Here is a 108,914-nt window from a genome sequence, read left to right as displayed (position 1 = left end):
TAAATGCCAAGCCCAGTGTGCATCATCATCATCATCATCATCGGTAAATCAGAATGGGTTTTCCATTTTCCACTCATATATTATAAGCTGCTAAGAATGTTTAAGTCAAAATGTTTAAATTATCTTGGAAGAACTCATGTTTTGCAAGTGGTATGTTTATTTTGGTTTTGAATGGCTTTTTTAATACACACAGACAAACAAGTATGCATGCAGGTGCACACACAAGTTCACACACAGCACCTACTTAAAGATGGCATATGTTGATAATGTATTTCTTTGTTTCAGGTTAAGCAGCCTTTTATATCAGCTGACTTGATCACAAATGCCTGTGAGAACTGTAAGAGCAACAATAGCATTAGATGGTAGGCTCTTACCAGGGAATCTCCTTGCTGCCACATTGCTATGCAGTGGTTCAAACTGTGTGCTTTATTGTTGTTGTTGTGTGTCTTCATATTGTTTCTGATAGCAAGCCTATCATAGGGTTTTCTTGCAGGATTTATTCCAAGGTGATTTGCTATTTCAGAGAGTATGACTCTCTTTTCCAAGGTCTTGTCCAAGTTCACCTGGTGGGTTTCCATGGCCCAAGGAGGATTTGAACCCTGTTCTACCAGAGTTGTATTTCAACACTCAGACCACCCCACCTCACTGGCTTTCATCTTTTTCATTACCTGTTCCCATATTACAAGATCTGATGAGCCTCTTTTCCATGAAACAGACCTTGCTAGGTTCCACATCAGGAGGATGAGTCTTCTTGCAGTTAGAGCATTTGTAAAGAGTGGGTTATAAATACAATAAATAAATATGCTTTCACTTAATGTAGGTTTTTCTAATTTTAGTTTTGTAGTTTTGTAGTGCTTACATCTTGTCTACTTGGGTGATTTACTCCAAATTTCCATCCACTCACTGAATCCAAATTGGATTCACACTATCTTCACAGCTCCTACACCTGATTGGAGCTTCCTCTTGCTAACCTACATTTAAATCTCACCTTTTGCTACAGGTTTTTGGCTCTCTTTGCTGTGACAGCAGTGGCAGCTTCACTCGCAGTCCCTGCAAGATGCCCAGCGCTGCCACTGTTTCAGGTACAACTAATTGAGGCCAGAATCAGCCTCCCAGAGTTAATAACACTAAATGCTTCATTCTGGCCTCATCAGTGGCATCTGGTGAAGAACAGAGACCAGGTGGGAAGGCAGCTCCTGTTGTTCACCGAAAGAGCCAAAAACCCACAGCAAAAGATCAGGTAGGAGGGAATTAGGAGCATGTGAAGAGACAGGAGATCATCAGAAGCCTTTTTCTCCTGAGCTGGGAGGAAAATGGCTGAAACCTCTTAAAAATGGATGTGTTCACATGCCTCCGTGCCCAACTTGGAGGCATCACGTACCCGGTCCGGACTTCTCCCAGACTTTGCAAAGAAAGTCCCGTTCTTTGCCCATTCCGGGAGAAGTCTGGATCGGATATGCAATGCCCCTGAACTGGACACAGAGGCGTGAGATAACATCTGTTTTTAAACAGTTTTAACCTTTGCCCAGCTCAGGGGGAAAAGGTGCACAATAATCTCCACAGTCTTAATTGAAGTCAAGGGTCAGTTCTGGAATTCATTTTGAATGGCATAGTCAACCATTTGTTGTGCTTGATCTTATACAAAATGTCTGCCTCATATTACTGTGTAACCACAGTCCATACCTGTGCATCTAGTTTTAGAAGGCAAAGCAATGCTTTGTGGGATCACTTGGACTAACCTCCATCCCATCTTTCTTTTTAGACATTCACTTTTGTGTGTCTTCCAGGTCTGGTACTCCAGTCAACCTTGAAAACATACTAGAGATGTCTCCATGAAGAGCTTGGTACTGGCAGAGAGGCTTGCAAAAAGGATATTTTGCATAGTACCCAGTACCAACCTTCCCCTGCATTTGGGAACTATACAGAATGTGTTTTCAGAGTCAGTTTCAGTGGATGGGCTTATGGTAGAAATACAGCCTAAAAACCAAGTCAAACAAGCAAGAAGACAAACAAACAAAATGTTAAGTAGGGTCCCATGGATTTTCCCCTTTCACCAAATGAAACTAAAATGTTTTGCTAGTCTAGATGGAAGATGTGAGTGCTACCATTATGTGGAAAATCCAAAAAATGTCCATCAGCTGAATTTACCAAAAGATGAGAGAACAGGGAAACCAGTAGAATTTTCTGGCTTGGTAAAAAAGTTTGGATTTTCTAGAATGTTTAAGTGAACAAATGATCTTGGCTTGAGAGGAAAAAGTGAACATGTAAGCACACATAATTAGATTAATCAAAGTGGAACCAATATGGCATTTTAACATTATAAGGTCAGGAATGCTTTCAATTTAATTTTTCACCACCACCACCCATTTATTGTATTCACAGCAAATAGCATTTATGACAGATCAAATATCTGAAATGACAATGGGTAAGAAGTGTGGGAATGTCACATCAGGGCCACATCCCCCTTTCAAAAATAGACAACCTAAGCAGAAGCTCTCTTTGCTTGAAACGTGAAGATGTGACATATTCTAAATACAATTAGCTAATATCAGTTGTAGAAAATAGAAAGAGAGAGAGAGGTAAGGACTATGAAAACTTCCATACTCAAGATAATCTGTATGGAGGTTTGAAATGTGAATGCATTACATATTTGATTTTTGTAAACCAATCTGAATTTATTTACCAGAAGGACACAGTAATTCTTTAAAATAAAACAATTAGAATAAGGATTGGTTTTTGAAGACTGATGTAGAAGAATATACCATTGAATCTAGTATTGCTTGCTTCAGAGTGCCCCTGATACACAGGAGCAGCATATACAGTATAGTAGTCTGGTTGTATTGTTATATAGGGATCCATATAGATGTTGATATAAATGTCATTATACTTGTGTCAGTTCCCTTGTGGGTGTGGACAGAGAGTCATATTCCATATCCACCTACTCAAGCATGAGCCTGCCTACAGCTTTATAGCAATTGTGCTTATTCTTCAGTAGAAGCTAGAGTATCTTCAGGTTTGAACTCACTTGTATACTCTAGGGATGCATGCAGTGAACAAGACTTTAGTAGATTAGCTTTGGTCAGGTTGCATCACACTGCAACAATTTTGTTTTCCAACTGGAAATGAGTCCTGTGTGTTCACTCTCCTCTTTCCCAGTTCCAGAACAATGACCATCTGCCTTTTGACAGGTTTATCTTTGTTTTCATGAAACAGATGTTTCTTGTGAGAACTTTGTTTTGCTCTCTTATCTGTGGGAACGTAGAGGATTGATCGATAACAATGAATAATGGAAGAGAGAGTTGATAATATCTGGAAAGTGAACTATAAAGGTGCCTGCAGCTTTGGTGAAATCAAGCATCCTGTGGCAGAGAGGCACTGGAAGACCTGCTAGTACTCAGCAGCAAATGTAACAGCACAATGCAGAGAGCTAAGAAGTCCAAGAGCGAGAAAGTGAATGAAAAGCCCTGAGCGAATTTGCTGAAGAATATCCAAGAGCTCATTCAAGTGACTTTGAATTCTGTATCTGAGAGATATGAAAGAAACAAACAGCTACTGACCATGTGGACCATCCTAATGATTATCCTTGCATCTTCAGCACTAAGTGTAAGTAAAGGAAAAGGTTTATACTGTGTATTGTGACAAAGAAACAAGTAAATGTACTGTCAGAGTAGATTACTCACTGAAATGGAGAGAGAAAGAAATACATGAGAAACATGTTGATAAGCTAATGATGTAATTCTATATATGTCTGCTTAGAAGTCCTACAGAGTTCAATATGATTTACTGTATCCCTAGGGAACTGTGCTTAATATTTTAATAAAAGACTTCACTCCTAAAATTGCATTGCTATGTGGAAAGAAGCTCTATTGAACACAGTACAACTTCCAGGTAAACATGCACAGGATTGTGTTAGGAAAATTGGAGTTTCACTCCCTGATTTTTGGATTGGATTGCTTAAAATCTGGGAATCTGTCATGGGAAATATGTGCACAAACATAGGTAGTTTTGATATGCAAAGGGATTTTGTACCACCTTTGAGACTAACTGGGAGAAGTTTATAGCATAAGCTTTCATAGACTGAGTCTACTTCGTAAGCTTTTGTTACAGACAACATAACGGGTTGGTGTCACCTGGTGCATTAACTCTTAGTTTCACCCCTGCATTGTTCTCCTCTTGCACCACACAACACAAAATCCTTCGTCATATTTTTTGCACTAATGTTACTCTCAGTTACTTGTAATTCCCATGTATGTAATGGTAATATTTGTGACATAACGAACACAATTAAATTTATACTTTTAAATTACAACATCATTAACACAACTTAGGTGTGTTTACATATACATAGTTTTATGTGCTTAAAGTAAAAATTTGGTAAAATGCGATGTTATTAAATATATATATATTTAAAAAAATATTTTTTCTCCGTTCTCCTCCCACTGAGCCTCACCCCACTTACACCATCTATTCAGCATTTTAATGGGACTCAGGTGAATGCCAGAGCCCATTTCTGCCAAAAGGCAGATGTTTGAGGAGCAGTGGTGTCACCCCCTCTTAAGATGTTACCTGGTGGGGTCTGTACTCCCCACATCCTCTGTAATGATGCCACTGGCTATAGACTCCTTTCTCTTAGTTAGTCTACAGGATGCTATAATATCCCTTCCATACCCATCCAGACTAATGCAGCTATATGACTTTGAATTGTACCATCATAGGTAGCTATAGTTTAGGAGAGCATGAATCATCCCTAGAAACACTTTCTCCTCCAGAAGTTTCTACTGTGCTCATCTGCAAATAAATTGGGTAGACTACCAGGTTCAGTGTGGTCCTAATATGATTCATATGTGCCATAAGAACCAAAATATTTAAATATGGTGTCAGAGATGATCTCATCTGCCAATTTCTCAGGTCCATAAAATCCAGCATTTATGAGGGCTGTTTGCTCTATCATAAAGCATATTGAGCCATAGGCCAGTCAAAAATAAATATTTGCTTATGATTAATATATTTATCATTGGTTATAACAGATAGGCTCATTTCACTGTTAAACAGAGTGCTTATTGATATCTTTTCTAAACTTTATTTATGGCTTGCTTCCATGATACATATTATTACTGATTATTATTAATTTGAACCAAAAATGACTATATCTTAGAGAAAAACCGAACATGCAAAAGAGCTTTAAACATTTAGTCAGTGTAGTGTAGTGATCTGTATGTTGGACATGACCCTTCAGAGCTGGTTTCCAATTCACACATGGCCATAGAAACCCACTGGGTAGCCTTGAGCAAGTCACATTCTTAGCCTCAGATGAAGGCAAAGGCAACCCCCCTCTGAACAAATCTTGCCAAGAAAACATTTGAATGGAGTCACCATAAATCAGAAATGACTTGAAGGGAAACAATGACAATACTTTGCAAATAAAATTAAATTTAAAAAGCCCTGCTATTCCATTTCTAGAGTTAAGAAGAGATGAAGAATTCAAAGTAACAAGTCCCTGTTTGATTTCTAATCAGTCTCTTATATTCCTTTAACCTATTAATCAGTTAAGCAAAATAAGGCAGGAAAATAGTTATTATTTTCACCATTCAATTACTTTTAGTTTTCATTCACACTGAAACCTCTTGTTACGGTAATGTCTGATATAAGTTACCTCTATAATTACTTTTGACTTTTTGATCTAACAGTTCCACCTGTTTGTCTTATACATGGTATGAAAAAGAACTTATGATGTGACATTGAGATTCTAAGACAAGAATGTTCTTTCCGATCCTGTCCACAGTTCCCTCTTTCTTTAAAATGGTGTTCCTTGAAATTTTCAGTGGGGAAATGAGCATAGAGTGAGCATGGCTTAGCCACTGGATTATATGTAATAAGTGAACAATTAGTCTCATCTTCTCTTGTGTTGTGTGTTCCTCCTGAGGCAAGCAGAGAATCACAGAGTTGGAAGGGACCACAAAGGCCATGTAGTACTGCTATGCAGGAATACATAATTGCAACACTCCTGAAAGATTCTCATCCAAACTCTGCTTTAAGATCACCAAAGAAGAAATGTCCATCACCACCTAAGGTTGTCTATTCCACTGTTAAACAGCACCTACCATTAGAAAGTTCTTCCTAATGTCTTGGTGGAATCTCGTTTCATCCATCTATGATTCTGACAATAAATGATTCAGTATGCTTCATATACTGTACATTGTCTTGGTGACCCTTGCAATATCCTGGTAAAATGGACTAGTATCACTCACATATAGATAAGGAGAAGGAGTTCCATGATAGTGGCTGGTTGCTTACAAGAACTGATGCCAGAGGCAAGATTAGAAGCTGGCATATGTTGAGAACTTGAGCTATGTCTCTTGGCACTATACTTGTCCTCTTTGCTAGCAGACATCTAGAGGTGGGGAACCATGGTCCTTCCAAGGGTTTTGACCTCAGGTTCTAGGCTGCTTGACTAAAGGCAAGGGATATTATGGTTAAAAACATCTGTATACTTCCCCTGAGTTTTGGCCTGGAGTGGGAAACCTGTGTTGGACTACACCTTCCTAGGTAATCCCTGACCATTGGCCATGATGTCTGGGGCTCATGGGAATTGGAGTCCAAAACACCTGGCGGTCCACATGTTTCCTCCCACTGCCTTTAAGTGTTCGAGCTCAGCTGAGTAAGGAACCCACCCACTGGAAAACGACTTTTATATTATAGTTTTGTTAGGATAGTAAAAACTGCCTTTTGCAAGACTTATGTTCCTTCTAGACCAGTGCTGTCAATTCTGACTGATAGTGGCTCTCTAGGGTTTCAAACTGAGGTTTTTCATCCCAGTCTTGTCTCTTTACAAGGCTTCCTGTCCAGCAGTGCCAGTCTCATGGGAATATTTTGCTCCTCTTTAGTCCAGCAGAGCTGGTTTGTTGTTGTTGTTAACTGCCCTCAAGTCGGCCCCAACTCATGACACCCCTATGGATGAGAAATCTCCAAGCCCCCCTGTCCTCTGCTGCTCTTGTGTCTTGCAGATTCATGCTTGTTACTTCCTTAATTGAATCTAGCCATCTGGTGTGCAGTCTTCCTCTCTTTCTACTGCCCTCAACCTTTCTGAGCATTATTATCTTTCTGACTGAGTCATGCCTTCTTATTATGTCACCAAAGTATGGGAGAGAAATGGTTTGATCTGTTCCAGGACCCTTTTGCATTTCCACAGTATCCTCAACACTCTTCACCACATCTCAAATGAGTTCCTTTTTTCCCCCTTACCTGCTTTTTTCACTGTCCAGCTGTCACATTCCTGTATGGTGATGAGGAATACTATGGCTTGGACAATTGACTTAGGTGCTCAGCTGTTTGTCTTTGTTCTTTAGGATCTTTTCTAATTGTACAAATATATTTTGCTGTTGATGGTGGTACCTGTTCTGTCTCAACAGCTGCTAACTGCTTCCAGTAGAACAGAGTTTCATGCTCTTGCCTTTTTCAGACATCTTGCTTGACCTATGTTTATGAACATCACCTAGTATTTAGAATATCTTAAATAACATCTGGAAACATTATGGCCTGTTTACATTTTCTGATATGTTTACATCTAGCAAGGTGAGGTGAGCACTCTCCCTCTTTTCTTCTTGAGATGTTGTTTGGAAATAAAGCAGAACTAGTGGACTTGTTGTAAGTCATGGTTTGGCTTGAGCAGCTCTGGTTTCTCTTCCCATGTTGGGAAGAATGTGATGTTGGCCTTCCTAAAGATACACAGGTGCTTGTGAGGGGACTAAGAAGGCAAGCTCTCTAGGATTTCTTTACCACAGATAGTTCTCCATACTTATATTCCTATGGCTGTAGACAGATGTGAAGTCTTTCTTGCACTTCCTAACATCCAGAAGTAGATCCACACTATGCAATTATAATGCTTTGATACTACTTTAACTGCCGTGTCTTTGTGCCATGGAATCCTAGGACTTGATGGTTTTCTTCTTGGCAAGTTTCTTCAGAGGAGGTTTGCCATTGCCTTCCTTTGAGGCTGAGAACATGTGACTTGCCCAAGGTCACCACGCCGGTTTCATGGTGAGCTGGGAACTGAACCCTGGTCTCCAGAGTCATACTTCAACATTCAAACCATTATCTCTCCAAAATAATCAGTGCTTAATATTTTTCTTTCTAAATGTGAGATGTTTTGAAACTGACAACTATTTGCATGTCTCCTCCATATTAACCAGATGCTGCTCAGGAAATTTTTATGCAACTGTTGTATTTTGTAGGTAGCTTTCAACTAATAAAAGCGCACTTACTTTCTAAATTAGCAGACCAGAGCCTTTATTTCATCATGTGAAATCAAGAAAATCATGAGGATGGAAGAAGAGCTGTGCACTTTAGCCCTCTCCGAAGAAGAAGCAAACAGGACTGTGGACAATGAATTGTTGGGCAGTTCAGGTAAAACACTGGATTGATGGAAAAAATATGCTCTCAGTTTCTTATAGGAAGATAAGATATTTTGGTTTGTCATAAGCATAAAGCTCTGATCCCATTTGTACAGTGTTTATAAGCATTTGTTTAGGTCAATGCAATCTGACTGTTTGCATTGTGGAGGACTGCTTATTTGAAAATAGTAGAGAGTGGAAGATCATCAGTGGCTTACCTTGGCTCTCCCAACAGCAACACCATTAGCAGTGGCACTTGGTGGCTTCCATGCCAGTGGGGCAGTAAATCTGCTCCAGATTTCTCCACAAAATTCAAAGGAATTCCCCAAGTGGCTAAGCCTATTTTGGATACAAGTTTCAGCACCATATATAGCTCTTTTGAAGACCCTGCATCTACACTGCAAAATTAATGCAGTTTGGCACGGCTTTAAGTGCTATGGCTCAGTGCTATGGAATTCTGGGATTTGCAGTTTTGTAAGATATTTGGCTTTCTCTGTCAGAGAGCTCTGATGCCATATCAAACTACAAATTCCAGGATTACATACAATGGAGCCATGACAGTTAAACAGTGTCAAAATGCATTAATTCTTCAGTGTGGCAGCAGCCTAAAACTTGTAGTGGATTCTCCATACAGCTGACATGGAGGCTGACATGGAGTATTACTGGTAGATCTTATGGGGAGCCTAACTGAGAGAATAATAAGTGGAAGTGGGAGGATGCAGAAGGAAAAGACTGGTGCTGTTTCCTGTGGCACTGGCTGTCACAGACATGCTGGTTGCTTCAGCTCTAGTGTTCTTTAGATTTGTTTAAAATAGATTCTACTATTCTGAGATTTAGCTTTTTCCTCTGGATGCAATTAAAACGTTAGTTCCACCCAGCCTTTATAATGTTATAATGCATGCCCCATAAACAAGATCTTTGTTTAAGCCTTTACTGCAAAGATCACTTGCAACATTAAAACTTTCCTCCTTCCAAATTTATTGATTTCTGTTCAGTACAGTTGTGCTATACGTGATGAATTGTGCTTCACTTGTCTCCTCTGAGCAGTCTGTTTCAGTTTGTAAGAGGGGCGTAATTCATATCTTTTATTTTTTAACCAAATAGAAGGAAAGGAAAGAAAGAATGAATGAATGAATGAATGGAAAGGAGAAAATTGAAATGTTGAAGTGCCTTTCCAGATGTTGGACTGCAAGTTTCACAATCCTTTCCTACTGACTGTGTAATTTAGGCCTAATGTGAATTGTAGGCCAAAAACATCTGGAGGGTCACAGCTGCCAATTTCTTCCCTGCCATATGGGAAACAGAAGCTGACTAATTAAGGGGCCACTAACCAGCAGTTCATCATTAATTCCGCAGGTGGACTGATCATAAAGCAGTAAAAATGTGTGAAACTTGGACAGAAGACATTCTGAAGCCCTTACAAGCCTCAATTGCCGGCCTATACCTGACAGGCTGGTGCTGCAGTTTGGTGTATGTAGAGGGCACAGAAACACATACACAAACACATAGAGCAATCTCAGTTGAAGTTTTGAAAGCACAGAAAATATTGGAAAGTAATTATTTGGCAGTGACACCCCAGAGACTTCATAAAAAGTGAAGGAAGAAAGGGATGCTGATTCCAAAGAAGAGGGTTCATATGGAAATAGTAATTACGTCTCCTGTCACCTTAGTTGCACTAAACCTCTGACACCCCCACATCTTGAGGGAAGGTAATTGCATCAGGTTGAAAGTTCCCCAGATGACTAGCACCCATTTCTGCTGAGAGAGGCTGTATGTGCAAGTTTGTGTAGCAGGGAAGGAGAAACAATATGCTCTTCAAAAATAAATGGTGGGAACAATCCGTTTTCCAAGGTCTCCAAGTCCTTTTTCTTCACAATCACTTAACCTGCTAAACTGCTGAAACCTTCCACAGATAGCTGCTAGTGGAGAAACCCCATTCTGGTGTCTTTCCAAAGATGTGTCTGTTCTGGAACTGTGCACTGTTTTCAACCTTATTATGAATCTTCTTGCTTTTGTGCTTCTTCAATAATATTTGAAAAAAGGAGGCACATGCATTCCCATCCCTCACCCCTGGGAACACTGTGGGAGCAGAATAATGTACCTGAGACCTAGAATGATTTATGTCCCCTTTTATGATATCTATAGATGACCAGGTGAGCAATTGTGGGCTTGTATGTTGTGGGGGGCTGGGCGGGCAGGGAGAGGGGGAAGGGGTTGCCTTCTGGGAGAGAGCGCTGAGAACAATGCCCAATTGAAGATTAAGGTTAATTTACTTCTTCCTGGTTTTGATTAATGACGTTTTATTGGTATCAGTAAATAAAACAGTGGCTTTTCCTTCCCTATTAATCAGAGTGAAGTCCAGATTATATCCATCCAATGGGCAGCCATTGGATCTGTGGGAAGTTTGGACATGAATGGCCCTGTGTCTTTCCTCCCTGTTTCCCACTTTGCTTAATGTTGTTGCTGTCAGGGGCACACTGTTACAAATGCCAATTCCAAGTGAGTGGGTGTCCAATCCATAGGATGCAATAGAAAACAACTGTACAAAGTTGCCTTTCTTGTGTTTTTCCCAGCCCACTCACCAGAATTTCTTCAACAAAGGTTTCTGGAGATGCAATAGGATTAGTTACTGGGGAGACTGGTATACTGCCACTTCCAGTGCTATGTAGACTGTACATGATGCAGACCTCTAAGTGATTTAGTTCAAAGCATGTACATTATAAGCTACTGGGCAAATAAAAGGAGACCTTTCTACTTTCCCACCATTAATTTAAAAAAAACCACACCATTGCTAATATTGTACATGTCTAAAAGTGTTCACTTTTTAAAACCACCCTTTGTTATGAAAATGAAGGGGTTACAGAGAACCCACAGATTTTTCCAGAACACATTCCTGATCATATGTATCTGCCATAATAATCATTTATAGAAAATATGGAAAGGGCAAGAACTAGAAATATACTTAAAATAAATAGAAAAGTAGATAAAGGCTATTAGGATTGCCTCATCACCATGTACAGATGTGAGAGCTGGACAGTAAAGAAAGCCAATAGAAAGAAAATCAACTCATTTGAGATGTGGTGCTGGAGAAGACTGCTGAGGATATTATGGACAGCCAAGAAGACAAACAAATGGATTCTAGAATAGATTAAGCCCAAACTGTCCCTGGAAGCCAGGTTGACTAAAGTGACGTTGTACTTTGGTCATAATGTGAGAAGGCATGAGTTACTGGAAAAGACAATGATGCTAGGTAGAGGGCAGTAGAAAGAGAAGGAGACTACATATCAAATGGTTGGATTCAATCAGAGAGGCCACAAGCATGAAACTGCAGGACCTGAGCAAAGCAGTGGAGGACAGGCAATCTTGGAGATGTTCTGGCAGGAGTGAATCCAATTTTTCCTAAGATGTGGCTTGTACAGTTCAGCAAAGTACTTTTAAAGTTTGCCCCACCCTTTCTACTGACTGATTCTAAGTCCATTTGGAACAACAGGTCTGCTCCAGATTTAGATGTGGTGGCTGGGTGGGTAGGTGGGTGGGAGTGTTTGTGTGCCTTGACATTGCCTGTTGACTTTATGGGAACCTTGTGGATTTCATGGGGTTTTCCTAGGGAACGAATACTCAGAAGTATGCCTTTCAGATCTTTGAAAACAACTTTCATTTCTCCCTTTAAATTGTCCTTCACAGTGCGCATGCACGCACACAAACAGACACACACGTACACGCATACTTTTCTTGAGATAAATGTACATTTCTCTTTTTCAGTATTTCAGTGTCTCTGTACTGGAGTGAGAATCATGCAGTTCTCCAGATGTTGTTGGAATACAGCTCCCATCAGATCTAGCCCACACACCCAGTGGTGAGGAATGCTGGGAGTTAAAGTCCAAAATCATTTGGAGGGTTGTGCCATTCCCATTCTTTTTATCTGTTGTTTTTAATGCTTCATTGGGATAAAACCCATTGAACTCATGTATAGAATTATACTCTGTTACATTTCTTAACTTCTCCTAACATATGATGTTTTCTACATTTGCAATCACCTTCCCCAGCCCTCAGTTTTTTGTCACACTGCTTAGCAATTCCTTGTGAGATGGGAAATAAAAATGGGTTAGATCTGCCCAAAGTGTCTGGCTGCTTTTACCTTTTTAAAAACACCCCCTTGCCCTTAATAGTGCGAGTTTCTTTTGAAGTGCATTGTTGGATGTCACAACAGAATTAACCTCTCAACAGAAACCTTGATAGCGGTCTCCAAAGTGATTGGCTATGTATCTGGTGGGGGATGATGGGAAGTGTAGTCCCAATTTATTTGGAGGGCAGCTAGTTCAGGAAGCAAAGATGGATCTCCTTAGGTTTCTTCAGGTTAAAGCCATCAACTTCCAACTGTATTTATTGTTGTTGTTTTTTCATCTTAGGCAGGTGCCTTGGAATGTGGGATAATATAACATGCTGGCTGTCTTCTTCGGTTGGCCAGACTGTTAGCGTGCCTTGCCCCCAAGCCTTCCAAATCATAACTGGACAAACAGGTAAAACTAAAAAATAGTGTGTAGTGTGTTCCAGGGACACTCTGAAAGGCCAAGGTACACTGTATTTACTCGTACAATGTTGAAAGACTAAAACAGGGATGGAGAATATCTGGCATTCCAGATGCTATAGGGCTGTAGCTTCCATCATTCCTCACCTTAGCAGTGCTTACTGGAGCCATTTTACAGGACAAACTCACAAGCACAGACTCTAAGAAGAATTCTAGGAATTGGGTCCAGAAAGAGTGATGTGTTCTCCTTGTTGAATGAAGCAAAGGACATTCGGATGGCCAATTCTACTGTAGTCCTTAATTCCTACTTTTGTGACCAACTCTGAAAAATACTGCAAAACTGATCATCTGCTTTCTGCTCTGCTTCTTTGCTCTTCAATTGATGTTGCAATAAGAAAAAGTAGAAAGTCAGTCCAGGAATCAAAAGCCCTGCTATACAGTGCTACCTCGGGTTACGAAATTAATTCGTTCCGTGGCGCCGTTCGTAACCCGATACATTTCGCAACCCGAAAAGGCTTTCCGTTAGCGCTGGAAAGCCGCTAGCCGCGCTTCGCATTTAAATTTCGCGCCGAAATGAATTTCGTAACCCGAAAAATCTTTCGTTACCCGGAACAGTTTTTTCCAATCTAACTTTTTCGTACCCCGGAAATTTCGTAACGCGATCAATTCGTATCCCGGGGTACCACTGTATCTCTCTGCCTGGGGAAACAGCTTGACTTTATGAGATGTTCAGTAACCACAATATAAAAGGGACACAGCATTTCTGAATTTAAAGAAAACAATGGTTGTTAGTCGTGATGGCAATGTGGTACCTCCAGGTTGAGATGCCATTGTTGGGGAGCAACAGTGGGAGAGGACAAGTGATTTCATTGTAAGAGGTACAGCATTTCAGAGCCACCTAAATGGTCATTGTACTGAGCACAATGGTAGAGATCAGAGCCTCCTGGCCACTGGTCATGCTGATTGGGTGATTCTGCCAGTTATAATCCAAATAACAACAACAACATAAAAATGAACAGTAACAAATTAAATGTATGCAGTTTGGAAGGGTGTGTGCTCCATATTTTATTCCACTGTGCTTCTGAAATAGCAACTTTAAGGTCTGATTCCCACAAAATCCTTGGTCCTTCCTCTCTTCCATGTGTTTCTTCAATTATGTTATCTTTTAAATTACATACCAGACCTTTAACAATTGAAGGAGAAATGCATGTGAATTCAAACCTAGTCAATGTCTCTAGGGCACACAAATGTCTCTCTATATAATTAATAAAGAATTGAATTGGTACTTTTGCAACCATCCCACTTAAATGTCAGAAAGCTTTATTTAGATTCGCTTTAATGATGAGGGTTTATACATTAAAAAGAGGTCTTTAATCAAATATAATCCTTTCTTTTTCCATTGTCTATATTGTTTGCATTTTTCTCCATTTTTAAAGTTAGTGTGTAATAGGAAAGGACACACTGATGACATAGCAATGGGAGTGGGATAGAAATAAATATAAAAAATAAATAATATTGAACCGATCTTTTAAAATGACAGATTAAGTCAGTTTCAAAGACTTTATAGAATTCACTTGGGAAACCATCCCTTCCAGGAGCCAAGGCAGCCCACATTGTCTACAGAACTCTTTTCTAGCACCACATTACAATAGGCTGATTTTTCCCCTGTCAGATTTCTTCACTGTTCATCTTTCACATCCATACATAGAAACTGGTAACACTGTAGCATGGATGATCCTGATCTTGGTGTTCAATTGTCTATCTTTACACTTGAGGATGTGCTATAATTTTTTCACACCTGCCTTTTAAAGTCTTAGGGCTGAAACAAATGGCCCTGAAGCGGCAGCTTCATGCCGCCCCTTTGAATGCTGGATCAAGGCTGTGGCAACCTCATGCTGTGCCCCTGATCTGGATTTTTGCCAGCTCAAAAAGAAGCAGCAGAAAGCTGTTTCTTTTTGAGCTGGCAAAAAGCCAGCTTTTCTGCATGATGGTGGCTTTTTGGTGCTGCGTTGCTGGAGCGCTGCCACGCTGCCTGCCATATGGTTGGGCAGGCAGCATGACACAGCTTGGGGGTGGCATTGGGCCGTGCATTATCTAAACACCATGCCTCATGCTGCCCCGAAGCCGGTGTATTGTGCTTCACCCCTTAGTCTTCTGGTGTTTTGACTATAGTCTCCATTTTGATTAATAACTGAGCTAAGGTATATGAATATATAGGATTTCATTGTCTTTGTTATCAACTTTACAATTATATAACTCTTTTGTGGTCTTTGGTTTTTTAAAAAATAAGTTTTAATAAACAAATGTTCCCAATAATTTGTTTTCATTTTGTTTATAGTCCATTGCATAATATAATAGCTATAGCATTAATATGACTGAATACTTGCAGTATCCTACAAGAAATTTCAATAACTTTGGAATGCCTTTAGTAATTTTCTGACAATAATTAATCATATGCATTTTTCCCTGTGACTGAAATACAGGGTTTATATATCGTAACTGCACCAGGGAAGGCTGGTCAGAAAAATATCCAAGACCATATATTGCCTGTGGCTTAAATGCAGATGAAATCAATGCCCCCATAATTGAGTGGGAACCTAAGGTGAGTTGAGATTATCAAAACAGACATAATATTCTTTATGTGTGAGTTAAAAGTGGCTTGAAAACACAGGTCCAAAACACACTGCAGGAATAATCCAATGTAAGACTGCTTTAACTGCCCTGGCTCAGTGCTAGGGAATTCTGGGAAGTTTTGTGAGGCATTTAGCCTTCTCTGTCACAGAGCTTTGGTACTACAATAACCTACAATTCCCAGGGTTCCCTAGCACTAAGACAGGGCAGTTAAAATGGTCTCAAACTGGATTATTTCTGCTGTGTGTTTTGAGGCATTTAGTCGGTTTTAGATTAGGCTCTAGTACTAGAAGCCTCCCCAGGCCTCTTCAGAGATGAAGGGTACATCTACACTGTAGAAATAATACAGTTTGATAGTACCTTAGGTGCCATAGCTCCATCCTATGGTGTCCTGGGATTTATAGTTTTACAAAATCTTTAACATTCTCTGCCAAAGAGTGCTGGTGCCTCACAAAACTGCTAATTCCAGGATTTTGTAGGATGGAGCCATGGCAGTGGTTTCAGATTGCTTGTTTCTACAGTGTAGATGCACCTATGATCTCCATTAAGATGTTTTGTCATTGAGTCCTGTAAATCTGATGGTCTCTGGGAGAATTTCCTGTAGGTTTGAGCACTGCTAGGTATGCTTCATCATCAAAGATTTTTCCTTTTTTCTTTCTTTTTTCCTTCAAACACCTGAGTTCAATGAAAAATGCCATTCCATGACTGCAGGGTAAATGGGGAATGGGTAAATCCGTGCCCATGTTAGAATCCCTCATGTTAGTGCTGCTAACTTATTCGTCATCATCACATAAGTTAAATACTTTCCAGCAGAACTTTTCCATGTGTTGTTTGAATGCCTTTTATAAGATGGAACAGAAAGAAGGTGGATTGAAATGTTTGAAAGCCTGGAATTTGCAAAGTAGTTGGTAATAAAATCACTTGTGCCTACGCAGGAATGGTTGTAACAGGAGGTGTTCTAGTAGTTATTTGAGTTCCATGGAGTTCTGTTTACTTGGTTTCAGATGCATGCTTACTTTTCAGTCATGTGACTATGGGATGCGGACATGATTCCTGGGAGGATGAGATTTGCCTTGCTTGCTCTGGGCTCCAGTCCATTGTAGAATATTTAATCTGCCAAGGCAGGGCTGAGAGGTTGAGCCAAAGAGGTAATTCACCCTGTCTCAGATCTTTCCTTTTGGGGCAGCGCCTGCTTGGTAACCAATCAACTCAGATTTTCTTGGATAAAAGTGATTATGTAGATCCTCTTAATAGGGCTGAAATTGATTTAATCATCTTGAGGAATAACTTCCACTTGAGAGATAGGGAGAGGGTTCCTCTGTTTATTCTTCTGACTTTTTTGGTATCATTGGTATCTGTCTTCATATTTTTTATGCCACTTTTAACTCACACAGTCTATGTCTGTCCATCATCATATGTGTGTTTATCCTTCCCTGATTTAGTTGGGAACAACTAATTGTGCATGAGCACAGCAGTACAGAGCAATGCAAGGAATTCTGTTGAAACAGTAACATCTAGTGACAAAAAATAGCATTACACCTATCAGATAGTATTTTACTATAGATGACACCTTTGAAGTTTAGGAATAGGCATCCAAATCTCATTTGTTCTATATGGCTAGCATTATATTTACTTGGATCTGGTCCTCTGTGGCCAGGGTTATCAAGGCAGCACAGTTTGTACCCTGATTGTTTCCTCTTATGTGAATATTGTGCATGTACGCAATGGCAAACCAATTTATATCATTTCAAAAAGGAAGCTTTGTTTCAGAAAAAGAAAAAGCACAAGCCTTATGGTACTCTTAATAGACTAATGTGTTTATTTTACTGTGAGCTGTCATAGACTGAAATCCATTTCATCAGATGCATGGAGTATAATACATGACTATGGGTAAGTCCAGAGTGAAAATGGATGTAGACAATAACAGTTATATTAACACTGGTCCTGAACAAGTAGCACTTACTTCTTGGCATTGAATACAGTAGTAACATGGGCTGTGGCATTTGCCTGTGTCCCTTTAAAATGCTGAAGAGATGGTGTGAGTTGAGTAAGGATCAGGGGGAGGAGAAAGGAGAATCCCCGGATTTTTTCAATTTTCAATTTAATTTATTTTTTAGAAATAATTATTCTTTTAAAGTTTTATTTAAAAACATCACATTTTACTAAATTTTAATTTTAACCACATAAAATTATATATATACATACACACCCACATTTAGGCTATGAATATGATAATGTAATTTAAAGGTATAATTTTAAGTTTACTAGTTGTTTATGTCACAACTACTACCATTGCATTCGATGATATATGGGAATTAGGATATATGAGTAACATCAGTACAAAAAACATCACTAAGGATTCTTTATAGTGTAGTATAGAAGAGGTTTGTTTGGGAGGGGTGTATGACACCATGAGCTACTGAACCAGGTGACACCAATCCTAGTGATAACAAGCATGGTAATAGTGTATGGGCATATTTCTTTATCATACCCTCTCATGTGTTTGAAATCAGGCCTGTTTCTGGTAGCTTGAGTGGCATATATGATTTTTCATCACTCTTATTACAGTCCATTTCAAATTAATTTATGTCATCTTTAGAACAAATAATAACAGCACATTCTGAAAAAGAATGTTATCTGTCACTTGATTTTAAGATAAGTAATTTAAAATAAGATAGAAAGTTTTACATGAACATACCTCTGTCTGAATGAAGTATCCCCTAATGCTTCCGTACAGGTATCATATCTGATGAAGCTGGAGATTGTGTACACAGTTGGGACCAGTGTTTCCCTTGTGGCACTGACAATTGCCTTGGTTATTCTGTCTTCTTTCAGGTGAGGAAGAATTCTTGTTGTTGCTTTACACTTGATCCAATTCCTGTTTAGTCTTTAATGATCTGCAGAATATTTATTAAATGGTGTTTATTAATTGAAATAATGGAATGACTAAAATTAGCCATTAAAGGGGATGTATATTCCCTCTCTCACACACACTATGGGACCTTTTCAGAGATACATAAATCAGTCATGAAATTTGCAAATTAAACCTATGTTTGCTTTTAATGACTAAACACATTATGATCACACAACAGTGCACACTAAATGCAAGATATGCGCGTCAGGAAAATCACTAAGACAGGAGAATGTCTTTTATCTCATGAGGAAGCACCTCTGCAAAAAAAAAAAAAAAAACAAATTAAAAAACCCTTGCCAAAATGTATCATGTAGTAACCTGAAGATATCTTTAAATGCCAGCCAGCCATTATTTTACAGTCGTTGACAACCCTGTTTCCCTAGGTACTTTGCCATAAGTGGCTACTCTTGCCCATTACTTCTGTCCTTCTTCGAATTCTGTCTTGTATGTAAGTGCAAAATTCTCCTCATCAGTCTGAATGTACCTACTGACAGGTATGTTAGAGAGCAACAGCCGTCAATTCCTGTGAATGTTTCCTTGGCTGTTTTGGAGGTAGGGGAGAGGAGCAAGGAGAAATTCAGGAAGAGTTAATGATGTGGCAGAATCCCTACCAACTCTTCCTCTTTGCTGATTTAGTCCCTTATGTCCACCTTTGACAGACCAGACCACACACCAGTGGAGAGATCATCTTGTTCATCCAGAGCATGGATAGGCAACTATGCAGGGGCCAGTTTTCCACTGCCCCCTCCCAGTGTGCCCAAATATCTTGTTTTGTCTCCATTTCCCCTCCCAAATAGTGATGAGAAGTAACATCACATGACTTTCTGTTAACATTTTGAAGAAGAAATGAAGGGGAAAGAAGGTATTTGAGGGAGTTCTGAAAGGGAATAGAGACATTGGAGGTATTATGTTGTTGTTGTTGTTTCCTGCTAACACATATGGGGAGGGCCTTTGGGTGAAATGTCAGGTGATTTTTATCTGCAAATTTGTATTAAATCTTTTTTTAAAAAATTGAGTTAGGAGGTTACTGGGGAATTGAGGGAGGGTTTTGCATGAATGGTGCCCACGAGCCACATCTTCCCCACCCCCTGACTCAAAGAATGACAACCAGTACTACTATTTGGAATTTCATAAGACTGCAGGGGGTTCGTGCGCTGCTTTGAAAGTACTTCTGCTGTTTCTTTTCTTCTTCAAATTGTTGTACAAATTAGCGCTCTAAGGAACACATCATTAGATTTTTTTTTGCTTGAGTATCCTACATCTTAGAGAACTAGGAGGCCCTTATTCTGGGTGGGCAAAAGACTGTAAAGAAGTTTACAAAGGACTGCAAAGTGATGAAACAGCAATATCCTTGCCCCCTTTTGTGTTCTAATGTCCTTATGACATGGGATGGAAATCATAAAGTTTTCCAGATGTTGTTGGATTGCAACTTCCATGAGCCCTAGCCTGCATAGTCAGTGGTGAGGAATGCAGGGAAGTGCAGTCCAACATCATGACTCACACCTCTACCTTATAAATGATATTAGGTTCATGATAAAATCATTATCTCAGTTTCGTGGCTCACTATTGGATCAGGCAAACAGAACTAGATTGCTATTGATGAGTGCACTTGAGATTTCACTTTCACATTGATTTCAATGGCCATACGTCAGTAGCCAAGTGCTCTTTTTTTATCTGAAAGATCCCAGGTTCTTTTCTTGGCACTGTAAATTAAAGGCTTAATGTAGAAGGGACTGGGAAATAATAATAATAATAATAATAATAATAATAATAATAATATGTTTTATTTTTATACCGTTTTTCCGAGGTGATCAAAGCGGTTCACAGAATCAATAAAAATTAACACATCATAAAAACAACCTCAAAAAACCAATAAAAATAGAACAACATGAAAATAGAAAAACCTTTAGTTGAGATCTGGAGGAACATCTATCCTTTAGAGTGGATAAACATGGGTTAGATGGACTAAAGGTCTCATTCTCTTAGAAGTTAGCTTCAAATCATAGCTTGGAAAAGTTCTTTTTCTGGACTAGAATTTCATATTTTGTTATGATATGATTTTTTTATATGCTGTGAATGTTTATGGGGATTATCACACGGGGGCCAATTCAGCAATAATCGCAGTAGTGAAAACACAAAGGAATAATAACGCTCAATATTTTCACACAGTTGTGCTCTCACGCAACAATGCAGGACAATACCCATTGAATTGCATGATTGCTTTCTGCACAATTCAGTGAATGAATCAATATTACATTGGATTGGATTGTTGTGCACATGTGCTGTTTCAATTTTCAAGTTCCTGGGCTGCTTCCTGCAGCCCATTAAATTTTAAAGATCCTGGGGTGCTTCCTGCAGCCCAGTTAAAATTTTAAATATCCCAGGCTGCTGACCGCAGCCACTTTAAAATGTAAAGATCCCAGCCAATGCTGCCTGCAGCCCTTTTGAAATGCCTGGGTTGTTTCCCTAATATTGCAATTGAAGTGTGATCATAGCAATAGCAAGTACATTTCTATACTGGTTATCAGTGCACTTAAGCACTCCCTAAGCGGTTTACAAAGTGTAAGCTAATTGTCCCCAACAAAATCTGGGTACTCATTTTAGAGACCTCAGAAGGATGCCAGCCTGAGCCCCTGAGCTGGTATTGAACTCACAAATGGTTTGTGAGCGAGTGGCTGCAGTACAGGCATTTAACCACTGCACCACCAGGGCTCTCTAAGCTTTCACTTGCAATCGTGCTTCAATTGCAGTATTGAGAAGCTTATTCATGGGATTTCCCATGAATAGTTTGTTCCTGGATAATTGCTGGCTTTTCCTGGGGGAACTCCTGGTTGAGCATAATGTCATCTGAAAATTTGCCGACAGATTGTGCAATTATCCTGGGAGTATGTTTTTTTCTCCCCCCCCCCCCCAATCTGAGAATCTCCTATGTGTGTATTAAGTGTTGGAAGCTACCTTGAGTCCCAAACTGGAAAAAAGATATAACAATAACTCCCAGGATCCCCCATTCCAATAGACCATTCAGACTGAGGGATTCTGAGGTGTTTTAATCCAGAAAAGGAACTTTTCTAAGCTCTGTTTCAGAAGTTTATGTGAGTGATAAAATTCACTGAGTACACTCCTGTTTTTAAACCTGCACAATGATTTTCTCTTTGAGAAACAGGAGACTTCGCTGTACAAGGAATTACATCCACATGCAGCTTTTTGCATCATTCATTTTGCGGGCTATTGCAAACTTCATTAAAGATCCTGTATTGACCAAGGACACAGACGACGATGTCTACTGTGAATTACGCACGGTAAGAAAGGACAGTCTGGAAATGTCCTAACGATCCAGCTCATGACAGGGTGAAATAAAACGTTACAGAATTTGAGAATGATTTTTCCTCTTTTTCCATAGCCCTGTAAGCTAATTTCATCAAAGACAATGTTTTAGTCACTACATCTTGGTGTGGATTGTTCAAATGGTTTTGTATGCTCCATGCTCTCTTGTTTCTGCAAAAGAGAAATACGTTTTAGAAAATGTGCTTGTTAAAACTTGCCAGGATGGTTTCACAGGGTGTGTGTGTGTGTGTGAGAGAGAGAGAGAGAGAGAGAGAGAGCGCTATGGAGAAGTAGGAGCAGGTGCATATTGAGGTCATAGAAGTTTCATTCATGTGATACACTTGATGGTGTCTTAATCCACTGCTGAAGTTAACCTACTTTCATGCAAACAAGTTTGATGATGAGCATTCTTGTCATGCTAATCATTCACAATCCAAAATGTAACCAGTTTACCTTGTAGCCATCTAGATCAGGGGGTCTCAACTTTGGATCTTCACATATTTGGTCCTTCAGCTCCCCAAATCCCTCACCATAGAAATGAAGTCCAAAGCAGGAGGACTAAAGATTAAGGTCTTTAGTCTGAGGTCTAGGTACATATTCTTCTTTGTAGAGTGTGCTGCAGAACATTTCTTTTACAGAATTTATCTACTTGCAAAGCATTTGTGTGTGTGTCTCTTCAAGTTGCCTGTTGATTTATGGTGACCTCATTGATTTCATAGGGTTTTCTTCGGCAAGGAATAATCAGAGATGGTTTTGCCAGTTCCTCCCTCTGAAATATAGGACCTTACCACACGGGGGCTTTTTGAGCGTCAGTTCGCATTGGCCGATGCGTATTCGCGTTATATAGCATTGGAGTTCCACACCTGTGAGCTCTGAATACACATTGACCAATGCGATATAACGTGAATACGCTTTGGCCAATGCGTATTCAGGGCTGGGTTCCGAACTGAAGGCAGACGGCTCCTCCGTTTTCAGAGTCCGCAAAATTAGGGGATCGGCTGGATCCGCATTGATGGCCAGTGTGGAACCTCTGCTGCTTTGGCTGGTGTGTACATCCAATCCGCTGGTTCTCCTGAAGACCACCGGTTACAAATCTCCCATGATGCTGCACTGGAATTTCTTCCTTCTCCTTCCGGTGGCCCTTTCCCCTTTTAGCACAACCGCTGGGGCTGGGGAGCGTTATTTCCACTGAACGAGATAAAGCAGAAACCTTTTGTGTCCGGGGAGGGGGGAATGTATATGTATATGTGTGTATGTGTGTGTGTATACACACACACACACACACACACACACAAAGATGTGTGTGCAAGCATATACATGCAGCATTACACTTTCAGCTGCTCCACAGTTTGTGTGTGTGTGTGTGTGTGTATATATATATATATATATATATGCGTGTGTGTATATGTATCTGTATGTGTATATATATACACACACACACACACACACACACACACACACAAAGATGTGTGTACAAGCTATTAATTGCAGCATTACACTTTCAGCTGCTCCACAGTTTGTGTGTGTGTGTGTGTATATATATATGCGTGTGTGTATATGTATGTGTATATATATATATATATATATACACACACACACAGATGTGTGTGCAAGCATATACATGCAGCATTACACTTCCAGCTGCTCCACTGTGTGTGTGTGTGTGTGTGTGTGTATGCGTGAGTGTGCATATGTATATGTATGTGTGTATATATATACACACACACACACACACACAGCTGTGTATGTACACATATAAATATGACTTCACACTTTTGGCAGTAACACTGTAAGTGTGTGTGTGTGTATACATATACACACACACACACATATATATAAACACTCAAGCAGACAGATGTGTGTGTACACGTATAAATAAGGCATCACACTTTTGGCTGTGGCACAGTGTGTTTTTGTATATATATGTGTGTGTTTGTGTGTGTGTGTGTGTGTGTATATATATATATTATTAACCTTTATTTATAAAGCGCTGTAAATTTACACAGCGCTGTACATACAATCTTTTTAATTGGACGGTTCCCTGCCCTCAGGCTTACAATCTAAAAGACACATACATACATACATACATACATATATATAAAACTCTCATACAGACAAATGTGTGTGTACACATAAAAAAGGCATCACACTTTTGGCTATACCACTATGTGTGTGTGTGTGTGTGTGTGTGTGTGTGTGTGTATATATATATATATATATATATATATGTATTTATGTGTGTGCGCATATATATATATATACACACACACACACACACACACTCACACACACATATACAGATGGTGCATACCCCTTTCGTAAGTGGCTAAAGGCAGCAAATCTTGCGATATACCGCGCTAAACAGTGACCTTATTCTTCACCCCTGGAAGTTAAAAATGTTGCGCCCCGTTCAGAGCCCCACAGAGCATGCGCAAAGCTGCCAATGCGCATTGGCGAACACACATTGTATTGGGCTTGTGTGGTGATCCAATCTGCACTGGCCTCGCTTTGTGTGAATACGCATTGGCCGATGCGCAAGACCTCGATCCGGAAGGCCACCCAGGTGTGGATGAACAATGTGATATGACGCGAATACGAATCGGCAAAGCGTATTTAGAGAGCGCGAGTGTGGATGAACGATGCGATATGATGCGAATATGAATCGGCCAATGCGAACGGACGCTCAAAAAGCCCCCGTGTGGTAAGGTCCATAGTCTATAGCACCAGGCATTCATTGGTGGTCTCCCATCCAAGTACTGTACTAACCAGGGCTAATCCTGTTTCTTCCAAGATCAGACAGGTTATTTAGTGTATTTGAGCCACGTGCATAATAAATTTCAGTTAATTTTCAGTACTGTATATCACAGTATTTTAGTATATTAACATACATTTGCTTTAACTAAACACAGGCTATCATCTAGCTCTCTGTTTTTTGCCTAAAATCCTCCATCTGTAAGGATATCAGAAATACAAGGTACTAAGAAATGAATATTGTATATTATTCTGGATATCTGAGTGTTTGCAGTCTCTCAGCATCACAAGGCAGCACTAGATTGCTGTGCTATCTATGTTTTTATAGCCAGAGAAAGACATCAGCTTATTTATTTCCCTTTCCCAGTCACTTAGGGCCCGGACAGACAGGCCAAAATAAAGCTGCTTTGGGTCACTTTGGAGTTATGCTGTTTAAATGATGCATGCATCCTAAGAATCCGAAAGCCGTGCCAACGCCACGTTCCAATCCTAAGGACTGGAGCACAGCTTTGGTGCAGCTTCTAGCCTCTTAAGATGTGTGTGTCATTTAAACAGCATACCTCCAAAGCGACCCAAAGCAGCTTTGTTTCTGTTCAGGCCCTTAGAAACAAATTATCTAAGATTGGGCCTTCAATCAGGAGCCAGCTCTGAGAATTCAGGTTTGCTCTGCTTTGCTTACTGCCAGGAGGATATCGTCTCTCTCTCTCTCTCTCTCTCTCTCTCTCTCTCTCTCTCTCTGTGTTAGTATGTCATAGGGCTTTTTTAAGAGAAGGAATCCTCAGAGGTGGTATGCCAGTTCCTTCCTCTGAAATACAGCCAACAACACCTGATATTCATTGGTGGTCTCCCATCCAAGTACTAACTTTTGCTGACCCTGCTTAAGTTCCAAGATCAGACAAAATCTAGTATTAAACCCATCATGTCATAACTGTTTGCTTTGAGGATTCGAGATTTACTCCTTCTTTCCCTGACTTCTTATGAGCCTCTTTCCTTATCTGTGCATCTGGCCTATTTGGCTGGTTTCCAGACGTTCCTTGTTTTTTTAAAAAAACATTTTCCCCACAGTGTCCTTTCACACAAGAAATTAACTTTTCAGATCATAATGAGTCCTAAGATGAAGGGAACAAAATGCAAATCATATTATGCTATTGGCAAATCAGACAATCTAAAACACTTCTCTAAATGTATGGATTGGTTTGAACTTGCAAACACTGCTAATGAACAAATTTGAAATATGGGAATTCATTGCAGATCTATCAGTCTTTTTTAACTTTTGAAGGATGTTTTACTTTTTAAAAAAAATCATTTAAAAATTAACATCCAAAAAGCACAGAGAATATATTTTGCAGAGTAAGTATTACTAAAAGAAATAAAATAATGAAAATCAATAGATAAACGAAGCATGAAACAAAATCTTTGATAAGGATGACCACGTTAGTATCCAAATTATAATCAGAACAAATTATGGACTGATGATGAATTTAAAGACTAATGGTGAATAAAATACAGCAGTGCTCAAGACTGTAACAGAAAAGATGCAAAAGTAAGGTAGATAAATTTATCTTTATATGTATTGATATTGATACATCTGTATCCATATATATTATTTCTTTGTGTTTCCTCAGGGCAGATGTAAGATGGTCTTGGTCTTCATTAACTTTTGTATCATGGCTAACTACAGTTGGCTTCTTGTGGAGGGGCTTTATCTTCATAGCCTGCTGGCCATTTCTTTCTTCTCAGATAGAAAGTACTTCTGGTGGTTTGTTGTTCTGGGATGGGGTAAGCATCCTTTTGGTCTTAAGTTGAAACAGGTGAGATCCAACCACAAAATGTTACAGTAGAACTCCACTTGCATGTTGCTTCAGGCTTCATTCCTTTTCTTGCCTTCTGCACCACTGTTCATTTGATTTCTTTTAACTTCCTTTGTCTCTCTTGAGTCATTTCCCTTCCAATGATATTCTACTGGCTGCTTCCAGATGAAGTTTTTATTTCACAACAGCTCTGCTTCTTTCACAAAATTTTACTAAGTGGGGAACAAGACAACATCATCTTCTACCTACAACATTTCCATGTTTTTTCCACCACTTCTTGTGTTCTTTCTTTCCACCGAAAATTCATTAAAGAGAGCAAGACAGTATGACCCACCTTGTGTTTTCAATGGTAGAACTAAGGTCCAAAAAAACCAAAACAAAAAACAAAAACAAAAAACCCCACCCACACTGGAGAAATTCTCCAGTTTGACACTGCTTTAACTGCCTTGGCTCGGTGCTGGGGAATGCTGGGAATTGTAGTTTTATTGTCGCACCACAGCTCTCTGACAGAGAAGGCTAATTGTCTCACAGAATTACAGTTCCAAGAATTCCCTAGCATTGAGCCAGGGCAGTTACAGCAATCTCAAATTGTATTATAAAACGCTTATTACACTAGTCAGTTGTTTTGGGTCATTCTGTTTCCAAACCATTTCTGCTATAGTTGGAAAGGTAGTGGAATGGCAAGGCACTCTTTCACACAGTCACTGCATTTGTATTTCAGTGGTGATAGTTCCCATGTTTATTTTCTCACACTTGAAATATGAAGCAGACTCCTGTTGCAGTGGCTTCATTTCTGTATTTCTTTTTGTATCTTGTTTTGTTCCTCTCCTTTCTTTCTGCTCCTTACTGTCTTACTTCTCTTGCCATTTCCTCCCTTCCACTACTTCTGTTGCCTCCTTCCCTTTCCTCTCCTCCACCTTTGAAGGAGCTAAAATGATTTACAAGCATGAACTTCCCTCCTTGAACTTAGTGGAAGAAACATTTAAGGAATGCATGAAAATGCATATATCAATTCACAGCAACACTTTCCTTCCAGGATTTGTTGGGTAGGGTTGCCAGGTGAAATGTTTTCACATGAGCAGCATCTGCTGAACCCCCCCCCCTTTTTTTTTTTTTTTTTGGTACAGATAACCTAAAGGCAGCAGATCCTGTCTGATTTTGGAAGCTGAGCAAGATCAGCTCTGGTTAGTAATTGGATAGGAGACTGCCAACAAATAGCAGGTGTTGTAGGCTTTGTTACAGAGGCAGGAACTGGCAAAATGACCTCTGAGTATTCCTTGTCTAAGAAATCTTTGTGAAATTCATGGGGTCTACATGCAACTGAATGACAGGCAGGTATGTGCGCGCACGCACGCACGCACGCACGCACACACACACACACACTAAAGGTACAAGACCTGTGTTCTGGTTTCACCTGGCAACCCTATGGACGGGGTTTATTTCTTTATTATAAATGTTATATACAGTGGGCCCTTGGTATCTACAGGGCTTTGGTTCCAGGACTCCCCGTGAATACCAAAATCTGTGGGTGCTCAAAGTCCCATTATATACAATGGCACCGTAAAATGGTGTCCTTTATATAAAATGGCAAATCAAAGCTTGCTTTTTGGATTTTTATGGGTAAAAAATATTTTCAAACCATGGGTGGTTGAATCTGTAGTTGCAGAATCTGTGAATATGGAGGGCCATCTGTACTTGGGTATACTCATATGCTGGAACATCGCTTTTGTTTGTGGATGACCCCATCATATACTACTCCCATCTTCCCTCCAAATTTATTGAAACAGAGTGGCTGGAATTTGTTATTAATCTGTTTAGATATTCAGCTAAAATAACTCTGCTTTCTCCATTGCAGGCACTCCCAACTTATTTGTAATTGCGTGGGCCGTAGCCAGACTGATACATGAAAATGTTGGGTAAACCAGATTTCTTCTATGTCTTTCTTGACTCGCTATGTATTAGTATTGCCTCAATTATAAATTCACAGAACCTTTGACAAATAGCTGCAATTCTATTTTCTTGCAATACTCAGAAATCCTGCAATAAGATAATTTTGTGATTGGTTTAAAACTGCAAATGCTTAAGAAACAGTAGTTTTATTCTGTCTTCTAGATTTCCTGTCTGTTTTGTTTTGATGAATCTTCATCGAGGATTGCTGGGTACTATAATTTTGTTAAGCAATCAGGAATGTTTTAAAGCACCCTCACAAAAATGCAATCTTGGTGGTTCTTTGTGAAGTATGTTATGCCATTTAATCCAGTTTCAAACCTTTGTCATATCTGTAGTGTATATCAGTGGTGGGACACAGACTGCCCCTTTGGGGCGGCCTGCACCCGCCCCTTTCCCCAATGGATTGGGGCCTCAGCTGCCACAGCAGCAGCCCCGAGGCCCCGATCCACCGCTTCCCTGCTGCCTGGAAAGGGGTGTCCTTGGGGCTTCAAGCCCCAAGGACACCCCGACAGTGGCAGGGAAAGGGAGAAAGAGGCTGCTTGACCCCTTTTTCTTTGTATCACTGGTGCGGCCAGTTAAAGGCCGCGCCAGCGATACACATGGCCAAAGGAGCTCCGAAACGGAGCTCCTTCTGGCACTGCTGAAAGGGCACCACAAGCACCCTCCAGCGGCGCCAGGAAGTCATGTCCGCACCACCCCATGCCCGCCATTACAACACCACGGCAACATACTAGGGTTGTGGGGCATCTGGAAAGGACGCCCCCGAGGCAACTCTAGTATGTGTGCAGGCCGGCGCTTTGCGCCGGTCAGTACAACACCCATGTTTCTTATCCTGGGATTGTAAAACAGACATGGTTCTCCATCCCTGTCTTTTAGGCTGAGGGACTGAAAGTCCTTGCTGCTTGTCAGCTGATTTTATCTGGGGTCACCTCTATCACTTCTAGGTACCTAATTACCCAATATATCATGGTGCTGAAACCAAATAACCAGGTCACTATTGACACTCCACTTAAGCGTTCTTAAGTAATGGAATTTCAGCATACTTTTATGGGAAATTAGCAGGCTCTTTGGTATTATTTCAGGATATTTATTATAAGCATTCATAGATATATACACATAACATTCCCCTTAGAAAGAAACACACACATGGCAATTTCTGGGTGCTTAGCTTCATTATATTACATTATATGGAACACATTTTCAGTTCATAACATTGTATTTTATGACCATCATGATGTTACGCATTCAAAAGAACATTTCATAGGGACTTTCTAGCAATAGCAAGTACATTTCTATACCACTTATCAGTGCACTTAAGCACTCCCTAAGCAGTTTACAATGTGTAAGCCAATTCCCCCCAACAAGCTGGGTACTCATTTTAGTGACCTATGGAATGATGCCAGGCTGAGTAAACCCTGAGTCCCTGGCTGCTATTAAACTCACAACCCTTGTGATTTGTGAGTGAGTGGCTGCCATACAGGCATTCAACCACTGCACCACCAAGGCTCCTTTCTATCTCTATTCAATTCTTTAACAGGCCTTGTAATTATTGACACCTGTAAGAACATGACCTTCCTAAAGCATTTAACATAGCCTTTTATCATCCACCACCACCATCATCCAGTACTGCATAAACATATATCTATTCTTAATATATGCTTACCAGTACCAGCATAAATCGGCACTTGGATGCAGCATTTCTGGGTGGTTATGTATCTATTGGTTCATTAGGACAATGTAGGCTGTTATCAAAAAGCCATCTTTATTGGCTGTCAAAAGCAGCTTAATTTTGGACTTTAACATAGCTCTTTTATTCTCTCATGATGCCCACTTAATTAACCAGTTGACCAATCAAAACAAAGGGCTCACTAACTCTGGCTTATCTCTGTACAATTAAAATAAAAATCCTGATGATAGGAATCATTGCAACCCTACCGGTCAGTATACAGTCAGTGTACATACAGAGGTTTATCTTCCTTCACAAATCGACTGGTGCAGTCACCTCTGGAATACAGACATGTTCCTTATCACATTTACATTCCAGTGTATCTGACATTTTCCCCAGATTCACATTAGAACTAAGGCTGGTTTTCCACTGACACACCGTCACAGAGCTAACTGCTTGAATTAAATTTTATGCTTTATCTTACACTCTATAAGTGATATTAGGCTAAAATCTCTACTTTTAAAGACATATACTGGAGCCAAAAAGTTGATAATAGAATATATTTGGCCTCTAACAACAGGGAAGTACCCACCTAAGTGCAGGTGACTATAACTCTATTTGTGCCCACTGTCTACAGTTGGTTCTCACTAGGGTCTGATGACTAATGGCTTGGGGATAGCGTTGGTGTAGTGGTCATGCTTTCAGACAGGAAAACTCTGTCAGGACATTACATTACAGTATTTACTGGTGTACTATCTCCTACTTTCTTTAAAAAAAAATCCAAATGATGGGATGAGGAGGATCCCACCGTAGCTAGAAAAGGTATATTCCAGTCCTCCACCACCTGAGGCCCACCCCTTTGGTATAGGAAGCATCAAGAAGGGAGATGATATAATGTGGGACAATTTGGCAGAAACTGCTACTCTGGATATGCCCAGGGGAAAAAACTTTTTATCACCAGCCTCTTGTGATCATCAAATCCTGGAACTCACTTTTCCAGCTAATACCCCAGAGGACAGGATCAAGATTCAAAATGACCTAAACAGATTAGAAAACTGGGCCAAAGCTAACAAAATGAAATTCAGCACGGAGAAATGTAAGGTACTGCACTTAGGGAGGAAAACTAAAATGCACAGATATAGGATGGGGGACACCTGGCTTAATGAAACTATGCGTGAAAGGGATCTTGGAGTCCAAGTAGACCATAAGTTGAATATGAGTCAACAGTGCAATGCGGCAGCTAACAAGGCCAATGCGATTTTAGACTGCATCAATAGAAGTATAGTGTCTAGATCAAGGGAAGTAATAGTGCCATTCTATTCTGCTTTGGTCAGACCCCACCTGGAATACTGTGTCCATTAAAAAAGGACATTGAGAAACTGGAGCATGTCCAAAGGAGGGCGACTAAAATGGTGAAAGGTCTGGAAACCATGCCCTATGAGGAACGACTTAGGGAGTTGGGGAGGTTTAGCCTGGAGAAGAGAAGGTTAAGAGATGATATGATAGCCCTGTTTAAATATTTGAAGGGATGTCGTGTTGAGGAGGGAGCAAGCTTGTTTTCTGCTGCTCCAGAGAACAGGACCCGGAACAATGGATGCAAACTGCAGGAAAAGAGATTCCACCTCAACATTAGGAGGAACTTGCTGACAGTAAGGGCTGTTCGACAGTGGAACACACTCCCTCGGAGTGTAGTGGAGTCTCCTCGGAGTGTAGTGGAGTTCTTCAAACAGAGGCTGGATGGCCATCTGTTGGGGATGCTTTGATTGAGAGTTCCTTCATGGCAAGGGGTTGGACTGGATGGCCCTTGTGGTCTCTTCCAACTCTACGATTCTATGATTCTATGAAATAAAATAGTCACAATTTTAGTCTGAACACCAAAGAACAGGCTTTTTAGGATAGACACCTAATAGTTGTATTTTCATAGAAAAGTAACATTGGATTCTGGATTATTTTACTCTAGATGTGCTGTGTATTCCTGTTGGGAGCCCATTCCTGATGTGAATTATGAATGAATATTTAGCACATCCCCCAAGAAACACATTATCCTGGTTTATAATGCCCAGTAAACAGAGTTTGAAAGTAATTAAGTTAGAAGCTGTGCATCACCTGGAAGACATTAACTTACTTTTGTTAATGGAGGCATAAAGAAATCACATGTCAAAACCAGCATAATAAGTAGGATCAACATTCCTTCTTAGATGTACTGTAATAGGTAATGCTTTCTAATTCCTTTAAATGTTACTTTTTAAAGGGCATTTTTAGACACTGGGCAGAATTTTTTGAATGTTTTCAATTTTTGAAGTTCCAGAAAAGCAGTCACACTGATGGTTGTAGTAAAAACAACAAAAGAACTAGATGAAGCTTGGAAGTAATATATTAAAAATAATGGCATGATCTAGAATGCATGGGGGCAATGGGTTAACAAGACCATAAAGATGTTAATCTTACACATAGCAATCTTTAGGCTAATATTTTTGTGTGGTGTGACAAGCAGTGGGGGTACTGATTTTTAAAATAATAATGATGAGGATAACACTAACAATGGTTGTAATTATAACCTGTTATTAATATTAGTCTGTAGATTCTGTATGTAGAGAGATCTTGTAGCACCTTTGAGTGCTAAAGAAAGTGCTAAAGAAAGAAGTTGAGCTTTCCTAGACTAAAGTCTACTTCCTCAGATGCATTTGGCCAAATGCATTTACCAAATGTGTCTGAGGAAGTAGACTTAAGCCTATGAAATCTCATGCTGCCAATTTCTTTCTTTAGTTAGTCTCAAAAGTGCTACAAAATCTCTCTACATATTAATGTGTTACTCATAAAATATAAAACAATGAACAACAATGAATGCCATTTTTTCTGCTAAAAAGTAAAACTAATGCCAATGCCAATGCATTAGCTTATTTTAAAAATGTTCCATGTTCTGTGTCTTGTAGCATCTTAATGACTTAAAAATGTATTATGCCATAAGGTTTTAGATTATGGTTATAATTATTTTAGATTATGATAGTTTCCCATCCACCAGGGGGAGCTTTTAATTACATCAACAATCAAGATTGTCCTGAAAAACAAGGAAGTGAATTCAGAGCTTCAAATCAAAGATGAAGTAACAAGGACAGCTGTGTTGCTACAAGAACCCTCTGAACTTTTTGTTGAGATCAGTGTTGGCATATGAGATGAGAAGTAAATCATGTCAGCCATGTAATAATTATATATTGAGAAATTTCAGAAAGTTGATAAAATTCTGTTACAGGGGAAAGAGCTATACAGTGGTACCCCGGGATACGAATTGATCGCGTTACGAAATTTCCGGGGTACGAAAAAGTTAGATTGGAAAAAACTGTTCCGGGTTACGAACTATTTTTCGGGTTACGAAATTCATTTCGGCGCGTTTCGGCGCGAAATTCAAATGCGAAGCGCGGCTAGCGGCTTTCCAGCGCTAACGGAAAGCCTTTTCGGGTTGCGAAATGTATCGGGTTACGAACGGAGCCGCGGAACGAATTAATTTCGTAACCCGAGGTAGCACTGTACATTCTGTATCTTCACAGAATTCTGAAAAACAGTCCTAAAGCTATCCAACTCTATTTCTTTTTTCCATCTAAATACAAGTTTTCATTTTAAACCAGTGTCTGATGTCAGGAATGGACTGGATGAGGCTAGGGTTGCCATAAGTCAGGACCTCCAAACCGGGACAAATGTAGGACAACATTTTCAAATGTAGGACACATTTTTTAAAATGGAGGGCACGTAAAAAAACCCTTTGAAAATGGGCCTCCTCCTCCTCGCCATGCGCCAAGAAAGGGCGCTTTCCCCTCTCCCTGGCTGGCCCAGAGTCTCACTCCTCCTCCTCTTCTTCCTCCTCTTCCTCCTCCTCCTCGCCATGCGCCAAGAAAGGGCGCTTTTCCCTCCCCCTGGCTGGCTCAGAGTCTCACTCCTCCTCCTCTTCTTCCTCCTCTTCCTCTTCCTCCTCGCCATGCTCCAAGAAAGGGCGCTTTCCCCTCTCCCTGGCTGCCCCAGAGTCTCACTCCTCCTCCTCCTCCTCCCCCTCTTCCTCCTCGCCATGTGCCAAGAAAGGGCGCTTTTCCCTCCCCCTGGCTGGCCCAGAGTCTCACTCCTCCTCCTCCTCCTCCTCCTTTGAGGCTCTACCTCCCTCTTGAGGCTGGCCAATGGCGGGCTGGGGCTGGAAACAGCCCCACCCCCGCCCTTCTGCCATTGGCCAGCCAGCTTGAAGGGGACGAGTGCTCCATATATGGTCCTGTGCGCATGCGTGCAAGCGGGGCAACCACGAGCTGGCGCCGGCCACAGCCCCATGGAAGTGCTGCGGGTGGCGCAGCCACACAAATGAGGAGGAGGAGGAGGTGGGTGGGTCACACGCTATGCGTGCATACCAAAAAAAAGAAGATGAGGGTGGGCTGCGCAGCCACATGGCTGCGCAAAAAAGGTGGAGGAGGAGGAGGTGGGTGGCTGCTGCGGGAGCTAGCGGAGGTGGTGGAGGAGGAGGAGGAGCGCCACCCAGCCAGCAGTGAAGACAAAAGCTGGGCCCCAACCCGTGAATTGGTGGAACCGGACCGGGACCGGGCCAGTTCCGCCAAAACTGGGACAGTCCCACCTGCCAGCGGGTTATGGCAACCCTAGATGAGGCAGAACAAACTGAAACTTAACCAAGAGATGCTCTGGTTCAGTAAAAAGGCTGATCAGGGACTAGGGACTCATTATACTCTGTACGGTTGCCACACTGAAAAGTACAGAAGCCTCCTTTACCTTTAATGGTTATGTAGAAGAGGGAATTTCTGTAGGTGTTGCTTCTTATGCAGCTAGGTAACAAGTAACACCTGAAATTCCCTGAAGAGTCAATTTCACATTGTGGGTGTATTTCTGAATTCATCTCTGATCCCAGAAGCCCAGGTATGGGCAGTGGCCAGGAATGTGTTTGCATAGTTAATTCTAGTGCCCTTGCTGCAATAATCCCTGGTGATGTCTGATCTGGCCACAGTGACACATGCCTTAGTTATACCCTGCTTGCATTACTGCAATGCGCTTTATTTGGGACTTATCATAGAATCATAGAATCGTAGAGTTGGAAGAGACCACTAGGGCCATCCAGTCCAACCCCCTGCCATGCAGGAAATCCAGATCAAAGCATCCCTGACAGATGGCCATCCAGCCTCTGTTTAAAGACCTCCAAGGAAGGAGACTCTATCACCTTCCGAGGAAGTGCATTCCACTGTCGAACAGCCCTTACTGTCAGGAAGTTCCTCCTAATGTTCAGGTGGAATCTCTTTTCCTGTAGCTTGCATCCATTGTTCCGGGTCCTGTTCTCTGGAGCAGCAGAAAACAAGCTTGCTCCCTCCTCAATATGACATCCTTTCAAATATTTAAACAGGGCTATCATATCACCTCTTAACCTTCTTTTCTCCAGGCTAAACATCCCCAGCTCCCTAAGTCGTTCCTCATAGGGCATGGTCTCCAGACCCTTCACCATTTTTGTCGCCCTCCTTTGGACACGCTCCAGTTTCTCAATGTCCTTTTTGAATTGTGGCGCCCAGAACTGGACACAATATTCTAGGTGGGGCCTGACCAAAGCAGAATACAGTGGCACTATTACTTCTCTTGATCTAGACACTATACTTCTATTGATGCAGCCTAAAATAGCATTGGCCTTTTTAGCTGCCGCATCACACTGTTCACTCATGTTCAACTTGTGGTCTACTTGGACTCCTAGATCCCTTTCACACGTAGTTTCATTCAGCCAGGTGTCACCCATCCTATATCTGTGCATTTTATTTTTCCGCCCTAAGTGCAATACCTTACATTTCTCTGTGTTGAATTTCATTTTGTTAGCTTTGGCCCAGCTTTCTAGTCTATTCAGGTCATTTTGAATCTTGATCCTGTCCTCTGGGGTATTAGCTATTCCCCCTAATTTGGTGTCATCTGCAAATTTGATAAGTTTGCTCCCAATTCTGTCATCCAGGTCATTGATAAAGATGTTGAATAGCACTGGGCCCAGGACAGAGCCCTGTGGGACCCCACTGGTCACTTCTCTCCAGGATGAAAAGGAGCCATTGTTGAGCACCCTTTGGGTTCGGCCGGTCAGCCAATTACAGATCCATTTAACAGTTCCTTTGTCTAGCCCACATTTTACAAGCTTGTTTGCAAGAATGTCATGGGAAACCTTGTCAAAGGCCTTACTGAAATCAAGATATACTATATCCACAGCATTCCCTTCATCTACCAAGCTGGTAATTTTGTCAAAGAAAGAGATTAGATTTGTCTGGCATGACTTGTTTCTCTGAAACCCATGTTGACTTTTTGTGATTATGGCATTGCCTTCTAGATGTTCACAGACTCTCTGTTTAATGATCTGCTCCAGAATCTTTCCTAGAACTGATGTCAGACTAACTGGACGATAATTGTTGGGATCCTCTTTTTTCCCCTTTTTGAAGATGGGGACAACGTTTGCCCTCCTCCAGTCTGCTGGGATCTCTCCTGTTCTCCAGGAGTTTTCAAATATGATTGCCAATGGCTCCGATATTACTTTTGCCAGTTCTTTTAATACCCTTGGATGGAGTTCATCTGGTCCCGGAGACTTAAATTCATTTAGATTAACAAGGTGTTCCTCTACTATCTCTTTACTTATTCTGTGCTGAAATTCCCCTATTCTGTCCTCTGCTCCATTATCCTCAGGTTGAGCACCCTTTGCCTTTTCTGAGAAGACTGAGGCAAAGAAGGTGTTGAGTAATTCTGCCTTTTCTCTATCTCCTGTTAGCATTTTGCCATCTTCTCCACGCAGTGGCCCTACCGTTTCCTTCTTCTTCCTCTTGCTGCGGACATATCCAAAAAAACCCTTTTTATTGTTCTTAACCTCTCTAGCAAGCCTGAGTTCATTCTGCGCTTTAGCTTTTCTGACTTTACCCCTACACATGCCTGCTATTTCTTTGAATTCCTTTTTCATGATTTCCCCCTTTTTCCATTTCTTATACATGTTCCGTTTCAAACTTAGTTCGGTTGAAAGTTCCTTAGTCATCCATCCTGGTTTCTTGAGACACCTCCCGTTTTTCTTTCTCACTGGAACTGTTTGAAATTGTGCCTTCAGTATCTCCCTTTTTTTTTTTTTTTTTAGATGTTTTTATTAGTTTTTTAACAAATAAAATACATCATGTTGTGTTCTTACATTCCAATAGTTTTTGAGTTTACCTTTATAAGCCTTCCTTGACTTCCCAGCAAAATTGTATAAAAAACCCGTTCATTATCAATTGACACTTTAGGCATCTCCTTTATAGTCCTCATTGTTCTTTATATGTATTGTTCTTAAGTCTATCACTACCGCCTTTGCCATGATCCATTCACCTTATTCTTATTCTTGTTACATTTTATTACTTATGTACTATTATCAAGTGAAATGGTCTCTTTATTCTTTTAATCTGTTAACTTTAAAAAATTATTCATATATTATAACAGAATAGTCCCCCTCTTCTTGTTTCATGTATCTTATCCATGGTTCCCATTGTTTTTTTGATTTGTCTATTGATCCCTTATTTACCCAACAGGTTAATTTATCCATGTCCATATACTCATATACCTTAATTATCCATGATTTTATATCTGGTATCTTTTCCAGTTTCCACACAGAGGCTAAAAGAGTCCTTGCAGCTAGGATCATGTAAAATATTAATCTTCCGTGTTTTCTTTCTAATTCCCTATCTTCTACCATATTTAACAGATACATCTTAGGATCTTTCCCAAAATTTACTTTTAGAATATTTTGAATTTGCTGGTGAACTTCAGACCAAAATTTACTAACAATCTTACATCTCCACCAGCAGTGTATCAATGTTCCAGTCTCTTCCTTGCACTTCCAGCATTTATTATTACAGTCTTTAGAAACTTTGGCTAGTAATTCGGGAGTTAAATACCATCTAAATTGCATTTTAATTAGGTTTTCTTGAAGAGCATAGCTTTTAGTGTACTTCATTCGTCTTGTCCAATTTTTTTCCCATTGTGCTAGTTGAATATTTTGTCCCAGTTCCTGAGCCCATTTTATCATACAATCTTTTATATTTTCCTGTTCGAGCTCTTGTCTCAGAAGTAATTGATATATTTTAGAAATTTCTTTAGTCCCTTCTTGCATTATTATCTTTTCAAACTCAGCTTCTCCTTTGCCTATTCCATATAATTTTAGATCTTGATTAAATTGTTCTTTTATCCTTCTGTATAAAAACCAATTGCAAATAAACCCCTCGTCTTGTAATTCTTCCTCGGATTTTAGTCTTCTTTTGTTATTTTCATATCTGGTCAGATCTTCATATGTTGGCCATTTTTCACATAGCATTTTTTCTCTTGTATAAAAAGCCTCATTAATAGACACCCATAATGGGGTTTTTGAAAACCACCTCCGCTTTATTTTCTGCCATACATAGTAAATCGTTCCTCTTATAAAATGATTGCTAAACTCTTTATTGACTTTGTCTTTCCCATAGAATAGGTAACTATGCAAGCCATATACCAGACCAGCTCCTTCTAGATTTAGTATTTTATTCTTTTTTAGTCTGATCCAGTCTAGGGTCCAGGTTAGGGTGGCTGCAAAGTAATATAACTTTAGGTCCGGAAGTGCTAAGCCCCCTCTTTCTTTTGCATCTTGAAGTAATTTAAATCTAATCCTGGGCTTTTTAGAGTTCCATATGAATTTCGACAGTTCTTTATTCCATTTTTGGAAGGGAGTTTCATTGTGTATAATCGGTACATTTTGAAATAGGAACAGCATCTTTGGTAATATCATCATCTTAATAGCGGATATTCTACCAAACCAGGAGAGTTGCAATTTTTCCCACCTTGTTATATCTTTTCTGATTTCGGACCAAATCTTTTCATAATTATTCTTAAATATCTCTGAGTTTTTTGTTGTAAGCCAAATTCCAAGGTACTTCACTTTTTTAACTATTTGAAAGTTGGATTTTTCTTTAATTTTTTCTTGTTCTTCTTCAAATATATTCATCACTAGCATTTTTGTTTTTTCCTTATTGACCTGAAAGCCTGAGTAATCACCATAATCCTTCAAAATTGTTAATAAATAATCTAAGTCATCCACAGGATTACTTAAGGAAATAACCAAGTCGTCTGCAAAGGCCATTGTTTTATATTCCCATCCCTTAATCTTCACTCCTTCAATTTGTTTCTTTTCTCTTAATTGTTTTAGTAAGGTTTCTATTACCACCAAAAATAATAAGGGGGATAGGGGACACCCCTGTCGTACGCCTTTTTGTATACCAAAAGTTTCTGTTTTTTCTCCATTTACTATTAATTTGGCCTCCTGCTTTTTGTATATGTTTTGAATCCAAGTCAAGAAGTTTTCTCCAATGTTCATTTCTTTTAGTGTTGCAATCATATATTTCCAATTTACTTTGTCGAAAGCTTTTTCCGCGTCCAAGAAAATCAATAATAATTTTTTATCGTAATTTTTTTCATGATATTCAATCAAATTTAGTACATTTCTTATATTATTTCTCATCAAGCGATTAGGTAAAAAACCGTTTTGATCCTCATGTATCCAGTCTTTTAAGATGTTTTTTAATCTTTCTGCCAGGATTTGAGCAAAAATTTTGTAGTCGGTGTTTAAAAGCGATATCGGCCTGTAATTGGATGGATTCTTTGGGTCTCTGTCTTCTTTGTGAATTAGGGTAATATTTGCTTGGCGCCATGTTTCCGGAATATTTCCCCTTTCTACCTCATTCATCGTCATGTGGAGTGGGTGCAACAACTGTTTCGTAAACTTCTTATAATATTCCATGATAAAGCCATCCGGACCTGGAGCCTTACCTGATTTGCTTTTCTTAATTACCGCAATTATTTCCTCTTTTGATATCTCCTTGTTGAGTTCTTTTTGTTGCTCATTACTAATTTTCGGTACATGTATCTTCTGGAGATACTTTTCCACTTCTTCATCTTTTATCTTTACTTTTTGATACAGATTTGTGTAGAATTCCTTAAATATGTTTTGTATTCTCTTTGGGTTTTTAATTGTTTTCCCCTCCAGTTGCAATTCTCCAATTTGCCTTTTTGTTCTTTCTTTTCTCAATTGATACGCCAAAAGTCTTCCTGGTTTGTTTGCAGATTCGAAATATTTTTGCTTAACAAAGGTAATTTTCTTTTGGATTTCTTCTTGTGTAATTGACTCTATTTGTTTCTGTAGAATTTTTATTTCTTGTTTTGCTTTCTTATCATTCGAGTTAGCTTTGAGTTGATTTTCTCTTTCTTTTACTTCTTCTAATAATTTCTTCAGGTTCCTTTCTTTTTTCCTTTTCAATTCGGCTCCTTTTTTCATGAATAAACCTCTAATAACAGCTTTGGAGGCATCCCATACGATTTGTGTTGGGACTTCTTTGTTCATGTTTTCTAAAAAATACATTTCAATATTTTCACCAATTTCCTTTATCACATCTTCATTATTTAGTAAAGTCTCACTTAATCTCCAGGAGAATTCCCTTCTACCAGTTTTTATTTCCAGCCTCACTGGATTGTGATCCGACCACACTTTAGGCAATATGTCCATTTTATCAATTTTCAGCCCTAGATATGAAGAAAGGAAGAACATATCTAGACGTGACCACGACTTGTGTCTATTTGAGAAAAACGTGTAATCTCGTGCGTTTCCATATTTCATTCTCCATGCATCTTGAATTTTCATTAAATCAATTAAATCGAAAAATTCCTTTGGTAATTTACCCTGTGATTCTTTTATTTTCTTCTCTGATTTCCTATCTAATCCCGGATTTACTACACCATTCAAGTCCCCCATTAAAATTAAATCATCAAAGTTTAATTCTTTTAGATCATTCAACAATTTATTGTAAAATTTTCCTTTACTCTCCAATACTCCATAAACTCCAACACATATCAATATTCTGCCCTGGGACTTCAATTCAATTATCAAATAGTTGCCTGCATTATCTGTTACAATTTCCTTTGGATCTAATTTAGGGTCAACATACATCACCACTCCCTTCTTTTTTTGATTTGAAGCCGCAGCAAATTCTAGACCTAATTTTGGATTTCGTAGATGTTTAATATCCTTCTTTCTTATCCTCGTCTCTTGCAAACAGATTACCTCTAGCTTTTGTTTCTGTAATAGGTGAAAAATTTTTTTCCTCTTGTGTGGTGTGTTCAGTCCTTGTACGTTCCATGTCAATAGTTTTAATTTCTCCATTTTCTTGGTATTATTAAAAATCTTAATATACTTTATTGTACTTCTTCACCTAGTTCCTCGTCCACATTTTCCGTCTCTTCTTCGTCTTCCTTCCTTACCTCTTCAGCTTCTTTTTCTTCTTCTAATCCCCCAGTGGCTCCTTCTCCATAAATCTCCTTCACTTCAATCTGTGTTGATTTTTTCTCTTTCATCTGTTCTAAACTTTTTTCCATCCTACGAGTCACCATTGTCCTTTTTAACTGTCTCTCTTTTTCTTCTTCTTGTTTTTCTTCTTTTGTCATATCCTGTTGACTTTTAAAATGTTTCATAAATTTTCTTGCTTCTTCTACAGTCTTAATCGTAATTCTTTTTTTCCTGAACCAGAAGGTTAGACCCTCTGGTACTTCCCATCTGTATCTTATAGCTTCTTGTCTCAGTTTTATTGTTATAAATTGGTACTCTTTTCTCTTCCTTAGTTGCTTCATGGGAATGTCTTTAAATATTTTCAAAATTTGTCCTTCATATTCTAGGGGATTTTCATTGTGTTTTTTTAGAACCTCATCCCTCATAAATTTCCTCACAAAATAAACGATCACATCCCTCGGTAATTGTCTTTGTGATGCAATATAAGAGTTCACACGAAACAACCGATCAATTTCGTACACAAAATTCACCGGATCTCTACCCAAAAATCCCGCCAAACAATTTGATATCTTATCCATGAGGTCCTCGTCTCTCTCTTCTGGCAGTCCCCTTATCTTAATACATTTATCTCTGAATTTCTGTTCCCATATAGATTTTTCTTCCAGCTCTTCTTCAAATCTTTTCTTCATCTTCTCCATTTCAGATTCTATGTTGTCGCTCCTCTTCTCTATTTTCTGTATTTTCTGTTTCGTTGCTGTCATTTCTGTGGTTAATTTTGTAATATTTTGATTTATCTCTTTCATATCTGATCGTATTTCTTGACGAATTCCCTTTTCAGTATCTTTAATCTCAGATTTTAACTCAGCCTTTGTCTCCATTAAATCTGTCCTTAATTTTCTTATTTCTTCTAATAGCGTTGTAATCATATCTGGTTTTTCTGCTGAATGTTTTCTCTGTGGTTGTTGCCCTATAGGGGGTACATTCTTGCCCGAGATTGACATTTCTGCAATTTGAACTTAAATTTCCAAATATACAATGCCCTTTTCAAAAATCTTATCCCCAGTTCAATTATCAAAGCTTCTATCAATTCGAAAAGTAATAACAACAACAATAACAATATTACAATTTGTCAGGTTTTGTTTTGTTTTGTTTTGTTTTGTTTTGTTTTTCCCCCCCTTTCTCCCTTTCCTCCCCCCTTCTTTCTTTTTCAATATATCACTATCTCCAGATTTTTAAATAGTCAAAGTCTCAACTCCCTTCTTATAACTTCCTATCTCATAGATCCAACTAGCTATCACTACCAATTACTCCTCAAGCATTCTAAGTTCTCAATGAAAAGGGAATACAGAACGTCAAAAGAATCTCTCCCTCCTTTTTTCCTTCTCTCCAGTTCAAAAAACAAATGTATGTGTATATGCTTTTCTTGGACTAATTTCTTAGTACATTAAAGTCTTTCTTCTTTATATCATTAGTAGTCCAAAAAGTTTCATTCACCTTTCTTATTTTCTTCCTTGTGTCTCTTTCCTAATAAGGGGATGTTAAGATCACTGGCAAGCAAGAGAAAGCAGGAACAGGAGGAGGAGAAAGAAACGAAGCCTCAGAACAAAAAAAGAAAAAAAAGACTATGTCCTTTTACTGGGCTCTTTGTTCTTAAGAAGTCTTTGTTTATGCTTACTTACTACAATTCCCAGAGTGCTTTTTGTTCTTTTCAACCTTGTAGCCTCTGCCCCCTTTTACTTCCGTGTTAATTATCAACAGGAGCGGAATTGGATGGAAATTAAACTACAATTCCCATGTCTCCTTGTTCCCTTCGATCGTCGTCACTTCCTGTTTGCGTCTTGGAGGAGACTACTTCTCTCCAAATAGCTCAACCACCTCCGTTAAGAGAGGAAGAAAAAATAGCAAGTCTTCTACGTTGGTCTTTCACCTCTGGACACTCCTCCTCCCGTCCTCGTCGCCCCCTCCTCCCGTCCTCGTCGCCCCCTCCTCCCGTCCTCGTCGTCCCCTCCTCCCGTCCTCGTCCTCTATGGTTTATCCTCCAATCATCCACGTCACTTCCCGGACTCCGCTGCACTTCAGGATGTTTTATCTATCTCTCTCCCACTCAAGGTCAGATAAGAGTTTTTCTTTAACTCTTTTGTCGCCAAATCTTCTAGTTTAGTGTGCATTAAACTTTCTTTTTTCCCATTTAAGAGATATATTCCTGATGTTTGTCATTCAGTGTCCTTTCATCACTTCTTCGGGGGTATTTACTGCCCTGCCTCCTTCACATTTAGAGTTCATTTAAGTTATTACTTACAGATTTAAAAAGCGAATTTACTCTCAGCCAAATCGCTTCTTCACTCCTTTTCAAAGTCCTTTTATCTTATGCTTGTAAATACTTATGCCATATAAAGATGTTTGCAAAAGTATCACCTCAATCTTGATGGGAAGTCGATTAATTGATCCAATTCTGTAGATCCTTTAAAGTAAAATTGGCGGCGCCGCTGTCCATTAATGGAGATTCAAAGCGGCCATGGAATGCTCTTCGGCCCCACTGGTCCCGACCCTCTCCTCCCGACAGTCGTCTGGGAAGTCTGAGAAGCGGGAACTCAGGATATCGAGCCTCCGCCGAGCCCCCTTCGGCCCCCCTATGCCAAGGGGGGAACTTCAGGGTTGTCAGGCTAAGCCTAGACCCCCCCAAAAGCCGCGATGTCCGATCAGCCCCCAGCCAGCTAGCCAAGAGGCCTCTCAACGGGCGCCATTACCAACCGGAAGTCCAGTATCTCCCTTTTGAGAAAGTCCCATCCGTCCTGAACTCCTTTATCTTTTAGTATTTCTGACCATGGAATCGCCCTCAATACTTCTCTAAGTTTACTGAAATCCGCTCTCCTAAAGTCTAGAATGCGTGTCTGACTCTGCCTGGCTTCTCCTCTCCATTGTATAACAAACTCCAGGAGAACATGGTCGCTTCCACCTAAGGATCCCACCACTTGCACCCCATTAACCAAGTCATCCTTGTTGGTTAGGATCAGATCTAAAATAGCTGACCCCCTTGTTGCCTCTTCCACCTTTTAGACCATGAAATTGTCTTCCAGGCAAGTGAGGAATTTGCTAGACCTTGAGGATTTTGCTGAGTTTGACTTCCAGCAAATATCAGGATAGTTGAAGTCGCCCATCACTACTACATCTCTCTTTTCTGACTGTGTGGACATCTGTTCTAGAAAGATATCATCCAATTCCTCAGTCTGACTTGGGGGTCTGTAGTAGACTCCCACTGTAACACCCTTGTTGTTTCCCTCCCCTTTGATTCTTATCCAGATGCTCTCCACCTGGCTTCCATGATTGATGTCCAGGATCTCTTCACTGGTGTAAATATCTCTGACATATAGTGCTATTCCTCCTCCTTTCCTGTTTGGCCTATTTCTCTTAATAAGGTTATACCCCTCTATTTCCACATTCCAATCATGAGACTCATCCCACCAGGTTTCAGTGATGCCTATTATATCATATTTGCTTTGTTGTACTAGGAGTTCGAGTTCATCTTGCTTATTTCCCATGCTCTGTGCATTAGTGTAGAGACATCGCAGACCATGGTTCCCTTTTACTTGCTGCCTGTGCAAGTTTTTTTGCCTCCCACTGCTGGGTCCTTGCACTGTTTGCCTTGTTTCCTCTATGTCAGTTTGACTATTTTCGCCATCCCTTTCGCCTTCCTTAATATTGTCTCCCTTCCCCTCGGAACTCAGTTTAAAGCTCTCCTGATCAAGTTCTTGAGACTGTTGGCAAAAACATTTCTTCCAACTGGCGTGAGATGCAACCCGTCTGTTGCAAGAAGTCCCTCCTCATGGAACCGCAGCCCATGATCGAAGAATCCAAATCCTTCTCGGCGGCACCATCTGCGAATCCAGTTGTTCACATCTGCTATTTTCCTCTCCCTTCCTGGACCATGCCCTTCAACTGGCAGAAGAGACGAGATGACAACCTGTACATCCATTCCTTTCAGCTTCCTACCAAGCGCCTCGTAATCCCTTTTGATGTTCTGAATGCTGTGTCTTGCAGTATCATTAGTTCCCACGTGGACCAAAAGGAAGGGGTATTGGTCAGTAGGCTTGACCAGTCTTGTCAGCCTCTCTGTCACATCACGGATCTTTGCACCTGGAAGACAACACACCTCTCGAGACATCTTGTCAGGCCTACAAATCACTGCTTCTGTTCCCCTCAGCAAGGAGTCCCCCACTACGACCACACGCCTCCTCCGAGGCTTAGCAGCGACTGTTCCCTCGGGTAGGACTCTCAGGCTCCTCTGCTCTGTCCCAGAAGTCTGTCCATGCTGCTCTTCTTCATCCTCCTTGATAAGGGAAAGAGCTTCGAATCGATTCTCTAGCTGCAACAATCCCTTCTTGGCTTACTTCTCTTTGTGACATTCCTCCAGCTGTCTGCCTCCTGTGTATGGCAAGTGACCTCCTTCACCCTAGCATCTTCCTCTGCGTAGTACTCATCCAAGATCGTTAGTTCTGTTGTGTCCAGGAAATCCTCTTGTTCCCTAATATGCTGAAGTGTAGCTACTCTGGACTCCAGCTGCTGCACTTTCTCCTCCAAGAGTGCTACCAACTTGCACTTGGTGCATGTGAAGTTCTCCACTTCTGTAGGCAAGAAGAGAAACATCCCACAAGAGTTGCAGGTGACTGCGGCAGATCCCTCGTTGTCCATACTGCAAAGTCTTTAGTAATAAATATAACAGTCAATCTATTGGGAATACTTCTTTAAAGGTAAGTACTGGCTGCTATCTTACACTTAAAGGGAAGGTTCTGTTTCAATATCTGCTTCTAACCTGATGCCACTTGAGCAGAGTTGTTGAGTTAAAGTAGTATGATGAAAATTCTCTAACAGCGCGCGGCTCTGGAAGTTGGTATATAAAGCTAGTCTGCTAGCTCCGCCCCCTTGTGACTCACAGATGTGACTCACAGAAGCTCCTCCCCTTCAGCAACGAGCACACGGTCTCAAGCACACGGTCTCAAAATGGCTGCCAAGCAGCTCCTCTCCTTCTCCTCTCTCTGGCCGGACTGTTCTGAAGGCTCTGGAAGTTGGTATATAAAGCTAGTCTGCTAGCTCCGCCCCCTTGTGACTCACAGATGTGACTCACAGAAGCTCCTCCCCTTCAGCAACGAGCACACGGTCTCAAGCACACGGTCTCAAAATGGCTGCCAAGCAGCTCCTCTCCTTCTCCTCTCTCTGGCCGGACTGTTCTGAAGGCTCTGGAAGTTGGTATATAAAGCTAGTCTGCTAGCTCCGCCCCCTTGTGACTCACAGATGTGACTCACAGAAGCTCCTCCCCTTCAGCAACGAGCACACGGTCTCGAGCACACGGTCTCAAAATGGCTGCCAAGCAGCTCCTCTCCTTCTCCTCTCTCTGGCCGGACTGTTCTGAAGGCTCTGGAAGTTGGTATATAAAACTAGTCTGCTAGCTCCGCCCCCTTGTGACTCACAGATGTGACTCACAGAAGCTCCTCCCCTTCAGCAACGAGCACACGGTCTCGAGCACACGGTCTCAAAATGGCTGCCAAGCAGCTCCTCTCCTTCTCCTCTCTCTGGCCGGACTGTTCTGAAGGCTCTGGAAGTTGGTATATAAAGCTAGTCTGCTAGCTCCGCCCCCTTGTGACTCACAGATGTGACTCACAGAAGCTCCTCCCCTTCAGCAACGAGCACACGGTCTCAAGCACACGGTCTCAAAATGGCTGCCAAGCAGCTCCTCTCCTTCTCCTCTCTCTGGCCGGACTGTTCTGAAGGCTCTGGAAGTTGGTATATAAAGCTAGTCTGCTAGCTCCGCCCCCCTGTGACTCACAGATGTGACTCACAGAAGCTCCTCCCCTTCAGCAACGAGCACACAGTCTCAAGCACACGGTCTCAAAATGGCTGCCAAGCAGCTCCTCTCCTTCTCCTCTCTCTGCCCGGACTTGCTTTGAAAAGTGTCCAGAAACCTCATTGGGTCCAAAATGCTGCATAGCTAAACAGTTAACTGGGCTTGAGTATAGGGAGGATACAATTCTTTTTACAATAGGGATGAGTAGTTCTGTTCTGTTCTGGGGAATAATTTGAGATGATGATTAAACCTATAAAACCTATATAACCTGAGTCCCTGCGGTCTAAGAGGCCATTTTCTCCCATCTGAGCCTGCCAGGGCTTTGAGATCTTCAGCCAAGGCCCTTACTTGGCCTCATGACTCTCCAAGCCTTTCTTGCTCTTCTTTTTATCAGCGGGCAAATGAAGACCTTTATGTTCAGGCAGGCGTTGTGGCCACTGACTGGTTTCTGAGTAAGCGTCTTTTTACTAAGTGACTGCTAATTTTTTCAATATTTTTTATTTTGCAATGTGTGTTGAATTGTGTTTTTTATTTAATTGTCTTTTAGTTTTTTTTTCATTTTTCCTGTGTTTTAGTTGTATTTTTACTAATTTTGCACCACCTTGACACCCATCTTTGTGGAAAATAGATGGAAGAAAAGTAAGTAAGTAGAGAGATGTTTAGTATTGAGCCTAAAACTTGATCTTCCCAGTTTAACATTCTATCTCTTAGCCCACAGTGCTGGCCTGTCACTGAAAGACTTACCTCTAAATGTTCCAACTGGTTCCATTAAGAAGCATTGCATTTGATATCACACTTGGTGCTGGTGTTTAAGGGCTTCTTCAGGAGTTTATCACACAGGATGAGAGGCTCTCAATTTCGAAAGAGAAGATAGTGAGGTCAATTCGAAAATTCATGCAATTACATGATTACTTAGCACACCTTAAATTCGCTGTAATGGCCTCCCCAAACACGACCCAGATTCTGTGCAAAGTAAGCCATCACATCGGTGGGTTCTTAATTGCGAATTGGCACCCTTGCACATGCTCAGTGAGACTCCAGATGAATGGAGCATAGCACATTTAGACAAGTGAGAGAGAGGAACCAAGGAACCCCACAATTTACAAAAGAGGGTGGGGAGAGGGTGGGAAGAATGGTTGAAAGAACATGCTCTATTCACATTAAAACGAGCATATATTCACTCTTGTCACGCTAAAATGTGAATGTAATGGTTATCCAATAGCTCCCAGTCCATGCCTCTTAATTAGCAAGCAGCAGTCCCCCTCAGCAATGCTGAACAACAGGCAAAAGCAAAATTGAAGCAGAATTGCAGCGTGGCTTCATGGCAACCCCCTCCTTCCGGATTGGGGGGGGGGGGGGAAACCAGGACCAAAGGAGACATGCTCATCACACCAAACAACAGCACACTGAGTGCGAAGTTGTCTAGGAATAGGGTCTGTGACTTCACTAGTTCACCGAATTTAGTTAATTGTGGATTGACTCATGATTACGTTCAGACTGTCAGCGATCGCATGTGGTAACCTTTCACGCAATAACATGAATGCGTACAATTGCGTTCAGGATGACTCTGGATTATACTTCCAATTTTAGTCATGTGATATCCTCCTCAGACAGGGCAAATGTATTGAGAGGTTGTGGTATTTATTGTTGTAGTTCTTGGTTGATGTTTCCAAATGATGTTTATTTTGCCCCGGGCTATTTCCTGGCGCTAGCTGAACATTTTATTCCCACCCTTAAGTGGACTTCTTTTTTTTTTTAATTCAGAGACATTCCCTTTCTTCTCCTCTTTCTTCTTTATTTTTTTTAACATAGTACAATACAATAGCACTTTTGTGCTATAACTCTAAACAAACAAACAAAAAAAAAACCCTAACAAATTCTTGGGGTAGGGATTTGCTTTGAAACCAGAAAACCACCTCAGTAAACTACACCTTGGTGTAAAAAACACTTGGCAGAGCCTTAGTGCAGATCCAAGAAACTGTTATGAACACCTCCCACAAAGAATGGAATGAGTATATGGAAGCAACAACAATCAGCACAACATGGCAAAATCCAATGAGCTATATTGTGGGAACTAATCCATCTTCAGACCAATCTGGAAAAGCTCTTCAGCTGCTGTGCATGCTTCTTACCTGCAAGATGCCATGATGTTGTAATCTTTAAAATAGTGATGAACCTAGTGTATGAGTCACCTCTGAGATATGCAGAAAAACATAAGTGTGATGTTTCTTACTCCTTATTTCTACTGTGTTGTACAATCAGTGTTCCAGGTTGTTGTTGTTTTTTTGTTCACTTGACTCATGATGACTTTTTGCTTAACCAGGTGCTACAAAAACTACTTCTGTTTTCCTGCTTGTTACACACACTTAAGATTTCTAACAATTAATACATGCACCTGGGTAATTTCCATCTAATTTGCACAAGCACAATGGATGCCAACCCATATCTGATGGGCATGTAGGCTCTGTGATTTTTTTTTTCTAGGTCATTAAGATTTTGCCAACATGGTGTTCAGCAGGAAGGACAATGAATATAGTTACTTTTCCATGAGCTCAAATCACAACTTATTTTTCTTGTCTTCACAGATGCTGGGATACTCATCTTACATATGCCCGGTGGATCATTCAAGGTCCTGTGGTGATCTCTATTGTTGTAAGTCTGTTCAATAGTTGTATGTTTCTAAGGCTGAAGAGTAACCTGTTCTTCAAAATATGAATTTTAGATGTGGCTTTTTTTTTTTTGGCAGATCAATTTTATTCTGTTTGTTAATATTGTAAGAATTTTGATGAGCAAGCTTCGATGGCCAGATGGAAGAGGCAAGGATTCTAATCAATACAAGTAAGTTACAATACAAGTTGGCCTCTTGATTCTGCTTCAGAAATAAGTACAACAGCAGCAAAAAAGATGTCACTGCAGAAAAGATTTAAATGCCTGTATGTCAGCACATGCACCAATGTGTCTTGGGCTAACTTGTCTGGTAAGCTGACTCACCCCAGCAAAGTCACTGATTCCAAAACTACCTGTACTTTTCTTTAAGGTACCTGATCCTTGCAGTCACCTGGGTGGTAGCAGTGGAGCATAGAAATGGGTGCAGACCTCAAGGCACTGAAAAAAAGAAACTCAACTCTTTTTTAAAGAGCTGAGGCTTTGCATATGTCATTTCAGAAAAACAAAAACAATCTTTCACACTATACAGTTACAGTGCTATGATTCAACTTTAATTACAATGATTACATCTTCTGGGATCCTGGGATTGGAAGCTGAGGTAAGAGCCTTCTGAAGTCTCGGCCAGAGAGCTCCGCTGGTTCCTCTCACCAACAATAAATTCCAGGATTCCATGAGATGCAGCCAAGGCAGTCAAAGTGGAATCCAAGTGCTATAATTATGGGGCCATTCACATTACAATTTACCCCGGTTCTGAAATCGATTCTTGCACGTGAAGTTCATATTCACCCCGAATCCCCCACAAGCGAATCAGAGGCTTGCACACCCATTCCGTGGCAAATGCCCCTTAGAGCGGCTTAAAAGAAATCGGCGCAAATAGCGTTTCTTTTGAGAAACCCCGGGTTCTGTGGAATATGAACTTGCGCCCGATCATGACCGGGGCAAATTGAGGGAGGGATTTAGGTCATAGGGTGGGCAAAGGGCAGGGCATTCCCTCCCATCATCAGAAGGGAGGGAGGGAGGGAGGGAGGGAGGGAGGGAGGGAGGAGGAGGAGGAGGAGGAAAGAGCCGAAAAAAAAGGGGAATCTGGATGCAAAGGGGTGACTTTTGGGCTGCAGAGGGCTGTCAGAGAGAGGTGGGGGTGGAGAAAGCGATGAAGGACGAGGAGGAAGAGGAGGAGGAGGATGAAGGAGCTGGGAGAAAGAGTCAATGGGCATCCCCGAGGAAGGAGAGAGTCTGAAGGAAGGAGGAAGAGGAGGAGGATTTCCAGGGGGAATTGGGTTGCGGGGCTACGCTGGGGCATGTAGGGAAATCCAGCTGCAAGAGAAGCAGCCTCTTCTATTTCTGATAATTTCCCTTTGATGTGTATTTTTTTAAAATTATTTTTGGCAAAAAATGTGCATGTTCTTGGCAATATATATATATATATATATATATATATATATATATAGAGAGAGAGAGAGAGAGAGAGAGAGAGAGATGGTGAGCAGGAGCAAGGGTCATTTCAGGGCAGGTGGGGGGACAGAGCAAGACAAGCCTCTCCTATCCATCAGGGACCTTTTCCCTTTGATGTGTATTCTTTTAAAATTATTTTTCTCTGTCTATTCTATGCGCATAGTCTTTCAGCTGGATTGCGAATGAATGTTACAAACCGAATGTAATGTTGCAACTTGGCAAATTGATACAGCTTTTGCTAGGGCAGGCTATTATTTCCTTTGGAATGACTGCTGGATGAATGTTACCAACTGAATGTAACGCTTCTCTTTCCAATTATGTAAATTGACAAATTGATACAGCTTTTGCTAGGAATTCAGGGGTAGCCTAGAGAGAGCAAAAAAATGCATCCTTTTCTGGCATTCTGAGGTGAGGGATTAATATTATTGATATTATTATTATGATTACCTGTGTATGAGGCATTCTGGGGTGGCAAGGAATGGGGGATACTGGATGCATTAACTTGCATTTTGGGGTTGAAAATGGGGCCAGGGGGAGATCATAACCTGCACCCCCCCACACACACAAAGAGGTTTATTTGACAAAAGGTGCGCACTTTGGGGCATCTTGTGCATGGCTCTTTAAAAAAAAGGAGGGGGGAGGACACTTCCGATGCCCCTGCAAACGTCACCTTGATTGACAGTAGGCGCCCTCAAGTTAAACCCGATAAGGCATTCGGGTTAAAATGCCCCTCAGTCGTAGTGGGCACTCACTCACTGAGAGATTTGGGGGAGGGGCATCCGGATCTACCCAGTTCCACCCACATTAACTGGGCCAGTGGGAATGGGGCCTATGTGGCATGAAAAAGCCCCCTTTCTCTGTTGTGTTATGACAGGGCGTGTGGGAGGGGGACTGCTAGCTTCCAAATACATATCTGTGTGCCTTTTTGTGCAAGCAACTTAAATCAGACCCATCACATGGCCATATGTAAGGGATTGTAGGAGCTGTAGTCTAAAACATCAGGCGGGGGAGCTGAAAAGTTCCTTATGCCAGCATAGATTCTAACTGAATTCTGAGGCCAATATTTAATATGTTCCCACTCCTATTTTATACACTGCTCAGTTGTCTTTGTCTTTACTTCTAGGAGACTTGCTAAATCAACACTTGTACTCATCCCTCTCTTTGGAGTCCATTACATCATATTTGCTTTTTTCCCATTTGATACCACAAATGGCACCATGGAGATCCAGGTTCTGTTTGAAAAAGCCATAGGATCTTTTCAGGTAACATACTTATTAAAAGGCTTAAAACCATTGGGGGTGTCTGAGGGCTAATTCATTACACTTTGTGGGATTTCAAAAAACCTGGTAGGGACCACACTTAAAAACTTGTATAATAATAATAATAATAATAATAATAATAATAATAATAATAATAATAATAATAATAATATGCAGTTACTTTCAATGATACTTCTTTGAAAGGCCAAAACACTGCCTCTGGTTTTGAAAAATTGATTATTTCTTGATAATTAAATGGTGCACGTCTTGCCAAAATTTAAAAAAAAGGTGGTTTGAGGGAGAGGACCAGTTTTACTGCTTCTTCTTTAAAGTTACTTTCTGCCCTTCTCTCTCAGATGAAACATACAGGGTTGCACCTTTTGTAATTTTTTCAAGCAAACATAGAACAAACGTAAGGATTGCTTGTATTCTTGTTTTACTAGATTAGGGTCACCTGGGATGCACAAGGAATAAAAATACCACCTTGATCACAGAGACAAGCATTTGTCATTTCTAAACTTTGGTCACTTTTAAAGCTATACATCAGGTTGGGCATCATGATATAATATAAACCCTGCCATTTATCCCCTGATTAGATCAGCAACCCCGGAGAGCCCTTACAAGTGATGAAACAAGGATTTATTTTGTTTTCTTCTATTTTTGTGTTGCTCTGACAATGCCTCTGTTGCAAGAAAAATCTGTCTGAGTCTGAAAACACTGCAGCTTTTTAAGACAACTGGTTGTTTCAGCATGGTGCAATCCTATATATGTCTTCTCAAAAACAGATCAATTGATTTCAATGGGACTTTGTAACAGTGAACAGTGACGAAATTATCAATGGGGAATTTAATTAGCTCAAGGTCACGAGAGGAGGCCTGTTACCACACCTCAGGGATCGCCCCTTCGATCTGTATACCAGGAACTAGAAATCCAGAAATGAGGCAGAGGCTCTAAGTACAATCATGTCTCTTTTATTGGAAACAAGGATTCAAACATACAGGCACATACGCTCACACATTCATACAAGACTCAGGAAATAACGTGGTAAATGTGGAATAGATATTAGGCTTTTCTAACGGAAATGCTCACCTTATGTAGAAGTTCTGTCTTCCAGTTTGTGTGTGTGGGTCTGCAATTCTGGTTAAGCAGGCCAGTCAGAGAGAGACTGATTTAAAACTGACTTAGCTCTTGGCTACCAGCAATGAATGACTGGCTGCAGTGGATGGCTGACCGCAGCTGAGAGTGACTGGTAGCAGCCCAGAGTGGCTGGTAGCAGCAGTGAGTGGCTGGCTGCAGCCGCTCTCTAAATTTAGGAGACCTTTTTAAGGGTTTAACAGGGTCTCTAGACAAAGGGTAATCAAAGGAAACTGTTTGAAGTGTATTTCACATCCTAACCAAATGTTTTGATCTAACCCAAATGTTTCTGCCAGAGTAGGGACCTGAATGGCTACAAATGCCATTCCTTTGATTCAAATGGTTCCCCCTCAATCACAAAGAGAGACACTTCCTTAAGACATTTGATAGCATCTTTCCTGATAGCACTTAGCAGCTCCTTGCATAATCTCATCCAAGCTGGGAAAGGAAATTCGTTTACATATCAAAACTCATGGCTTCAGTGGGAGATCACATGCTAGGGCCATTTGGCTACTCAGGTCAAGATGCACTTTTGATATCAAATTGCAGGTCAGAGATTATCATTTAGATATATTAAAAAAGGTGTAGATCAATGCTTATCATTTCGTAGATCGATGCCTATCAACTTCCTCCCCTCAAAATGCTTATACGATTGCAGCTTTAGCTTTTGGAGCCAAAACACAAGCAATGGTTTTATCTTCATAGATGATAGCACACTGCATGCCAGGAAAGTTTACATATATTTTCTTGAAATTCCATATTTCCTCTAGAATACCAACCTAGCATTTGCAATTGTATACTGCAGAACTGATATGGGCCTCATTTGTTTCAGGGCTTTGCTGTGGCTGTGCTTTACTGTTTCCTTAATGGTGAGGTGAGTTTCTCACATGCTGAATTTGACTAAAGCATAAAGCCAGGAAAGTTACTTTTTGGGGGTACAGTCCCCAGAATCCCTCAGCCAATAGAGCCAGCACGAAGGATTCTGCAGACTGTATTTCAAAATAATAACTCTTCCAAGCTCTGTATAAGATACATCTTTCCATTTTACCACTTGCTATCAGATGATCACTTCCCATGTGACTCATGCCAGATTTTCTTCTTCTTTACTATTATAGTCATAATAAGAGAGCACATATAATAAAGCCTTTAAGATAAAGTAATGGTGTCTTAAAAATCAGTAACTAAATTACTGTGTGTCAGGATCCTGTTAAAGGTGCAGAAAGTATAAGCAGTAAAAAGACGACAACTTTCTGTAGGGTGGGAATAGGGAGATATTTTCTGAAAACAGGCCAAATATTCAGATATTCAGGACTCTTGCTCCAAATTTCTTGGCTCTTCCCAGGCCACAGCCCCTCATTTGCCCTACTGTGGATTACTGGTTTTATTTTCTCCCTCCTGCGCTTGACTTACTTAGGGCACATACAAAGTGATCCAGAGTCCCTGATGTTTTTCCTGTTCCCATTTTGTTTATCCCTGAATATTTTCTGTCAGCTCTGATACAATTGGAGATTTTTTATACCAGCTCCCCAGATTAGCTTATTTTAATTCAGTATAAAATGGGAAAGATCTGGGATGTTTCAGTCGGTATGGATGCATCCTTAAAGAGACAGTTACATTTCAAAGTAGATGAAAAATTGGAGCTACCTACATTAGATCACAGCACTGGAGGTAGTGATATCACACTGTATAGATTAGTCACTCTTACATTGATTGTGAAGAGCTGGTAAAGTAAATTGTTGCTTTCCAAACACCAAGCCACTGTAATTTCCAACAGAGTAGCCATGTTAGCCTCTTGCGGCTCCTTTTAAGACTAACATATTAGAGCTCAGACAGTAAGAATCTGTTCATTTTAAAGATGGTCCTACAGTAATTCTTTGTTGCTGAACTAAGAGGCTATTGCCTCTGGCAGATAATCTGGATTTCTTTTAGGAATGCTGTAGTCTTTACAGCCACTCTGACACTTTTTGTTTAGGTCCAGCAGGAGATTCACAGGAAGTGGCAGCAGTGGCACTTAAGGAAACGGGTCCTTTCACATAAGCATCACAGCAGCTCCTTTCATAATGAAGCCAGTGGGCTCACTCAGGTGCTGCAACTGCTGAAGCCCAGTCCTCAAGAGGAGAGGAGGCTCTCCATCCTAAATGTAAGTAATTTGTAATGAATCTAGTGCAAGCAGGAAAAGTACCAATTGCTTACTCAGAAGTAACTGGAAAGCCCACACTTATCTCATCAAGTGTGGTGATTATGGATCTGAAAGTCAAACATGACTCTTAAATTAGTTCTGCTTAAGACTTGGCTTGGGCTACGACCTGGATTTTATTAACAGCTGAAGTTTTTCACAAGAAGCATGAAGATTCCTTTCTTGATCATGGAAAAGTGTGCCTCTTCTTGTCTGGCTTATTTTTTCCTTTTGAGTGCACCATTTTTCTTCCTTGCTCATAGCCTCACTGAATTTGCCTTTTAGATTAAAAGGTTTTTAAAAATTGTTTTGTTCTGTTGAATATAATGCTGCATACAGTGGTTTGGGGCCAGACATGACTCATGAGTGTGTTTGGTCCTTGGGGAGATGCTGTGTTGTCTGGGGACATCTTGTAGACTACAAGCTTCCTTTTAAATTACAAGAACAAATATTCCTAGAACAACAACACTGCAGCCGTAACCAGCTGCAGCTACAGACTGTGATCTATGCTAGAATTTTGGAGCCTGGAATCTTAGAAAATCAGCTATCAATGATATCCAGGAGAATTTTTAACCAGCTTATTTTCTTGAAAATATTGTGATTCTTTCAGACATTGCAACTGGTGTTTGTAGCTTTGTGATCAGAAACTAGGCTACTGTAATATAACCTGGGAAAATCTGGCTTCTTCAGGCTTGTACAAGAAGGAAGCTGGGTTGCCTGGATGTTTTCCATCTTCCCCCCCAATTTCCTATTGCCTTCAGGTCCTAATTCAAGGTAATGCTCTTGATTTAAGGAGTCTAATAAAGATCTTGGATTTTACAAACCTTAAACCAGGGACAACTAACCTATGGTTTACCAGATATTGTTGGCCTACATCACCCATAATCTGTTACTGCAGAGGGATTTTGTAGCACCTTTGTGATTAACCGAGGGACCGAACAGACAGGCCAAAATAAAGCTGCTTTGGGTCACTGGCATCTTAAGAGGCCAGAAACTGTGCCAAAGCCGCACTCCAGTCCTTAGGACTGGAGCATGGCTTTGCCGCAGCTTTCAGCCTCTTAGGACTCATGCATCATTGAAAAAGCATACCTCCAAAGTGACCTGAAGCAGCTTTATTTTGGTGTGTCTGTTTGGGCCCTAAGAGAAAGAGGTTGGTAGCATAAACTTTTGTAGACTAAGGAGATTATCGTATTACACTCAAAGCGTTGATATTCCATTTTAGCTGTTGTGGCTGCCTCCTGTTGCATTCTGGAGTTTGTAGTTCAGTGAGGCCTAAGAGCTCTCTGGCTGAATATTCTAAATGCCTCTTCCTAAACTGAAAATTCCAGAATGTAACAGGAGGCAGCCAGAGCAGTTAAAGTGGAATAGCAATTCTTTAAGAATGTAGTGCGACAGTCTCCTATGTCTACTTCATCAGATGCCTGGAGTGAGATGCCTAGGAACAGAACTTTATAGCTATGAATGAAGAGGTATGAATTATAAAAGCACAACTCATGGTGATGAGATGGTAAGTTCCATTTTAATGATGGCAACTGGGGGACAAAGGCAGGGGGAAAGATAATGCCTATAGCCAAAGTGAGTAGCTAATCCTATGAATGGTGGAGGGAGTTATTGGAATATAGTGTGCTGCTGGCCGAGAACCAGAAAAGAAATGTGATAAATTGGCTAAGAGAGACCTCATGAGGTTGGGGTGTTAGCTAGTGTTATAATATATGCAGGGTGCCAGGAAACCATTGTCTCTGTTCGACCCACTGTCAATGCACTGGAGTTTGTGAATATATTTCAATTCCTCTGTTTATCTTTCCAGTCTTCCTTGTATTTTTGAGTACTGTTGTTCTGAGGTGGAATGCCCAGGAAGACTAAAGTGTTCTGCAATTGGTTTTTGTGTATTCCAAATCCTAATGTCTGATTTATGACCATTTATCCTCTGGTGCAGAGACTGGCCTGTTTGCCCAATGTAGAGTGCTAAGTGTTGATAGAGGGTGACATGTATCATACCCACAAGTTTTGCATTTCTATTGCTATTCACTCACATCGCCTGCTCATTCATAGGTATAAACGTTTGTCCCTAAGCACGTTACTCCATGTAGATTTAGTCCACAACTAAATTAAGAGGAAGAATGCTACAACTTCTTCCTCTCAGTTAGCCTCAAAACAAGATCACTTTGAATACTGATTCAGATGAACATGGCTTTAACTTTGAATAATCTCTGACTGTTAGCCATGTTGGCAGGACTACTGGAAGTCCAATTCCCAGTACGTCTGGGGGACGAGACCTTCACCAGCCTTGCCTTACACATACGTTTTATCTTCATAGGATCTCCCTATGACTCTTGTTCATCTCAGACAATATGATCTTTGGGCCATATTGGAACAATAAGCACAGGTAGAATGGTATTTATAGGAGTTGCCCATTTGCTATCAAACATTCTTCCTTGGGAGACTCACCAAAATGTGCAATATTTTGGGTATGTTCAAAACATATTTCCAGTGCATATATGGGATTAGTGTATATTTGATATCTGCTTACTGTATTATCTTTGTATTTTCTTAATGATATAAGTAAATAAACATGGATAACAGCAGCAGGTTCAGATGAGGCAGTTCGAACAGCATCCTGAGTACAGGGCTACTGAAACACATAGAGTGTTGCGTGTAAACTCACTTCACTCCTAAAAGATATCTTCCAAGTATCAGGCAAGAGGAAATTTACCCAACTATACTGGCACTGATGTTGATGATTTTGCTTATGATTTCAATTAAACAAACAGTCATTAAAATTTATTTCACACTGTGTTCCTTGCAGAGTAGGCCCAAACAAGGAATTTTCCAGGGATTTGAGAGAGAGATTAAGAAAAACTGAATTTTGAACTCAAACAGAAATGAATGGGGTATCAAATGAAGTCTGAATATCATGTTTGGTCAAAATCAGTTCATAAATGTGCATTCCCAATCCCAAGGCAAACAGGCCAAAAACCATGTTTTGTAGACCAAGCCTACTTAATTAGATGCCTGGAGTGAAGGGTTTATGTATGAACAGAGCTTTTTAGCTATGAATGAAGAGGTGGAGTGTGTGACATCTGAACTAGCTGATGGATGATGTCCCAAACTTTAGCTACTGTTTCATTTGGAACTCTCATGAGAAAACACACCTACTTTGGTGCCCCTGTGATCAAGCATGTAGATTTGGGCAGTGTAACAGAGAGGTAGTCAGTAAGTTTGTCAGGCAGACACTTTATGTTATAGATGTATCCCACCCTGTTTTGAGGGCCATTCACACTACCTTTTAAACCGGTTTTGAAATCGATTCTTCCACTTGAAGTTCATATTGGGCCCAATTCTTTCACAATTCATGTCAAGGCTTGCACAAGGAAATGCCCCTCAGTGCGGGTTATCGGGAATCAGGCTAAAATCCATCTTTTCTGAAAAGACCCGGGTTCTGTGAAATATGAACTTGCCCTCGATCATGATCAGGGCAAATTTAGGGAGGGATTAAGGTCAGAGGGCGGGCAGAGGTGAGAGCATTCCCTCCCCTCATCCAAGGGGAGATGGAGGTGGAAAAAGCCGAAGGAAAAAAGGGGATCTGGAGGCAAAGGGTGACAGGAGGCAAAAAGGGGGTGACTGACGGGGTCAATTCAGGGCAGGTCAGGAGGGGCAGAGGAGGCCAAGCTTCTGATCCCATCAGGGACCATTTCCCTTTTATTTTTATTTTTTTTAAAATTATTTTTGGCAAAAAAATGTGCATGTTTTTGGCAATAGAAATATAGCTATAGATAGATAGATAGATAGATAGATAGAAAATTAGCAGGAGGAAGGGTCAATTCAGGGCAGGTCAGGGCGCTACAACAAGGCAAACTTCTGTGATCCAACAGAGACCTTTTTCCTTTGAATTTTATTTTTTTTAAAATTATTTTTGGCTGTCTATGCGCCTATTCTTTCCTTTGGAATGACTGCTGCAATGCGAATGAATGTTACCAATCGAATGTAATGTTTCTCTTTCCAATTATGTAAATTGGCAAATTGATACAGCTTTTGCTACTGTCTCTAAGGAATTCAGGGGTAGCCTAGGGAGAGCAAAAAAAAAAAAAAAAAAGCATAATTTTCTGGCATTCCGAGGTGAGGAATTAATATTATTGTTATTATTATTACCTGTGTAGGAGGCATTCTGGGGTGGCAAGAAGTGGGGGATACAGGATGCATTAGCTTGCATTTTGGGGTTGAAAATGGGGCCAAGGGCAGATCATAACCTACAACACTGACCAAATGCCCACAACACACACACACACACACACACACACACACACACACACACACAGAGGTTTTTAAATTTGACAAGTGGTGCCTGGTCCTTTAAAAAAAAAGGAGGGGTGGAAAGCACATTTCTGATGCCCCTATCAGTTCTGGAAACGTCACCTATGACCATCGCGTAACTAACTTTGATTGATAGCCAGGCACCTTCACCTTAAACCCGAATTCTCCAAGAGGGCATTTGTGTTAAAATGCCCCTGATTGGTAGTCAGCACTTGCTTCCGGAGAGATTCGGGAGGGCCCCCCCCGAATTTGCCCAGTTCCTTCCAGAGCAATGCCACCAGTGTGAATGAGGCCTTGGTAGCTGGCTGTGGAAGATGCCACCAGCAAAACCTCCAGTCTGGCTCATCTGTACATCGCTGCATTGTTTCTTTGTGACATGTCATGCAGCTGCATCAGCCACAGCCTAACTGGAATTTGACAATTTTGTTTCTCAGGAGGAGCTGCCTTCCCCTGTTAAGCTGTGGTTGGGGCTTCTGGGCTTGTCTTCTTCCACAGAAGCAAAAGAGACCAGTGTCGTGCATATTAGCTAGCAAGTAAACAACTATTAAATCACTTTTAAAAAGTGGCTCTGTAGGTGTGTGCATGCATGTGCACAGAAGCTTAAACTAGCACACATGCACATGCATGCTAGTTTGAGCTTCTGTCTTACTGCTATAAAAATAAGAGTTTATCTTGTGGCAAGATTAACAGATTTATTTTAGCATTTAGCAGTTATTTTAGCATTTTAACATTCTTGGATTACGCTCTGCTTCTTTGCTATGTGTCACAGCAGAAGATCCTATAAAGCCCTATATGGCTTGGGCCTGAGTTATTTGAGGGACTGCATCCCCCCATATAATCCACCCCGCACACTGAGTACATCCGGGAAGAATCTGTTGGAAGTCCCTTCATCCAAATATGTCTCCACTTCCCAAAAGGCCTTTTCAGTGGCGGCCCCGCGGATGTGGATTAATCTTCCCGAGGAGCTCCGTCTGACAACTCCCCTAGAAACATTTAAAAAGAGATTGAAAACCCTTCTCTTTTGTCAAGCCTTCCCCCCTGAAGAATGAAGCTGTGTATTCTGTTGCCATCAATTCTCTGCTTTACCCTTTGAATGACTGTGTTGGAGTTTTTAGTGTTATATATTGTATATTTGTAATATGGATTTTTATGAGATGTGTTGTACTTGGTTTTATGTACTTGGTTTTATCGACTGTAAACCGCTTTGATCTTTGGAAAAGTGGTCTACAAATAAAATTTATTATTATTATTATTATTATTATTATTATTATCCTAGAACCTTATAGCTTATGACAGAAAAATAACTGTCACTCTCTAAGTGTTCCTGGTTTTGATATGTGAGTAATGCTGCCAATCTGGATGGAATAGGGTCTAGGGAGGCCATAATCACACTAATTGGATCTTGACTAGATGCTTTTGTATTTGTTTGCATCCTCCTCGATATTAATGACACACTCCAACCTCTTGAATTGCTTGGCCTCTTGACCTTTGTTGTTGTGTGCCTTCAAGTCATTTCAGACTTATGGTGATCCTAAGGCGACCCCCTATCATGGGATTTTCTTGGCAAGATTTCTTCAGAGAGGGGTTGCCATTGCCATCCTCTGAGGCTGAGAAAACGTGACTTTCCCAAGATCACCCAGTGGGTTTTATGGTCAAGTGGGCAATCGAACCCTGGTTTCCAGAGTCATAGGTCCAACACTCAAACCACTTCACCATAATCTTATTTTGTAAATAAATATATGGAACAAAGCACATGCTTAGTTATCTCCTCCTATCCACAGTGCATCTGTCTGTATATGGCTACACATGTATGGGTGGAGGGCTCTTCTCTGACACCCCATATCCTAAGCTACAAGATTTTTTTTTTAAGTGGCAGAAAATATTGGTGTTTTTGCTGTCAGTGGGGCAGCTAACCCTTTGGAACAGGAGGTCATTTATGAGTCTCCTGCCCTGAATTACCCCTGTGCTGGTGTTTGTAGGCTCAGTTATCTATACACAAATTCAAAGTTAAAACAAGATTGTTATCTCCAAATGAGAGTTCAGTAAACAAATCCTGAGGTGAAGGCAGGAAGAGGGGGCAGGCTGGACTAGTCTCATGCCTCCCCAAGGTGCCAGGCATGTTTTCTTTCCTGAAAATAAAATGCTATGTATGGAGAAGAGACAGAAATAAGTCAAGTTGCCAAAAAGAGTTTAAGTTAAGGTTGCCATTGCTGGAACACCATCTTTCATGTTTGCAGAACTGCTATGTTTTGTCTAACATCAGACCTTGTACAAGTGGCATGTATTATCATCCAAGCTTCCACCAGCGTCCCCTCTCTCCCTTTGTATTTTGTTAATGATGTGTAAATAAATATGCATGCTTTGGTTGTGGCCCAGTTGCTCACAAGATTACTCTGGGAAGCACATGGTGCTGAACAAATCGTCTATTTGTGGGGAAGGGGGTGGTGGGTGGATAGCTCTGCACCTCCTATGTATGGCATTTTAAATTTGTCTGGTAGCTTGTCTGATGTGATTATTCTGGAGAACTCCCTTTTCCAGACATGCTGCTTCAACAAGCCAAAGCTAAATGTTAAGCAGGTGAAAACAACATTATTCATCCTTGTAGGATGCTGTAGATCATCAGGCTAGTTTTGGGTAAGGCATAAAATAAGAGTGCTTGTAATATATAATATGTTTTACATTCTTTGGCTGAATCCCTTTGTGAAATTAGCTTGCTTAAATTCGATAAGATTTTGGCACAGCCTTTTACTTTTAAAAAAGTGAATTGACACATTTTAGATTTAAAAAGAATATGGAGAACTGCAGAGGAGATAACGTCCATTTACGCTGCATCTGCACTGTAGAAATAATGCAGTTTGACACTCTTTTAATTGCCATGGCTCAGAGCTATGGAGTTCTTGAATTTGTAGTTTTGTAGCCTTCTACTGTTAGGGAGCTCTGGTGCCACAACAAACTACAAATTCCAGAATTCCATAGCATCAGATCATGGCAGTTAAAGTAGTATCAAACTGCATTATTTCTGCAATGCAGATGTAGCCTTAACCTAGTGATTGAGATAATAAAACCACAGTTATGTACTAAGAGCTTTGCTTGCTGGAAACATTATGCCAAGGACTAACATTATGGATGGAATTTTAGGTTGGTTGCAGTGCAAAGATCACTTGTTATTGTGTTGTTTCTTTAATGTAGCACATAAACTCTATGGAAACAACTAAAAATGAGAGGGGGGAAATAAAACCACAATAAAATGATGTAATGTTATTTGTAACAAAATGACAATGCAAACATATTTAATGAGCAACAATTCATTAAATACTGAGAAGAACAGTATTTCAGCCTCTTTTTAAATAAGAGATTGTTTAAACTTTGTTGCTGGTTTTCACTGTGCAGAGCAAGTTTTAAAAAGGCTTCTTTCCAGAGATCAGCCTTCCAGGTCTACCCAAAACTAATACAAAATGCTGCTTTGTTGTTGTCAAGTGCCCTCGAGTCGATCTCAACCCATGAAGACCATGTGGATGAGACATCTCCAAGATTCCCAGTCATCCACTGCACTGCTCAGTTCCTGCAGTCATATCCATGACCTCTTTTATACAGCCCACCCATCTTCCTTTCTTTTTACTTCCCTCCACCTTTCCTAGCATTATTGTTTTTTTCCCATTGAGTTGTGCCTTTTCATTATATGTCCAAAGTATAATATCCTCAGTTTTGTCATCTTGGCTTCTAGGGAGATTTCTGGCTTGATCTGTTCTAGGACCCATTTGTTTGTCTTTTTGGCTGTGCACAGAATCCTCAAACTCTTCTCCAACACCACATCTCAAATGAATTGATTTTCTTCCTATCTTCTTTACTGTCCAGCTCTTACATCCATACATGATAATAGAAATACAGTCACTTGTATGATTCTAACTTTTGTGCTCAGTTGTATATCTTCGCATTTTAGGATCTATTTTTAGTTCTTTCATAGCTGCCCTCCCCATTCTTAATCTTCTTCTGTCTTCCTGGCTGCAGTCCCCCTTCCTATCAATGTTTGATCCCAAGTATGAGAACTCTTTTACTATTTCCTCATTGTCTAGGTCTATATGTAGATTCTCCATGATCGTTATTTTTGGTTTTTTTAATGTTCAACAGTAAATGTGCCTTTGTACTATTTTCCTTGATCTTCCTTAGTAGTTGCTGCATTTAACTAAAGCAAACTAATTAAAAACATAAAGAGTTGTCTATGCAGTTGCAGACCATTTCTCTCTCCAACAGTAACCAATCAGGTATTCCTGGGAAGAATGGGTAGCCAAGAGTCTTTCTAGGAGAATTTTTTTTAACTCAGTTTATTGGGTTGGCTACAAGAACCCTCAAGACTATTTCCCTTATGTATACCAAGAGAAAACGGATCAAAGGAATAATAATAATAATAATAATAATAATAATAATAATAATAATAATAATAATTTATAGCCTGCCCAATCGCGAGGAATCCGGGTGGGTTACAACAGTAAAAGTACATTAAAAATACAATAAAATTCAAAATTAATCCCTTCCCAACCCCTCATCCCAATTCTAAAACTACAATATTAAATAATCACAATTTAAAAACAGTAAAATACAATAGGGGAAAAATTGGGGGAAATTGGGCGGACAGAGAGACGTGGATCGCAATCGAGTTATAGTTGTATTCATATTCGGGGAGAGGAAACTAGGTTGGGAAGGCAAGATTCTCTGAATGAAGTAATTCAGAGTGCCGCTGTACTCTGCTTTGGTCAGGCCCCACCTGGAATATTGTGTCCAGTTCTGGGCACCACAATTCAAAAAGGACATTGAGAAACTGGAGTGTGTCCAAAGGAGGGCGACTAAAATGGTGAAGGGTCTGGAAACCATGTCCTATGAGGAACTCCTTAGTGAGCTGGAGATGTTTAGCCTGGAGGAAAAAAGGTTAGGAGGTGATATGATAGCCCTGTTTAAACATTTGAAGGGATGTCATATTGAGAAGGGAGCAAGCTTGTTTTCTGCAGCTCCAGAGAACAGGACCCAGAACAATGGATGCAAGCTACAGGAAAAGAGATTCCACCTCAACATTAGGAGGAACTTCCTGACAGTAAGGGCTGTTCGACAGTGGAACACACTCCCTCTGAGTGTAGTGGAGTCTCCTTCCTTGGAGGTCTTTTAACAGAGACTCGATAGCCATCTGTCGGCTATGCTTTGATTGAGATTTCCTGCATGGCAGGGGGTTGGACTGGATGGCCCTTGTGGTCTCTTCCAACTCTACGATTCTATGATTCTAATTATTTTATTAAGGGGGAAAATTACACAACAATCCACATTCACTCACACATACATGCCAGGACTAAGGAAATCAGAAGTTAGTTTGGAATAGCTGGAGGGTGAACTAATGGCAATACTTACACAAGATGAGGCTTGATTCCAGATCCAATTATGAAGGGGATAGCATTGGATAAGGTACCGGGACCAGTCAGAGTTCACAATGACAGAGTGTCCCCATGCCTTCCAACGAGCCCATGATGAAGGATTTGGGGGTTCTTTTATAAGCAAAAACTAGCCTGAAGTCAAAGGTGTTTGTTCTACATCAAAGGAAATCAAATCTGCATTATAAAGGATTGCTTGGTCTGGCAATGTCCAAGTTGAGGATAAAGTTGTAAATCAGCCATATTGGGCTTGTCTGGCAAAACATCCTGCCTCAATTGCCTGTCTTCCTGACTACAGAGATGTTCAAGTTTCTCATTTGCAACTATTCTGTTTGATGTGCATATAGGGTAGTGTGGACATGCTCCCATGCTTTGGGATCATGGCTGCCCAGAATACAGTATTCGTTTGGGGCCATAGGGAAAACACACACACCAAAATTCAGAAGATTTCAGTTTAGTGTAACAAATGCAAGCACAATGAAATGGAAATAGTAACTCCCTGTGGCTATTCACCCCATGGAATGGGAAGGAAATGTACACCACCTTATTCCTGTGCTCATGGTTAACTGGCATGAATATATCTGGATTGTGGCTAGTGAAATCAGGTTTATTTTGTTCAGCACTGACTGGAGGATCACCCTGCTCTTGGAACACGAAAGGCCCTGTATTGCCATGCATTGGCTGCCATGGAATATGATGGTGTTTGCCAGTGTATGTCACAATAATGTCTTTTAAAAACTCAAGTATCTGGTCATCTTAACTTTGGAGACATGCTGGGAAATACCTTAATAATATTTATTAAATGCTGAGTAACTGAGGGAGAAGTTTTTGTATGAAGGTTCCAGTCACCATACAGCTCTGCAGACTTCTATCTATTCTGTTTTTCACTGGATAGATTTTGTTCTGTTATGATCCAAATACTAACAAATCCCTGTTCTACATGTTCAAACTCTATCTTTCACTCAAATTTTGTAATTACATCCAATAGGAACCTCAGTGCCATGTTTCCAGTTATGCACAAATTGTTCTATAGCGTAGAAGTCCAGTTCCTCTGAGATCCTTTTTTTCTGCTCCTTTTCTGTACCATTTTGGACAAATGTAAATTCAGTGTTTCCATTATAGTCATGTTCCCATTTAATGGCTAGGTATCTATCCCCAAATTGTTCCTGATGACTAGGAATGATCAATTCAAAAAGTAATTTATTCAACATTTGACATTTAAGTCCTAGTTCATGCCCCACTTTTGTTTACAGTTTTTAGAAAATAGTTACAGTTTAGAAATTGCTACATGTTAAAACTCACATAATAAAAACAGTGTTTATTATAGACAATGACCATATGCAGTTCAAGGCCTGTGCTCTTACTCTGTCAAAAATTTTCTGATGAAATGGCCTTTAATGGGAACTGAATCATACATTCATAGAAGAGTCGGCTACAACTGCCATTTAGGGCTATTTCAACCTGTCAGCTCAGAATGCATCTCTAATGCATTTTAACCTCCACGGGATAAATCTGAAAGCTTCCATTTAATGGAAACAGCATGATAACCAACCCACATCTACTGTATACATATGGGGATGCTTTGCTATAGTGTCCAGCTTTTAGATGAGCAATTAGCTCATGGGAGAGAAGTGTCCAACCTTTTGAATTGGTGCTGAAACAGGATTAGTTCATGCTAGGAAAATGAAAAATCCCCAGATGTGTTTGTTTGAAGGACATCACCAGGATCTCAAAAACCTAATTAGAAAGAACTGCATATTTATTTGGGATGGTCACTGACCTAGGAGCTGAGATGATGGGAGTTACAGTTGGCACATCTGGAGGCCTCTTGCAGTCACTTCTTTAACAAAAAGTATTTATTACCTAAGGCAGGTCTGTTGGGGCAAAGTGGCCTTTAAATTACCATATGCTGGGGGCAGCATGATTAGTCATTTTTATGTTGAAATGTTGTGTAGGGGGGTGAAGAAGGTGCACTGGAGACCATGGTGGGCCACACTGAGCCCTCAGGTTATACTTTGCCCACCCCTGCTCTAGAATATTCACAAGTGGCTCCTTATCAGAAATAGCTGTAATTTAGGGCACTTGTTCCCAAACTTTGGTCCTCCAGGTATTTTGGGGTTCAACTCCCAGAAGCACCAGCCAGCTTGGTCTGTAGTCATACATTTCGGGAGCTGAAATCCAAAACATCCAGAAGATCAAAGTTTGGGAACCACTGCTTTAGGGTGTTCATATTTATTCCTTTGTAACATTTAGAACCTGTCCTTCTTACAATGAGTGGATTTCCCTGAATGAGTCCTTCAAGGATCTCAAGGCAGCCAATATGGCACTCTTCCTCCTCTATTACAAGGTTAATTCTTTGCCAAGAAATAGTTTGGATTTCGTACAAAATTCCAGAGATGAATATATTTCTTACCTATGTCTCTGGATGAATTTAAGAAGTAATCCTAACAGCAGGCACATAAACCAGACCAGTCCTCAAAACCACATAAGCTTTCTCCAAGGATTTCTGGGCCAGAATCCTGTTGGGGAGTTATGGATGCACTAAGCACCATAGTTCTAAGGCTATGCAGTAACTCCACCCCCCCCCCCAATCCCCACTTACAGCCATTGTGATCAATGGGGGTCTATTCCCCTGTCAATCAGGAAGCAGCTGGTTGATGGTCCCCTTCCTTCCCGTGAGCGATCTTTGTTGAGACTGGCAGAAGTGGTGTCCCTGTCACAATTCCTCCTTGTGCCTGAGATCACTCTTGTGGGGTGGTGGGATGGTCAGCCAGCTGCTTCCCAATTGACAGGGGAACACATCCCTGTTGATCAGCCACTGCTGTCTGGTAAGTGGGAATTGGGGACTTTCAGGGTCCCTATGTATGCCCTAAACTGGGGCTATACAGAAATCAAGAATATGAAACACACATGATTATGTGATTTTAGGTTATGCATTTGTAACTGCCCAGCATGACTCCAGCCCTAGTGTTTATTTTTAAAGAACAGTGAATAGTTTCAGCTCTTAAGGATTCCTTCTGAGACTGAGAACAGGAACTTAACTTCCTCCGTTTTTGATAAAATGGAAATAAAAATTTGAGCATGTTAATCCCTGATCTACATCCTGTCCCATCAGGACTGCATAAATAAAGCAGTGCCACTTTGAAGTTTCATCTTCCTTCCTCCATCATTATATTGGAAGACTACTTTCAAAATTCATTTTGGGTAGATAGTTTGCACCTCAGCAGTTAAGGGACTTTGTGGCTGTTGGGCTTTCCAGTTCATCTCTTCAGCTTCTACATAATCAGTGGTGTGAATCTCTTATCTTGCCACATCATCAGGATATGGGATCAAGTTTTTGAAACTCATTGTCATCACTGCAGTCACAATCTCTTTCTGATAAATGTTTGCTCTAGGATAGAACTGATTTGGTTTATGGTTTTGGTTTTGTAAATGAGGAGGCATAACATGAAGTCCTGTAGGACAAAGAGGTGCTAACATGTAGGGGATTAATGAAATCCGTCTTTCTGTATATAAAATGTTTTTATTTTAAGAGCTGCTCTCAATCAACAAAGATGTTTGAATGTTAGGAAGACAAAAGTGGAGGCACCAAGAAAGTTCCTTTTAAGGTTTCATATACACAAATAGTGATTACATAAGCAAATAAAGAGGGTCCTTGGTGTGGTTTGGTTCCAAGATCCCCCATGGATACCAAAACCAGTGGATAATCAAGTCCCATTAAATACAATGGCATAGTATAAAATGGTGTCCCTTATATAAAATGGCAAAATCAAGGATTGGATTTTTGGAATTAATATTCAAGCTGTGGATGGTTGAATCTGTGAATATGGCCAACTGTACTGTTGGTGTTACTTCATAGTGCAAATGCTTGTTAAGAGTAAAGCCATAGTCCCAGTGCATCTGTTGCAGTGAAAAAACAGTCAAGTAACTATATCATGGCCCATGCCAGCTCAATCTATGTGCATTTTCAGTTGTTTTCCCTTTTACTTCACTCATCATTATCATCACAGTCTACTTTTACTAGTAAAACTCAAAAGCTTTCAGGTAAAGCTGAAGGAGGAGCTGAGCTGAGACTGAAAAGGGCTAGGAAGAAGTATCAGTGAAAGAAGACTTAAATAGAGTCATAAAACCTTGGTCCTCCAAATGTTTGCATCTACAATTCCTACAGTCCTTTACCATTGGTAAAATCTAGGGGAACTGTAAAAGATGTGGAAGGCCAATGGTTTGTCATTTTTGACATAAAGAGGGTTAAAGCAGTGGATGATAACAGAGACACAGGAAGTAATTAGTATATATGAAACAAGTTTCTTGTCAGTAGCAACTAAAGTCACCATGTAAAATATATGGCAATCATTTGGCTCTCCAAATGTTGTTGGACTGCAATTCCCAGCAACCCTAGACAGTGAGATCAGTTACAGCTTAGCAAAATCTGTGACACCTGATTCCCACCTCTGATATAAAACATACTTATAGGCACAGTTTGAAAGAGAGACATTCCATAGTGCACAACTAGTTTGATATAAATGCTTCTGTTGTATATAAATATCTCAAATACTTTCATTAAGGAAAAATAAGAAGTAAAGTCCTACCAATGGTTTGATGTGTGTAATAGTTAAATTGAAATGATTTATTTGGAATTTAAGCTCTTATTGCCATTGCCCAACATTCTGGGAATGTTTGCTCTGACTCTAACTGATAAGAGAATAAAATCCTGGGCCTAATCCAGTTGCAAGACCCAATTAGAGTAGACCCACTGAATCAGTGCAGACTTGGTAGGTCAACATTTAGGTTATAGAGATTTAGGAAAAGAACAAAATAAATTTACACAGTGCATTTCTCATCCCACTTGGACAATGGCCTAGACCAGTTGTTCAGGTAAAACTAATTATAACTACCGTAAATCCACTTGAACGTACTGGGATTTTTTATATTTACATTTGCTAGCTTGCTTCCTTGGTTTTTGTGAGACTTCAGTCCCTGGAGTGGGAGCTGTAAATATATGAACTGAGTTTTAAGTAAGCCATTTGACTGGTATTCCTTCACAATGAAGAACTGCATTTTTAAAAATTCTAAGAGACTATTATATCCAGCTTCTAGTGCATCCTCTACTATTGACTGGTCCTAAAAGTAGCATGCCCTTGTAAATCCTTTTCTCTTATTGTATACTAAGAAAACATGGTGTTCTTTTCAAATGCTGATGAGCTACAATATGCTCTCAGTTTATTTAGCAGAGCTGTTGTCCATCATTGTTAATTTTTCTCAGTCTGTTCCATGGAAATGTTAGGTGATTAAGGTGAAGTCCACTGATCCCATTAAGGAAGAAAAGGAAGGCAGCAATGAACTCACACCAGTAGGTGAGTGTAAAACCTGTGAAGGAGATGTAGTCCCTCAAAAGGATTAAGAAGCTCAGCACCCCAGCTGATGAGAGCAAAAAGGAGGCAAGAATGAGGACTGATCCCATTGACCATTTTCTTCTTGAGTTGATGTCTTCACAGACTTGTGAGACCATGAGAAGTTCCAGGCCAAAGATGGCTACTACAACAGCAAAAGAGACCATACTTCTTGCAAGAGTCATTCCTATGTTCATTCCTCTGACATTGGCCAAAGTGAGGTTAGTGGCACATCTGAGGGCACTGTTGTTGTTGATGGTACAGAAGTGCCACAATCCAAAGAGCTTTCCTTTGGCAAAAAGCCAGTGTCCATCACACACTGCAATTGAAGACAGGACAACAGATATCGCAACGCAGAGGATGATGAGGCTCCGAATAAATGTCTCAAAAAACAACCTCTTGGGCCTTCTGTGAATATGTAGCCACTGGGCCTTAAAGAGAAATTCCCAAAAGAAATAAAAAAGAGAAAGTTAAATCTTGGCTTCTATATTTTAAAGCAAGAAGCATTTAACAACAACAACAACAACAACATAGCCATCTGATGATTATCCACAGGGTGGTTAATTGTCAGTGATAGTTATACCGAAAATGTACAAAATGGCATCCATTTACTATTTCTCCACCATTGCAATTTATTTTACTCTCTGTCTAATCATAATAGTTGTTGTTATTGGGGTATCATAACATGGAGAATTTGGGTGCAGAGTGCTGGGTATACATGAGTATGTGAAGGTGAGACCAGAAGTTCACAGAACAGCTAACTGAACACGTGAAAAGGTTGGTGTACAAACCTCACCCACTTCCGTCTTCAGTGATCTGGATCCATACAGGGATCCGGTTCTGGATTACAGGAAGAGCTTCTACACATATAGCAGGGACTCTCCTATTCTGACTCTCATTATCCTCATATGCAAAGGGGCCTCGTTACACCTTTGGGACTAACTGTGCGAAAGATGTTGTAGCATAAGCTTTCGCAGACTTGGTCTACTTCCTCAGATGTATGAATCACTCCGTGCATCAGCTGAGGAAGTAGACTAAGTCCATGAAAGCTTATGTTACAACTTCTTTCTCACAGTTAGTCTCGAAGATGATACAAGGCCCCTTTGCATACTGATATTCCAAAGATGACGAAGTCTCTGAATTCTGTTCTCACATAGAAAGTGATAGTGAAAGAAGGACTGGCTATCATGTTCTTTTCCTCATGCATTCAGTTTAGCCTTAATCTGAATGCCTGAACAAGGTTACAGAAAGATCAGAGAAACGAAGATGGCAGTAGTCAAGGCAAAACAACAACAACCAAAAACAAACCAGAAGATAGATTAGTTTTTTTTCCTGTGAGGGCAGAAAGGTAGGGCCATGTTTTTACACAAATGTCATAAAAGGAAATGTTGACAGACATACTGAGCCTGAGAGATGAAAAGGAATCCACTGTAGATATAACAAATACTGGGCTACCTTATAGAGGTTGTTTAAAACAGGAGAGAGCAGATTCCAGCCTTGTGGGATTTGCTTTGCTTTTTGCTAGATTCCTGAGACAAAAGCAACATAATGACTGAGGGGATAGAGCCATTTACCTACAGCATTCCCATTCCTAAAGAACCTGCACATACTATAGGGTTTCTGACCTAATGGCCCCTCCAAAAGTATGCAATCGGTTTTAAAAAAGCAATTTTACAACAAATTTTCAGTTACTTGGAGGCAGAAATCCTTGCTGCCCTTTTACAAAACTACTTAAGGATTTACTAACAAATCCTGATATCGATTCCCCCCACCCCCCAGCCCCACTGAAAGGGTATGTGAAGTACTTTGGAGACCCTAAAGTGCTTTATAAATGCTAATGATTATTTCCAGTGTGTGTATGTATGTATCTATAGCTACACGTATAGATAGATACATAATGTTGAATGTTGTGTGCTGTCAAGTTGTTATGGTGATCCTAAGATGAACCTGTAACAGGGTTTTCATGGCAAGTTTCTTCAGAGAGGATTTGCCATTATTATTCTCTGAGGGCGAGAGAGTGTTACTTCCCCAAGGTCACCCTGTGGGTTTCCATGGCTGAGCAGGGATTTGAACCATGCTTTCCAGAATTATAGTCCAGGGCTTAAACCACTACATCACGCTGGCTCACTCAAATAATACCAAGGTGTTTCCATTCCCCAGAAGCCAATTTCACAACGTAAAAGCATCCACAATGTGCATGTCGCCCTTGTTCAGTCATTTTTTGGCTTTTCTTAATTGCAGCCCCTGCAGCGTGTCTTATTTTCAAATAGCCCTTGTACAAAGCCTTCCAGGAACTGCCAAGCGGGAACCAGTTTTTGCTGAAACATCAGCAGTAACATGCCAGTGAAGGGATAGAGTTGCTGATCTTTGTAAACAAGTCATTGTATTCCAAGAGGGAGGAGAGGAAATGGAACAATTTAGGAAAAAACATTTGAGTCTTTTTTAGTCAACAAACTCTATCCAAAACTCCATCCTGTTTCAGCTGTTTTATCCTCATTTATATTGTAAGGAATTTTGACTCCCATTTGGCAGAAATGTGAGATACAAATCCTACCTGTTTTTTCAGTAAATTAGAATATTATTTTAGTATTTTAGGGCAGCTTGGCATAGTGGTTTGAGTTTTGGACTATGACTCTGAAAACCAGGGTTCAAATCCCACTTCGTTCGTGTAAACCCACTTTCCCAAAACCATACCACAGTGGCAACATTAGCTGGATTTGGGGAAGTTAAATTCCCTTTTTTCAGGGGGGAGGGACACCAAAAAAGCAAGATGCCTATTTGCTGGATGTAGGGTCTTCTCTTTTTCATCATTTCCTTAATGAATGAAAGAGAGAGAGAGAGAGAGAGAGAGAGAGAGAGAGAAAGAAAGAAAGACACGCAAACTCCTTTTTAGGGGGAAGAGAATTTTTTAAAAAGCATGCCCATTTGTATGACATAGGGTCTTCTTCTCTTTTTCATCATTTTGAGTTCCTAGAATAAGATTATATATGCATATATTGTACAGAAAGTTTCCTTAATGAAAGAGGGAAGGAAGGAAGGAGGGAAGGAGAGAGAGAGAGAGAAAGAAAGAAAGAGAAACAAAAGGAAAGAAAGAGGGAGAGAGAGTGCCCCAGAGAGGCCTGACACTTTCCAGGGGGACAGGGCTCCCGCTTGAAGCCCCAGCCCCCGAGAGCAACAGGTGTCCCAGGCGAAGGTGCTGCTGGCCCAGAGGGGGCCAGCAAGGCTGCCTTCTTCGCAGCCAGAGAACAAAGGAGCCGGGCGGCAGCAGGGGAGCAAAGCCCCTGACTGGCCCAGGGCCCAGGCGGCCACTCTCTCTCTCTCCATCCCAAGGCAAGGAGGAGGAGGAGGAGGGGGCAGGATCCCTCTTGCCCTGACCCTGCTTTGGCCCCGGATTACCTGGACTGCGATGGCTGTCATGATGCCTTCTGGCTCCTTGCAGAGGAGGAGGAGGAGGAGGCAAAAGCAGAGGGCAACTTAGGGGCTGCCTTGGTTTCTCCTGGCTTGCCCCTCCCTCCTTCCCCTTTCAGAGCCAGGGCTGCTCAGGCAGGAGTCAGGACTAGGGAAGGAGCCCCAGCAGCGCCTGCTGCCTCCCAGCCTGCCTCCTCCTCCTCCGCTTCCAGCAGGCGGGTCCGCATCCTCGGAGGATCCCAGGGATGGGGATGGTGGGTCGCCCTTTGAGTTTCCCCTCTGGCTGAGTCAGCAGCAGCACAACAAGGAGGAGGAGGAGGAGGCAGCCAGAGAGAGGCAGGCAGAAGCGGATGGAGCCGGCCCTGGGCTTTCCAGGAGGAGGAGGAGGAGGGAGCGTGGGAACAACTCAGGGCTCTCTGGGGAAAGAAGCCTGGAGGGAGGAGAGGAGAGGAGAGCCCTAGAGAGCCCGGGACTCAAGAGGGCCCTGCGGCTGGAGGGGGAGGCCATGCCCTGCTGCTTGCCACTCCAGGGCTCCCCCAAAGGGATCTCCCTCCAAAGGAGGAGAAGGCACAAGAGAAGCTCAAAACACTCCTAGAGCTCCTAGAGCCCCCGCCCCACTCAGAACACCCCAAACAGGGCCACCCAGCCCCTGCTTCAAGACCTCCGCCCTTCATGCTTCTTATGCTCAGACAGGAATTCATCTTGGACAGAAGGTTGGGATGGAGGGCAGCTCTTGGGGGGAAAGGGAGGCCACCTGGTCACCCTGAAAAGAGCACTCATCCCTGGCTCTCTCTTGGAGCCAAAGGAGAGAGGAGCATGTCCCGCGCTTTTGGACTTTAGAAAGCAGGTCCTAGGAAGTGGGTGATCTGGATCAAGGGGGAACCCACTGGGAGACCTTGGGCAAGTCACACTCTCTCAGCCTTAGGGGAGGGCCATGGCTAAACCTGCTCTGAACTGATCTTGCCAAGAAAAAAAACACATGATAGGGTCATCACCTTAAGTTGGAAACAACTTGAAGGCACACAACAACAACAACAACAACAACACATTTTGGGAAAGCTTGCCCTTTAACCAACTCTGTGGCCCTGCTGTTGGGGGGGGGGGGGATTCTGGCAGGTGTAGTCTTTCAAAAAAAAAATTCAGAGCTCAAGGCTGAAGAAAAGGATGCCCATCTCATCTTTTGCAAATGGCCTTTCCACTTGCTCCATCATGATCCAGAGTTTCACTCCAGTGCTGCCAGTAGCCCTGGAAAAGGAATACAATTTCAGGCACAGTATCAGATCCAAAGAGCTGCAGCCACACTGTTAATTGGAGCAGGTTGCAGAGACCATATTACTGCCCCTGTTGAAGCAGCTCCACTGGCTGCCAATGTGTTTCCTGGCACAATTCAAAGTGCTGGTTATGACCTAGAGAGCCCTGTATGGCTCAGGTACAGGCTTTTGGCGGACCATATCCCCCTGAATAAGCAGGCCTGGACCCTTGGATCATCAGGAAAGGCCTGTCCCTCAGTCGCACCTCCATCACAAGCACAGTTGGTGGGGACACGAGAGAGGGCCTTCTCAGTGACTGTCCCTGGATTCTAGAAGTCCCTGGAGTTTATCAGACAAGGGAAATTGGAAGTATAATCCAATGGCAATCTGAACGCAATCATGGGGTTTCACATTATTGCATGATAGACTACCACATGCAATTTCAAACAATGCAGTTCAAATTCACTTAAATTCACTAACTAGCAAATTCACGTGAATGCATTCTGGCCCCACTTTCTTTTCATTTGAAATTAAGAGAAATTCCTCCTGTGTGATAAAGTCCCCTGCCTAAGGAGGCTAGAATGCCCTCTATTGCTGTATTTCCATCAGCAGGCAAAACCTTTTCTTTTATTCCGACAGGCATTTAAAACAAAGTTTTTAAGGAACAGCCTAATGGGTGCTGTATTGTTTTAAAACGAACTGTAAAGAGATCTAGGATCATTTCCAACTCTGTAATTCTTGACTGGCAAGAATTCTGTAGTGTTAACACCTTGAGGCAATGCTTCTTAACAAAGAGATGGCAATCATGCAGCCCTCCAGTTATTATCAGACTGCAAGTCCTAGCAGCCCTAAGCATAGTCAGTGGCAAGAAATGCTGAGATTTCTAGTCCAACCACTTATAGGAGGCCAAATTGTTCCTATCCTTGCCTGAAGACCTCAGAAAAGATAGTGGATGACTTGTAACACTCTGATATTTCAGGGGCAGAATGTCTGAAGAAAGCAGCAAAGATGGCTGACTGGCTGGGGTCTGTCGGCTATCCATCCTTCTTTATTTCCACTTTTAATAAGAGAAGGCCTGTGTATATAGCAGGAAGTGAGTATGTGTTGTTATTGAGACAGTAAGAAGAGAGTTGACTTTGCTTTTTTGCAGGAAATCTTATGACACCATGGCTTTTCTGAAAAGCCGATGAGGAACAAGAATCTATTGGAGTGCCAATGCTGTGAACCTTTTGACTTATACTCAGTCTGCCTATGTGTAGAAATCAGCCTTGTATCACAGAATCACCACCAGTTTCTACTGACTTCTTTCTAAGGAAACAGGACCCTGGGCAACTGCTGGAACAACCAAAATGTCTCGCTTCTTAGAACTGGGGCAAAGACAGCTGACAAAACATTGTGACTAGGACACAATCAAACTAGATAGTTTGATGGTGCAGAATGTAGTCGATTCAGTGAAAGCTCCAAGTATAGGAAATTTGTAAATTTATTACCGCCCAGGGTGTGAGAGTCTTTGTCACTGTTGTTGTTTTAAATTCAGCAGACTGATTCGTCTACTTCTTTAGATGTTGCTCCTCATAAAAGGGATAGAGATAATGACAGCACACATTACAAAACATTGTAGTGGAAGAATGCTGATTTAGCAATACTGGGCTGTTCGGAATCATTGAAACCTACACCTGCTACTTATTCTGTGTGTCACTTGCATTTTATATGCCATGAAACAAATACAAAAGGGAAGGATCTCAATCATAAGAACTCATACCCAGCAAGAAAATAAACCAAATAACCGAAACAGTATGTAATATATTAAGAATGTATGAAAAATAATCACCCGCTGTGATAACATCAGCAATATTAAAATGTATACACAAATAGTAAACAATCACAAAATTGCAGGGCTATAATAGATTGCCAGCTACTTATGCCATAAACTGCAGAAATGATACAGAATGACTAACATTACTAGTGACTCAAATCTACCTCAGTACATTCTATGAATGCTAGCAAGACAAATAAACAATGGTTAAACATCACAGAGATGGAGGTCTAAACAGAATTCCATCTACTTATAACTGACTGTAAACACACATGAAAAACAGCTTTATCTACTCATAAAATGGTATGAAGATGTTTATGCTGGCAAAATTTCAAAAGACATTTGGACAACCACTCCCAGCAAAATGTGAAGCCATTTCGACAGTCTTTTTCAGTACTATTCAGTGGTGCTTGAGCATAACACGTAGTTCTAACAATAGTTTTTCACAAACTGTGTTCCAAAAATGCTATCAGACTGTGATTTTACAACCATGTAGTGAGCTCCTGCACCACTCTGAAAATGAGAGCTTCTTCAGGCCACAGTGCTAACCAGAACTCAGATTTTCAAGAACACAAAAATAACGACCACAGAGAACTTACACACATTCAAACAAGACAATGAGGAAATAGAAATAGTAAAAGCGTTCTCATATCTGGGATCAAACATTAATTGGAACAGGGACTGCAGCCAGGGAATCAGAAAAAGATTAAGAAATGGGGAGGGCTGCTATGAAAGAACTAGAAAAGATCCTAAAATGCAAAAACATACAACTCAGCACAAAAGTCAGAATCGTACAGGCCATTGTATTCCCTATTACCATGTATGGATGACAGCTGGACAGTGAAGAAGGAAGACAGGAGGAAAATCAACTCATTTGAGATGTGATGCTGGAGAAGAGTGCTGAGGATTCCATGGACAGCTAAAAGTACAAATGGGTCTTAGATCAAGCCAGAAATATCCTTAGAAGCCAAGATGACATGACTAGACTGTCATACTTTGGACACGTCATGAGAAGGAATGAATTGTTGGAAGACAAATAATGTTAGGAAAGGCGGAAGGAAGTAGAAAGAGAGGAAGGCCACATGCTAGATGGATGGACTTAATTAAAGAGTCCATGAATATGAGTTTGCAGGAGCTGGGCAGAGCAGAAGAAGATAGGGGGGCCTGGAGATGTCTCATCCATAGGGTCACCAGGGGTCAAGATTGACATGAAGGCAGTTAACAACGGCAGAAGACGCTCTCTTCTTCTGAACCATCACTCTTCAAAGCTGTTGCAGAGGAAGGTTGGGCTAGCACACTCCATTCCTCATATGTTACTTTAACTTCCTTTGGGATGCTGAATAAAAAAGTCAGTGTGGTGTAGTGTTTTCAGCATTGGACTACGACTCTGAAGATCAGGGTTTGATTCTCACTCAGACATGAAACCCACAGGATGTCCTTGGACAAGTCACATGCTCTCAGACTCAAGGGATGGCACTGGCAAACCTCCTCTGAACAAGTCTTGCCAAGAGAACCCCATGATAGGTTCACCTGAAGGTCTCTATAAGTTAGAAACGACTTGAAGGCACATAACAAAAATACAAGGGGATACAAGAACAGTCTAATGGTCTAAAATTTTGGTACTCTCATGGCATTCTTACATTGGCAAGTAGGGTCAAGGAAAGGTGTAGGGAGTGAGGGGCAGCACTCTATTTACTCCATTGTTCCTCTCTTTTCTCTGATGAAATGCTGAGAAAAATCTGAGCTAAACCCAGTGGTCAGTTTCCACTAAAAGAGATCCTTGTTTACCATGTTTCCACTGATTAATTTGAGCTGTTCAAGGACATTACCGCAAGCCCTTTTGTCACCGCAATCACTTTAGTTGATCAAAATGGAAACATACCAGTTTCAAAGCAGTCATTACTGCACATCTCCCAATAGCATGACTGGGGCTGTTTCTGTCATTGCGCTCTCTTCCACGTGTTCCTTAATCCTGCCTCCTTGCCTACCTTGTTTTTTTTAAAATAATTTTTAGTTTTCAATACAATTTCAGAGTTATGCTAATATAATAAGTTAAAGAAAATAAACAGAAAATAAAATAAAGGAAATAAGCCACCTTGGGAATATCGGGGGGGGGGGGGGGGCGCAGGGGAAAGGAGATAAACACACCTTGTGCTTGCTGATATTGAAACTGCTGCGGCAGTGATGTTTCACACCTACAGTATGGGTTAATGAATATTAAGTAAGATTGAGAGTTTATTGATGAGTTTCCCCTGTCAATGAAAAGGGACACTTCTAACCAAGGTTGGAAGATAGCAACTATGGATTGGAGGTGACGTTATGTGATAAGTATTGTCAATGGTGGTATATTCCAATGTAATTGCATTTTAAAAGCAGCCTGTAGATATCTACCAAGATAGAACTAACAGTAGAATTGAGGCTCACTGAGTCCTTCCAACAATGGCTTTATTGCTTTGGGAATTGGTTTAGAGTAATCTCCCCAGCCAGATGTGTTGGACTACAACTCCTGTCCCCCTCAGTGGCCCTGCTCTGATCCAACACACTTGGGGGTTGTTCCCACTTAAGATTTGAAACGATTTAAAATACAACGTTTTTAATAAAATCGATTCAAAATAACACTGTTCTTATCCTGCTATCTGAATCGCTTTGTTCATCGTTCCCATCTGGTTATTTAAATCGAAGTTTTTACCTGCAAGTGTTCCTACTTGGCATGAAATCGGTGTTTAAATAAAGCGATTCTTCTCCTCCATACCTTATTTGGAGCTGTCAATCAATAGTACGTCAGAATGACGTAACGTTAATCCGGAATATTTGGAAGCGATTTATCTTTTGGCATCGTTTCCATTTCATTGACAGCCAGGGAGAATCCCTTCAGAGAGCACAGAGATCAATGGGAGAGGCTTCTGGCAAAAAGCGAAGCTCTTTCCAGAGGAACTATGGGATAGGTTTTGGAGGGCAGCATCCTGTCTCCCAAGACAGCCAGGGAGAGTCCCTTCAGAGAGCACAGGGATCAATGAAGGAGGCTGCTGGAAAAGCAGGGAGGGAGCACTCTTCCCAAAGATTCTCTTTCCAGGGTTGGAGGAGAAGGCAGATTCCATTTGAGAAAGAGAGGGAGAAAGGCTCTATTCCCCCCACCCCATTGATCAGAGCTCTTCCTTGCCTGGGCGAGATCAGATGCCTCCTCGCGAGGAGCCTTCCCTTCCCTGCCTGGGCGAGATCAGATGCCTCCTCGCGAGGAGCCTTCCCTTCCCTGCCTGGGCGAGATCAGATGCCTCCTCGCGAGGAGCCTTCCCTTCCCTGCCTGGGCGAGATCAGATGCCTCCTCGCGAGGAGCCTTCCCTTCCCTGCCTGGGCAAGATCAGATGCCTCCTCGCGAGGAGCTTTCCCTTCCCTGCCTGGGTGAGATCAGATGCCTCCTCGCGAGGAGCCTTCCCTTCCCTGCCTGGGCGAGATCAGTGCCCAAGCGGGCAGGGAATGCCTCTTTGAGAGGAGCCTTCCCTTCCTGCCTCTCCTCCGTTAGAAATGGGCTCTCCCCACACAGAGGGGAGGTTGCAATCCACCGGGGGAAGCCTTGTACTCCTTTGGCAGATGCAGGCGCTTGAGCAGCCGGGACTTCAGGCGCTTAAAGCGCTGAAGAGATTAAGCGCCTGTAAACCATTAAAATAAAAAATAAAAATAATCCTTATCTCTTATTGAAAGACCACAGCGGACAAAGGGGTGAGGGAAGCAAAAATGGCGACAGCCAGACGGATGGGGACAGAAAGGGCAACTCCCCCAAGGACAGCCCCATCGCACTCCGCTCCTCCCATTCATCTAACGCAATTTCAAAGGCTGTCGTTCCTATTTAAATGCTCCGGTTCCTAAATCGAATCAATGGAAAAACGTAGGTCAGACCCTAGTGTTTTTTTAACACGCGTTAAATGAGGAAAACTCGAATCAAAATTTTATTCCGCTCTACAATTCGATTTGTAGTGGAGACGATTGCGGGTTGCTCTAGAACCGTTCTAGGTTTAAATCGGATCCTAATAGGAACGCCACTCCTTGGATTCGATTCAGAACGCGGGGTTTCACCTAGTGAGAACAACCCCACTTGGAGGACAACAGGCTGCAGGGGAAGGCTGCCTTAGAGGAACATTCATTCTGTACTCTCAGAACTGCTTTGGAGGCCAAGGTGTTTAGCAAATGAACAGACCATTGAGGGTGGTTTGCATGAGGGTAAATGGTCTCTGAGTCCATAATGTCCCATGGGGATACATAGTGTCACAGCCCAATCCTCACCCAGCTCCCAAATGCTTTAGAGTTGAAAGGAAATGGACAGAGCTAGGACAGTTTCCCAGTTCCCACAGCGACCACAACTGATAGAGGATTCAGGGCATTGTAGTTAAAAAGCTGTCACTTTCCCAAGCTCTACAGGGTGCTGGAAGCTGCCCAAAGGCATCAGATAGAGGCATCAAACCTGCCTGCCATACTCATCTTCCCAATTTGAGGCTTGGGATGTCCTTTTGACAAACTCTGTTTTTCTCTTATATTTAAAAGTAGACTTTCTCCTGACTTCATCAGACACCTGTAGCAAGAGCAATTTGTGTTTCTCACATCTATGGATAAAATCATATATATGTACCTCCCTTTCTCAACCACTTATAGCAGATAAAATCTTAGTATGTCATCTACTGATATATTAGTAATGTTAATTGGTGAGCAGGTGTGCCAGTAGGACTATCAGCACTCAGACAGTATGGGCTGGCAGAATGTTTGTCTTGCCCCAGTGTAATCCTATGCAAGCTTACTGTGTTAAATGAAGCTTGTTCCCTAGTAAATCTGTACTTGCATTCTTCCTTTAGGATCAACCCCTCGATTTGTTTGATTGATTGATTTTTGAAGGAAGATGTATTTATTTGAATGTACTGTAAAAATGTATGGAAGTTCACACTCCCTCCCTGAGCCAGCATTGAATGGCTTCAGGAATAGGCTAAAGGTCTCAAATAATAAAAGTTTGATTGTATATGTTTTGGAATGACAAAGCAGGGTTTTATGGGTACTCACAGCCTATAGGTGGCTAGCTTTTGTGTGCACATGTCATATTTGATCAAGTCATTACTGCTTCAAGAAGGGTTACAGGGTGTGGACTATAAGGAAGAACACCCATGCCTTATCAGACTGGAACACTGTTGCTATCAAAGTCCAAACGCTGTCCTGCAAACACAGCAATTGAGGGCTTTAAGATGTGATTAAAGCAGTTCATAGCTCCCTAGAGAAATAATTGAAACTCCTTGTTTACGCAGAGTAGGGCTGTGATTGTATATCATATCATGTAGATTATTCCTAGCTGAGAGCAAGATTGCATGCTTTTCCTGCACAAGGCCCGAGGTTCAACCCCTAGTGTCTCCAGTAGAGAGATCCCAGACAGGTGTGTCCAGGTGCTCTAACTTCAGACCTCAGAAGCTCCCACCAGCATGGGCAAGGGTACCTCAGCGTGGGAGTTATAGTCTCAAATATCTAGAGGACCTCAGGTCCCCCACTTGTAGCGTACTGGCAAAGGCCTTGTGGAGAGGTACTGCATACCAACTGTCCCAATTTGGCAGAGACAGTTCTGATTAATCCTCTGGCATCCCATTTTTTCACCTGCTTCTAAAATGTCAGTTTCTCTCTCCACTTCCAACTCTTTCCCTTTGTTCTTAGTTTACTTCAGCAGTAAGAAGGGATGGAATATTTTCTCTGTAGGTTCAGGCAAAAGCAAACTTCTGCAGCTTCCCCTACCTTATGTGTAATTTTTTCCATCTTGACCACACTCTAATGTTTACTTGGCTATATGTGTCCCAGTTTTGGTCTGTGGAATGTTGGAGGGTATGGTACTACAAATCAGGGTAGAAAATGCAGGGCTGGCTATAGCAGTGGTATGGCTGTCTTTCAGACTGATAGGTTGGCAGAAGCTGGGACTAGTGACGGGAGCTCACCCCATCATGCAGCACTCGGGCCTTGAACTGCCAGCCTACCGATCTTCCAATCATCAAAATTGGCATCTTAACCATATATATCACTCAATGTCCTGAAATAGCTGGCTGCACCATTTTGAATTTGATTAGCATTGTGCTTAGCACATTTTAGATGTTCAACATGCTTGACAACAAATAGTTCTATAAGGTAGACAAGTGTTACTCCTATGATATACTCAGGAAGCGGTGATGGCAGGCTCCTGAGCTGCTATGTTTGTGGTTGGTGTGACATTTTCAGCCTTTGAGATGTGGTAAACATGCGCAGACTTTGGATGCATCTTATCACATCACAAACAAACAAGATTAAGTTAAGGCTGTGGGCTCACTTTTTTTTATCTCTCCAGAATAGAGGCACAGATTATATAACTTGCTTTCAAGGCTATGCAGGAGTTAGGCTGGAAGCAGGCTGCTTTCGATTGGCAGGCATAATGAAAAACAGGATGTCGAGTGGAAGCTGTTCTGTGCAAAACAGAGCAAGTTCGCCAATGTGTTGTGAAACAATACAATAATTTGAAGCCCCAAAGGGTGTGTGGAGAATGAAAAATGGAAGTGTTTACCAGCTTTAGCTACATTCCAGGACACATTTGCTTTAAGGGCAACACATGTAATTATTACAACTGTGTGTGCTTGCCTTCAAGGCACCTGGTGATTTATGGTGACCCCATGCATGTCACAGGGTTTTCTTAGCAAGGAATACCCAGTGGTGGTTTTGCCAGTTCTTTCCTCTAAAATATACCAGTAACCTACAGCACCTGATATTCCTTGGTGGTCTCCCATCCAAATACTAACCAGGGCTGACCCTGTTTTGCTGACCCTCCAAGATCAGACAGGATTTCAGCTCTGCTGTCAGCCCATATGGAAAGTCAGCTATATTGAAAGTAGGAACGCGCAGCAATATTTTCTCATGGGCACAGTGGGAAGTTGAATCACTAAAAGTAAAATTTAAAGAATACCAGGAAGCACCATTTTAAAAACACCCTTTAAACCACTCAGATTTTCCACTAGGCTTTCACATGACAGGGGTGCTGTTTTGTTTTTGTTTTAAAGAGTTTTAAACTTTTAACATTTAATAATGTAATGTTTTTAATTGTTGGACTTGCTTAATTGTTTTTAAACTTGTATTTTGCATGTTTTATAGTGTTTTAACTTGGACTGTTTTAGATTTGCAAGCCACCTTGAGTCCCTGTATTGGGAGGAAGATGAGATATAAATAAACATAAACATAATAGTATAAGAAGGGCCTATTCAGAAATGTAAGGAACATCTAGAAACTCCAGCTGAAGCTCTTTTGAGATACCTTTGCTTTCTGACAACTCATTGTACACCAACTTTGTTTCGTGCACAAAGTTATTAAAAATACTGTGTATAAAATTACCTTCAGGCAATGTATATAAGGTGTATAAAAACAGAAATTAATTTCATGTTTAGACATGGGTCTCATCTTCAAGATCTTATTATGTATATGCAAGTATTCCAAAATTTGGAAAACTCCAAAATCCAGAACACCTCTGTCCCAAGCATTTCAGATAAGAGAGACTAAACTTGTATCTATTCCTTGGAAGCTAAGCAGTCAGTCTTGGTTATTGATGGTGTAGGAGACCACCAGTGAATACCAGGTTCTGCTGTAGGATATATTTCCGAGGAAGGAACTGGCAAAACCACCTCTGAGTATTCCTTGCTTTAGAAAACCATATAAAATTCATGTGATCACCATACATTGACAGGTAACGTGAAGGCATATATGCACACACACACACACACACTCCATGGAAAGGTGAGCTGGGAAATTTTCATCAGAAAAAGCACCTCTTCTGAGGCAGACAACTGTCTCTGCAGCCGTGTTGTACAGATATACAATGCACACCTACACCAACCACAACCATCATATGTAGATCAACCTTTGCTCAGGTTTTACAGCTGTATCTGAAGGATGTGGTTTTACAGCTGTATCTAAACAGGCTTGGTTAAAGGTGAGAACTGAGACCAACTCAACTGGGTATATGATCAAACAGAGAAAAAGCTTTCTTTCTCTTTTAGGGCTGCAGTTCTAAAAGATAGCAGGAGCAAATGTGCTATCCAACATGTCTCTTCACCAGAAATGATTTTGCCAAAACAAAGCAGTCTGTGGCACCTGTTTATCCATTCAGTTCTAAAAGGCAGGACCAATTCTATCTTTTTTAAAAAAAGGGGCGAAGAGAACTCTATGATTCTAAGATAAACCGTAATAAGATACAACTAAAACAAAAGGATGCACACTGCTACAAACAAAATATCACAGTCTTACTAGTATAATCTACATTAGCTCATCTTCAAGGTTCATTGCAATGGAAACACAAGTTTATGCTGACATAACATGAAACTGAGCATAATTCAGGTATATATAATAGCATCCAAAATACACAACAAAACAGTGATGTTGTTATTAGGACAACTAAAATGCACAAAATACATGTTGCAAGCTTTTGCAGTTCCATTGGCCTCTTCATCAGACAAAGGTGTTAAAAATCAAACAGGAGAAAGAAGAAAAATATGACTATGTTAGTCACAAGCCTGAACTTTGTCAAGATTTGACTGTTCTCAGTTCAGGTGGTTTGTTAGGCCAAGGAGTTTGTAGCTTCACAAATGATGAAGACAACTTGGATCTCAAGACCATCTCTTTTTGTGTTGCTAATGGAATTTACATTTTATCTCCTGGAATACCCACATGGTCAGGAGGAGGAGGGCCCTGCCTGCATGAATGTCCTCCATATCACCTGAATTGACAACTGCTACATCTTGACAAAATGCAGGTTTGTGACTAATATCATCATTTTTCCCTCCTGTATGACACTTAACACCTTTGCCTGATTAAGAAGCCAGAGAAGCCTTGAAAGCTTGCATCATGTATTTTGTGCATTTTGGTTGCTCTAATAAAGGTATCACTGTTTTGTGAATGTTGTCTTTGTACTTTGCTTCATGGCCAACATGGCTACCCCTGGATAGTTCAGGTATGTTACGTCCTTCCCAAATATCCCAATATATTGAGCTTCTACCTTGTTGCTGCTAACTGCATTTGAGTTGACTTCAACCCATGACAATCCTATGTATGAGGGACCTCCAAGTCATCCTATTCCTCAACCACCCTGCTCAGCTGCTTTAGATTCATGGCTGTGGCTTCTCTGATTTAGTCTCTCCATCTGAAATGTCTTCCTTTTTTCCTATTGCCCTCTACTTTCCCCAAGCATTACAGTCTTTTCCAGCAAGTCCCTTCTTATGATGTGGCCAAAATGCAGCCTCAGTTGAATCATCTTTGCTTCCAGGGAGAATTCAGGTCTCATTTGCTCTAGGATCCATCCATTGATCTTTTTAGCCATCCATAGTATTCCCAGGACCATTCTCCAGCACCACTTCTCAAATTAGTTTTATTTCCCCCCCAGCAGTTTTCTTCACTGTCCAGTCTTCACAACCATACATAGAAATGGGAAATATGATGGCATGGACAATCCTAACTTTGGTATTTAATTATGAATCTTTACACTTCAGGATCTTGTCTAGTTCTTTCATAGCTGTCCTTCTAAGTCTTAGTTTTCTTCTCATTTCCTGACTACAGCTTCTGCTCTGATCGATGACCCAACTATGGAAATTCCTAAACTATCTTGATCTGCTTTCACATTATGAAGCTCATCAAGAAAACAAAAATTATGACTACATATGAGCTACAAAATTTAACAGTAAGAAAATCAACTCATATGAAATGTGGTGCTGGAGAAGAGTTATCTGGCTACCATAGACAGCTGAAAAATCAAATACAGTGTGCCTGTGCCAACTGTGAACTTGCTATCCACAGATCTAAGCTTCCACAGATGGCAAGCCCTGGCTTTTTCAGTGGATGCTTGTGCATGTGGGCACGCATGTGTGTCCGTTGTAAAGAATGGGACATAAGGTCCAACATTTTTTGCTATCTGAGGGTGGGTGGGTCCAGAATGGATCCCCAGTGGATGACTGTAAATGAATGCAAGGCCAAATCAAGCCAGTACTCTCTTCTAGAAGGAAATGGCCAAACTGAGGCTTTTGTACTTTGACTATATCTTGAGATGAGGTGACATACAGTAGAGTCTCGATTATCCGACATAAACGGGCGGGCTGATAGTTGGATAGCCGAAAATGTTGGATAATCCAGAGGGTCCAAGAAAAGCCTTGAAATCACGATGAATTGCAAATGTATTGAAGTTTTATTGCAGTAACAGTAAAAGTAACGTTGCAGTAACGTTATAGGAATAACACTGTAATGTATAAACAGTCCTCTAAAAATGTAAAGAAATCACTGATCAACATTGTGATGTTCAATATGTACTGTATAAACAGTTCAGTCCTCTGAAAATGTAAAGAAATCACTGAGCAGCGATGTTGGATAATCTGGAATGTTGGATAATCGAAGGTTGGATAATCAAGACTCTACTGTATTAGTAAACACAATAATGCTTGATAAGGTACAAAGCAGAAGGAAAAGGGGAAGACTGTATTATGGGGATATACTCCATCAAGTAAGCCACATCCCTGAGTTTGCAGGATCTGCGCAGTGATGTTGATGACAAGGTGCCTTGGAGGTCTCTCATTCATAGAGTTGCCATAAGTGACTTGATACCAATTAACAACCATAAATGAATCTGTATGCAAAGGAAGTATTTGCCAGTACAGTCAGTCCTTCATGTTTGCTGGAGTTAGAGTTGTAGGACCCCTGCAAAAGTGGAAAAAACACAAATAATTTTAGGCCCCTCAAACTATATTTAATACACATGCAAAGTATAATCTGCAGATTCAACCCACCATGGATGCATTTGAGGTAGTGCAGTTCCTTTGCAAGACAGAGGTGGGCAGCTCGTGGGGCTTGCTGCTGCCTAATGACATTTTAAATAGGGACTTATAAGCCTTGTTGCATATTCAGTCTCAGTCTTACAAGGCTTGCAGTCCTTATTAAAAATGGTATTAGGGAAGTGGTGGCAGTGGCAACAAATAATCCACGAATAATCAAATCTGCAAAAGTCAAACCTGCAAATGTGTAGGAATGACTGTATTAATTGTTCTTGAACTCAATGAGCTCAAGTCGTATTGGTTACCTCCAAGCAAAGGACTGAACAAGTAGCTGTTGATTTCAGATAAGTGAATGCTCATTTCAGAAAGCAAAGGATCTTGCCCAGTCAACTTGCAGCCGGTTCTATGTACTGTTTAGCAAATGCAGTTAAGAATTTCAGAACAGTCAGTGGGTAATGGCAGCTCACTGGCTCCCTCTAGTGACCAAGACAGCTTTTTGCACTGGAAGGTTTGGTACAGCTCAATTTCTATAGAAATTTGTGAGATCTAACAGGTGCCTCTTACAATATGCGGGTACAGAAATGGACAGCCTAGTGCCCTCCAGGTGTCTTGAGATGCAACTCTTACAATTTTCAACCATTGGCCAAGCTACCTGGGGTTTATGGGAGTTTTAATCCAAAGTCAGGCTGGTTTAGGTAAAGAGGAACTCTCACAAGCAAGTTGAGTGATAATATCAATAACATGAGAAGCTCACATTTTAGACCAGGGTGGGAATTGAGTAATCTTCCAGATGGTGTCAAAGCTCCCAGCAACCCAAGCCAGCATAGCCAATGGTGGAGAATGCAAAGAGTTGCATACTGCCAACATTTTGCTGAGCCACACTTCATTCATTCATTTTAGGCATATCCAGGGGTAGTTGTGTTGGCCATATAGCAAAGCACAGCATCATCTAAAATCCACAAAACAGTGATACTGTGCCTTTATAAGGCCAACATGTTGCAAGCTTTTGAAGCTCAACTGGCTTCTTTATCAGACATTGGTGTTAAAAATGATGCAGGAGAAAGGCAAAAGGTTTTAACAATGTTAATCAGGATCCTGCATTTGGTCAAGATGTTCTAGCTGTAGTACTGTGTTTCAGATGGTATGGAAGGGTACTGATGCAGGTGTGCACCTGCTCCTTCTAGCCAAGTGGGTAGTGGGAGATTCAGTCCAGGAAATTAAATTTTATTTGCAAGATAAAAGGCTACTGTCTTTGAAATCCAGTTTGTCTCAAATCTGATTTGAGATAAACTGGATCTCAAAGGCAGTACTCTGTGTTACAGTGAGCAGCACCACTGGACCAGCCCAGTAGAATGAGCATTCCATGTTTTTTACTAGCAATGGGAAGTACATTTCTATACTGGTTATCAGTGAACTAGCACTCCCTAAGTGGTTTACTATGATGTTTATCACACTATACTCTTATAGTGCTACTATTCCACTTTGACTGCTCTAGCTGCCTCCTGTTGCATTCTGGGATTTGCAGTTTTAAGGAGGGGTATTTAGAATTCTCAGGTAAAGAAGTTCTAAGCCTGAGAATTCTAAATACCCCTCCTTAAAACTGCCAATACCAGAATGCAACAGGAGGCAGCTAGAGCAGTCAAAGTGGAATAGTAGCACTATAAGAGTATAGTGTGATAAACATCAACGTGTAAGCTAATTGCCCCCAACAAGCTGGGTATTCATTTTACCAACCTACGAAAGGATGTAAGGTTGAGTGGCCCTTGGAGCCCTCTAGGATTGAACTTACAATGTTGTGGCTGCAGTACTGGCATTTAACCACTGTGCCACTAGGCATGAGTGAAGTGTCCTGGCTGAACACCAAAGGAATGATGCATGCAAACATTGGTCAGGAAGCCAGTGATATTGGAATAGAGTTTGCTCCAGCTGGAACAGCACGTGGAACAACATCAAGGCAAAATTCAGGTGGAACCAATCTTCACACCATCCTTACATCTGCAGTGTCATGTACTACCAGTGTCCAGGTGCCTCTCAGTGGATGATCTCAGGATGATGCCACAGTTGGGATATTTCTTCCAGGGGCAGGCCGGTGAGCAGTTGCATAGATACTCTAATAAGCACCATTGGCCAACAGGATGTTTGGATGTGGTGTGGCCGTGATGTCATAATGGCGGCGCTTGTGTGTACAAGGCGCTGCCTTTATGCCGCCGCCAGCAGGTATTAGGGTTAGGGAGCGTGTACATGGTGCATGCTCCTTAACCCTAATACTGGCACTGGTATGCTGCTTTTTGGTGGTCTGTACCACACCTTAGGGCCCATACATACAGGCCAAAATAAAGCTGTTTCAAGGCACCTTGGAGGTATGCTGATTAAATGATGCAGGTGTCCTAAGAGGGCAGAAGCTGTGCCAAAGCTGTGGTCCAGTCCTTAGGACTGGAGTGTGGCTTTGGCGTGACTTCTGGCCTCTTAGGATGCATGCATCATTTACAAAGCATACCTCCAAAGTGACCTGAAGCAGCTTTATTTTGGCCTGTCTATAGGGCCCTTGGGGGCGGAACTGACCAGCCTGAAGGAGCTGCTTGCTGCTGCCCCTTTGGGCACTGGATTGGGGCTTCAGCAACCATACACCATGGCCCCAATCCGGCATTTTCCAGGTGCATAAAGCAGCAACAAAATGCAGCTCCTTTTTGCACCGGGAAAAAGGTGCTTTTGTTAGCACAGTGGCAGTTTTTCGGCGTTTTGGCGGTGTGCGGCATCTAAATGCTGCACTGCTAAAACTCCACAATGCTGCTGCTGTGTGGTTGCTTGGGTAGATTCATGGCAGCCTCCTGGTGGCTTGGGGAGTGTGTCGTGCATACATTACGACCTCAAGCTGCCGTCTCTTTTTGCTGGCCTATTCAGCCCCTTTGTGACAAGAAACCTATACCCTGGTTCCTTGCTGAGGAAACAAGTGGAGAAAGTCACACCTTATCATTGCATCAAAGCTACACAGGCCAAGTTTAGGAATTTAACCGTTTTATTCTATAAACCATTAGAAGTAGATTTACACAGCTATCAGTGGCTAAGTGGCACCCACTCTTGGCACTGCAGCACAGAGTAGTGCTGTTTCATTACCCACAGGAGTATTAGTAAGGCTTTTTCCCACAAAGGCATGCAGGTTGGATCTTATTGCATTCCATATTTTTCCTGTAGTTCTTTTACTTTTGCTATATATGCTTTCATTGCATCTTCTTTGGACATTCCTAAAAGGGAAATGAAAGACAGAGAGAGATTGATTAGCCATGAATACAGAAATACAATGATTTTAAGTTGCATTCATGGGCTATTTCACACTGTGCAGTTATAGTGCTATGATTCCACTTTAACTGCAAATACAACATCCTGTGGAATCCTGGGATTTGCAGTTTAAGGAGGAGCCAGCAGAATTGTCAGCCAGGGGGCCAATCTGGTGCCTCTGATTGAACTACAAACTCCAGGACTCCATAGGATGCAGGCTTGCTAGTTAAGGGGGAATCAAGGATTATAATTGTGTACTGTGAAAGAGTTTGATGCCTTATGGCAACAGACTAGATGGAAATGTCTTCTCTGTGATCATTTATCACAGAAGCCCAGGATATTGTTCATGGGTCTTATTCCTTCTGCATCTAAGTTTGATTTGGGAACTCAATCTGCCTGTGAGGGTAACAGCTCATCTTCATGGTTTATGACTTATTCAGCTAAGTAACAGTTTTCAGGGCAAAATATATGTATTGTAACTGTATGCTGCACAATTATTTGTCATCTCTAATTATGGGATCTCCGGGGGTGGGGGAGCTCAGCATTGTGGCTCAGCCTTTGAGCTATAAGACTACTAGTTCAACTCTGTTTCAAAAAGCAAGGGAAATCCATTGTGGGCCCTAACTAGTAGTCACAACACTACAAGTAGACCTGCTGTTTCTTTGACTGATCTGCTGTGGCAAGTTTGAAACAGCAGTACAACAGTGTTATCTTCATGTGTTTGGATGTTTACTATGGGGTTTCCACTTCAGCAACAGTTAGGGATTACTTGGTGCCTGGTGGATGAATGTCATGAAAGAAACTATGAAACACAGGTGTGAAAGCATAAAAACAGTCATCTGCAGTTTTTTCACACTACCCAAAAAGTACATTAAGTGTGGAAAGCTACAAAGATTCATGTATGAACATGATAAACATAATATTGAGAATGACCTAAACCAAATTACAGGCTGGAATTCACCATCGCAGTTGTGGATGCATAACCTACACTTGTTAGTTTGTTTAACTGCTGTCAAGTCAACATTGACTTAAGGTGACCCTATAAATGAGGGATCTCCAAGTCACCAAATTCTGAACAACCCTGCTCTGGTGTTGCAGACTAAGGGCTGTGGCTTCCTTGATTGAATCTATCCATCTGGTATGTGGTTTTCCTCTTTTACTATTGCCTTCTACTTTACCAAGCATTAATATCTTTTCTAGTCAGTCATGTTTTCTCATGATGTGTCCAAAGAACAACAGTCTCAGTTCAGTCATCTTGGCTTCTAGGGAGAGTTCAGACTTGACTTGCTCTAGGACCCATTTATTTGTCTTTTTAGCAGTCCACGGTATCCAGAGAACTCTTCTCCAGCACCACATTTCAAATGAGATGGTTTTCTTCCTAGCTAGTTTCTTCACTGTACAGCTTTTACAACCATACATAGAAATGGGAAAGTCTTTGTGATGGCATGGTAATTACATTTCCACGCTGTTGTTGCTATGTGCCTTCAGGTAGTTTCCAACTTATGGCGAACCTAAGGCAAACCTATCATGGGGGTTTCTTGGCAAGATTGCCAATTGCAAGACAGCCATTGCCATCCTCTGAGGACTATAACTTGCCCAATGTCATTCAGTGGGTTTCCATGGCCAAGCCAGGATTCAACTGCTGCTCTCCTAAGTGTCTTAGTCCAACACTCAAACCATTACACCACGATGGCCTCTCATATGTGGAACTAATTTGTATTCATGGTCCCTATGTATTAATGTTCATGGCACTACTGCCATGAAAGTCCCCCAATCCTGCTTTACCAGGCAGCTGCTGCTGTGAACAAAGGTATTTTCTCCTGTTGATATGGGTGCAGCATACTGACAATTCTACTACCTCATGCCAGCAATCTCTAATGTGAGGAGGAATTGCTATAGGGATCCCACTTCTGATAATCACACCAGAGACCGCTGGAGGCAGGGGAGGTGGAAATGTCAGCATGCTATGCCCTGATTGACAGAAGAACAGATCTCTGATGCTCACAGAGCAAGCCATTTCATTTACTTAACAAGTATTAAGTAAGTAACGTATAGTTAAGTGACTTAGTTAAGTATAGTTACTTAGATAAAACACATTAGGCAAAAGCAGTTTAAAATCATACAGGAGGAAGATTAACTGTGCAGAAGAAGTTGTATCATAAGCATTCTTACACTTGGTCTACTTCCTCACATGCCAACAGGTAGATCAACGTTACGAAAGCTTATGCTACAATTTCTTTCACACAGTTTCAAAGGTGCTAGATGTACTATTAGTGTGCCAGTCAGAAAAATCAGGAAGCCAGCCGAACTACTGATACCCTAAGAAAAATTCTGCCTAGGTAACTACATTGGAGGCTGCAAACAAACTACTTATTCAAATTTTAGATGGCCTTGTGGAGATCTTCCCCCATGTGCAAAGGTAAATTTGCCTTCCATACTAGCAACATACAGCTTGTTACAGCTACATTCAATGAAATTCCTTTTACTAACAGCCTGAACTTTTGGTTGAGAACTGCCCATCCATGTCTCTAGTCAGACCTGTCAGTTCATCAGTTTTTGTTCAAGTCTTACCTTTCAAATTATTCCAGGCATCCCACTTGGCTTTGCCTTTAAAGTCGAGCATTCCAGGACGGTCTGAAAGAGAACAATTGAAGAAGCACAGTGTGATTCTTCCATTAGTACTGGTTAAAGCTTTGGGTGGAGAGTTCATGTGAAAACAGGCAAAGCACAGTATCTTACAAAGCAGAAACAGTTACAATGGTGGCGGGCAAAGTGCAGCTTCTGGTGTGTATGCCTTCCACCTGGTTGCATCCAATGACCATTTTTGTCTGTGTTTTTTTAAAATCAGGTGAAAACACCCACATTTATTGTGTGACAATAAAATAAAGCATGTGTCTGTTGGCTTCTGATGACCCCATGAATTTCATAGGGATTTCTTAGGCAAAGAATACCCAGAAGCAGTTTGCCATTGCTGTCTTCTGAAATACAGATGTTACTGCTGTGTACCTTCAAGTCATTTCTGACATATGGAGACCCTAAGACAAACCTATCATGGGGGTTTTTTGGCAAGATTTGTTCAGAGGAGGTTTGTCATTGCTTTCCCCTGAGGCTGAGAGAGTATGACTTGCCCAAGATCACCTAGTGGGTTTCATGGCCAAGCTAAGAATCACACCTGGTCTCCAAAGTTGTAGTCCAACACTCAAACCACTACACCATGCTGGTTCACAAAATATAGCCTAAAATACCACTGTTCCTTAGGGGTCACCCATCCAAGTAATAACCAGGCCTGACACTGCTTAGCTTCTGAAATTAGGCAGGATCTGGTGCCTTCAAGGTATTTAGGCATCCCTGGGGAATGATTCTTCCACATTTTGGCCCATCCTGTCTTGTTTTAACCTTCAATGATGAGCAGAGATATGATCAGCAAGATATGTTTTGATCTTTTCACCAAAACTGTGGTTCTTTTTACAAAACCCTGCCTGTTTATATTCCAAATATATTTGAAATAGGATGCCCACTAAGTGAGATGGAAGTGTTGGGAATCTTCATCTCTTTGCCATATACACATATTATATTAAGAGTCTGTGACCTGGAGCAAGAAGTTTAGTTTTGCTCACTAAAAAAGCTTGAAGTTGCTTGGATGTTTGAGGATCACTGCATATACAAACCATAACAAAAGTTTTAAAGTCTTAGCTTGCACAAGGGCAGAAAAAATCTGGCTGGTGTAGTGAAGATGTTTTTCTGGCTACTAATAACATATTTGTATTTTGTCTACGCAGTTGATAAAACTAATGCTTGACAAGTCATGCCATTTCTCAAAAGAAATAAAGATTCTTCTGGTACCTGACTTAATTGTTTTTTTTAAGTGGGCTGAATTCCACAAAACCAAAATAAATGTGATAGCTTGTAAGATGCCATGTAAGAACTTTGTTTTCTGCTAACATGGCTGCACCCTGGAAACTGTTTCACAGCAAGCCACTGAAGTTCTTTTCTTTTTAGTTTCAGTTCCACTTCAGTTCCAAACAGACATTTTAAACTGAGAGCCTTAGTCCACTACACCCTTACAGTGCTATTATTCCACTTTCACTGCCATGGCATCATCCTATGAAATCCTGGGAATTGCAATTAAAGAAGGAGCATTTGAATTCTCAGCCAGAGAGCTCTTGGGCCTCACTAAACTACAAATCCCAGGATTCCACAGGATGCTGCTACGCAAGTTAAAGTGAAATATGGCACTATAACAATGTAGTGTGATAAGGACCTAAGATTACCTGGTCAATAGGGTATATTTACTCCTTGCTCAAGAGCACTTAACTAGTCAAGAGTATTCAGTAATCATTGTTCAAGAAGATTACCTAGCTAAAACATAATATGCAACCTTTAATCTTAAAAAAAAAACTACCTTTGCCTTATGAACCAGAGTAAAAACGACCGAAAGATGTCAAAGCATGTTTGTCCCTCAGAAGGGAACCCTCACAATAGATTGACTGAATTTTAGATACAGGTTGTTGTTGTTGTGTGCCTTGAAGTCTTTTCCAACTTATGGAAACCTTATTATGGGGTTTCTCAGCAAGTTTTGTACAGGTTGAGCACTTCTTATTCAGAAATCCAAAATCCTCTGAAGGCCAAAACTTTTGACACCAGTTATCTGTAAGGTAGTGGCTATGGTGCTTCTGCTCATTCATTTCTTAGCCCCTCTGTCTCTCCTCAGCCTCAAGTCAAATTAGTGAATTAATGAGATGTGAGGTTGGAGAGAGATGAGCAAGCAGGAGTGCCACAGCTATTACCCCAAAGGCAAAAATACATGGCTGGCTCATCATGGCTGTTTCACAATCGATTCCAGGGAAGTAAAATCTGGTTTGGGACAGTCACAAAAAAGTATTCCTAGGTTCTTTTCTGCTATGTTTTAGCAAGTAGACACACTTCTGACAGAGCAAGAAATGGAGTAGATCCCATTCGGGAAAAGCTCACATGAAACAAGCCAACTCTTCCTTTGGTTTTCAGTTGATCTTTTTTCTGTAATTGATAGGCATAGACAACATTCATACTTTCTGTGTGTACACTCAAGTCATTTGAGTCCACTTGTAAACTATGCTCTTGTGTTAAATTCATAGCTTTTATTTTTAGAACCACATTTTGCTTTCAACACAGCATACAAGTATCATATCATTACTTGCATTTTTTCAGTACACTTCAAATGTTCATTTCAACGATGTTCTCAGTAATCCTCACAGCAGGAGTGAGAGTAATCTTGTTCTGTGCCTTCAAGTCATTTCTGATTTACGGTGACCCTAAGGAGACCTTTAACATGTGGCTTTCTTGGCATTATTTGTTCAGAGAGTTTGCAATAGCCTTCTCTTGAGGCTGAGAGAATGTGACTCACCAAAGATCACCCTGTGCGTTTCATGACTGAACTGGGAATCAAACCCCGGCCTCTGTTAACCACTGTCACATTGTCTCATAATCATCCTCAAATGACCCATATATTTCTTGAACTGCAACTCCTAGCATCCCTTACCACTGGCTATGCTGGTTAAGACTGCTGGGATTTGCAGTCCATCAAGATCAGGGGAAGGGGCTTTGCATGATTCTCTTCTCTAAAGGGAAGAGATGGGAACTCTTTGGACTCTGATGTTTAGACTTCAGGTCTCAGAATCCCCAGCCAGTATGCAGTGCAAACATCCAGATGGCTAAAGGCTCCTCACTTGCAGCAAATAGAGGACACCTTCTTCTCTCCACCAACTGTTTGCACCCTCTGCCTACAAGCATCTCTTCTATCAGAGCTGCCTCCCTTCCTTTGGCACCCTGCCAATTCCCACCTCTCAGTGTGTGTGTGTGTTGGGGAAGGAGAAGGGTTAACATTTGGTCCCCTGGCGGATCAAAAGAACAAGGGATCAAACTTTCTGGCTCTTTCACAGCAGCTTGCAGGGAACATTAAGATTTTTTTTTTAAAATCACTTTTTTAATCTATGCCTGTACTTTGGGAGGAGGAGCAACTAGAACTATGCATTAGAGTTTGTACAACATGAACATTTCAAAAATAAGTTGCATGTAGCCAGTTGTTTCAACACACATACACGCACACCTTGCTCCTGAGGTTATAAAACAAAACCAGCCTGCTTGCACAGAGCTGTGCCTGACCTTTAGCTTTACTTGGCAGTGACATCTTGGAGAAAAGAAAAGCTCAGCAACCGTCCCTTGTCCTCCACTGCAGATGGCCAATATCACCCTTGCCAACAGTTCCAGATTTCCCCTTCCCCTAGTATGCTGCACAGTAGCAGTACTGTTGCAAAGCAATTGGACTGAGGGGAGGGCGTTAATATTTGGTAGCAGGGCATTAGATCTGTTCTTTCTTTCGCTTCTCTGCTTTCTGAGTTAAAAGTTACAGAAAGAGCAAAAAATACATTTAGGTCTAATCTGCACTGCAGAATTAATGCAACTTGACACTGCTTTAACTGCTATGGCTTCGTCCAGGATTTTGGGAAGGGGGGGGGGGAGTCCAGACTAAGTGCCACCATTATAATGGGGCTTGGGCACGGTGGCGCAGTGGCACACACCATTCATTGTATCTAACAGAAGGTGGAGTCGGGACCCCACAGGCTACGTCCCTGGCAGTCTCAAACTGCATTAATTCTGCAATGCACATTAGACTTTCCTTCTAGTTTTATGCAGAACAGCAGAATTTTTGAGTCCTCTCACACTATGCAGTTATATCCCTGTGATTACATTTTACCTGACTTGTCTGCAACCTGTAGATTGTAGTGTGGTGCCAGAGGAGGTCTAAGGCTGAGGATTCAGAGGGCTCCTCCTTAAACTACAGATCCTAGGTTTACACAGGTTAAACTCCTTGGCAGTTAAAGTAGAAACATAGGGCTACAGTTACATAGTGTGAAAGGGCTCTTAGGGAGCTTGAGAATAGGTCTGTTACCCAATAGCTGGGCTTCTAAGTTGGCTAGCAGGCCAAGCTGGTGACTGACACTATTTCAGAGGCATGGAGAAGAAAGGTCTTAAGTATTCAGTTATGATTCATACAAGAGCTGTGTTCACATGATGCTTTACTTGAGCATCAAGCTAGACACATAGTAGCTGGGTTTTTTCTCTCTTGTAGTACAGTGGACCCTTGTTATATGCTGGGGTTTGGTTCCAATATCTCCTGTAGAGAACAAAATCTGTAGATGTTCAAGTCCCATTAAATATGACATAGCAAAATGGTGTCCCTTATATAAAATGGAAAAATCAAGGTTTGATTTACTCAAGGGATCACCTCCTTCCGTACAACCCCCTCCGTACCCTCAGATCCTCTGGGAGGAATTTGTTGCAGTCCACAAAGACCAGATTGATGGCGACCTCCCAGAGGACTTTTTCCGCGATCACTTCCACTTTATGGAATGGCCTGCCAAACGAGATCCGTCAAATTGCCAACCTTGAGAACTTCAAGAAAGCTGTCAAGACGGATCTCTTCTGGCAGGCCTTCCCGGAATAGATCCCGGCCATGTAACGCTCACCCCACAGTCATATACAAGCGAAGACTCTGCCCACCATTATTTTATTACAGTATTGTAATATTGTTTTTAGATTTTTATCGTCTCTAATTTTAATGGATGGAATTGTTTAATCCTTTTTTAAGGGGGGGAATTGTATATATTATATTTTTTAAAAAAGGTTGTATGCCGCTTTGATTGTGGAAACCAAAAGCAGGATATAAGTTTAAGTTTTATTTATTATATTTGAAATTTATACTTTTTTTGAACATTTTCAAACCGTGGATGTTTGAATCCGTGTATAAAAAATCCGTGTATAAGAAGGGCCAACTGTTGTATATTCAACTACAAGTGCTTCCTCTCTGTAATAGGAACTTTTTTGTGCCTTTCCATGATTTCCCAGTGGGCTAGCAGTGCAAGCTGCATTTTAGTGACATTTCTACCAGATGAGCTTACTGCATTTAAAGGCTGTAGGTAGTTCTTATTCTTGCTTAGACTATCCCTGATAGGATAGCTGATAGATCACCTCACTCTTGAAAGACAAAACCCAAGTGTAATGCTCAAGGCTGGACTAAAGTACATGGCCACTGGTGCACTATAATGTTATCTCGGTGTGAATAATTGAAAGCAAATTGATATCTTTGGCAGTTATTTTCTGAACACTCATCTAATCTAGGAGTGTACTAACATGGCAATGAAGACTCATTCATGTATTACTTAAATGTTGCAAAACAATGGGCAGGAGACACGTCTAAGCAAGAATAACAACTACCTACAGCCTTTAAATGCAGTAATCCCATCTGGTAGAGATGCCAATGAAATGCAACTTGCACTGCTAGACTACTGGGAAATGCTCTTCCTCTTGCAGTATGTTAAGCTCAGCACTGCTATGTTTTAGGCACTTTGAAACTTGGATCTCCCACAGCCATAAGATGTTTCCAGACTTCCTCATATGCTGTATGGTTGTGTTTTTCTGGACTGTTTTATGGTGGTGTGGTAAACTTCTCTGCATTAACAAAAATTGTGAGACAGATTGTCCCTGCATTTGGTATCTTTTAACTGTGTAAAATGTTTCTACAAGTTGCCCAAAGCCTTTTTGGAGCCAGTTGGACTAGAACTGTTAGTTAGGCAATTCCCTGAAGTACTAGTTTGGTTGAATTACCTCACTCGGAATATGGAATATTTCCAAAGATGAGGCAAGACCTAACTGCAGAAAATATCTGCAAGAACTACTGTAAAATCCACACTTGAGGTCCATCATATCTCATTTGTCTCTTATGAGAAATCCTAACAGAGTTTCCAACAATGTCCTTCAGCCAGGAGAAAATAAACTACTGGTTGATACGCTTTTCCTACATGCTCTCTTACGGTAGTTAGAAACCCACTCACTCTGAGCTGATTTGGAGGGTTTGCAAAGGAAAGAGAGAAAGGGAAACTTACAGGGTGAGTAGAAGTCTATTCACATATTAGTTTTAGGTCATGCTCAATACATCACTGTACTGCATGCCTCTAATACAGGCGCCTTGAAGCATGAAAGGCTTTGTGCTTCATAATGGGCTGTTGCAGCAGAACTGACCAGGGATGTCACAGCAACAGAAAGACTTGATCTAAGACCAAAGAATTTTAACAAGTATTGCTCCATTGTTATAAGTGCCTCATCTGTGATTTTTAACTAACTCACACAACATTCTTTGTATATTACAGGCTTACTGAAGCATGTACTCAAACCAAGAAGCCAGGACTCATTGTGATTTAATGTGACATGTTCATACAGTAGCAAAAGACATTTCTGCTGTTGTGCTAGTACTGGGAAGCAGATCTTGCAAGACCAGTCTTGCTGACCTGTGCAAAAAGTGGCTTTCAAGCAAGCAAGAGTGCTAAGGATACAGCCAAAATGACAAAACAATGGGTCCCTGAACAGATCAAGCCTGAAATCTCCATGGAAGCCAAGATGATTAAATTGAGATTGTCATACTTTGGGCACATTATGAGAAGGCATGAATCATTAGAAAAGACAATAATGCTAGGAAAGGTGGAGGGAAGCAGAAAGAGAGGAAGACTACCAGCTAGCTAGATGGATAAACTTAATTAAGGAAGTCACAAGCATGAATTTACAGGATCTAAGCAGAGCAGTGGAAAAAGAGGGGCTTGAAGATGTCTCATCCACAGGGTTGCCATGAGTTGGAGATATCCCAAGGGCAATTAACAAGGAAGTCAAGATAACCTTGCTGCAAATGCCTGGTGATTTAAGGAGTTCTGATGGGATATTTATAGTTGTCTAGTTTGTAGTTAAGTACAGTGGACCCTTGTTATATGCTGGGGTTTTGTTCAAGATCCCCCATGGATAACAAAATCTCAAGTCCTATTAAATATAATGGCATAGCAAAATGGTGTCCCTTATAAAAAAAATGGAAAATCAAGGTTTGATATTTGAAATTTATACTTTTTTTAACATTTTCAAACCATGGATGCTTAAATCCATGTATAAGAAATCTGTGTATAAGAAGGGCCAACTGTATACCTAAACATCACTAAAGTATAATGTGGGGTTTCATGGCCCACAGGTTTATTGCCCATCTAGGGAGACCAAGGGTGCATCTACAATGTAGAAATAATGCAGATTGACACCACTCAAAGAGCTATTGCTCCATCCTGTGGAATTCTGGAATTTGTAATTTTACAAGGTCTTTAGCCTTATCTGCCAAAGAGTGCTGGTGCTGCTGCCTCACAGAACTATAAGTCCCAGGACTGTGTAGGATTGAGACATGACAGCTAAAGTAGTGTCAAACTGCATTATTTCTAGAGTGTAGCTGCACCGTAAGGCAAACATGACATGTTGGTACATATTTATAATTTACAGTTCTGGAAACAACTCTGAGAAGTTGGTAGGCAGAAAGACTCAAGACTCATGTGCTTGTCAATGAAATATCACTGACATTTACAAGTGACTGTATGAGCTATAGTTTTTTGTGGGTTTTTCAGGCTATGTGGTCGTGTTCTAGAAGAATTTATTCCTGACGTTTTGCCAGCATCTGTGGCTAGTAACTTCAGAGAATGCTAGCATGGAAGAGAGTTGGGTCTGTGATCCTGAGTAGGGAAGAGTGATTTCCATTTTAATCTGTGTATTGTTGTGTTGTTGATGGCAAGGGCTCAGGATGGGAGGATATGCAGAGTATTAGTGTCTGTTTAATTAGTGATTATTGTCTGCTGGGAAAACCCCTGACCCTGGGTGGTTTCTCATTTGCTGAGTCCTGATTTTGCTGTTTTTTTAGGGCTGGTACCAAACTTTAAGGGTTTCTTCTTTCCTGTTTAAGTTGTCCAGGTGTTTATGGATTTCAATGACTTCCCTGTGCATTCTGACCTGATAGTTGTTGGCATGATCCAGAATTTCAGTGTTTTTAAACAGCATTTTGTGCCCAGGATGGTCAGAATGCACAGGGAAGCCAATGAAATCTCTTCCATGCCAGCCATAGATGCTAGCAAAAGGTCAGGAACAAACTCTTCTAGAACATGGCCACATACCCCCAAAAAACCGTGAAAGCCTTCGACTTCAGACTGGATGAGCTACTGCAGTTAAGTCATACCTGTATTTACATCTCCAACGGTTGCCTGTTTGAAATGACTGTATATTGCCAGCATTTCTTCATCTGTTGGCTTGGACTTCAGCTTTTTAACTTCTTCTGCAGCTTTGTCAAACTCTGCCTGTTGTAGCAAAGACACATATTAAAATGTGATTTTTATTACATTCATTGCTTTATCAGTACAACACTATCTTATGCACATTTCTTTGGACACAAGTCAATCCTGTGATGGGTAGTAGTTTAGGGAATGGCCTTCAGATTTCTCAGCCAGAGAGTTCATCTAGTGCCTCTACAAATCACAAAACGTCTGGTGTAAAAAGGCCTTAGACTTATTTTCAAGGACATACATTTAGCAGTACATCCTTACTAGGCATGCATGGGAACTTAGCTGTGCAAAAGACACAAAGGTTAGACACTTGAATACCATGCTGTAAGTAGGCGTGTTGTGAAATCAGTCAATTCACAACCTCCTCAATGCCTGGCATAGATGCTACTAGAAGAGTTGTGAGGGCTGCCTCACCTGTTACACAATGTCTCTGAAGTGACTAGTTCTGACAAGTCACTTCCACAGACAGTTTCTGCAAGTATCATGTGCAGCTAGACCAGAGCTTGGAAAGGTTATGTTGGAATACAACTTGTAGAATCCCTCTTCCCAGCAAATATGGCCACTTGCTTTTGAGTGGCCATGTTGTCTCAGGATTTGTGGGAGCTGTGGTTCCAAAAAGTAACCTCTTCAAGGACTGAGCTAGACACTATATAACCAAAACTGTTTTATGAAAATGCTGTGGTGTCCACAACTGGACATTGTTTTCCACACAGTAGCTATTCTTATCCATTTTTTTTACCCAGACATCCAATGCTTGAAGCTATTGCGTTACATGTGTTTTGGTAATATGTTAACAGCCCTTCCATACATAGGCCCTGGAAGCTAAGAGAAAATGAAGATTTAACTACAGACCCTCTCCTTTGGCAGCCCAGTTGCAAATCAAAGACTGAGAACAACTGAGGACTGCTAACACTGGTTAGATCAGCAATAAGTAATCTTTTCAGAAGCGCAGAGCGCTCCACTTAAATGCAGGATTGCAGTCTGGATGCTTCCCTCCTACTAAAAGCCTGGCTTCAGAAAAAAAGTTTTTCTCCTCATTACTGGAGCACAGTACACTGTACACTGAGTAATACAGTACATTGAGGCAATGTAGCATATATAGTAGCAGCAGCAAAACAGGGAAACATTTCGATCTTCAGTTTTTAATCATTCTTAACTGTATGACTTTGACATCCATTTTCAAGGGGGCGGCAGTGTTTGAAGCTGCCTAAATACCCTAAAGGCACCAGATCCCATCTGATCTTGGAAGTTAGGCAGGGCCTACTTGGATGGAAGACTGCCCATGAGTACCAGATGCTGGAGGCTATAGGTCAGAAACTGGCAAAACCACTTCTGAGTATTCCTTGCCTAAGAAAACCACATGAAATTCATGGGGTTGCCATAAGTCAGCAGGAAACTTTGAAGGTACACACACAGAGCAGTGTTAGGCTGTTACATCAAGAACATGAAGTCTCCAAGTTTTATGTGACCTAAGCTTTCTGAAATGGCAGTCTGCAGGCATCTGATGAAGTGGGCTGATGCAGTCCATGCAAACTTAGGCCAAATAAAACTTCTTAGGCTGCTGCAAAACTACAGAATTAAAGCAGTTTGACACTGCTTTAACTGTCATGGCTTCATCTTATGGAATCATGGGATTTACAGTTGTAGTACCAGCGCACTCCAAGACAGAAAGCTAAAGATCTCACAAAACTACAAATCTATAATTCCCAAAACTATAAATCCTCAAATTCCATAATACTGTATTAAGCCATGGCAGTTGGCACAGTGGTTCTGAGCAGTGGACTAGGACTGAGGGGAAGGCAATGGCAAGCTTTTTCTGAACAAATCTTGCCAAGAAAATTCCATGACAGGGGTCGCCATAAGTCGGAAACGACATCAAGGCATACAACAACAAAGCTAAAATGGTATTAAACTGTATTAATTCTGCAGTGCAGATGCAGCCAAAGGTCCAAAACACACTACAGAAATAATCCAGTTTGAGACAGCTTTAACTGCCTTGGCTCAGTGTTAGAGAATCCTGGGAACTGTAGTTTATTGTGGCACTAGAGCTCTCTGACAGAGAAGGCTAAATGTCTTCGCTAGCATTGAGCCAGGGCAGTTAAAGTGGTCTCAGACTGGATTATTTCTGCAGTGTGTTTTGGACCTTAGTCTTTCAAGGCAGCACCACCAAAAGTGGTCCTCCATTGACCAGCACTGATCTCCGAGCTATATGCTACCAGCCTATGGCAAGTTCCCAGGAAGGAAAGAAAAAGTTGTAGCCAGTGGGCAGAAATATGGCACTAGTCCCTGGCACACTGAGGGAAAAATCTTGCCAGTTCTGCACATTGGATAGCTTTAGAATCATTGTCCTAAGGTACCCCTTCAACACAGATGACCCACTTTAACCACTGCATTGAATGAATACGCCTTGCAACAAATTCCAGTGTGAAATGACCACTCCATAACAGAAGGAAAGAGGCAGCAGCATTTTTTATCTTCTCTTTGGAGGGTGCGGTGAGAGAATGGGGGCTACTGTCCAGCTCCAATTAGGGTGCTGTTGTGGTGTGCCTTCAGGCTGTTTCCAACTTATGGTGACCCTAAAGCAAACCTACAATGTTTTTTTTTTGGGGGGGGGAGGTTTTTTCAGAGGGCCATCCTCTGAGGCTGAGAGAGCATGACTTGCCCAAAGTCACCTAGTGAATTACATGGCCAAGCCATGATTTAAAACCTGGGTCCAAAACACAGTGGAGAAATAATCCAGTTTGAGAATGCTTTGACTGCCCTGGCTCAATGCCAGGGTATTTTGGGGACTGTAGTTTTGTGAGACATTTAGCCTTCTCGGTCAGAGAGCTTTGGTGCCACAATAAACTACAATTCCCAGGATTCCCTAGCACTGAGCTAGGGCACTTAAAGCGGTCACAAACTGGATTATTTCTGCAGTGTGTTTTGGAACCTGGTTTCCAGAGCAGTAGTCCAGCCCTGAAACAACTAAATCACACTGGCTCCACACGGGTTAAAACATTTTTGTGCCACCAGGCCTTTACAAACTGTGAGGTTAGGCTCCTGGTTTTGAAGCGTTTAAGGGGTCTGAATATAGCTTTTAAATTTTTATTGCTTCAATGCATTTTTGTGTGTTCAATTGTTTTAATATGTAATTGTTTGTGTATTTTATAGAATTAGAAGACATAGCCATGTTAGTCTGGAAAATCAATATGCAAAGGGATCTTAAAGGATGTTAATCTGCTGCTTACTTTGTCTTTATTGTATACTAGTTTGTATTATTTTAGAGATATTTTAATCATGTAATGTTGTTGTTTTAGATTGTACGCCGCTCGGCCGGTTTTTATTCTTTCTTTCTTCCTTATTTTATTTGACCCTTACTATGTAAAGCGCTGTGCAAACTTTACAGTGTTGTATAAAAAATGTTAATAATAATAGTAATAATAATAATCATCATCATCTTGCAGCACCTTTGAGACTGAAAGATAGAAGCTGGTAGCATAAGCTTTTGTAGACTTGAGCCTACTTCCTCTGATGCATTTTATATTTACATCTAACTTTTGTAGTGTTTTTAACTTGTATTGTGTTTATTTTTTAAATGCTGTATTGGGGAGAAAGACAGGATATAAATGAATAAATGGAAGTCTTGGGCACAAAGACCACACAAAACTGGCTTGCAAACAAAACCCACAAAAAGGAACAAGGGAACTCCCCAAGCAAAGCACTCCCCACAAGAAAATACCCAAAGAAATAAAAAAGGGCCTCTTGTCTTTAAATGCCAACAGAAGCTGCAATACTTGCTTCCCCTTCTTAGAAGCAGGCAACCTCTGGAGACCTGAGTTCGAATCCTAGTTCAGCCATGGAAGCCACTGGGCAATTCACACTCTCTCAGCCTCAGAGGATGATAGTGGCAAGCCTCTCTCTGGAGAACTCTTGCCAAGAAGGAAACCCCATGGTAGTGTGGTGCAGCGGTCTGAGTGTTGGACTAGGACTCTGGAGGCCTGGGTTCGAATCCACACCCAGCCCCATTGGGTGACCTTGGGCAGCAAGTCACACTCTCTCAGCCTCAGAGGAGAGCCATGTGGCAAACCCATTCTTAGGGAACTTGCCAAGAAAACCCCATGATAGGGTTGCCATGAGTCAGAAATGAAGGCACACAACAAGAACAACCCTCTTAATAAGACTCACCTGGGTCATGTTGGCAATGGCACACTGCACTCTTCTACACACAAACAGCAATTCTCCTTTCCTTCTCTCTGCAAGTGCAACGCCTTTGGCAAAGCCACTACCATTTCATGCATCAGCCCAGCTCCTGGCAGCCAATCACAGGGAAGGGGCGTGGCCTGTCCGCTCTGCGTTCCATCATGATTCGGAGAGAGAACAGACAGGAGGAACAGAAGCCAGGGGTTCATAGAGATACACAAAAAGTCAAGAGTGAACCATTTCCGGTTCTAACTTAGGGCCCTTTGTAGACTCCTTCTGCCAAAGAATGAAATGGAGGCAAGTCTGATAGAAACTTCATTTGTTTTGTGTGCCTCCAAGTCATTTGCTCACATATGGCGATCCTAAGGCAAACCTATCATGGAAAAGTCTGCCATGGCCTTCCCTGAGGCTGAGAGAGTGTGACTCACCCAAGGTCACCCACAGTGATTCGTATAAGGATAAAAAAACACAAGTGGCCCTTCATATTCACAGGTGTTGACGTGGGTCTTGGAATCAAACTAAAGTGGTGTCGAACTACATTAATTTTGTGGTGCGGATGCACCCTGCTTCTGACTACGCATTTCTACAGAATTAGGCTGTATAATGTAAAGTGACATAGGTCTAATAGAAACTAGGTTGTCCGTACTGCAGAAATAATCTTGGTTGTTGTTGTTGTTGTTGTGTGCCTTCAAGTCATTTCTGATTTATGGCAACCCTAAGGCAGTGAATCTATGATGGGGTTTTCTTGACAAGGAGGTTTGCCTTTGCCTTCCCCTGAGGCTGAGAGAGTGTGACTTGGCCAAGGTCAGCCAATGGAGGGGTTCCATAGCTGAGTGGGATTTCAAACCCTGGCCCCAGAGTCCTAGTCCAACACTCAAACCACTAGCCACGCTGGCTCTCAGCTTGACACCACTTTGACTGCCATGGCTCAATGCTATGGAATTCTGGGAATTGTAGTTTTGTGAGGCATTTAGCCTTCTCTGTCAGAGAGCTCTGGTGCCACAGCAAACTACAGTTCTCAAAATTCCATAGAACTGAACCATGGCAGTTGAAGTGGTCTGAAACTGGATTATTTCTGCAGTGTGGATGCAGCTGTGGTCGATTGTGCTCATGTGAAGTCAGTCCACAATTTCCCACAAACCGACTGAAGAACAATATTGTTAGCAGTAATGAGGTGCATTTGTGATGGGGTTGAAGAGTATTCCTTAATTTCTGCCTTTAGGTAGTAGCAGTACTAAAAGTATGAAACGGGTATTTAAATGAAAAGCCTGAGGACATGTAATCAGGAACCTGAAGTCTTCCTGAAAAGCCATTAAGACGGTATCCCCTTTAGTAGGGCAACTGTTTCAATGGGCGGGGCCTAGGAGTTCAACTTTACTGCTCTGGCTGCCTCCTACTATTGCATTCTGGGACTTGTAGTTTGAGGAAAGGCGTTTAGATTTCTCAGCCAGAGAGCTCTTAGGCTTCACTGAACTACAAACCCCAGAATGCAACGGGAGGCAGCCAGAGCAGTTAAAGTGAATTCGCCCTGTTTTAAGACTGTAGTGCAACTCTGGAGACCAGGGTTTGAATTCTGGCTCAGTCAAGACTCAAGTCACACTCTCTCAGCCTCAGAGGATGACAATGACAAACCTCCCTCTGAAGAAACTTGACAAGAAGCTTTTCTTTGCATTGTTATGTCAGGACAATATTTCCTGAAAGAAGGGAAATAAATAAAATATTGAATATATTATAACATATAATATATATTGTATATAATATAACACACACACACATATATATACGGTTAATGTGAATTTAATAGGCTCATAAGAAAAGGCTTGGTTAGGGCCATCAATTAAGACAAATGGAAAAAAAAACCCAAGAGGAACAAAAATATTAAATGTCTTTATGTTCTATGTTAGCAAACAATATTTTGGTCCAGAACATACAGCAGAAATAACCCAGTTTGAGACCGCTTTAACAGCCCTGACTCAATGTTAGGGAATTCTGGGGATTTGTGAGATATTTAGCCTTTTCTGTCAGAGAGTTCTGGTGCCACAACAAACTACAAATCCCAGAATTCCATAGGATTGGGCCATGGCAGTCAAAGCGGTCTCAAAC

At 41.2% G+C, this 108,914-nt stretch overlaps 3 protein-coding genes across 3 annotated transcripts; 1 reads left to right on the top strand and 2 right to left on the bottom strand.

The window, feature by feature from the left end:
- Nucleotides 1-3,558: 3,558 nt before the first annotated feature.
- Nucleotides 3,559-55,791, top strand: SCTR (secretin receptor). Its single transcript, XM_089520185.1, has 13 exons — nt 3,559-3,603; nt 8,274-8,403; nt 12,800-12,910; nt 15,402-15,520; nt 18,287-18,384; nt 21,627-21,762; nt 26,164-26,317; nt 28,205-28,265; nt 49,710-49,776; nt 49,871-49,962; nt 52,367-52,505; nt 54,469-54,510; nt 55,609-55,791. The coding sequence occupies exons 1-13, from the start codon at nt 3,559-3,561 to the stop codon at nt 55,789-55,791; spliced, it is 1,377 nt and encodes a 458-aa protein (XP_089376311.1).
- Nucleotides 55,792-66,719: 10,928 nt separating this feature from the next.
- TMEM37 (transmembrane protein 37) lies at nt 66,720-74,400 on the bottom strand. Its single transcript, XM_089520184.1, has 2 exons — nt 74,324-74,400; nt 66,720-71,358 (listed from the first exon to the last, which is right to left on the bottom strand). Exons 1-2 carry the CDS (start codon nt 74,342-74,344, stop codon nt 70,762-70,764), a joined length of 618 nt encoding a protein of 205 aa, XP_089376310.1. The 5' UTR covers nt 74,345-74,400; the 3' UTR covers nt 66,720-70,761.
- Nucleotides 74,401-91,183: 16,783 nt separating this feature from the next.
- On the bottom strand, nt 91,184-106,904 carry DBI (diazepam binding inhibitor, acyl-CoA binding protein). Its single transcript, XM_089520186.1, has 4 exons — nt 106,797-106,904; nt 102,527-102,644; nt 94,033-94,095; nt 91,184-91,427 (listed from the first exon to the last, which is right to left on the bottom strand). Exons 1-4 carry the CDS (start codon nt 106,803-106,805, stop codon nt 91,351-91,353), a joined length of 267 nt encoding a protein of 88 aa, XP_089376312.1. The 5' UTR covers nt 106,806-106,904; the 3' UTR covers nt 91,184-91,350.
- Nucleotides 106,905-108,914: the final 2,010 nt, after the last annotated feature.

This window comes from Sceloporus occidentalis, unplaced genomic scaffold (genome assembly GCF_023333645.1).
Source record: "Sceloporus occidentalis isolate IW3139 unplaced genomic scaffold, rSceOcc1.0.p SCAF_4, whole genome shotgun sequence".
Classification (NCBI taxonomy): domain Eukaryota; kingdom Metazoa; phylum Chordata; class Lepidosauria; order Squamata; family Phrynosomatidae; genus Sceloporus; species Sceloporus occidentalis.
The sequence above is the reverse complement of the archived record's forward strand: the minus strand, read 5'-3'. Positions and strand labels throughout refer to the sequence as shown.

Bases quoted from the DNA above. Each gene is read 5' to 3' on its own strand.
- DBI (XM_089520186.1), bottom strand. The intron at 94,096-102,526 runs GTATGACTTAAC...GTTCTCTTTCAG, and splicing joins CGTTGGAGATGTAAATACAG to ACCGTCCTGGAATGCTCGAC. The intron at 91,428-94,032 runs GTAAGACTTGAA...TTTCCCTTTTAG, and splicing joins TGCCTGGAATAATTTGAAAG to GAATGTCCAAAGAAGATGCA.
- TMEM37 (XM_089520184.1), bottom strand. From the start codon at position 74,344: ATGACAGCCATCGCAGTCCAG. The intron at 71,359-74,323 runs GTAATCCGGGGC...TTTCTCTTTAAG, and splicing joins TGACAGCCATCGCAGTCCAG to GCCCAGTGGCTACATATTCA.
- SCTR (XM_089520185.1), top strand. From the start codon at position 3,559: ATGTGGACCATCCTAATGATTATCCTTGCATCTTCAGCACTAAGT. The intron at 18,385-21,626 runs GTGAGGAAGAAT...TTTGAGAAACAG, and splicing joins GTTATTCTGTCTTCTTTCAG to GAGACTTCGCTGTACAAGGA. The intron at 49,777-49,870 runs GTAAGTCTGTTC...TTTTTTTGGCAG, and splicing joins CTGTGGTGATCTCTATTGTT to ATCAATTTTATTCTGTTTGT.